Source organism: Protomyctophum parallelum (assembly GCF_964188405.1).
Source record: "Protomyctophum parallelum genome assembly, chromosome: 12".
NCBI classification, from domain to species: Eukaryota; Metazoa; Chordata; class Actinopteri; order Myctophiformes; family Myctophidae; genus Protomyctophum; species Protomyctophum parallelum.
In genome coordinates this window covers 31723538-31867716 of record NC_139712.1, presented here as the reverse complement: position 1 = coordinate 31867716, position 144179 = coordinate 31723538, and the positions used below count along the sequence as shown (strand labels likewise).

The 144179-nt window shown below is 41.5% G+C and overlaps 1 protein-coding gene across 3 annotated transcripts; it reads right to left on the bottom strand.

The window, feature by feature from the left end:
- Positions 1 to 96437: 96437 nt before the first annotated feature.
- plod2 (procollagen-lysine, 2-oxoglutarate 5-dioxygenase 2) lies at positions 96438 to 137258 on the bottom strand. Of its 3 annotated transcripts, XR_014570067.1 has the most exons (21): positions 136745 to 137258; positions 122841 to 122932; positions 122481 to 122617; positions 116819 to 116982; positions 114839 to 114951; positions 114563 to 114626; positions 114219 to 114316; positions 111605 to 111706; positions 108073 to 108198; positions 106615 to 106736; positions 105483 to 105587; positions 104507 to 104632; positions 103674 to 103815; positions 102814 to 102876; positions 100776 to 100889; positions 100411 to 100476; positions 99641 to 99745; positions 98782 to 98928; positions 98393 to 98518; positions 96749 to 97840; positions 96438 to 96624 (listed from the first exon to the last, which is right to left on the bottom strand). XR_014570067.1 is itself a non-coding variant. In XM_083778597.1 (20 exons), exons 1-20 carry the CDS (start codon positions 136842 to 136844, stop codon positions 97685 to 97687), a joined length of 2268 nt encoding a protein of 755 aa, XP_083634723.1. In that variant the 5' UTR covers positions 136845 to 137258; the 3' UTR covers positions 96438 to 97684. The 3 variants fall into 3 exon arrangements, 2 of the variants coding, with proteins under 2 accessions (XP_083634723.1, XP_083634724.1); XM_083778597.1 differs by having other exon boundaries at positions 96438 to 97840; XM_083778598.1 differs by lacking the exon at positions 102814 to 102876 and having other exon boundaries at positions 96438 to 97840.
- Between the last annotated feature and the right edge of the window lie 6921 nt (positions 137259 to 144179).

The window sequence follows — 144179 nt, the reverse complement described above, 5'->3', positions numbered from 1 at the left end:
CACATATAGGTAGTGACGGCACTGAGCAGCCAGAAAGAAACAGGGCCTGGATGATTGGCACTAGGCTGCTAATGCCACCTGAGAGCGTGTTGCAGGTTCAACTTCTGAACTTGACAACATATGCTACGTGTCTCTCCCCATCTCCACAACTGAAAATACCCAAAAATATACTGTAGGCCTACTGTACTGTACTGTAACCCTCAATACTCTCTCTTTCTCTCTCTCTCTCTCTCTCTCCCGGGACGTTTTTCAGTTTTTCCCCGCCGTGGCCCGGCCCCGGTCTCCCGAGCCGAAAAAACGAACACTCCTCGTTCTGCTTTTCCCACATGAACAACAACATTGTGAACGTGAGAGAAAGTGAGGTACACTTGCTCACACAGGCCACTGTGATTAATCTGACACTGTATAGGTGGCACAGGTGCTGTGTCTCGCAGAGTGAAGATAAACCTGGGGTTTATACCGATGGCCACTAAGATTACCGTTTCTTATCTGTCACACCTACAGTAACATTTTCCACAAGATTGTGTGATGATTTTATTTTACCACCTCAGCCACGCTTGCCGTTGCAGTCATTCCACTAGCCCAGGGGTCCCAAACCTGGGATGCATGGATTTGGGTGGTCCACGGACTGAGTTTTATATTTATTCGCAACCATTATGTATCCGTAGAACATTCTGTTTAATCTCTCACTAATGTTTTGTTCTGGGTATTTAACCAAACGAAAAACAGTACAGGGGGTTATCGATGCATTGTGCATGACGGCCACCCCCCAGTAAGGCCAGTTAAATGTTATGCCGTTCTGTGCATGTTGCTCATAGAATTATAATTATGACAGACAGTTACAATGGCCAACAAGAAATGCACTCATCAGAGCACAGATTGCAGATCAGGCCATTACAGAGCTAAGCCCTGTTTGACAGTCATGAGACCATTCTATGCCTAATTTGGTGGGGAACACATCTGCAATTTGGAGCACAAGTCTCCGCCAGGTCAGGTATAGGTTATTGTGTCAATTTATAATTTACAATTTACAATTTAGGCATTTAGCAGACACTCTTAATCCAGAGAGATTTACATTAAGCAAGAACAAAAAGCATGGCAATACATAAAAAGTAGTTATCATGAAAAATGCGTAAGCTAAGAACGTAATAGTGGAATATAATTAAACTATACAGTATAAGCTATATGTATAGTATGTAGAGGGGTGGCCTCTGCCACTCATCCTATTATATTATTATATAATTTGAAAAGGGTGTTATTTCTTCCCTTGCCTTTCACGATGCAATCGGTTCATGTTTTGAGGAATTTTGTTCCAGAAATGTCTTTTGCAAAAATCGAGGGTATAGGCTTTTGTGTTGAAGTGTCCTTGAGCAAGACATTGACGCCCTGGTGCCTTGCATGGTTTCCGCCGCTATGGCCTTGGTGTGTGAATTTGTTTGTGCGTCAGTGAATGTGAAGTTATTCGCGCTTTGGAGAAACGTGCTATACTGTACATAATGCAGTCCATTTGCTTTATATTTCACCACCCATCCATCCCTGTGCAGTCAACAGAGACCCCCCCTCCCCTCTACTACTGAATGACAGCCCCAGCATTATGCTGTAGTCGAGCAATTTTGCAGCAATTACCACGTTTTTCTTTCCTTGAACGTCCCCATCGTTCTCTTTTAGCAATTTAGCAGTTATCTGCATTGAGGTATGGTGACTCGGTGCTCGGCGAATGCCACGATTTTGAGCAGATATGGTAGAAAGAACCACACATCTGACTGCTTGGTGCACTTGCACCATTATCTCCATAAAGTTGTATTCATCCGTCATATGCACTGAACCTGTAAGCCATGTGTGTTACGTTTATCAATACAAGGCAAACATTTCTGTGATTCACTGCAATACTGTGTCCCTGACGGCCCTATAGGCCTACAGGTGGATCTATCCCGTCTTTTAGCTAAAGCTGACAAAAGTGTGCCACAACCAGACAAATACAGTGACATATGACCAAAGTTCTGATCCGAACGAACCACTTTAGAGCCACACTGTCTACGGTGAACGGTGTCAGAATCCGCTTCATTGTCACAGTGTTACAGGTCGTAAAACAGTAGGTGAAACTGATTTTTGCGCAAGCTCTATCGTGTTATTCTTATTCCCATAAAAAAGGGGAAGAAGGCACATTCATTGACCTTATTTTATTTTTATTTTTTTGGAAACTTAATATGAAATTGTCATAATTTTATATATGGCAGAAAATAAGGAAAAGCATAATAGGCCCCATTTAATGATAGGCATAGGCTACTCTAGAATATTGCTGAAACAACTCTACTTCTCTTTGCTCTATACAAACTATCCTCTCAGCTGTCAGTGCTGTGGTATTCTGATAATAGGTGGTGCCACTGCCAGTGGTGAGAATGCTGAGCAGACAGAGAGAAGCGAAGGCAATGCATTTTTAATGCAGACAATGGCTACCGTTTCCTTGCTCTGGGAGTAGAGGGACCGTGCCAGGAGGAACCCAGTGAATCTCCGCAGACCCAGCTCCTGAATGGGTGCATTAAGCAGCCCATTAAAATGGATGTCCAAATCAGCAGGGAGAAGCTGACTCTCCTCCAAGCGCCTAATCTTCCCTTTCAGCCTCACTTATCACCAACATCTCAGAGAGAAGTTCTCCAAAGGTGGCACAATTTAAAGTCTCTCTCTCTGCCAATGCCCTTGAAGAACCGAGAAACTTACATCTGACACCGTTTTCTTCTCAGACGCATAATCAAAAAAGTTTTCTCCACGACATCTTTTGTTTGCTCACATCGTTATCTTTTTTTATCTTTTTTTTAGAGGACAACCCATGGGATCTTGTGATTATGGCCTAGTATCATAAATAGGATAAGCACAACTGTACTACTAGTATGCACTCTGCTTTGCACTGACTAGAAAAATGAGTGAATCATTTCCAAATCTACAGTAGATGTGTTTGCAGTCTCGAGTAGGTGTGCGTGCGTGCGTGCGTGCGTGCGTGCGTGCGTGTGTGCGTGTGCGTGCGTGCGTGTGTGTGCGTGTAAACTGTATACTGTATATACTGTAAATACAGTATATATATTCAGTTTCCCTGGACTTTCTGTCTCTAATAGTGGTCTGCCCTGGGCCCTGGGGGCGGGTCCCTGTCATGCAGGCGTTGAGTGGACGTTATTGAGGAAGGTAATTGGCAGGCAGCCTCATCTCTGGAGGTTTCCGTGGGCCTCAGCGCTCTGTCAGTGGACTGTGGGACTGTGCCATTAATCAGTGCGGGGATAACAAAGAGTAGGGATGTGCCGGCGTCAGCATGGACCCCTTACCTTTCCTTTCCCCTGACAGAAAAATCCTTACCCAATCAAACTGCCCGGCCCAATCTCCTCGCAGCATCTCCGTGGATGTGGCAGCACACCAAAACAGGAGGATAACTCACTCCACTTAAATGGTCCTGGCTGCTCCAGAGATGTGGTTGTGAATATGATACATAGCTATAAATTAATGGCCAGATAGAAAGCATTGTCTCATCTTATGTCGGATCATTTTCAGTTTAGTACTTTACTATTTAGTTAATTTATGGTCAGCTACCATAACCATATACCGTTTGTATATATATTTGAGCCTATTATATCACAAACACAGTTTCATGATGTCATTGCCAGTCACTTTGGCACCCGTCACCAAGCAGATCATTTCTTGCCGTGCTCCCTCTCTTCAAAGGGTAATTTTGCCTATATACTTTAAGCCTTATCTGAGATGTCAGAAGAAATGTCATGCACTAACTAACTGCCTCTGACCGTCATGTATTCCCAAATGTAGAGTCTTCACCGAGTTCCATGCATCACTTATTTAGTTCACGATACATACTGCATGAGCTCTTCTTTGCAAATCAATAAGAGAGCGTGTATTTGTGTACAGTTGGTGCAGCTAGTATCATCGTGGTAGAGGTTAGCGTAGGGAAATCACTCCGTGGCTTTATGTACTGCCCAGGGGAGGCATGGGCCACATAATGTGAAATGGTCTGTTTTGTTGAACAGTGATCGGGGGGAGAAAATAGCAGACGCTTGACCCTCCCAGAGAGGTTCACATCTAATTTGTTTGGTTGTCACTGTTTTGTTCCCCTACGGGACAATTTCAGGCCAGAGAAAGGAACTGATTCAATAAGAACCACCAAACATTCCATTGCTTCTCTATCTCCCCTTCAGATGTGAATAACTGATGTGTTCCTGAAATAGAAATGTGGTGACTCAGGCTTTAATTGGAGTGATCTTGATCTGTGCCCAACTTTGTGATATGAATGGCTGTGAAGTACAAACAGGGCCATATTAACCCCCATGAGTGCCCCTGTGCAGATCATTTTTAATGCACCCCCCCCCCCCCATAGCGCGGACACGACCAACCCCGAACACATGGAACACAATAAGGTATAGGCAAATAGTACAACTTCACTGGAATACAACTGGCAACCATTGCAATAAATTACATTGGTTTTCTTTTTTTTACCAGTAAAATGCATTTCAGAAATGTGACTCTCGCGCCCGAGCGAAGTTCGCCCGCCCACAGTCCCACACACACACTGACTGACCTTTGACCCGTGGAAGCTCTTGCTCTTCTTGGCGTCAGAGAGGGCAGAGGTCAGCGAGCTGTTGGGCAGCGTGGGCAGCTTGAGGTGCTGACCGAACAGAGAGGTGGTTGAGCCCTCCTGCATTACCATCACCTGGAACACCACCATGCACACACACACACACACATACACACACACACACACACACACACACACACACACACAGGCGCGCACACAGTTAACGCAACTCATACCCTCTGGTCTTTCTCAGGAGCCATCGCCATGTGGTGGACATTTTTGTCAAAAAAAAAAGTCTACTTTTGCCACGGACATACAAAATTTGTATTTAAATAAACGCAAAGAGCTGTATACTGTATACGGCTCCATTTGGTTCCATTTATACATTCTCGGAGTTAAGGAGGGTCCTTGAAAATGAAATGTTTCATCATCATCATCATCAGTACAGTTATGTACCCCAGATAGGAACAACTGTCCTAGTGGACTCCTAATGTGCCATGCATAGTGCCATAGTTCAGTGGTTCTCAACCAGTGGTCCGGGGACCACCAGTGGTCCTTGAAGAGGTTCCAGGTGCATCCATCCATCCATTTTTTCAAAATGCCCCCCCTTGCCACATGCCCCTGTGCAGCTGCACATAGCGGCGGATGGTAAATCCGGCCCTGAGTACAAAGATAGAAAAGATGTTATCACAAGATAACTTAAAAATGCAAAAGATGAGCATGGCACTAACTTTCACCATAAAGTACCAAAGTAGTTTATATGCTTAGACGTAGCATAACTTTTCTGTCTAGACCTGGGTAGTTGAATTAAGCATTGGATCCTTGCATCGCAGCTGCCTTTGACTTATCACCCTTTATAAGGCGGCCTCATGACTCATAAGGTTGCACCTTTTCCTCTTCCGGATGAGAGTGGCCAGTCTCTATTCATGTTTCTCCTTGTGAAATAATGAGGATTGTGGAGTGGACCCCTATGACGTACTAAAGCTAGAGGACAGGAAATACAAGTACTAACAATAGGGCCTGTCATGTTGAATCATCTGCGTTGGGGTCGTATTGGTGTATGCCTATTAAGATTATATTAAACAATGTGCCATTGCTGGCATGATCAAACAAAATAAAAAACATGGAAGCTGCATGATGTTTTCATTCTGGGGTACTTGTGATTCAGAAGCCCAAAACCAACAAACAAGTCTAGGAGTTGCATTCCAATAAATTGTATTACTATAAAAATCATTGATGTTTTGTTTATACTGGAAGCCATTAAGTTCGACCTTGAGACTTGTGGATGACTAATTGCCGTTCCTGCATGACAATTCAAAAACCAATAACTGTTCTGAGGAAACGGCATCCATCAGATGGAGGAGTGGCAGCTGGCAGCGCAAACGGCTTTGTTTAGACCACAGAACATCTAAAACCCACTGCCATGCACACGCCGTAATTAGGGGCTGTGGGACAAGAAGAGAATGGACTTGAATGGAATAATCATGATGTGTGTAACGGAGGTTGATATGGCACCATTAGAAATGTGATTAAAAGTTGGCTTTTCACTTCTCCTGCGGTACATGCCCTTCATTTGATATGCAGGAAACACAAGGCTGTGGGGATATTTACTTAATTTTCTATCTGGTGACATGGGAAATAGGTGGACTGTTGCCAGCAGTATAGCCCAGAAAAGCCTCATCTTCCCAAAGTGAGGCCATCTACGTACACTGACATTAATTGCCCATAATCCACAACCACAATGGGAAACAGCCTTTCTGGAGCCTCATGTTGACCAAAGTTTTGAGAGAGCCATAAATTATGTAGAGTAGACTTAGTAGAGGTGCATTATTTTGGCTAGACCACAACAACCCTAGACATTCAAATAATGTGACTGACTGACTGACTGACTGACTGACTGACTGACTGACTGACTGACTGACTGACTGAAGCCAAATCACAATTCTCCTTTTTCTATCCTCTCATCCCTCACTTGCGTCATTTCCATGCGTCTTACAGTTCCTCCCCCAAGGAAGGAGTCAACGAGGACAGAGGAATCAATCAGGTCTGACTTGAGAATGGAAGCGCTCCTCAACCCTGATGATGTTAGCAATGATTTTGAAGCAACTTCAATTACTTGTGACATGTTACACATAGCTGGATTAGCTTGCTATTGCTCAGTCATGTCATATCCCAGGCGAAAAATAAATATATTTATTCCATATTTAAGTACACTTTTAGCACATAAAGTATGTTAAATGTATACTTGTAGTGTCTCTAATCATATTAATAGTACATTTTTGCTAAATATAATATAAGTGAACATAAATTAATTTGTGATTTAGCACATTTGTGATAAGTGTACTAAATGATAAATATATTTCAAATAGTATGAAAATATGCTTTTCATGAGTGCATTCATTTTATGTTTACTTTTGTCTAACTTAAATACATATAATCACAAATACATTTGTGGTGATTATATTTTAAGTACTTCAATATCAATATATTCACAACAAGTTCTCCTGAACATGCATTTATTGTAAGATGTACTTTAATATAATAATTAAAAATAAATTTGTGATTATTATATTTTAAGTCCATTAGCAATATATTCATAGCAAGTTCTCCTGAACATGCATTTATTAATATAATAATTAAAAATATATTTGTAGATTGTATTTTTTAAATGCACTCTTAGCATATTTTAAGTAAATATATTTGTAGATTGTATTTTTAATACATTATAAATACAATATAAACTTTCAGTATATTATAAGTTTAAGTATATTAAGTACTAATGTGCTATAAATACTGGCAGGTGAAATGGGAGTGGCTAGAGGAAGTCCATTTCCCAGCATACACTGGGGCGCCAAGGACCGTGTGTTATTGTTCTTATTTGGGTTATTTGAATATTAGAATGTATACTGGAGTTATGTTATGGGTCATTGTGTTTAGGGTTTTGTTGTGGAGTTATTTGGTGATTTATGTTGTTTTATGTGATTTGTTAGTAAAACCATGAATCTAAATGTCTGTTGGTTTGGTCAGTCTCTCTCCCCTTTTCCCATTCATATTATGTATAGTAACATGGTTGCTCCAATTAAGAGTTATATATGCAAATATATGCAAATTTATACTTTTCCGAAGTGTATATATATATAATATATATATATATATACTTTGGAAAAGTATACATTTGCATATATTTGCATATATATTATATATAATGCTTAAAAGTCTATGCATAAGAGTATAAAAGTCATTAATTTGTAATTTGTAATAAAAGTATACTTGTATTAGTTTCAAGTATACTATCAAATATATTTTAAGCACATTAAGTTTGTAATGTTATTATATTAACACATTGGTAGTATATTTTAATAATACAGTTCCTCTGTATTGAGGATTACCCACAATGCAACACAACATCTTCAACATAAAATTATGTAGGGTTAAACATGAACAAACATTAACAGACAGTTGTAAATTATGAACCCTACATAATTTTATGTTGAAGATGTTGTGTTGCATTGTGGGTAATCCTCAGTACAGAGGAACTCCATACTGAGGCTAAGATGGTCTCCTGTTTGCTCAGGCACAAACAAATTAATTACAAACATCTATGCTTCATATAAGTGGCCAGATATGCACACATGTTTACATAGTGTTATTCAGTAACATTCGTTTTTGAGAATTCACTTACATGGAGTGTCAGTGAATTCTCGTGTAACACAGGCTACACAGCACAGCTAACAGCTGTGCTAACAGCTAGCTAACATGCTAACCGTTTTTCAAACAATTAAATAAACAATGTCATATGATACCATGTCATACAAAAACAAATGTTACTGAATAACACTATGTAAACATGAGTGCATATCTGGCCACTTATATGAAGCTTAGATGTTTGTAATTAATTTGTTTGTGCCTGAGCAAACAGGAGACCATCTTACCCTCAGTATGGAGTTCCTCTGTACTGAGGATTACCCACAATGCAACACATCTTCAACATAAAATGATGTAGGGTTAAACATGAACAAACACATTAACAGACAGTTGTAAATTATGAACTGTCGTCACTTTACTATAGGCACATTAATAACATGTACTAAGGATTTATAGATATTTTAGGAATGTTTTACAAAGCATATGTTAAACATGAACAAACATTAACAGACAGTTGTAAATGATGAACTGTCGTCACTTTACTATAGGCACCTTAATAACATGTACTAAGGATTTATATATGTTTTAGGAATGTTTCACAAAGCATATGTTAAACATGAACAAACATTAACAGACAGTTGTAAATGATGAACTGTCGTCACTTTACTATAGGCACCTTAATAACATGTAGGCCTACTAAGGATTTATATATGTTTTAGGAATGTTTTACAAAGCATATGTTAAACATGAACAAACATTAACAGACAGTTGTAAATGATGAACTGTCGTCACTTTACTATAGGAACCTTAATAACATGTACTAAGGATTTATATATGTTTTAGGAATGTTTTACAAAGTATATGTTAAACATGAACAAACACATTTCCCAAATATACAAATACTTACTTACTTACGCCTATTACCCCTTCTGGGGTTTAGGCCGTCGACAAGAGTTCTCCAAGCATCCCGATCCTCAGCCAACACTTCCAGCTGTCCCCAAGTGTGGCCCATAGCTTTCGCATCTGCCTCCAAGTCTCTGCGCCAGGTGTTCCGTGGCCGACCTCTCTTTCTTTTCCCTTGGGGATTCCACTTGAGGGACTGCCTTGTGGTGTTTGAGGCTGGTTTTCGGAGAGTATGGCCTATCCATCTCCAGCGCCTTTTGAGGATCTCTTCCTCTGAGGGCATTTGGTTGGTGCGTTGCCACAGCTCCTTGTTGCTGATGGTGTTTGGCCAGCGGATCTGGAGGATTCGTGGCAGACAGGTGTTGATGAATGTTTGGATTTTGTTTGTGGTATTAACTGTTGTCCTCCATGTCTCTGCACAACTGGCCCTCCAGGTTGGGGGTTGGGCGTGGGGCTAACAACCCCACCCCGTAAAAAATCACATGTTACAGATACGTCAAGTCAAATATACAAATAGCTTGTATATATTATATAACATCAGTTACAAATGATTTAATAATCATTTACAGATGCATTATACATGGCTTATTCATGAATAGTTTTACTACTTACTAATACCTTATAAATGATTTGTAAATTTGTTATAAAAGGTTTTAGTAATAATTTACAAATGTAAATAAACAGGTTGTTAATGATTTGTTAATAGTCTACAAACTGCTTATACATGTTTATAAATGCTTTATAATGGGGTCATTACAAATGATTTAATAATCATTTACAGATGTATATAAATGGCTTATTAATGAATAGTTTACTACTTACTAATACCTTATACATTATTTGTAACCATAGTTATAACGGTTTTAGTAATCATTTACGAATGTCAACAAACAGGTTGTTAATGATTTGTTAATAGTCTACAAACTGCTTATAAACGTTTATAAATGCTTTATAACGGGTCATTATTGTAAAGTGCTACCGACATTTCAAAGTATTTTTAAAGACCTTTTACGCGTTGTACAAAGCCAACTCGAGTTGTGACAAATCATGACAACAAACACAATATTTTGGACCAAACAAATAATTACAATGAATAAAAACAACAACAAAATTGTTGTAACCTGCCGTTTTTTTCTTTTCTGATTATTTGTTCGGCCCAAAACATTGTGTTTATTGTCATGATTTGAGTTGGCTTTGTCCGCAGCGTAAACATCTTTAAATAAATACTTTTTGAGGAAAATGAAAGGGGAATCATTTCCTGGGTCCTGGTAGGGGCCGGGACTGCGACATGGTTATCATGAGACTGTCACGATATGGCCATACTGTATATTGACATTCACATGGGCTTGATATTGATGACATCAGGGATCTCCATATATGGGCATTCCCATCCGATGCCCTGGCCTAATACAATCCCTGTTATGCCCATTTATGGATTTTGTTTTTTAATTGACGATTTCAGGCCTGAAACAACAGAGATTCTTAATACGGCACAGTTGAGAAGCACGAGTTAAACTATTAATCTGGTGTCAGTGAGGTCAGATGTATAGATTTGCTGACCGGCTCCATATTTGTAGATATAGGTGATGATCCAATCTTCTCCTTAGTGTCGTGATCTTCATACTGTATTTGGCAACCACAGTGGTTGGAATGACAACCATATATGGAGATCTAAGGGTCTCCATGATGTCACGTGTACTTTATATAGTATGTGTTTACGGCAAAGTGTGTCAGGAATTACAATAGGATCTTGAATTACTTGAGCAAATGAAGGTGGTAAAAAAAATCATCACACTATCTTGTGGGAAATTATAGCTCTGACAGATTGGTTTAAATAAATGGTAATCTTAGTGGCCATCGGGCATAAACCCCAGGTTTATCTTCACTCTGCAAGACACAGCACCTGTGCCACCTATACAGTGTCAGATTAATCACAGTGGCCTGTGTGAGCACAGACTCACTCTAATTTCACTCTACTCCCTTCATGCTCTGAGTACCTTTCTCTCACATTCACAACACGTATAGAAATACATAGCGCACAAAGCACAAATACAGTCTGTGTTTATGGGGACAATCGGACATATGGTTTTATCTCTACAAAGGATGATGTTATTATAATCGGCAACAGAAGATTCTATGAACATACTGTACAGTATCTCAATGCAGAGAATGCTTTTAGCTTGTCCTGGGAGGGAATATATAATTATTAGCTGACTTTGACGGATGATAACATCTAATATAATCAGCGTTTTATATCACACATTCTGATAATAGATATTGCCTTTGTGCTATTATTCCCAGAGAGCAGTTGACAATTATTTTATTGTACATGGAGTTCAGCTTCGAAGGGATTGCTATATTAATTTTGTTTGTGGTTCAGTCAACTGCAACTGCACAAAATATTATTGAGTTTGGAGTAGAGATTGCTTCTTGTCTGCAAATGTCTGAGATTTGTGAGAATAGTATTAAGACCTGAGGCTGATTCAAAAGGCCAAAACTATACGTTTTCTGAAAAACCTTACATTTTATTCAAAAGATAAAAAATGTATACTGTAATAGGTCTAAATGGGTTAAAAATTACGACATGTCTTAGCTTCCAAATACAGTACATTATTGTTATGGTTACATTGATGCTATTTATTTTCAAGTATTTGATACAAGCATGTGTGCATGTGTTCCAAAACTGAAACAGAGACCACAAAGACCACAAAGTATTTTCCTTTTTTAGTTTACGAAGTGCTGTCATTCTGTGCAGCTGCTTGTCAAACCAGTGTGTACACGCCGGTATGCCTTGTTGTTCCTGTCTCTCTGTCGGAACTCGGAACACTGCTTGTTCCTCACCTGCCCTGCTCATACAGTCTTGAGAACGTTATGCAGATGAAGCAGGTAGCCTACCACATACGCTTTGTATTGCCAGCCTTTTCTCCAGCTGACACAAACACAACAAGGTGAAGGTCCTCTCCGTCTAACTAGGTGTTGGCGCTCTCTGACAGTATACTGCTGCCCCTGATGTGTCTCTTAAATAATACACAGAATGTATAAACCGTCTGTCATTCTTCTGTCAACCTTGTCATTGCTCAATCACTTGTGTTTTCAGCATTGCATATACCCTAACAACCTAATGCAACCTCTGTGTCAGGACCAGGGATTCTGCTGTGTTGTGGTCTCTAAATCCCCACCTCATTGTCAAGCTAAGCCGGTTGATCCACTATGACCACTGGCTTCATGGTTAATTTTGTGCTGTGCCTAAATGAGGCCCTCTGCCAGATTTTGCCAACGTTTCACATACATAATGTGAACCATAAAAGAGCCCGTTCTATTTGGATAAAAGTAAGACATTGATTAATGGCCTCGCTCTCTGTACTTTTATGTTATGTAAGGTGGTGTGTGCATGCGTGCGTGCGTGCGTGCGTGACCGAGGAGCATTGAACTGCACAATAACCTTCTCTGTATCATGTCTGGGCATTAAGAGTCAAACTATTTCAAGTCTGAGGAAAGTCCATCTTTTAAAATGGATTTGCAGGGAATAATATTGGAAGAAAGAGAAGAAAAATGGGTCTACTAATGATTCATGTCCGTGTATATTGTGTCTGGATAGATTGGGAGAAGGCTTCAATATTTTAAACATTTTAAGAAAATTAAAGATTTGTCATGGCCAAATGACTATCCCCAGTGAGTCTTGCATTCTATTTGCCTTTGAAACCAAGATACAGCGAGTATTCATTTATCTTCAATGACTTGAATCAAAACTTCTCAAACTTTCCTCTGAGGGACTGCCAAGTCGTATAAGTAGTTGTTTTCTAAGCAGTGCTGTATGTTTTAGTTATGTGTAAAATGCAATCAATCATAATCGATCATCATCAATCAATTATACAAATGGTCAAGATGGTGATTATGTCAAGATCCATAAACAGCACACCTAATTATATCAAATGAAGCCAAAGATTTTCATCTAGATGATTACTCACCACTGCCTTAATGACTGAGTCATAATATTAGCAGCATTCAGTTGAGCTGGCTGTAGCTTATTATTGACCCTTTGGCAGTAGTAGGAGGGAGTATTTACTGTGACCATTCTCTATAGTTAATGTTTTGACGATTGACCGTAGACCTTTTTCTAATATTTTGCCCGCAGGTCCCTCACAGAAAACCTGCAGGCATTTTGTTCTACAGGACCATTTTATCGAAAAAGGTTGATGCACACCTCAATGGGTTGGTGGGTGACAGGTGCGTAGGGCAATAGTGCATATTAAAAAGGGTATCTTTGAAAAACAAAGAAGAGGACCCGCACACTGCCAAAAATGTTGCTCTTTTATTAAGTCGACGTTTCGGTCATTAGACCTTCATCAGGACAGACCAATGTTCTACAGGGCCATGAAATCCAAATTGGCCCGTATGAAGACACTTTTTCATATACTTTAATTCAGCATAAGGATTCCAATTCTGAAGATCAAGGATTCTAATAATCAATAATAATCAAATTGACTATGCCACCTTAACCTATATTCATTGCATTGATTAATTAATTAATTTTGTTCACTGGACATTATATGTGTATACACACACACACACACACACACACACACACACACACACACACACACACACACACACACACACACACACACACACATATATATATATATATATATATATATATATATATATACTGTACAAATACATTTTGTAGTGGGTGTTGTCAATATATATATATATGTATATGTGTATACATATGTGTATATATACACACATATGTATACATATGTATATATATTCACATGTGATGGCTTATTTTGTCTTATGTAATTTTGTTTTGAATAAACATTATACAATTCAATAAAGTTCTTTCTCTTAGTTGTTATTAATCAAAAGTGAGCTTGTTTAAATAAAGTCACAAAATGTCTTATCTTTTAATACAGGTTATTGGTACACACTCCCCAGAGCCTTAGATACTCCCTAAACAGTGTTGCCAGATTTTGCGAGAGAAATAACCAACCTGGTCTACGAAAACAAACTATAGGCCAGACGAGCACTTTATACCTACAGACCTATTGGAAAATAGCTTGTAGATTTGCTATTTTCAACAGAATCTTGAGGGGGGAAAAAGTGCTAAATGTGTATTTTATACATGTTATATCATGGGGTCCGTGGACAAATGCACATTCATTTGGGGACCTTGACATGAAACTGTCAAGTTCAATCCCCCCCCCCCCCCCCCCCCCCGTCTCTCCCCCAAAAAATAAAATAAAACGCTACCCGCAAGGTTCCACAATACGTTGTGGTATTCATTCATATTTACAAGCAACTTTACAGAAATACAAGCCCAGATTTGCTTATAATAAGCAGACCTGGCAACACTGCCCCTAAGCAGGCTTCAGGCGGGCTGTTTAAAATCCTCCGCGCCCACACCACATCTGCTCCAAACAAACACTTTCACACAAAAGCCACGTTATGATTTTGAATTAAAACAGTGACATTTATAATATAAATATATAATGTTACACCTCATGGAAGCAGAGTGGCTTATTTTAGTTAAATGTCATGGAGTTATATATCTGCTGAGTCATGTGACAGTTCAGCTGTGGTTCCTACTTTGAGTTTATTATCCAGGTAGGTGAGTTTGGCTAGCTGCTTAGCATTAGCATTAGTAAATTAGCATTTACATGAACTGAATTGTGTGTAATTTCTGTCAGTCACTTTTATTATTTCTCTTAAGTAAAGTAAAACCAAACTTAATTGTCAGCATTGCACGGTTGTGTGCTGTGAAAGTGAAGTGACATGTTATATTGAGCTGTTTGGTTATTTCAGTTGTGGTTAGCCTTGGAGACCACAGGTGTTAAATCAGTACAGGTATGCTATGTGTTGTTCCATGCTGTGACTGTGAGTGAGTGTGAGTGTGAGTGAGTGTGAACTGTGAATGGCACATTTTATATTAAAATTCAAACCGTTTTATGAGAGAAGTTAAATAAAGTTAACTTCTTTGTTGATGGCTCTAGCCATTCAAGTATCCATTATAAATGAATGAAGCTCGGCTTAATTGGCCGCAGCAAGATAGTGAATGAGAGATGAGAAGAAGGTGGAGGACTTTAAGTAGGCTACTATAGGGTCAACATTTCAGAGCAATGGAGTGGAAAAGAGGTGAAGAAACGAGTGCAAGCAGGTTGAATTTGGTGGAGAAAAGTGTCAGGTGTGATAGGAAAGTATCAGCAAGAATGAAAGGGAAGGTGTACAAGACTGGTGAGACCAGCTATATGGTGTATGGATTAGACTAGCCCATTTTGGGCGGGAACCCCTTTTGGTGTTTTAAATATTATGTTATAATTTAGTTATTGAAAAATAGCAGATCTACAGCATAGCGTGCCACCGAGTGGCGCGCTACGAGCTTGTAGGTCTGCTATTTTTTTGTGTGGTGCAACTGCTCCAAGGAACAGAATTCACCTATGTGTTCAATAATGAGTACCAGTAGGGGCGCTGTTGTGCCAGAAACAGAGAGAGAGACAGTGCTGCACTGTTGCCTGCTAATATGAGAGAGAGAGAGAGAGAGAGAGAGAGAGAGAGAGAGGGGGGGGGGGGGGGGGGGGGGGGGGGGAGTTGCACCACTCGCTTCACACGGGTGTGATTTCTTTTTTAATCGTGAAAATATTTATTTCAGAAAACTGGAGGATTTAGAAGATTTTCTTTTTTAATTTCGAGGTCTAGGGCTAGAGACAGTCGCACTGAGGAATAGACAGGAAGCAGAGCTGGAGGTAGCAGAGACTAAAATGTTGAGGTTGGATAGGATCAGGAACGAGTACAAGAGAGGACAGCCCATGTCAGATGTTTTGGAGATAAAGCCAGAGAGGCCAGACTGAGATGGTTTGGACACGTACAGACTCAGAGGAGGGATAGTGAGTATATTGGATGTTGAGGTTGGAACTACAGGCAGGAGGCCTAGAGGAAGACCAAAGAGAAGATTATGGATGTAGTGAAAGATGACATGAAGTTAGTTGGTGGGAGAGTTAAATCACATTTAAGATATATGTGATATATGATAATATGTCTGGGAGCAGAAATTGGTGTGCAGACTTTTCTTGATCTGTGTTGTTGAGAGGGTATACCAGCTGGTATATGTATCCTGTCACAACACTGGCCTGGTATTACCAAGCTGATGCCTCTCTCTCCCTCTCTAGACTGAATCGCCACTAGACTGAATCACCACTAGATGGCGCATCACTCCAAGATGGCTGCAGGTGCAGTGCACATACTGATATTCTGAATTAATAATTGTTGTGTTAATTATAATTGGCACCTCAAACACGCACATAAACATGGTTGCATGTGTGCATGTGCATACATGTATATTCACCCTGAAATTCTGATTGAATACTCTTATGTTACTAACTTCTACTTTGATCCATTCATAATTATGAGTAAATAATTATTAGCAGTATGCATATTGATAATACTTTTTCTGGTAAACATAGACGAGTTCTGTAGAAGCACTACAAAATGCAGAGGCACTGCTGGTTGTTACTATGGGACTTAATGGAAGTCTCTTGTTATATAGAATTTCGCTGGAGAGCTAGCCAGATGGATGGAGATGACTGGAGAGGAGGCGTGGCTCCCAACTCTACCGGTTTCAAAGTTTGACCCTGGCGGCATGGCCATCACTTACACAACTGAAGAAGTCAAGTAGAAGATAACTCAAGGTATGAACCTTGTTTTTTGATTTGTTTTTCTTTGCTGCTGCTGCTGCTTGTGTTGTATGCTGTGTGTATATGTCATACACAGTACGATTGGAAAACCAGCCAGATTGAAAAAGGTGCACTCAGTTTCACCGTCGGAGCCTAGGCATGCTTTCGTTGTGATTCTCTCTATTTTATTCTCACTTGTGCCGGTAGGAGTTATTGCTGAGGGCTCTGTCGGCAAGCATTACAGGCGGAGGGGTAGAGTAGAGACTGAAGCGTTGTTCATAGTCTGGATTTTCGGTGAAGAGCAAACCACCGCCCCAGCCCTTCTCTCTGTTTTTACTCACCACTGCTCAACGTTATTTCAGTGGTCACCTCACCACCGAAATTCCAGACTATGAATGAGCATTGAGTCAACCTGGCTGAGACGAGAAAGAACCTTGAGATTCCGAGAGAGATGAGTCTCTCATAGCGAGAATCCCGTGCTGCTGCTCATGCGGCACTGAAGGAGGATGCTGACCTCGAGACACTCGTTACCAACGTCATCACACAGGTGGAAGGCAGTGACATGGCAGACTACTGGTGGCCCTGGGACATTCTGTCATGAGTCAGATGCACTATGCAGAGAATGTTGTGCACACGAGTATGATGTCTGTTCTGTGTGTGATGTGCTGACATGGATGCTAGCGTACAACAACAATATGGTATGGGAGCTGGCTGCCTGACTACTGGGAAATTCTGACAGCTCTCCCTGTTGATCAGGGTTCTTTCCTTCGTGTTGACACTCTGTCTGTCTGTCTGTTTTTGATTGATTCATTGAATACTTTATTAGACAGAAATGTAAAAGGCTGAGGTACAGTCAGACATTTAGGCTAGATTCTATCACGTTATGTCTGTCTGTCTGTCTTACGCACATGTATATTTATGTATATATGTCAAAGATCAATTCAAAATGAAGCCATATTATTTATTTTGCTTATTTCCTTCTGCACTGTGTCTGACATTTATTGAGTACACCTCTATAAACACAACGCAACATAACAGAGGAATAGAGAGTCCAAGATGCATTTCCCCTTTTTTATTTTATATATTATATATAGTCGTGCCATCAGAGGGACAGAGAGATGCAGAGAACCAGATGTATTTCAGATAAGAGGATTAGAGTCAAAGCGTCTTCTTTCTCCTCATTTGAGATTTCAAAGCTGCTTCGAATTCTCCCCGGGGCAACAGCTGTACCCGGAGTGCTGATCTGGGCCCACCAAAGTCCAAAGAGCCAGCTTTTTAAAGCCTCGTCAGGTTTGTCAGCAAATCAAGGGGGGGGGGGGGGGGTGGGTGTGTGTGTGTGTGTGTGTGTGTGTGTGTGTGTGTGTGTGTGCAGAAAACATACATTTAACACTTCAGTCCTATATACTGTACAGTTTGGCCATTTGAAAATAGTCGATTTACAAGCTCACAGATGCAACGCATTGTGAGCTTGTAGATCGGCTAAACCTTTCCTTTTAGCACTTAAAATACATTTTGATGCAGATACTTTTGTACTTTTACTTTAGTACATTTTGAATACAGGACTTCTACTTGTAATGGAGTATGTACATCTACATTGCAGTATTGATACTTTTAGTTAAGTAAAACAATTGAGTACTTTTTCCACCACTGTGACTGGAGACATGTTAAATGGGGGCTACCTGTGTCAGTCGGCTGTGTAGGAGTAGGAGGGATGATCGTTAATTTTGTATTGTAGAGATTGTTAGCCTGGCTAATAAGTCAGACTAATATCACACATTTATTTTGCCAACGGCTGATTCGGTCTGGCTTATTAGCCAGGCTAAGAGATTGTTGCCGACGCTGGGCAAAAAATAGACGCACACACACACACACACACACACACACACGAAATATATCATAATTACTTCGTGACATATTTCTTAACCCCAGAGCATCGCATTTCGTCAACTCGGCGTCAGCTGCGTTATATAAGAAAGAAGTGAGAGGAATTGAAAGGGAAAGCTAGTGAGAAAGAGAAGAGAATACGTAGAGAGTAGCATCCTCTAAAATCTGTTTTCTGAAAAGCTTTGGACAGAGTAAATAACTCATTGCTCATATCCATCACAAAAAACCATAGAACCCGAGGATGAAATAATATGGAGTTTTCAATGACCTTAGATGACTCTTAAACTTAGCCAATGCACTTTTTTCCACCACTGACCAAATGGATCCTTTGACATCACACTTTAGGCTTCCACTACTTCCAAATAAAGATGGCCCGATGTGACAGTACTAACATCATAGATATGACTTCACAATATACCTATACTATATACCAGTAAGACGCCCTGAGGGCGAGAAGGGAGAACGCATCCACCTGGGTGACGGCAGACTGTTGGGTGAGCGCTGGCACTTTGGCATGGGGGGGTCAGATCAACATTTTGAATGAATTCCATTATGTTGTGTGTCTTGAGTGTACAGGGTTTGATGGAGAGATGAGGTGAGATCAGCATATGGAATGTCAGAACAGGTCAGCTCCATATATAGAGATCTAAGGGTAACAGCGGGGGCAGTGTCTTGAGTGTACAGGGTTTGATGACGCCGGCTGCCGGGAAAGGCTGCACTAATAACTTTGGGGCGGGCCCATCTCGAGTTTAAATAATTTGCACGTTGACACACGTTGGTGTCAACGTGTGGCCACAACTTTGAGCTGCAGGCGCCCAGCAGGGAATGGAGGCACTGTGGCAAGACGAGAGCCACACCTGTGGATAAACCCACCGAGGTTTTATCTCCGGAATATCAACATCAAACCCAGAGACCAGAGACGACCAGAGACCGATTCTCTTCAGTTAAGCACTATGCCAAGATATATATCCTGACTAGAAGCAGCTTGAACTTTCTTCAACTCTAGACCCCAAATGATAAATATCGTTGCTGTCGGACATAAACCTTTATCTCCATCTTTTAGAGATATATTATAGGGATTAGGTGTTCTGCCTTTTTAAATGTTTGTATCTATTTTTATAGTACCGGTAGTATTATTATTGCTATTTTATCTACAGCATTGAGGAAGCCTATTGGCTAAAGTAGAACTACAATGAGCCGCTCCAACTTTAACAACTTGCTCAGGGTTGAGGAGACGAGGGAAATAAAAGTTTTCTAAAAGTGAACCTCCAGGTTATGTCAAGGAGTTTTGGTATCTCATTGGATTCAAGACACTCTCATTGGATTCTAGACACACGCAATGTATGGTCTGGGGTCAAATGGGTCATTTCACTCAAAGAGAGAGACACTTTTCCCACAGGGATCAATGAGAATTGTCTGCAGGATCATTTTTTTTCCCTCATCGTTCATGATTTTCATTATAATGGTTCCAGGGGCTCTACAGAGAGCAGCCAATGCTTTAGTATCTGATATTCAACACAACACACAGACTTATGTGTCTAATCAGATTTTTACCTTTTAAAAGAAAATCTTAATTTGCCCAGAGATTATGTTCGTGGCATCCACGCACACATGCAATGTTCAGAACCAGGTTAATTTCATTGTGAATAAAAAAATCAACTTGTATGAATGAGGCATTAACAATACGCACAATTTAATATTTGTAGACACTTTTATATAGTGTATTCATTATGCCACTGGTGAGTAATCGCCTTCAGTCAGCTGAGAGGTCAAATGGCAGACATAATCTGTACCCTCAACTTCAGGACAGCGGAGCACCCTTCATTAAACTGTAAATCTTGCATCACTCACTGTGAAACATGTCAATTTGCAAATTAGTCATGTTTCAAATCATGTTTTGAAAATGTGTTTTGTCATGATGTGTTTGCTGTCAGGTGAATCTCAGTTTTATATCATTGTGAATCGTTCATTTTGACAAACCCTTCATTCTAACCCAACCCATTATGACACATCACTTTTCCAAAGCACAATTGTGTACTGCACTAGTCCAGTGACTGAGCACGGTTACATGCAGGCTTTTCATTCCGAATAAAAACTTCAGAATAAAATAATTCAGAAGTAATGTTTTTTGCTACGGGTTTACATGGGGAAATTGTCATTCCGAATGAGACGATACTTTTAAATAAAGGAAATAGAGCATGCACCTCCACTCTAGCCCAGGTGCTAGACAAAAGGCAGTACAATAGAAAAAATAGAGTCTGCAACACTGGTATGAAAAACTCAGCTCCACTGGTTTATTTGATTCAACGTTTCGATCCCTTAGGATCTTCTTCAGGAATGAAGAAGATCCTAAGGGATCGAAACGTTGAATCAAATAAACCAGTGGAGCTGAGTTTTTCATACCAGTGTTGCAGACTCTATTTTTTCTACGATACTTTTAAATCCCATTATTTCATTCCGCAGCAGCTTTGGGGCCTGGAAGGCTTCTGATTGGATAGGGGCGGGCATACGTACTTCTCCGCTGTGAAGCTGCATGATCATCTCGTTTTGTACTTTATTAAATGTCTGATTGGGTGTGAAAATAGGCAGCACGGCCAGGGCACGCAACACACTGATTATTGTATCAAGGTCACTCGTTATGAGAGAGAGAGACTGTTGAACACACACACACACACACACACACACACACACACACACACACACACACACACACACACACACACACACAAAGCAGTAAACAGAGAGAGGGGGGACATCGCATTTATCAACTTTTCTGAGCTGCTTGCCTCGAGGCTATTGGATTTCTTTGTGCTTCGTCTTTGCACAATGCACGTACATTGTGTAAGAGCTGATCTATAGGCTGACTACGTGTCCCATCTGTGGTCTTGTACATCGCATAAGGCATAATGTTATCTGTACGACACACCATCGTGTGACGAAAGATAATCCAGGCTTGAACCCATAGAGACAGAGACAGAGTTATATATTGAACTTGTGGCAGCCGCATCATCATGGCATTAAATATATTCCGGGCGCAACAATAGGCTACCAGAGGTGTTTAATACTAGATTGATTGCAGCTGCTCATCAATGCAATTAAACTGCAAAGCCTATTGAGCATTTTCATTCGGATTTAATATTTTGTACTGTAGGTGTTTACATGACAACTTTTTATAGGATTTAACTTTTATTCTGAATTAAAATGGGTTAAAAAAAGTCCTCATGTAAACGTGGTCAATGTGTCTCACTGTTTTTGGGCCAAATCAGGTGGGAATGCTTCAATGCCTCGTAAGATTCTCATTCCAGTCTAATATTGATGCTGTCTCTTTTACCACTACAGTGTAGTGACTACACAAATAATTCAGAATTTATATTTACAGCCAGGTTTCAGACGCTGAGAGTTTCAATTCACTTGATATTTGACATTGGCAGACAATATTTATACACATGGCTGTGTCTTGCGGGACATGACTTCAATGATGTACTCGCGGTTGCCCTCATTCTGAAGCTGAGGGTAAAAGTGGAAATTTGGTGGGTAAAAGGTTGTCCACACCAGAAATGATAACCATATCACCATACTGATGAATGGTAACATTCTTGTACAGTACGTGACCTATACATTTGGATCATGCTGTTAGTGTTAGTGTCTATTGTTAATTAAATTGCTCTACAAATTACACCAACGATATAACTTGCGACAGTTGTCGTTACAGTTTTGAAGGGACCCCACCATCCACTTAATTTTGATAGACATTATTTTCATTATATATATATATATATATATATATATATATATATATATATTCATTTTAGTTATCGTTGTAGTTTAAAGGAGTACTTCACTGAAGAAACAACTTGTTTTCAATCAATTACACACCCCATTTTTGTTTTTTGTAATTCATGGAGAAGTTTTTGTTTTGCCCCTAAAGGCAATAATTTGATGATCGACAGTCTCCTACGGAGTCTCCTACTGACCCAGTCCTCGAATTACAAAAACAAAATCTTGACTTCTAGGCTTCATGGAATGTATAATTGATAGAAAATAAATGTTTTTAATGAACAACTCCTTTAAGATGACAAACTAATCAGCACGAGTGTTGAACATGTGCCCTTGTGATTAAAGTGCCTCCTTTCTTTTTTTTTCATGCCACCCCCAGACAGAATAGCTTACAGCTTCTCCTGCTCTGCCACAGGTCCCCCAGAATAACACCGTCAAACAGGATTAGAGCTTGAACTCAGGATGGAGGTTTTTGTGCACGCACACGAGTGTGGAGCAGGAACAACCGTGAAGTTTTGCTTTTTTTTTGGGCAATTTATGTCAGCAGAGGAAGCTGCATGCAGCAGCTCGGGTGATGCCTTGGCAGTGGTGTCGTGTGGAAAAACAAGACTGGAGGGGCTGAGATAGGGATTTGAGGGGGTGATTCATTACAGTCTGCCACAACCGTGTGCCCGAGCTGAAATGTGGGCCCAGGTTCTGCCTTAATAAAGCCTGTTGGCTTTGAGCCTTATTACTTGTCAGTCTAATGCCAAAAGACATATCATGTATCAAGAAGAGACTGCACTGCATGCACCTACGGTAGTCTGATCATCCATGAATATAGGCTGCTAGACCTTATTTCTCCATGCATTTAGATTTCGGTAATGATGCAAAAGCCATTCATGTACAAACTCTTTTCCACCAATGGAACTATTTTATTTAAGATTTGTGTTTGGCTTTTTGCCTTTATTGATAGTTATTAGTGAAGATAGACAGGAAAGAGGGAGGGAGAGAAGGGGAGAGACATGCAGCAAAGGTCGTCATGAACGGGACTCAAACACGCAACGCGTTGTCAGGCCAGAGCCTATATGGCATGCGCCTGGACCACTAGGCCAGCGGGCATCCAATAGAACTATTTCTACACTATGTAAATTCTCTACATTTCTAAAACGTCAGGTCACATTTACATATCTATACAGTATTAAATTATATATCTCAATGAAATGAACAGCACTGATGCAGACCCTATTAGATTTATTTTCCAGTTCATTACATGCAGCGTTACTGTATCTATATGGGAGATATATGGTAAAGAGTGTGTAATAATCTCAATTAAATCAGTGTATTCTAGTTGATAGGATGTTCACACATCATATAATTATCAGTTTTGCAGTGTGAGAGAAAGCAGGGGGAAAGTTAATTCAGCACCTGCCATTGTTCAAGCATGAATAAGAGAAAGTATTCATTACTAATTATGAGCAATGGCATGGGTTATTTTTACACTCTGCAACAGTTTCAAAGTAGTCAGGTTATTGGGTTTGATGTTTCGGTTAAAAAAAATGCATTATCTTCAACGTCTTCTTTTTTTTTTTTGCCTTTTTGTTGAGTCAATATCACTTTTTCCAGTAATTTCCGCAGAGGGAAAACCATAGAAAGAAAAACTCAGCAGTAGTCTAATCATTAGGCGTTGATTTTTGTACATCCACATATGTTAATGTGGTACATCACCCGACTTCTGCAGGGTTGGCTTCAGGGTCCAGCATTCACTGCCATATAGAACAGACTCTACCGTTGCATAGAAGAAGCTGAGTTGACGGGGAGGTTGGAGTTCCATACACTGGTCATGCCCTTCAGGGCCCTCCATGCAAGTGCCTTCCTGGCTTTCTCACTTTCAGATCTTGCTCGGTTGAGTTGACCCATGAACCCAGGTACTTAACTCCCTTCAGCACAGTGCCTCCTGTTGCTGCCAGAGGTGGATGTTCCGGTAAGATGTTATAGGCGATATCCTCAGTTTTCTTGGCATTTAACCTAAGGCCCACCTAGGCACACTGAAGTCAATTAAGTGTCTGTGTTTTTATACAGTATATGTTATATAAAATTGGACTAAAGTGGTCAGGAGGTGCACGCACATCCCAGGCTAATTCAACGGGTGCTCGAACAAAAGAACAAACGTTTCGGCCCCTGTGGCATTCGTCAGGTATATTGCAGAAATTGGACTATTCATGAACCTAAACGGGAAGCCAGTGGCAGAGATGACCCAGACAGGCCTCACAATGTATTTGTTGGATATTTCTTTACAGAGCAATTAAAAGTTCTTAAGGTTATCATGCAAGTTTGCTCAGAATTCACCATTTCGCCTTCTGATTGGTCCCTGACTGACTAACCAGCAGGCTCTTTCTGCCTTGTTCTGCCCAGTGACCTGATATGCACCTGTGATGTTCTTTTTTACTGACACCAAGTTTAAAATAAGAATTAAGTGCACAGAATATCAATAAGAAGCAACTGAAAAACACAATATTTCAATGGTAGTGGATGGAGAGAGAGGATTTTTGTCCAACCACGAAACGGCAACCAATAGGTGCGAAGAGGGGCACAACCATGGGCGGGACTTGACAAAGAGTGATTTGTCCTATTCTTTGGAGAATCTCACTGAGTGCTAAACCTCATTAACTACACACTATGTTCAGAAAGTTTGTAGATCATCAGGCTTCTGATTAATAATCCTATCAACAGCGCTATGCGCACATTTTGCGCCGACATAGAACATATGGTGTGCACTATAGGTTGGATGCTTGGACACTGGCCCAATAACAGTGGTAGCCTATAATAGGCAGGACCTGCCTATTATACCAGTGTCGGTTACATTATGTGGACTGATGGATAATTTTAAATGGAATCCATCTTTAAAATAATGATACTATGTAAGGACTGTATAGGACTGTATAGGACTGTATTAATAATATTAAACAATAGCTTAGGATCGATAGCTTGAGAGCTAGAGAGAGCTCCGGAGCACCGGAACTGAATAAATACTTTAGAAAGTAATCTAAGTACCATAAATACTCTTTACCAGAATAGAAGCAGAGGGCTTGTAACTTTACAGAAATGGTTATAAAAACCTTTTAGGCTATAATGAGTAAAAGTCAGAGTATAACAGAGTTAACAAAATACCTTAGAATGAATTTGACAGACACAAGAAAGAGAACTCAGACAAGCAGAACTTAGAGGGAGGTTCAATCAAATATATTCACCATTGTCTCGGGAGAGAAGAAGACATGCCATCCGGACAGCGTTACACAACGATCTCTGCCCATGTTCAAATTGAACAGGGTTGATATAGCATACCGTAATCAATACACCGAAAAATGTGTTGAACAACAAGGTTAAAAAACATATTTGTTCACAAATGGACAGATAATGCAAGACGTCACGAATATTGCACACAGGAACTATCTCACGGGGCAGAGATAGTCCTGATATGAATATCAGTTAGTGGGACTGGGGGACAGGGCATGACGTCATTGAGTGCAGTTTACCAGTCTGTTAGAGAGAAATCTAACTTTCAAAGGCAAAAACACAGAGGCTGGGTGTTATGGCCAACGGAAACAAAACAATTCTTATCTACCAACGCTGGCTAGGGCTAAAGTATTACTATCGAGACTCAGAACCATACTATTTTAAAGTCAGTGGGACAACCGGACATCAAATGTCAGTCACAGGGCAATTAGATTAAAAGGTCAAAAGGTCAAAAGAGCATTCACCCACAAACTAGACCAAATATATCTATCAACTCCATCGCATTTTGTGGGCGAATGGTCATGTGACCTTTGACAATATCAAATCCTCAGGGGAAACTTTACTTTAACAATGAATCAAACAGGAACAGAATGGCAACAGGAACAATGAAAAAAATAAAAAACACAATGATTTCAACTTTACTAGGCATAAAATCCTTATTTAGATGGTACTGGGGGAAAGAGAAAGAATTACTTTTCTCTCTTGATGATGATGATGATGGTGATGAAGATGTCTTCGGGATCGGCAACCAACCCAGCAACAGTTGCAGCCTCCTGGCCGGCGAGATGTGTCATTTTGACCACATGAGTGTTCATTTTTAGAGCAGTTCTTCTGGCTCGCAATCAGATCGTTGTCAGAACTGAATCCGCGAGAGTTCTTTTGGACAGTTAACCAGCTCTTAGTCAGAGCGGACTGCATGCCCTAGTTCTTCTGATTCTTCGCCCCTCCCCCCCCCCCCTAATGACAGGTTCACAGATACATTCTCTGCAAACCGCCATGTGGGCGATACTGATATGGCGTCACATGGTTCAAGAGCTTGGAGAGGGGAAACGGGGTATTCCGATGGTGATATTATTCATGCGCTCCAGCGCGAGGTCGCAACAATGTCTTTGGGAGTCCCTTAGTACCATATAAAGGTCAAAATATAGAATCAAGTGATTCCGGGGAGATTAATGCCTAGTCCAATTAAACTCATGATGATAAAAACCAAAAAAATAAAATGGAGAGGTAGGTGTTCCTATTTATTAAACTCAATTTAAGGTGAAAGGGGTGGTTCTGGGATAATAGGTTATGTTATGGGGAAAATAAAGTTAACTGTTTACAGGGGGGATATTCCAATATGAAATTTAAAATAATCAAAATATGATGAGGTGGGATAATGAATTATAATGGAATGAAATTTAGATGGTCCCAAAGATGGGATAAATCAGTTCAAATAATCTATGTAATGGGCTCTCAGATCTTATGATGAAATGGAATGGTTATAAGAGTAAATATTAAATCAAATCAAATCAAAATTACCTAATATTTATTTAATTGTGGGGAGAAGGGAATATTAGGGGAACATGTCTTGGGAAGCAGATATTAGCAAACAGAAAAGAAAAACATTCAATAAACCACATACAACATGAAAACAAAAAAAAAATGTCTGGTGAAACGAAAACAAAAAATGTCTGGTGAAACGTGAGTGGAATAAATTTGTTCCATATGGGAAATCTATGGGCAACTGATTAGGGCAAACTGTTCTGGGGGTTGGGCCTAACCATAGTGAATTCAGACGGTTCTGAGTTGGGTCGGGATCAAGTGTCAAACCTTGTACAAGGATGGAATGTCGACGTCCACAATCAACAGAGCAATCAGACAAATGAAGAGAAGTCAGACCAGCCGAACAATCTCCCTCGTATTTTGTGGAAGTCGAAATTCCGTCGGTTTGTCTCTTGAACACGACCCGCACAGAAGTCCGTATCTGGAGATAAAACAGATAAAACAAAGAACAAACTGGTGAATGAAATGAAAATAAATAAAATAAAACATAAAATAATAAAATAAAATAATAATTCTGACAAACACTTCAAACTGGTTCTAACACCTGCGCATGTGCACTGGGCAGATGAAAGGCAGAAAGAGAAAGGTATCTTAAAAAAAAAATATATATATATATATTTATTCATATTTCTCCTGAGGGCCTGGTCTTTATCAAAATAACCAATATTTATATAGATATTAATATTTCTCCTGAGCGTTCCGTAAAAATGCACTTTTTATGGTCTGACGACCGTTGAATCCGAACGACACATGTTAAAGTATGTAAACGACTGAACGTTCACATGTTATGCACAAAATGATGTCTTAGCTGGTAGAGAGCTGTATGCCTCCCAGAAATAACTGATTATTCTGGGGTAGTTAAAAGTATGTGGTTGACTGATCAATACACATGTTTTGTAAAGTATGTAAACGACTGATCGTTCACATGTTATGATTGCTTTCAGGAATAACTGATCATTCTGAAGGCCTGGATGAACAAACTGATCTATTCACCCCAAAATTGGCACACCAATTTACTGATAAACTGTATGCCTCCCAGAACAAACTGATCTATTCTGGGGGATTAAAAGTATGTGGTTGACTGATCAATACACATGTTTTGTAAAGTATGTAAACGACTGATCGTTCACATGTTATGATTGCTTTCAGGAATAACTGATCATTCTGAAGGCCTGGATGAACAAACTGATCTATTCACCCCAAAATTGGCACACCAATTTACTGATAAACTGTATGCCTCCCAGAACAAACTGATCTATTCTGGGGGATTAAAAGTATGTGGTTGACTGATCAATACACATGTTTTGCATCGGCTTTAGCTGGTATTGCTTTCAGAGATAACTGATTATTCTGAAAGATGGGTGTGGACAAACTGATCTATTCACCCCACTTGGCACACTAATTTACTGATAAACTAGTTGTGCTACTTGCCGCGCACAGAAATCAAGACTAACTGTGACATCTGTTTTTTTTTTGTTTGTTTTTTAAGTTGGTGTTAGTACTATAGACTATAGCACCTGAATTGTCAACATAAAGAATTCAAATTAGAAAAATAAAATTCGATTTAAAATCAAAAGCGAAAATCAAAAATTAAAATTAAAATAAAATTAAAATTAAAATTAAAATTAAAATTAAAATTAAAATTAAAATCAAAATTAAAATTAAAATTAAAATTAAAATTAAAATTAAAATTAAAATTAAAATTAAAATTAAAATTAAAATTAAAATTAAAATTAAAATTAAAATTAAAATTAAAATTAAAATTTAAATTTAAAAAATAAAAACAAAAATAAAAATTGTAAAAATAAATGTCAATAAAATAAATACATTTACATAAATTAATTAATAATACTGGGAAGTTTACCTAACGTAAAAATGAAATATTAAATGTTATTTAGTTGGGTTTTGGTAGAATGGAGGCTATACTTGAGAAATGGTGGAATCGGAGTCTGACAGTAATTGTCGTCTTGATCCTATATTTCTTAATAATGTAATATTAAATGTAGAACTCACGCACACATGCAAACACAGAGAGAGAGAGAGATATCAAAGAACAGTGTGATCTGTTCGCTATGGAAAATGGTGAAATGATCCTTTAAGGGGAAAACATTCTAAAGGGAGAATAACTAAGCGTTTACACTGTTGAATGGTCATGGTCAAGATAGGATATTGTGACCATTCATTAGCAGGAAATAAATTGAACAAAACAAACTTGGGACCCTTCCTAGCACCTAATAATTGGACAAGCACACACACACGTGCACTAAGACTGGGAGGGAGAAACATGCACGCACACACACACGCATACGCACACACACACCCCCACGCCTCCCACTGACATTCCAGAGATAACAGCACCCTCTAAAGTAGGGAGTGTCCTTTCAACCACACACAGACACTAATGGATTTAAAAAGAGCTATTATTAATTTAAAAACAATGGGAATTAAATAGTCAAATTTAATTATGGTATTAATAATCTTATATTGTTTTGGGATGTTAAAAAAATTGAATGAATGAATTAGTGTTAAGTACTGGGAAAAGCGTGAATGAACACCAGTCAGTTTATGGACCGTTATAAGGTAGATAATTTACCCTTGCATTGATCGCTCCGTGTCGACTCGGAGGAGAAAGCAAGAATAAATATTATATACACATTTCCCGCACACAATGTAGCGATCGTTCTACACCGAGCGCTGGAAAGTGTATATATCTAGTCACGATCCACAAACAGACATGCTAAAATAATTTATGACATGATAAAAAGTTCCGCTACTTTGTCTTAAGTTGATAAGCTAAAATGAATGCCTCGCTGCTCGAGGTGTTTATCAGGGGAAGAATTATAATGACAGTATAATCTATTTAAGCTAAAGAAAGACAGAGAAAGACATCAAGCATTGATTTACTTAACTTGTATCGCAGTAGGAAGAAGGAGCCAGCAGTAGAGAGACAGCCGGGGTCCAGGAGGGTTTGGGTCTGTGGAGGACCGTCCGATCATGGACAAACTTGTCAAACCCCATGCGTCGATCGCTCGTCCACAGATCCGTGGGGGGGTCCATGAAGTGTTCACTACTGTTGAGCCGTGAGCCGTTCACGGACCCCAAAATAAAAAAATCGCTTGTCCGTCGAAATCTGATGACATGCATTCCGATACAATGGTAAACACTGATCAAAGGAAAACTCCATGCTCAAAAAAATTGCCCGTCTGATCCCTTCCTTGTGTGTGTCAAGTGAATTTGAGGAAGTGAATCTATATAGGACTGGTTTTGTTTCTTTTCGGAGCAGCTAACAAAATTTAGGCTTAAACTCGTTAAAGGAGGCAAGATTGGACCAAATGATGGATAATTTTAAATGGAATCCATCTTTAAAATAATGATACTATGTAAGGACTGTATAGGACTGTATAGGACTGTATTAATAATATTAAACAATAGCTTAGGATCGATAGCTTGAGAGCTAGAGAGAGCTCCGGAGCACCGGAACTGAATAAATACTTTAGAAAGTAATCTAAGTACCATAAATACTCTTTACCAGAATAGAAGCAGAGGGCTTGTAACTTTACAGAAATGGTTATAAAAACCTTTTAGGCTATAATGAGTAAAAGTCAGAGTATAACAGAGTTAACAAAATACCTTAGAATGAATTTGACAGACACAAGAAAGAGAACTCAGACAAGCAGAACTTAGAGGGAGGTTCAATCAAATATATTCACCATTGTCTCGGGAGAGAAGAAGACATGCCATCCGGACAGCGTTACACAACGATCTCTGCCCATGTTCAAATTGAACAGGGTTGATATAGCATACCGTAATCAATACACCGAAAAATGTGTTGAACAACAAGGTTAAAAAACATATTTGTTCACAAATGGACAGATAATGCAAGACGTCACGAATATTGCACACAGGAACTATCTCACGGGGCAGAGATAGTCCTGATATGAATATCAGTTAGTGGGACTGGGGGACAGGGCATGACGTCATTGAGTGCAGTTTACCAGTCTGTTAGAGAGAAATCTAACTTTCAAAGGCAAAAACACAGAGGCTGGGTGTTATGGCCAACGGAAACAAAACAATTCTTATCTACCAACGCTGGCTAGGGCTAAAGTATTACTATCGAGACTCAGAACCATACTATTTTAAAGTCAGTGGGACAACCGGACATCAAATGTCAGTCACAGGGCAATTAGATTAAAAGGTCAAAAGGTCAAAAGAGCATTCACCCACAAACTAGACCAAATATATCTATCATGGACTATGAGGTCGACACGTGCTGACACTTTCACCCTAATCTAATGTACATTCTAAAACGGGTAGTCCCAATACTTCATTGTGATTGGCTGGTTACCGTCACGTGACCGGTGTAAATTTCACCGATAACCCACTGCTTCAATCACTTTGTATCATCCTGCAGCCTTGTAGCTGAACTGGGGAAGGGGAGCACTTGATTGCTTTACAAACACATGCCGTGCGGGCGTCTAAGCACCGCCCGGCTCATATGACTGTGAATGTGTGGCTCCAGGCAGCCCCGTAAGATCATCAAGCGCTATTCTCCCGTCAGCCTACTTGCCGAGCACAACAAGGAAATGATGTTGCTCGCTCTGGTGGCGCAAAGCGTAGCTACTTTTGTGAATTCAATAGTTTTATTAGGTTAATATTGCTATATGTTTGTAACCGTTTTAGAAAAGCAATAAGCCACTCGAGGCCCCAGCTTACCGGGTATTTTACACTGCCTGGGAGGTAGAAGACTACTACGCTCCCAGGCAGTGTAAAATACCCGGTAACCTGAGACCTCTCGTGGCTTATTGCTTAAACGCACAACGCACCTTGACTAACGTCCAGCATATCATGTAGGCTACAGCAATAGCTGCTCACTCACCTTTATGGCTTACCCCAGGTACTTACTGCACCTTATGTCTTACCTCAGGTAGGTTACTATGTGTAAATATATACATATCATTATTTTGTTTTTTGTTGATCTCTTTCCCCCCTTGTCATCCCCTCTTCTTCCCTTTTATTTTATGGAAATAACAAAAACAATGGATCAACCTGTGGTGTGACAATAAAGTTGAGATTCTGATTCTATGAATGCAATCAATCATGATTCCTGTAATGTGACTAAAGCTAGCTTTCGTGCTTTCATAGTGTTGGGAGCTCGCACATAATGTGTGCATGTGGCATTTTGACCAATCTGGACAAGAACCTAATATTAGTTTGACACCCCTGTGTTAGGGGGAAATTATGGCATTCATCTAGCCTCACAATTGTTTTTGATTGAGCCTTCAATCCACAGAAATCATTAAAATTGTAGAATGGACTTACAGGGACAAGCCAGTCGGAGAGTCAAAGTGACAGGGAAGAGCCTTTTCTTTTCTTTCTTTTTTTTTTTACACCTCACCACACTTTTCTTTTCTCCAGACAAGCATAAGGCCAAGAACACATGTAAGGCAATCTGGGTCTCAATAAAGTCTGTCCCTGGCCTCCACTGTAAACGGAAGGGGAACATAAAGGAATTATTTAGTTAGCCGTAAAACCCTGTGACATATGAAGGCTGAAAGCATCCCACACGACTGGAACAACAAATCAAGACCCCGTTTGATTGTGTTTGCTCAGTCAGTGGACATGGTTTATTACAGTGTTATTCACTAGCTGTGTGGCCTGCATAGGGCCAAGATCATGCCACTCACTGCACCATGATGCAGGCATGCATTTGCAGGTCTCAGTTCAACTGGAATTAAGGTCTTTCTTTTCTTTTCGAAATCTTTTTATTGTCAAGGATGGGAAATGGTCATGGAATTGGAAAGTCCAGGTCCTGTAGAGACGTTAAAGGGACAGGACTTTTTTCACTTGTGATAGAGAGCAATGATATGATGCATTTTGCTCATAGTGTGGTTACAGAACTTTCTGCTGTTTCTGTAGCTATAGCTGTAGTGCTGTAGCTATAGTGTAACTCGTGGATTGTTTCCCTGTTCTGTGATCGCTGACGGACACCAACGCAGCAGCAAGTGGCAGCAACCTCGTGTTCGCCCCCTTCAAGTGTTTCAAAGACAGCACTCGAGGAGAACATTAGACCTTGCATGGGTTGTAATCTCTTGACGGCTTGTTTGTAAACGACTTATACGTTTTAGGGGTAAATATATGTCATGAAGTTGTGGAATCTGTTTTCTTTTTACACCTGTAGCATCTAGTTAAAATTTTTGTTTTTAAAAGTTGCATTTTGGAGGCGGTCAGCTCTCTGGCGTTGATTCAGAATTATAATGACTACTAGACCGGTGCCCGGCTGTAGAGCACAACGATGGAAGTTGGAGATCCATGCCCCACCCGGCTATACATTACCCGTTGTACCCGTGTCAGAGTACCCGTTCTACCCATCTGTGTCCCTTTTATGCCCATATATGGAGATTTCTGTATCTCTCCCTGTATCTGTGTCCCTTGAATTCATTCCTATATATGGAGTTCTGTGTCAGGCATGCCCAAATATGGAGTGTTGTGATGTCAGAACAGGCCAGCTCCATATATGGACCCTGGGCAGGGACCATGTCCAGAGCCCGGGCAGAGGCCTTTTTTGGCGGTTCTGGACATCCGTGGGTCCGACCCGGGCACTGCACCCTGATTTGAAGTCGGTGGGGCGAACGGTTCTTGAGTTATGTGCATTACAGCCGTACCCACGTACGTACGTACGCGGTACGTACTGTATGTACGTACAGAGACGTTGTGCATTTCTGTGGTGCATTTATTGCGACTGCAAGTCGCATTTACTATGTAATTATACATTTCCTGTCAATCAATATCCCCATACATGGGAATTCAATATTGGCCACCAACTCTACATCTGACCTCAAATCTCAAACACATAGATCTCCATATATGGATATGTCAGAACCTGTTCTCCCCATCCAGCCTTCCTCTTCGATGTCTCCCTTTTGACTGATACCAGTCCATTCAAAGTCTCGACGGGCCTGCCCCAAAGTTATTAGTGCAGCCGTGCCCGGCAGCCGGCGAAAACTAGAGCTCTCAACAGGCCCGGAAATTAAGGCCTCATCAAACCCTGTACACTCAAGAGAATGTCCCCGCTACCACCCTTAGATCTCCATATATGGAGCTGACCTGTTCTGACATTCTATATGTTGATCTGACCTCATAAAACCCTGTAGATTCAAGACACGCAACTTACAGTATATGGCCAGTACAGAATTCAGTCCAGTGAGGTTGTCGGGTGCGATGGATAAACTTTTTCTCTTCTCTTCTTATTTGAACTCAATTCTTGAATATTGTTCAAATCATCTATGACTGAACGATCTGAACGTTCACTTCTAGCAACTTAGGATAATGTGCCACTACCAGAAAGATATGCTGCTGTTTAAAAAGTGTCTAGCCCATGCCATAAATTACCACAATACACTATGCTTTAATTGATGACCAACGTTTTGGTTCATCCTTCAGCCTTCATCAGTGTGTGAAGTAAATCACTTTATATATGGAACATCATCTTCCAACCAGGGAAATGACAGCCAGCCCTGTGTGCTAGATAGTATATTTTTACACAAAGTTGTCATGGTTAAGTGCACATTGACATCCCTTATCTCTTGTGAATCACGGCCACACTTCCTGCAGGGGAGAAGTTCATTAAATAAGGCCTACAGTCGTGCTTTCTCAAAAGTCCCACTCTAAGGCCACAAATATTATTGTTGAAACAAATCACACAAAGTCTGAGGATGTGGCTACTCTAAAGCTGCCAAACTCACCGCCATCTCCACAGCAAAGGTCTACTGTATATGATTTGCTGTCTGAAGCAGTGCAGTCACAGAGGAGCTGGCCTCTATCTTCTAGCTCTCCTTTCCTTTCCACATATTTTATCACCCCCCCAGCCATCCACCCCTCATCAACCCTCAGCCGCCATCTCTGGACTGCACTGCAGTATACAACAGAACATGAAGAAACATAGATCTGGGTTTTTGTCATCAGACTTGGAATGGACGGAGGCCTGGAAATTGAAAGAGGTAGCTGTAGTTTAGGCCCCACATATGATTGAGTGCTTACAAGAGATCTATTGGCCTTCCTCTCTCACGCTCGTGGGTTTGAGATACATGTGGTATGAATCTACAGTACTGGTGGTCAGCCAAACTGCCCCATCACACAGAGGGCAAACTTCGTCACATACAAGTCCGAGTTCAATTTACAATGGCAATCAGATGGAGCTGGCTCACCTCCAGTCCAGTATATTCATTGTAGTCAGATAAACCATTGGGGCAGCAAAACTACTATGCCTTTAGCGCCGTACTAACGTGTCATTGAGAATAAAAAGAGAATGCACAATTGGCAGTATACCCATATGTGATGGGTCTGCAGATTCAGCCATGTGGATTAATTCAGGTCTATGTCTACCACAAAGAACTGGCTCACACTGTCGGACAAATCACAATCTCTGTATTGTTGTTTATAATACCCTTTAATAACAGTATGTTTATTAGTCAAACTCATCCAGTAATTAGCACTTTAATTGCCCCATTAGCATGTGTGGCATTGGCCCACGCAAAAGCGAGCGCTATCATTATGCAAAGTTATCTCGTTAATGAATGACTGCAGCACTGGACGTTTTCTTTTATTTGTTTATTTATTTCAAGTCGTTTTCGGGGCGTTATGATGATTGCACCACGTCAGCATTGGATCTCCTCACGAGGCCATCGCTCTTGGTTTGGTGTTAATGACATCGACGTGTAGGCCTGTTATGACCCCTCTGCCCACATGGTGTGCATGTTGTGCCTTTTTTATGGCCTCAGTTTAAGCCCTGAAAACACCCACACAGAAACTCGGCATTGGCGTTGGCTGCCGTTTGTCTACATTATAGGCAGCCATCACGATGACCAGCCACTGTTCTTGTTTCAAAATGTTCCTGGTTGCACAGGGAGATAATGAGGGGGAGGTTTTGATTCATTAGCCTCTAGAAAGAAACTTGCCTGGCCCCCTTCTGCGGGCAGGGGAGCCACTCAACTTCAAAGGGAGCACGGGTGCTTTGATCCCAGACCCAGGAGTGGGAGACTGCGAGCATGGTATGGAACATCGCCGGTGATTACTGCTCACTTCATGGCTTCGCCTCTGCCTTCGAGACATCACAACTCTGGAAGATGGATGGCGATCATCAGGCACTTTGGAAAGATAATGTGATCTGATTCCTAGAGGATTCGGCCCCCAAACTCTCTTTGGCCCCGGCTGTCGAGATTAACTTGGTGTCACGTCCTGTGATGTCCATGTGAAGTTTATACCCCACTCCTCTTTCTCTGCCCTCCATCCCCTCCTCCACCACTCTCTCGGGTCTTTTTTCACAGCCGACTGACCTCGACAAGTGCTCTTCACCAAACCCACGCACAAAACACACAAGCGCACGGGCGCGCACACGCACACACACACACGCACACACCTCTATATACTTGTTTTGTGTCTCAAGGTACTGTGAAGGTTTTTTTTTCAGAAATAAACCTTCTGACGCACTGCATCTCTGTATCTCTAAAGGTTTCATCCAGTCCCCACAATAGATGAAGTACGTACTGGGATGGGGGGGGGTGTGTGTGTGGGGGTGGGGTTATATATGGTGTGTGTGTGTGTGTGTGTGTGTGTGTGGAGTTTTATGGTGTGTGTGTGTGTGGGGGGGGGGGGGGGTTTATATAGGGGTGTGTGTGAGTGGTTTTATATATGGTGTGTGTGTGTTGCGCGGAGAGAATCCCAATTCATTTAGAGGTCGTTTGTTTAGTCCTCATCAGATCAATTTTATGCAGGAGGGAGAGAGGGGAAATCGTTATGCAGCTTAAAAGAAACTTAAGTGAATTACTGTAATTATTTAATGCTTGGTCTTGATCAGGCTAAGTGTCTGCACAGCCCCTTCTTTATTTCCTTAATAGCTGCTTCATCTTCCACGGTGCCCACTGATAACAGAATCACTCTTGAACCAGTGGAGGCACTGGCATTGTGGGTGAGAGGAGGTGGTAGTGTAACTTTTTTTTATTTTTTTTACACATAATGACCGGTGGACTGTTACATGTGTAGCCCACTGAATACTCGTACTGCAGTTTGCTTGATTTTTGAGGAAACCATTCCATTTATTTCATTTTGAAAATCAACTTGTAGAAACTTAAAACTTGCATGCTTGATATAGGTTATGCAATATAAGAATCACAAAGTATCAGTATCTGTTGTGAAAAGTTAAAGTTAAAGTGTGGATTGATTTGAGTCTAGACAGAAACATTCTCTGGAGAAAAGAACAAACTAAATCCAACTGTGACTTACAGTATTATATTGTGTAATGATATTTATCCATGGCCATTCTGTGTCTAAATGAAGAAAATGTAAACAAATGTAAAATCTAGCCATTAGTTAGTTAGAGAGAAAATGCTTTGTGAATTAATGGCATGATGTCTGAGGCTAGTGAGAAGACGATGTATAATCCAGTTTTCTCATCTGACCAAAAGTCATACCGACGGTTTGTGAAAGGGCCCATCATTTCCCCTGCTGATTCAAAACGTCCTCCCTTTTGTCATTATCAGTGGGAGAGGGGTAATTTCTGTGGGCGTGAGGGAAGTGGGTGCATGCATGCGTGTGTTGGCTATTTTATGTTCATACAAGTATGTGGGCATTTAGTTCTGCAGTGTGCTACTGTGCTTATATATGTATGGCATTGATTGCACACCATGGGCTGTATTTTGCGTGTCTTAAAGGTATTATGACATTATTTATAACATCATTTTAACAACATTAAAAGTCTTGGCCATGGTCCTTCAAACGTGTCTAAAAAGTTTGAACACTCAACACAACTCCAGTATTTCTTGCCAGGAGTTTTTGTGTATGTGTAATCTGCATCCTGAGAAGCCATGGAAAAACACATTATTTTAGCCTGTAGATGTCGGTAATTCCCCCTTTCCTGTCAACCCAAGATGCGCTTCTTTGACAACTTAGTAGGAACGTCACCGTCAAAAATAAAAGAGTCATCTATGCCAGTTGGTATCCAGTGTAAGGACTTGTGTAGATTGACAAAGCCAACAACAGAGCAGATTGATTTTTCTCTAGAAGCCATTATTGGTAAGTATTACAAAGAAACAAAGTCGCGGTCACAATGAGGAAGCGGAGAGGAGAGGGGCGGAGAAGAGAGGGTAGGCAGGGAGCAGAGGGGAGGGGGGGGAGGTTTAGCAGGGATCTACGTATATGCCTGCCGTCCAACCAGACATTTTTGCATAATTATTCACAAAAGTCCAGACAGCAGAGAATACACTGAATGTTTTTTTGGTGAAATTGATGTCAAGAAAAGCCAAAAAAGCCAAAAAATCTACAAAAATGTGTTTTAAATGTCACAATCCCTTTAAGTACCAGGTATTATTCCCTAACTTGAGTAAACTAAAGACCTGGAGGCGTGATCAATGCCATTTGGCTATTCTGAGTGGCCAAAGAGCATTGATCACGCCTCCAGGTCTTTAGTTTACTCAAGTTAGGGAATAAGACCTGGTACTTAAGACACGCAAAATACAGCCCTATAGCTATAGTAGTAGGACAGTGTGAAAAGCAATGTTGGTTCTCTACTGTTATTGTAAAACAACTATACTGTCCATTGACTGATTGTTGATCAGGTAGGAGTGGGAACCCTGAGGTATACTTCCACTCTGCTGTTTTCATTGCAACGTAAAGTTTAAAAAATGGAGAAAAAAATCTGACCGTCTGAACTGAGTGGTGCTGTACTTGTACTTGAGCTCTCCTGTGTGTGTGTGTGTGTGTGTGTGTGTGTGTGTGCGCGCGCACACGCATGTATGAGGCTTGCAGACTCGGTTCCTCGTTTTAAATCACTCCTGAAGACCCATTTCTACAAAGCTGCTTTTAATCCTTTACCGTTGTGATTTCTTTGTATTTTCTGATGTATCTTTTCACCTTTTTACCGGTATATGTTTTTCACTGATGTGCCATTATTCTGTGTTTTTGTTGTTGCCTTTGGATGTACATGTACAGTATGTATGATATGTTCTATGCTCTTGTTGTTCAGCACTTGCCACTTTGTGACCTTGTTCTTTAAAGGTGCTATAGAGAGTATGCACATGCATGATTTTCCCATCAGAACACGCCCCCCTCATCTAGACTGAGTGGCAAAACATTGAGCAGCATGGAGTGTTGGAGTTTGGAAGCGCTTGTTGGAAATCACTCAACCGTCCTGCGTACCACCTGTTTCTAAATGTCACATAATGCAGGAGGCAGCAAAATGTTGTGTTATTGAAAACAAGCACTTCCAAACTCTGACACTTCTCAAAAATAATCTATGGTGGATTTTTATGAAACAAAAACTTTGCAGATAGAGGATAATTCAAGCTTTTCGTACAGCTGCAACGTTGATGAGTTTAACATTGTTTAATGCAATCAGACAGGACTTTTCTGTTTGGATGAATGGGCTGTCAAGGCCAGAAAGTAGTTTCTCAGTGGGCGTTCTCGCATAACTTCCAGGTACCATGATGTCACGCGCATACCGTCTATATAAATAAAGCTTTATTATTATTATGTATACACACACCTATGTATAGATAGGTCTGCATATATGCGCGCAAGCATGTGTAATGCTAATTGTAAAAGGGTTTGGATTTAGGACTGCAGACAACTACTCATATGCAATACAAAGACAAATCGACTTTCTTGGGGAAAGCTGGCATAGGGAAGCAAAATGAAGGCCAGTCAATGAAGTTATGAAGCGTGACTTGAAGAAACGCTGTGCTCCTCGAGAGGGTACTGTCTGTGACGAGGACAATGTTTAATTCTGGGGCCTGGAGTTCAGTTTGGAGTGTGAGAGAGACAAAACTGAGGGGGGCAATCTGTTCCAAGCTACATAATGAAGATAAATCTAGTGCTCTATTTGGTGGACCAATTGGAGCTGAACAAAATGCACCTGCTAATTTGCACATTCTGACATGGTTGCAATTTAGAGAGCAATTTGTGAGCTACCTAACTTGTTTACGTCTAAAGTGTCTGTCCTGCTGTAGCCTGTAAATGTTTGCGGTGAGATGGAACAATTTAAACGTGGGACGGAAATGTTTTGGAGGAAGAAAATGGCATTCGTCAAAATAGTGCAGGAGTTTTCATTTAGTACTGTATGTAAGTATGTAAGAAATGGAGCTATAAAATTGTGGTGCTGAAAATAAATATTTAAACTTTTTTTAAGAAGGAAATATGGGCATTCAATATCGCCACCAGGGATAATGCCACAGAATTAAACTATTTCTTTAATGTAATTTCAATTTCACTCTGTCTTCAGAGGTCAGTGAATCTCTGTCTAGCTCTGCCCAGGGAAAGGTAAACTCAATTTACTGCTATATCTCCTCTCCGCTACCAAGACGCAGCACATTCAGTAGTGAATACCTCCTAAACATAATCAATTATCTGAGCTCCAATGGAGAATGCTGATAAGACTGTAGACATTTCTTTTTTCTAATGAAGAGAGAAAAGACGATTTGGTTCAATACCCCTGGGGAGGTTTTTCCCTCCACTTCTGCTGAAGGAGAATTATTCATCTCATCCTCTGAGGGAATAGTCAATCATTCCCAATAAGTCATCTAGTTGTCCCCTTTCACTTAATGCTGAGCACGAGCGTGGGCAGCTGCCGATCCCGTGTCATATGCTTATGTGCCTTCACTCGCATTGGGTCTCCTTTGGCAATCGGATGATGAATTTGATGACCACTGACTGGTGTCGCATTATAGGCCGCTGAAAGGCATTTATCAATTCAAGGCGTGGTAAAATTGTTATGTTGGAGCTTGTGGATGACCTGAAATAGCAGCTTACCTACAGTTGAAACCACCACTGCACACACACACACACACACACACACACACACACACACACACACACACACACACTCTGTCTCTCTCTTGGTACTTTAAGTATAATTTTGACGCCAATACTTTTACTCAAGTCAATTTTAACAGACTTGTAACAGAGTGCTTCTAGATTGTGGTATTGATACTTTTACTTGGTGTGTGTGTGTGTGTGTGTGCTTGTGCGCACACACACGCTTGATGTGCTGTGCACAATAATCTTACCTTCACTGTTCCACATGTCCTTGGCGCTAATGTTTTAGTTATTATGTTTTTGTTTCGCTCATCCACAGAAACCGATAGTGTATTGCCATTTCTTCCAAGTTTATCAGATCCATATTCCCCCCAAAGCCTTCTATTGATCGTTGCAGTGCGGGGTCAGGTGATTTGCATGTGACAAGCCGGCGAGGGATACGTTGAAACCTCCATAGAGACGAGGAATGACACCTCCCTAAAGATCAGCTTCATTGATTGTTAGCCTTTCTTCCCCCCCACGCCACCGCTATGATGACAACCTCGGGCTTGATGAATGCGGCGCACGAGGCTACACACAAAACACACAAAAACAATGGATTAGCTTACTTTGCCTTTTAATTCTCCAACAGTGAAATGACTCAAAGTCACGCTGACCTTTTACACAAGGCATCTGTGGGGGGTGGGGGGTGGGGTGGAATTTATGTTCCGTGGAGCCAGGCTTTATGCCAACATGCTGGCCGCTGTTTTTCTACCATTAAACAAGAGTTATGTCACACTTTCCATTTAATCACTGGCTTTTCAGGGGTCTGGGCTGAGTCCGAACACATGGCACCGCAGCCCTTTTTGACAGATTACACCTGCAGTCACACTTAAAGGTAATGTCACCAGGCCCTCGGCCATGGAAGAGTCTAACAATTACGTGAAATGCTTTTCTTTATTTTTCATTTTTTCGTTTGACCTTTTACGGCAAATGAACAGCACTTGACATAATCAACATATATAGCACTTACAGCTCACAGGAGCTTGCGGCATACATCTTATTACACAGTCGCCTGTGATTCATTATATCTGATCTTGTCATAGCCATGCCTGTCGCCCTTGCATTACATTCACTTGGCGCATACTTTAACACTTAGTGAAGTAGGATTTTATAGCATGGAATGACTTCAGAGGTGGGGGGGGTTGTGCAGGAGTGTTCTCTCTCAAGGGTATGTCGGCAGCAAACCTGGCTGTTTCATGGTCCACTGCCATATTGTAAGCTACTGTGTGCTTCTGCTGCATGGGAGAGCCTCGCAGCGCCTCCTGGATAACAGAGTAGGGAGCTGAAACTTGTTTAACACTTCATCATTGCTGGCTTAAGACATGGAGAAGTATAGGCACTGAGACAGGCGCAGAGACAGAGGCCCCGGCAAGGTTGGTCACATCTGTGAAATTAGAAATGCGTTAGGCCTAAATGGCCTCAAAGTGTGTTTGCCTTTGTAATTATCTGCAGCCACTCACTCCTTCTATCTCCCTTTCATTGGCATAATGGCGCATTGATGCACCCGTGCCGCATAACGATGTGCATACTGCCTGGGATCGCCAAGTTAAAACAGACATTCGGGTCAAATCGCACATCAAAGGATAGACTATACTGAACTCTATTTCATGGGCTGCTAGACATTGAGTGTTTTTGTTCCATCCAGGAAAATAGCTATATCTTAAGGGCAAAATGGATGTGGTTGCACTGCACAAAACATGGTGTCATAATGATGGTTGTCAGGCTTGGCAGAATTGCCTGTTGAATGTCTACTACATTATAAGTCTTCATAAGACCTTGCATCTTCACTGCATCACAGTCAGAGGTCCGTTTAGAATGATGCAGTACAAATTGAAGCATAGAAAAGCATTTTTTATTTTTTATTACCTCTATATTGCTAAGAAAACGACAGACTTCTAATAAGCAATTTAATATTGATGATGGCTATTACATAACTCCCAAGAATTAATGACAACATATTTATTTTGCTTCTGTAGTTGTTTTTTTGTGTGTAGAAACTAGCTGTCATTTTCTGCACTCATATCTGAGGAAAAGGCATTCCACACTTGTTTTAGATATTAAGTGTACTCTAGTCTTTACAGACCTACTCCGTCTCCTAGCTGTTTTTTTATCCTTTAAGATGTTCTTTTAGTTGGGGAAATAACTAATTTAAATTGTGTCTCCTGACACAAGCTACACTGTGCGTGCATCCGTGCGTGCAGGAGAAGTGGAGGAAGAGGAACAGGGTTGTCTCTGTTAAGGCCACATAAAGCGTAAAAGCGACTTGCTTTGTGGAACACAGCTACCGAGTCGAGCTTCCCTGTCCTCTTACAGTATAATTTTTAGTCTTTGCTGTGAATCATTATTTCACATTTCTCTGTGAACTTCTCCCTAGGAACTATCTTACTGGCAATTTGATCCATGAATCTCGTCCCTGGCAGACTGTGGTAGCGAAGAGTCAGACTTGGTACTCATTAGTAGACTTAAGCAATGGGTGGGTCTTGCTGGGACTGCCCTAGACTGGGTTTGCTTCCTACTTTTCAAATAGGAGTGTATATCCGTGACTATTAATGATCATGTCTCCTCATGGGCTACATTGAGATGTGGTGTGCCCCAGGGTTGAATTCTTGGTCCTGTTCTTCTCATCTTCCTGTACATGCTTCCCAAAGATTTCCAGCTCAATCCAGGCAATAACAATTTACAATTTACAATTTAGGCATTTAGCAGACGCTCTTAATCCAGAGCGACTTACATTTAAGCAAGAACAAAGCATGGGAATACATCACATAAAAAGCATTTATCATGAAACATGCGTAAGCTAAGAAAGTAACAGTGGAATATTTATATAGTGAAACTATACATACACTATACATATAAACTATACATCTTTACTACTATGCTATATATGTGTACTATGGCGTGCTATGACTACATACAATACAATTACAGTGCTGTCTACATAACATGCTATAAGTCTGTATCAAATGCTATATAATCCAACAGAAATGCTATCTAAGGGTTTAGGGTAAGTGCTAAGGGCCATGATGGAGTCTGAAAAGGTGGGTTTTCAGGCTACGGCGGAAGATTGGGAGTGATGCTGCAGTTCTGACTGCAATGGGAAGTGCATTCCACAGTTTTGGAGCCAGAAGGGAGAAGAGTTTGGGACGTGTGGAGCGTTGTCCCGGCGTTTTTAGTGAGGGTACTTCCAGCTTCCCTGCGTTGGCTGATCTGAGTGCGCGGGAGGGTTTGTAGGGTTCAATCATACTTGTAAGATATGGGGGAGCCATACCTTTGGTTGCTTTGAATGCCAGCATCAGAGTTTTGTATTCTGTGCGGGCAGCGACCGGGAGCCAGTGGAGGGAGCGGAGCAGGGGGGAGACATGTGAGAATTTTGGCTGGTTGAAGACCAAGCGAGCTGCTGCATTTTGGATCAGCTGGAGAGGCTTAAGTGCACATGCTGGTAGGCCAGTAAGGAGGGAGTTACAGTAGTCGAGTTTTGATAAGACTGTTGTCTGGATTAGGAGCTGGGCTGATTCCTGGGTGAGGAACGGTCTAATTCGTCGTATGTTATAGAGTGTGAACCTACAGGATCGAGTGACAGCTGTGATGTGAGGTTTGAACGAGAGCTGACTGTCCAGGACAACACCAAGATTCCTGGCTGTTGGGACAGACGTTACCAGGGCGTTGTCTACGGAAATAGTTAGCTCCCGCATAGGGCAGGACTTAGCTGGGAAGAAGAGAAGCTCAGTCTTGTCTGGGTTCAGCTTGAGATGGTTGGAGGACATCCACTGTGAGATGTCAGCCAGGCATGCAGTGATGCGCTCTTCCACCTGAGTGGTAGAGGGGGGGAAGGATAGGAACAGTTGTGTGTCATCGGCGTAGCAGTGATAGGATATATTGTGGGCAGAGATGATAGTGCCAAGGGATTTAGTGTACAGTGAGAAAAGGAGGGGACCAAGTACAGATCCCTGTGGGACCCCAGTTTGGAGGGTTCGGGGGGATGATAACAGACCTTTCCAGGAAACCTGGTAGGTCCGGTCGGTGAGGTAGGAGGAGAACCACTTTAGTGCCGTTCCACCGATGCCTAGCTCCGCTAGGGTGTCTAGGAGCAGCTGGTGGTTCACTGTGTCAAATGCTGCTGATAGGTCTAGGAGAATCAGTACTGCAGAGTGGGAAGCAGCTTGGGCAGCATGTAGTGCTTCTGTGACTGCCAGCAGGGCAGTTTCTGTGGAGTGGGCCTTCTTGAATCCGGACTGGTTGGGATCCAGCAGGTTGTTCTGTGAGAGATGGAGAGAGAGCTGTTTGGAGACGACACGTTCAATGGTTTTAGAAAGGCAAAACTGACGACCTCATTATAGGTCCTGAGAGCATTATGTGGAAAAGTACAGCAGCATTTTGGTCCTCTACTGAAGTGTCTTCTTAATTAGATCCTTATTAATATCTTAAGATATAGGGGAAAAAATATTCTTGTTTTACTTCCATATCTGGATTACTAGCATTCGATGTTTACCCTGAGTCAAGTGTTTCTCTGTGTCTCGTTCCAGTTGGTACAAAATGCAGCTGCTAGACTTTTAACAAACATAAAGCAGGTTACACATTACACTAATGGCCGTGAGATTTTCGCACATTTTCACGCAGTGTAGCGGACCCAGCTGGCCTTAAGGATGAAGTCTGAACTGATGATTTTGAAGTTGCTTTATTCATAGATCAACGTAGAACTGGGACAGAAATAAATTACAATATATCAATGGTCATAACTCACTACAATATAATCCATAAGCAGCTCAAATCTCAGGCACATACAGTAATACGTTTTCCATACATCACTAAAGTACATTACACAATACATAAACAGCCTTCTGCATATGTTTTGCAACAATAATACCAATAACAGTGCAAGCAAATCAACAAAATACCTTGTCCCCCTTTCCAGCTAGGTGCTATCTTGTGTGTGTGGCATCGGTTAGTTCCATGGTTCAGGGTTTCCTGCACAATGTTGGCATGGCGCTGTGTTCGTCTGTGCTATGGGACCTCAATCGCAACAACAAATCATAAAGCCTGTGGCAAAAATATAGATAAAGATTAATTTTGGAAAAGTGAAAAATAGTGTTCTTCACTCCCTGGCCTGCATGCCAATGTATGCCTGTATGCAAATGATCTAACATTGGTGTGTAAGGAATTACAGTAGTATGATATGGACTTCACTTAATAGCAACAGCAGATTGAAGAGTGTGTGCATAAACATCATCATCCCACATGGGTTCTCACATTTATTTATTTAACCAATGAAATACAAGATTGTTTATCTGGCACGACATTAAGCCAATAATTCGTTAGACCACAAGTCAATCACAGATGCTCCGTCATGCAATATATTCTGCCCATACTAGGCAATTCAAATGTAGTTTGAAGGGAGATTTGTACATTATACGCACACACATTCTCAAACATTTTCATGTCAAGGACCCCCAAATTCATTGTTTGGCCGTGAACCCCCATCTGAAAAGATTTAGTAACAAGGACCCTCAAAAGAGAGGTATTCAAAACAAATCTAAAAGAACAAACTTTCAAAATGTTTAAATATTTTTCTATTATTCAAAGTATGAAATAGGGTTAGGGTGATTGCACAGATTTTGATGCTGCTAATTGGAACCCCCTCAAGGACGCAGGTCCCACACAGGTATGCATATGGAGGCATAGTTTTTCCTTTCTTCTTTATTTATTTTGTTCTTTTGCTTTCATCGCGTTGTAATTTTATTGATCCATTTCACAATCTTCACTGTTGAAAGCCTATTGTTGAATATGCTACTTCTCCCATCTTTTCTCCCTTGTGTATATGACACATAAATCACGTGTTGTTGAAAATGCACAAGTGATTTTCTCAGATCGATGCGTTTGTAGCCTACTTCTGTGTTCAGCAAAACACTGTGAGAAGGTCGGTATCCCTTAAGATTCAATGTGTTGCTCTCTGCCTCTGATTAAAGAAGGAAGGCCTATCGAACACCCCTCTGGCTTTAACAAAAGTTTTAAAACGTTTTCATTCTGAACTGATCCACTTTTGAAGTGATAATTGGTGTGGTTTGCCCGAGTGGTTGATGACATAATCATGCCAGAGTCAAGACAAATGACACTTGACCAGATTTAGAGTTTGATTCATTTGATAGCTTGTTCAAAACAATGCCACGGTCAAACCACAGTGATGATTGAAAAGGCTGACAAACGACATCAGTACAGAAGACTTCTGCTACTGTCAGGTTAATTGGCATTTGAGTGTTCCTTTGGCCTTCCTTTCCTTAGCCATCCATAACCAACAAACTTAGCCACACCATTTGTGTGCTGTCTGTTTCAAGCCTTCTCTCTACTGAGGCAGCATTTCCTTCTCTCTACTGAGGCAGCATTTCCTTGTTTTTAACCCCAGTGCCACAGCTGAGCTGGGTCCCAATCATCTGATTCTCATCAGCTGCGATCAGTTGTTGGCACAATGTTTTCAAATTAATAGACTTCCTGTTCAATGCCTCACAACACTATGATTATATACTGTACACTGAACAATAAAAGTATTACCTGGGGGTCCGTTACAAAAAGTGACTTTCACTTTCCCACTCCACACGCATGAGCAAACTGACACAGGCAAATTAACCAGGATAAGGCGCTGATACTGTCATTTAGCATATTTATTAGGCCTAGTAACAGAAATCTGTTATTATTTTCCCCTCTTGTCCGAGGGGGTGCTCCAGCCCCCCCAGCACCCCTATTTCCCTCAGCCATTGCTATTATCAATTGACTACGGAATGTATTTTAAACTACATGTAATGCACTACACTGGCTGCCCCCCAACGTACTTAATGTAGCAGCTGTTAGGTTTTCTGACCAAGGCCTTAATTGTTACTAAAAAAAATAACCAAACATTGAGGGTGACCGAGCTTTTACAGTCGTAGCCCCCACTCTCTGGAATGGCCTTCCCAGGCATTCAGAAAAAGAGTGTCACTTGATGCCACATGACTTTTGATTACCTTTTGTGTTGTTTTACTGTATTGTTTTTTATCCTGATTTTCTATTTTTAACTTAAAAATGTACTGTTCATTTTACTTTTCACCTTTTTGAAAGGGGCTTTGTAAATTAAATGTACCTTATCTTACCATAATGGCTGCCTTATTACAGTGGAAATTAATATAAATATTAATAATAATTAATGGTTTTAAATTCAGGGAGAACAGTCAGTATTGTTGTGATGTCTCATAGAACAGACAAATGACAAGTGCATTGACTCACGAACAGTCTATACGGTATAGTGCTTCTCCATATCACCTGCATTGTACAGTAGCCTACAGGTCGGCAAGCTTTTGATCAAAGCCGTAGCATGCAGCCTGCTTAAAGACGTAGGGAAATGAAAAATATGTTTTTCACACTCATATGGGCATACCTAACAATCTATGCCAAAACAATGGGGAAGTGTCCATCTTTGTGTATTTTTATTTTATTTTATTTTCCCCATTTTTATTACTTTAATTACTTATTCCCCTTGATGAGTGTCCTCCAAACACAGCTGGTCAGGGTGTTGCATCCTGGTGCGAGCCATTTGAGAGTGGAGAATGGCTGCTTGAACTATTGATGACCATAAAGAGACAGTGTTGGAAATTAGCTTTTTGTACACGTGTATAGTGCATCGGGCACTGCTTCTGCAAATGTCTGTGTTTTTCTGTCCATTAAGCACCATACAGTGTGTTCACCTGCAAGGGACGTTTGAGCATTCAACACAATCAATTTACATCAACTGATTTATTGACATCAATACCTTATTTAATGACCGGGCAATGCTTTTTCTAATGGAAACGATATGCATGTTCTTAATAATGTGACATTATTCTTTGTAACATTTTTGCTTTCCACATTCTCCCCATTTATCTAAGTTAACCGGCCAGGGCTGCATGGGTACACAATGCATGCTTGTGTACTGTACTGTAGCCTGTGTGTGATCTGAAAGAGAGGGCAGAGGCAGAACCACGGGGCATTTATTGAACACTTACCAATTAGAATTCTCCAGAACCTCTTAGACGGCTTACAGCGCATTAGTGGAGAAATGCTCGATTATGCGTGGGGGAAGAAAAATGAATGACTGTGTGTGAGATTTTATAATGTGTTGGTGCACATGGCAGCTTTGGCTCAGCGATTAGGGATCTCAAAAATGTTTAGGAAGGGCCCAGCTAAATATACAGCCCGGGAGACGTTCTCATACCCTGGCTAACCATGTGTGAAATAGCTTTGGCTAAGTAAGGGGACAACCATTAATACTGATAAAATGGGACTAGGTGCTCTCAAGGTGGAATGTGAGTACCCACTAAGAAAGTGATTTATGTCACCTTCAACTGAGGTTAAAAAAAGAAAAGGGATAAAAATATTAGCAGCATACTTATAAGAGATCACTTGGACCCACCTACGCACGCACACACACACACACACACACACACACACACACACACACACACACACACACACACACACACACACACACACACACACACACACACACACACACACACACACACACACACAGTCACACACAGTCACACACACACACACACACACACACACACACACACACACACACAGGTTGACTGGTTGTTCTGCATAAAGTTCCTCTGTAATGTATTATTTAAACTATTTATCGCTTATTGATAAACAATTGTTGGTTGCTCCAGGAAGTCACATTAATGTCCCTATTTCACCATGAAAATCCCATTAGCTATTTATTCAGTGCCTAACATGCTAGTGTGACTAATGACTTATACAGAAACACACATATAGCCTAGCCTATTGTGTGTGTGTGTGTGTGTGTGTGTGTGTGTGTGTGTGTGTGTGTGTGTGTGTGTGTGTGTGTGTGTGTGTGTGTGTGTGTGTGTGTGTGTGTGTGTGTGTGTGTGTGTGTGTGTGTGTGTGTGTGTGTGTGTGTGTGTGTGTGTGTGTGTGTGTGTGTGTGTCTTGTCTGAAACTGACTTCCATATTTTTCAAAGCATCAAATGACCATTTCTGCTATGCCCTCTAGTGGCATTCATTAAATCATCATTCTACATGAAGAGTATTTATTATGTACAGTGGTATAGCCTTTGGGCAGGTACTACTGGCACAGTGAACCTCAAATTCCTGTTAGCTGCTGCCCTTGATCACAATACCTCTCTGTGATTTTGGACTCTATAGAAATATTTGTTTTCTGTGCAGGCAATGTTAAAGTCCTGCCACATAAAACCTCACTCCAGAGGGCCACATTTCAGATACTTTCGGGCAGAAAACCTCTTCTTATCTCCGTATTTTGACCTTTTTCCTATGCCCTACCGCTCAACATTCTGTGTCACACAATAGTAGCAAAAATAGCTTTGCACTTGTACATCTGCTGTCTGAATTATGTTTTGCTATTTTTTTAATTGGAATCCTGAAAAGTGTTTTTTTTATTTAATTTCAAATGCATTTAGTTATACTTATATTAACTTTATGAACGTAATAATACAAATACATTGGACATAACAAATAATACAATTTGAATACTAGTCATTAAGCTACTTATAGACTGAATTAAAGCAGGTTATGTTTGCATGTATGGAATTGTAACAGCTGACATCAATATGTCAGTATTCTGATATTAACCTGCGGTGGGGGCCGCATGTGGCTGCCAGTTGCCCATGTATGGTCTACACTACAGTAAAGGCAATTGTACATATCTTGCTAAACATATTGCCACATAGGCCCTTGATGCACTATCGTCTGCAGTCAGTCTAAACATTATAACATATCATATTCTTGCATCACAGGGAAACAACTCTTCTCCCTTTAATTCCATTCCATTTCCTGTTTTACAGGTTTAGATTTTTCTTTCTCTGGGTCAATTTACAAAATCATCCATTAGAGGATACACCCGGCTGTGCGTGTTCTCTTTGACTCTTGATGGAGAACACGCATGCTTGTTTCTAAGGGGGATGGTCAGTCCTTGGGGCATGGTCCTTGGGGCATGGTCAGTCCTTGTCAATTTGTACTTCATTTACTTTTATTGAGATGGTAGGAAGACTGAGAGGGGAACATTTGTGCTTTAAAAGAATACATTATTTCTATGGCCATCTCTGTAGGCCTTAATTCTTTTGTCCATTTTCTACTTTTCTACTCAGGACAACCAGAGACGGATGCTTAAAAAAAAAAAACTAATCTAAATTAAATTTCAGGCCGATGTCTTTGAACTTTTCATTGGTACAGACCACAATTCCTTGATTGGGATCGACCCACAACAGCTGCTCCATCATGTACTGTAGGCCAAGAATTGACCCATAGTCGTTGGCCCAATAGAGCCAATTGTGTTGCATCTTATAAATTGCTCAAAGAAAATATAACATCAGCCTACTGTATATGTAGATTCTGGCACGCGGACAGTTATATAAACCATGCAGGTGTCACTGATGATGTCACGCTTTGACATCGCTCTGTGATATCAGAAGCTAACAGATTTTATTGAAACTGTGCTGGCGCCTGGAGTGATGCACTGAGTGGAATATATATATACAGTATATAGGTAAATCCGCAAATCCCCATGTAAGGAATACCTTCATATCATATCCAGTGAGGGGGATTCTCCCATATGTGAGACAGTGTATTACTTGTTTTAAACGTAATCATCACGCTAAAATATAGGTTGTGTATACAGTAGGTTAGAAATAATCAGCTGATTTTTGAGCGATGGAAATAAGCGAATTAGCACAACACCCCATAGCCCCATTCAATTCAATGCAATTCATTGAGGGCTTATGGTAGGGGAAAGCCAATAATGCGCTGGTGGGGACATGACTACAAATAAAGGTAAGAAATCCTTTTAGTATGGAATTCTCCTTTAAGCTGGCAGCATACAAAATAAAGTTGAGAAGAAAACAAACGCATTTCCCTGTTTTGCTCAGCAATTATTGCACCTCCAACCTTTTGTAACTACTAGTTGAAATCACTGCAGATCAATACAAACATTGTGTGTGACTGCATGAAGAAGGATAATACTGGTGCGCTTCCTCTGTAAACTGCCCTTTGTTTAAGGCAGTGGGTTCTCGGCTTTGAAAGTAACTTAACTCATAACCAACTAAATGGAAAAAGCGGCACTCCAAAATAAAAAATGCAAGACTGGCTCAGATGCAATTTCTCATGTTTATTTGACGCAGAGCCTTCTTCAGAGCAGACTAAAAAGAAAATAGTGTGTGTCTGGTCAGAAAGTCATATTCCATGCTGAATGCTTAACATAAACATAAAACTTAATGTTTTATGTTAATGTTTTGCTAGAATACATTTAATAATAAACCTGCTTTGTAGTCAGAGCTGTCCACCGAGGGCCCCAGAGAAAGGGGAGTTTGAGCTCTCCTTTACTCCCTTCCTTTATTCATGTATTTCTTTAGATAACTTGGGTCAACCTAATCTGAATGCTCAAAGAGAGCGTGGTGTCACACACCAATGAAAGTAATAGCTGAAAACCTCTAGCCTTGAAGTTTAAACCCATAGCTATTTAAAAATCACACCTGTGTGAACTGAGTGGTGCAACTCCCCACTCCCCCTGCCTCTCTCTCTCTCTCTCTCTCTCTCTCTCTCTCTCTCTCTCTCTCTGTAATTATCAGGCAACAGTGCAACACTATCTCTCTCTGTTTCTGGCACAACAGCGTCACTTTTGCCCCTACTGGTACTCTAAACATACTGTAGTCACATAGGTTAGGACTGACATTGCTGTTCTTTGGAGTGGTTGCACCACTCAAAAATCACACCCATGTTGCCTATTCTCGAGATACACACTCGCCAGAGCTGAAGGAGACATCTACCTTTTAATGATGTTGAAACCATAGGAATAGAAAACCTCACAAGATTGCACCACCTGTCCAATGAACTCAGTGGGCGGGGCGATCAATAGTGGCAATTAGACAAACAGCTATGCTTTTAAGTAGTCACTGACTGATATATATATTCTCGAAGTCATTCGTATTTTGAGAGTTGGTTCATAGTGGGATTTTCCACATCAAACGTTTAGGGTTCAAAGCAAAGCTCCCATTGAGCATAACACAGTTTTATTCTGCAGAGAACTGTTGCCACGAAGGATAATGTCTACAGTCAATAGCCAGTGGTGTAAAGTAACTAAGTACATTTATTTACTCAAGTACTGTACTGAAGTACAATTTGGAGGTATTTTTTTTACTTTACCATTTCCTATTTTCAATACAGAGACAAATATCGTACTTTTTACACCACTACTATTATTTGACAACTTTTGTTATTAGTTACTTTGTAGATTTTGCATTATTATGACAAAACTTACATTATTTACTTCAGCTATTTGAAAATAGCAGATCTACAAGCTTGTAGATCTGCTATTTTATAAAGATTTTTTAAACGTGAAACGTGAAATTGGACATTCTGCATAATGAGTACTTTAAACACATTTTAATGCCAATACCTTTTAATCGAGTACAAAGTACAACACTTAGTACTTTTTCCACCACTGTCAATAGCCATCAGAGTCCTGCATACACCTTATAAATGAAAGCTTAAGCCACAGGGTTGTAAGATGAAAGCCCTCACTTGGCAGCAAAAAGGCTAGCGGGTTATATTGGTGTCCTATAGCGTGAGGCCATATCAGTTAAGCCTCTGGCAAATGGCTCAGATTAACACAAATAACAGAAGAAAAAAAAAATCACCTTGCCCTAACGTGTGTGTTAGGGCAAGGTGATTTTTCTTTTTACTTTTGAAGTATGCTGCCCAATTTATGCCGAAGAATTGCAGTGTGCCACATGGTTTGGGACCCATGCTACGACATGCACAAGGCTGTTAGTCTCCTGGGTATACCTACTGTTTAATGAAAGCTTCAGCCACATTGTCTTTCATGAAGCCCTGCAGTGACAGCAAAAAGATTAGCGGTTATTAGTAATCAGAGAGAGAGCCCATAATCAGTCAATGCCTTCGGCAAATGGCCCAGATTAAAGCAAACGGAGGAGGAAAGCCTGATGCCCACACACTCTTCAATGGAAACTCCTCTGCTGCCATCACATTCTAGCAAAACTAATACATATTTATCTAATGTAACACATGGCCGGACCGCTCTGCCCTGTTTGTGAGGCACATTGAATAGTCTAGAGCGGGGGCATGCCATGTACACGGCCCATTGTTCATAATTGACAGTTGCTAGCTGTTGGAAGGCATATGCACAGCAGTATTGAACGTTTTAAATATGAAGAAAGTGAAGAAACCCCCCCCCCCCCTCAAAATTGTAGAAAGTAAAAAATTCAAACTCAAAATTGTACTTAAGTAAAGTAATTGTACTTATTGGTTATTTTCCACCACTGCAAAACAGCACCCACAGCCCACGTCATGAATTTTTGTACTCCACACATCTAAGCTGTGTTTTTATAGCATGGATTTTAAAGCTCAATTAGAATAGAAGAGAAATGGCCAACTGTCATTGACCTGTTTAATGTATTGCAATCAACATCCACCCTCACTGCAGTACTGTTTTAATACAAGCATTCATCTTATGTAACTGCCATTTACCTACCGGTAGTTTGACCTAGCAGAACAACGTGCACCAGCATGTTCCATTATGTTTAGAAGTAGACGATACAGCATCGTATACAGTACATCAATGGTTCCCAAATTATTTTGGGGGGGGTCCCCAGATGATGATTTTCTCGCTCAACAGTAGACAGGATATCTGCACTTTTCTAAAGTGACAATTTCATCACTTTGAAGACTTTTTTAATACCTCTAAAATAAAATAAATAAAAACAAACTAATAAGAGCATTACTACGTAAAAAATAACCCAAAATGATATTTAAATAATAGTCAAACATTGGCCAAAATGTCTATCACCTAAGAAATAGGCAAAAACTGTGAAAATTGCCAAACTACAACCTCGTTGTGAGCTTGTAGTTCGGCTATTTTAACAATGTGGAACAGAGTCAAACTAAATTTAATGCCTCAACTCTTACAATTGCTTACGGTGGGGGGTCCAACTTTAGATTATTTGTGAGGGCAGCCTTCCTATGCGATCAGAATTCTGATCGCATAGGAAGCTATAATGTTCATCTGTCATATTAATGATATCATCATGCGATCAGAGGTATTCAAGCAGATTGCCGTCGTGATTGGAATTCTCTGATGACAGCAGTGACGTGACTGTCGTCCTCGACATCCTCATAAGTAATAACATTGTTCGCCCAATACAGTGACAACTAGTCAAGGTGCTAAATTATTTACGCTTCAACTAATGGAAAATCCAATTTGGCTGATCGCTGGTGCAGACAGATTTGATACATAAAGCTTACCCAGGTTCAATACTGTATCTGCCATAAGATAACGGCAATCTGAGAGACGTGTACAACTTGGACACGGCAGCCTAGCATTGTTATCCATTTAACGGGCACTGAGCCATGGCGAGCTGATCGATGGGCGCCTTATATAATACAATAATTCAGCCTGTTGGGCGATCATCTGTCGAGGGGAGAACAATCACATCAAAATGTCATCGAATCCAAAGGGGATCGCTTTCACATGTAATTCTGTTCTGGAGAAACCAAATCAATCATCAACCAACGGCCTATCTAACGTTACAGCATGGAGAGCAATTGGCAGGCAAGTCACAGGGGTCGATGGAGGTATGATGAAACAAAGGAATCAAATTGTTCTTTCCACAGCTATAGCAGGGCTTAAAGGTTTCAGACTCAGTCACCCTTTGTCCTAGAACACCTGAGCAAGAGCAGTTGGAAATGTTAAAGTCCACCTCCATGATTACCCTGTTCCTCCCATTGCATGATGAGGTACAGTACACATACCCGCTGACAAGATTTATTTTCATTTGAGTGACACGCTGTGATTTATACCTTTGTAGACATCCCAGATGGGGTTGACTGGGGCTCAAGAGGTAGAGCAGGTCGTCCAATGATCCATGGGTCGGCGGTTCGAATCCCGGCTCCTCCTGTCTACATGTCGAAGTGTCCTTGGGCAAGACACTGAACCCCAAATTTCTCCCGATGTGCTGGTTGGTACCTTGCATGGCTTCCGCCGCAATCGGTGTGTGACTGGGTGAATGTAATGCACAATCTATGTAAAGCGCCTTGGATAAAGGCGCTAAATAAATGCACCCTTTACCATTTTACTATTCCCTAAGATGCCTTAATGACCATTGATTTCCTCCACTTATTATCCACAATAAAAAGCAAAAAGTGAAAGGATAAAATCGATCCACGGAGTAGAAATGCTGTCCTCAGACAGACACCACAGGCCTGTACCCTGCCGTGCATATAGTGCCAGGCTGCCAGCAATCGACCAACCAGCGGGGTAGATAGTCAACCAATCATCTCTAGACTGTGTTACATCCCATGCACATATCAGAGATGGCCGACACCTCCTGCGGAGCACCATCTGCTCTGTACTCTGTAGTTCATCAACGGATGCCATCACTATCTATCTGCCAACTCGACGGAGTGTTCAGAGGGATGTCTGAGGGCAGCTATGTGATCTCCTCTCTTGGATTATGAGTATTCTTCCTGTCAGAGGTCACCTTTAAGATGCATTGTAGTCAGGGTGGTCGTCTTTCTTTCTGTCGTTCTCCACAGGACTCCTCCACTCACAGTGGCAACCTGTCAGAGGGTCAAATACAGTGGGGTTATCAACTTTTTTGCTAGTAATTATGCAGAATATTTGAACATAATGTATGTACATATGGTTCAATATTTACATATTTTGTGTATCTGCTCAAATGTGTTAACCCTTGTTTTTTTTACATGCACTGTATATCATTATGATATTGTTTGTCTTCAATGTTTGTGTTTACACAAACCCTCAAAGCTGGACATAGCCTCAAAAAGTTGTGCTTTTTCCATCACTGGTGTTATATATTGATAACATGAGGTCATGTACAGTACAAGAGTTAAGTGGTTTCCCATCCAGACCTCTAGTAGTCCTAGGCTATCAGATCATGTGCCCTTGAGAGAGATATACTTTTTACTCTGAAAGCTCATACTGTATGCATCTCTGTAACATGAATACAGAGTTCACTGGAGCTCTCAGCGGTCATCTACTGTACATGTCTCATCTATTTTTGCCTCATTCTTTTTGCTTTAATCAGCGCACTCTTTCTGTGCTGAAGGTGACCTCTTAGCCACAGGGAAGAAAAGGCTAAAATATAATACCATTTAAAAAATGGTGATGTGTGAACTCGGCCCTGAAAATGGATATTTATATTTTCATAAAGGCTTGACACAAACATTGCCCTGCCAGATGATATAATCAACAAGAGGCGTCTAAGTCATTTGACTAATGATGACTGTCTGTCTGCATGTGACTACACTGCAACAGCAAATGTGCATCTCAGTAGTCCTTCTTTCACTAAACCTGTATATTTTTCCAACATTCCGATTTTCTAAAGATATTCTTGGGGCGTTTCTGCCTTTATTTGGATAGTAGATGGAAACGGGGAGAGAGACAGGGGGTGACACTCGTTGGGCTCAGGAAACAAACCTGCAACTCGCTGTCAGGCTGCATTAGTCCATATTATATTATGTGGTATTCCCCCCAGTATTCTGCATTTTAATGTGTTTATGCTTCGACAGGGAGATGATGAATGGGGCTAGACGTTATAAAGATCATGAGCCGAATTTGAACCCGCAATGTGATTAGATATGTGCTTTGTGTACTTTGTGTATTGTTAAATATTCTGAATTGATCAGCAATTTAGAGCCTAAATTGATTAAGCTGCTTTATATTTGAGGTTCACATTAGCATGCCCATGCAAGCGCGAATGCAGGTACGCACACACACAAACCCACCTCATTTGTGTTACATTTTTAATGCACTGGTGGTCACTTTGTGTTTTATTTTAGTTTTAGTTATTTAATAAGGTCATACAGCTGTGTATATGCATAGTATTGTATCTGCCCCGAACACATGCCAGATCAATTTCCAATCAATGTCTCATTGAAATCACAAAATAATATTTAATCTACTATCTTGAATCTCACCAAATTGATTTGTCTGTATCTTTTTGACTGAGAACACCCGATAAGCACACCTTCCTCTTGTTGTTTACCAAACAGTTGTGTTGTGGTGTGTTGACCATGCTGTTCCTTTCATATGGAAGCCCTTGGAGTCCCAACATTAAAGAGATCAAAACATGCGGGCTAACTGGTGGCATGAAAGCAATTGGCTACCATATTATCAGTGGAGAGGCAAGGTGTTTGGGTCCAGAATCAAAGTTAATGGCTTCATCACAGTGCCTGGATTTCAGTTCCAACTCATTAATGGTCCTGCAGAATAACATCATATTGAACTTTTTCTTAGTTTTACTCTAAAAGGGAAACAAGGCAGCTATATTTGGTGGCTAAAGTGATTGTGATTCGGTCTGTGTCTATTGCCTCCCAGTGTCTGACACCTTCTGAACCTACTATATGGTGAGTCAGTCATACTCTGCCTGTGGCCTTGACACGGGTAGCGCTACATCCAGAGTGCTTTGTTACCTTTTAGGGCTGCTGTCCGCCATTGGCCTTGACACAGGTGGCCCTAGATCGCTCATGCCGTATCTTTTCTTTAGAGTGCTTCGTTACCTTTTAGGGGCCTGGTCTTGGGGAAAAGATAAATGCTGTAAACACTGCTTTATGAATGTATAAATTCCCTTGTGCACAGACACTGCTCTGCAGCCCACCGTTAATAAACTGATTCACGACGTAATCCACTCTCTGAAGCGTACACAAGCCCCGTTTTATACCCCCCTATTTATGTTTGCTGTTATTCCAAAGAGTCAGCTGAAAGGAACCACCGGGGGAAGAAAGATAAATCACATTCCCCTGCTTTTAATTTATGGAGGTGAGCTTGCGTTGTATGAGCAATTTCTATCCCACCAAACACCGGCGGTAAGGAGCAGCGAAGGGGAAACCTGGATGAATACTGCAGGTCAGGCACATACATCCTTCTCTATAACTGGGAAGCAGGGAAGTGAGTGACTTCATTACAAACCTCATTGTCCGTAACCATGACAGAAAAGAAAGGTTCACTCGAGAAGCCGAGAATATATATTGCACTCGAGCCCTCAAAAGGGCATGTCTTTCATCACACTTATATATGAAGTCATCATAACAGATGATGGACATTCTTTTTATTCATAATTTAAATAGCATGGCAAAACATCAAAAGAAACATGGTGGTTTTGCAAACTTGTTGCTGAGGAAATATTGATGGACATAGCGATTGCTATGATGATCCTTAGCCTTGCATGTCAAATCTTCTTGACAAGGACGCTATAACATGCTGTATGGGTAACCAGTGGACTATGTGCATAAACCATCAGCCCATAGACTGACACAATTGTAGTGCCCTGGCCTACATTATCTCACATGTATCACACACATCAGAACATCCAGTTCAGAATAAAACGATTGAACTGTAAACCGCAAGTATGCATTGCACCGTGACATGGACTGAATGACATCTCATGATACATGATGAACTCCTTTGCTAAAAAAACACATGTACTACAAAACATTCATAGACACACAAATACTGTATGCACCAAGCTCTACAGGGAAGCGTGTGAGTGAGTAAATGAGTGAGTGCAGAAGTCTCTTGTTCAGAGAGTGATTTGAGATGCAAATGAGGATGACCCCTGGTCCAGTTTCTGCAATAAGAGTGGCCATCTGTTAGCGAGTCCTGGTGATGCCCAGAGTTGCTGGCAGAAGAAAGACTGTCAGCAGCATTCCCGCTGACTCCTGACCCCTCCATTCCCCCCTGCATTGAACAGCCATTTCTTCATGTTTTACCGTTTAAATGTATTTTCTGTTGATTCCCATGGGGAAATGGGGATAAAAATGTAGGCGCAGTGGGCAGCCACCTAGCGGTGCTACACACAAATGTTAGAGTCGGTTCCCAGACGGCTGCATTACCTCCTGATCAACTGTCCATGTCCATATGCTTCCCAGTGCCCACATGGACCCAGAGGGCAGTGAGACTGAGCTAATTGCGAACAAAGGTCGCACTTACTATATAAACCTGCACTGCCGCTGTAACGCCACACAACGTAACGCTCTACACACACACACACACACACACACACACACACACACACACACACGCCACTGTTGCCAGTTCTATGCAAACAAGCCCACGACAAAATGCCTTTCAACACACTACTTACACACACTACCACTCGCTTACAATACGCAGATCTGGCAACACTACATCCCGTCTTTGCATTGGATCCTGCAGCTCTGTAGATGAACTGGGGAAGGGGAGCACTTGATTGCCTTACACACGCTGGCCATGCAGGCGTGTAAGCACCGCCCGCATTCATATGACTATGAATGTGTGGCTCCAGGCGGCCCCGTAAAGACATCAAGCGCTATTCTCCTGTTACATAGCCAGAAAAACGTGTGGCTTGCACTGGTGGGCGCAAAGCATAGCTACTTTTGTGAATTTAATAGTTTTATTAGGTTAATATTGCTTGTACAGTATATGTTTGTAACCGTTTTAGAAAAGCAATGCGAGGGCCCAGTTTACCGTGGATTTTATAATTTGGTTGTTATAATGCCAGGTTTTATCGGTAGGGCGAGTCAGTCAGCCTACTCCTGACTGGGGCTAATTCTGGATACATTTGAAACCTGCTGGGAACAAATTGTTTGAGTATGATCTGTAACAATTTTTTAAACCATATTAAATAGTTAAACACAAATTATTGTAAACAACAATGAGAACGTATTGAAATGGTGGGTTTAGCTCCCCAACCCCTCTCTATCTCTCCATCCATCTTCAACCGATAATCCAGAGTCAGGGCAACAGCGGAAGGGCTAATGCTGCCCTTTTCCGGTGTTCCCAGGCCAGTGTGGAGATATCACCCCACCACCCATTTGGTCATTGATTGACTAGTTTATTTTTAATTTGTTTGAACTTGTGAACTACTGTTCTTGCTCTGTCTTTTTTTCTCTTCTAATTATGGCCACAGTTTCCTTTGCTAGAACCATTGATGGCTGTTTTGGTGTTCCGGGAAACTGTAGTTGAAATGAGGATCGCTAAAAAATACTATCGTACAGCGCGTTAGAACTACATTGCACATGCATTTGACCTGTGACACAAAACTGCAGTGACTTCAGCGAGCAAATGACAATGCAAGACTATACTTTCATTCATTAATCAAAGCATAAAACTATTATCAATACACCCACAACAAACAATGTGTTGCGTTCATACTAAACCTATAGGTGTTGTATTTATGAAGATTTGGTCATTATAAACAATTTCACACACTCATAATCTGCATAAGTTGACGGTGGAGAAATGTTTAACACTACTGTGTTTACTTATTTATATTCATCTTCTTCTTCTTTCGTGTATCAGCAGATGGCCAACTCATGCAGCCATGCCCTCGTTTCCGGTCCTAAGTCAAAAAGGCCAGCTTCTGAGGGTGGGCTGTATAGGGGGCAGCCTGTGATGATGTGCTCGGCAGTCTGTTCAGGCTCGCCACATTCGCATGCCGCGATGCATGCAAATGCTGCCAGGATGCTTTATATTCATAATAATAAATGTTTCCCTTAACAAACCTGCACTATCCAGACGTTTGACACAGATTTAATATCTTCACTAAATAGTTACTGTATCGATTTTAAAATGATTGAATCGTATCGCCATGAATGAACCAATATCGACAGTTTTCTGACTCTTTGTTTAACACAGATCATATTTTCCACATAAATCGAAAAGTCTATTGAAAAAGCATTTGAAATGTGGTGAGGCAACCCATTGCAATCTAGCTTCTGGGTTTTTGGAATACAAACTGACAGCACTGACTGTACTATTGAATGCCATTCTTAAAAGGTTCAGTATTAATAAATGCACAATATGATTGACAGATCAAAAGACAAGCTTGTCAAAGCACTGCTGGTGGGCAAGGAAGATATAGCACTCTTTTACATTTATCTTTCACTTTGTTCCTTTGTATTCTGTAATATCCATTGTTTTATTTATTTTGTAGCATAGCTGTGTGCTCACAACTCGGTAATAGGTGTGCCTAAACACTGCTCGGATTTATAAAATGTGTAGGAAAAGACCATATGGGAGAAGTCTTGTGTGGCCAGACTGTTGACTCCCACAATTCTCAAATGCTTCGTCATACAGTCTGGAGCAGGGAAGCTCTGAAAATGATCAAGCGATAAAGCTGAAGTGACGGCGTGACGCTTCCTTCCCACTTCAGTTTAGTTTTTACAGTCTCGCAAATTTATCCTAAATCAAAGCATGCTGCTTAGCAGAAGTTGATTTCTTTTTTTTGAAAAAAATATATTTTAAGATATATTTTCGTAAACAGAAATGATTACCAGCTTCCTGCCTCGGATTTCGGGAGGTGTAGTTCCAGACTATACCATTCGGAGTTTGTGTAATAGTTGTCTGGCTATGCTAGACTAGGGAGAATGAGAAGAATGGCAGTGATGGGGGGGGAGGAAGGCATCTTTATCAAATTCAAAGGAAAGTGGATGAGAACGGAAGCTACAGTGGAAGTAGGAGAGGGGAGGTCATATATATGTCACTTATGACATGAGTCGTGGGTTCAACTGCACATACGCAATGACCATGGTAGCGCGCAATATAAACAAGCATCCATTTCCTGTCTGAGTCTAGTAGCATCAAGCAATATGTTCTGCACAAAATAATGGAACAAATTCACTAGAAAAGGCTTAATTATCAGACTGATCCTTTTTCTTGATATACCCTGAACTCTTTTCTTGATAATATACTCCCATTTTTGTCTCTGTGGAATAAAATTAAATGTTAGTACCGGTAGATGTCCAGCTCTCGATTGTTAAGGTGAAGTATCTGATGGACAACGTGATGTGATAACAGTATAGCATAATATGTACAATCACTTCTGCTAACAAAGGAAAACTTTATGCCTCCTTACAAAATAAACTGACAGTTCTCCAGTGGAATCTTGATTCCTCTGTAGAGGAGTAGAGGAGACAGAGCAGCCGTGCCTTATTAAAAGTTGGCCCGGCACTTGGAACCTCTTTAAATACAGAGACAGACATTACAAAAACAACCTGCTGTGTTAGATTGTCTGGCAGAATGGCAAATATCAGGCGAATAATTAGCTTTCGCTGTCGCTGTTTTCCTCTTTTGTAATGTAAAGTCGTGGAGCCACGTGGATGGTGCCACGTTTGCCGCTGTGGAGTGTAAACATAATTTTCTCCACTGCAAACGTCTCTGGGATATTCCGTACCTCGGCTGCTTGAAATGTAAACTCTGTTCTCTGCTTCATAGTGTACCTCCAATTATATTATTGATGCGGGCATTCGATCTATCAAGCTTTGAAACGGATGAATTAATGCACCTTGGCAACTTGGAGATGGTTACCATACTACGTAGCAATGCTTAGTCACTGAGATATTTATAGTTTTCTGCATGCGGCAGCTTTCTGTGGTGAAAAGGCGAAATGCAGGATTGTCGTGCCCTCAGCAAAGAAGATACTGGCCCCTTATTGACTGCTGCTTGCATTTTTAATGGGGCTTGGATCTCTGCTGCAGGCTGCTATGGAACAGTGGTAAATTAAATATCTCCAACTTCATATTCTCTAATTACCATTGAAGGGATGCTAGCTAATTATGCAGACATCTTAAATGCAGGGGTTTATAAATGTCACTGGAGTGCAATCTCTAAGTATCGACACAACTCATACAAAATAAAATAAAAACTATTGATTTTGTTGCTTTGGCGGACTGCATGGTGTGGTTTACTTACTTCTAAAATGCATCACTGCATTTTTCAGTCTACCTTTAAGGAATGTTATCTCCAGATAAACGTACTTACAATTGTGTTAACAAGTCACAACAAGGCAATTCTGTCAGGACCACTTAAACACTCTCTGGTGGACACAATAAATAAATTAATTATTGTCTCTGCCATGCAGGCGATAGTGAGTCCGCGTCCATCCGTCTGTACGTCCTTTCGTCTGTTACCAGCTAATCGCCGGCACCGTTGGCCCAGTCACACGCCCTGGTCTGTTACCAGCTAATCTCCGGCACTGCTGGTCCAGTCACATGCCCTGGATGCCAATCCCAAACCTCTGCCTCAAATGTTCCAGAATGGCCTCTTATAGCTCCACCATGATCCTCCCGATTGGCTAAAATTGGCTTCCAAAGTTTGCATGGATTTGATTGGTCTGTTTTGAACAAAATACTACCTCAAATCATGAACGCAGTGTGCAATTTACATGAAATTGGCATGTTATAGGCTAGCTCCACCAGCTATAGGAGGCGACAATACCTACCTGACCTGGCGGAGACCTGTGCTCCGAGGAGCTTTTTCTAGTTATTGTCAAAGGCGTGGACAGAGTGACAGACGCAAACAAACAAATGTATGTCCTTGTGTCAACTTGCAACAACTAAGGGAAACATAAATGGTATTTCACAGATCCCAGTACCTACCTGTGTCTGTTAATTTGTGACTCACTGGCAGTGTGCTTTTACTCAGAGCCTGTCTAACTAGAAGCTGTCATTTCACCGAGTTCGTCCTGTCTGTCTGTGAATTCTCCCTTGAAATCTGAGCAGCCTGAAATTATATTCCATGTAGGCACTGTTGGATGTACTTGTATATTCTGGTCCATTCTGTGTTGTTCTGAAATCCCATTAGGCACCCTTTGATACGTTGTATGACAGGAACTTGCTTTAAGCTTTATTATGAAGAAAGACAGAAATAACAGGGCAGTGTTGCTTGCTGCATATAGTGCATCCTCCAGTAGTAACATAGGAGTCATTAATGTTGTGTGTAATAAATGCATGGGTGAAGCATGGGAAACATTTAATATGAGTGCCTTTTCACTCAAAGGGAGTACTTTGCATAGATTTCAGATGAAATCGCTGAATAAATACATTTTGAAACGGCACCGCAGTGCCATTAATGTTCAAAGTCATGGGGAGTAAATACTTTAAAACATGCACACACATGCACACACACACACACACGTCACACACATACATACATACATACATACATACATACATACATACATACATACATACATACATACATACATATACATACACACACACACACACACACACACACACACACACACACACACACACACACACGCGCAGCAAACACATGCACAGCACATGCATCGCACACATATTTAGCTCCTGATGATAGACTGCAGTAGCCTACTTCGTTCATGGCATGCACTGGAAGTCTGAAGCCAAGCATATAGTCACTCAGATCCCAACCAAAGCTGGCTGGCGCTAACAGCTCAGTGAGCTGGTGGAACCAGGTAGCAAACAGACCACTATGAAGAATAGTGGAATCTGTGCAGTGGTTCTCAACCTTTTCAGGCCACAAACCCAAAAATAATCATTATGTGAAATGGGGACAGCCCCACCCTGACACTTGGAATTGTAGGAGTTGAGGCATTGCATTTAGTTTGACTAGATCTGTTCCACAGATCAATATTGTCTGTCCAGTTATTAGCCTATAGTATACCGCATATTTCTTAATACAAATAAAATAAAAGATCTGTAAGCCTCGGACAAAGCCAACCCGGATCGTGACAAATCATGACAACGAACACAATTTTTGGGCCGAACAAACACTTTTTTGTTGTTTTTCTTCTTTGCCCAAACGTATTTATTTAATATATTTACATTTTTAAATAAATACTTTTTGAAACGTCTATGGGAAGAATGCATGGGAAATTACACACACACACACACACACACGCACACACACACACACACACACACACACACACACACACACACACACACACACACACACACACACACACACACACACACATTTCGATTTCTTTATTTGAATCCACAAATTACAATTCATTTTACAAGGAAACAAATATAACGGGGTTCACAGTTCATGTTCACTTAAGGATACACATGGCACCTCCTTCTCCACACAGACAAACTGCCTATAACAGCCGAAACAGAACAGTATTTGGCAAGTTGTTTGGCTTTGCTTTTTGTCATGCCAGCTATTCTTAGGCCACTCATGGTAAGTTTATGAACATGGCCCAGGCTTCCGAATATCAGTATGGCAAATCTACAGCGATACCCCAAGTTTGTTATACTTCCAAGTAATGGTTGATACTATTTATCTTGGAATGCCTGGTCCATGTACAAATCAAAGACACAGCCCACCTCCAGAATCAGGACCTCATTGTGACTGGTGTCAACAAAGACAACATCAGGTAACACTCTTAAATGTTTATACATTGCTGCACTAGATGGCACATATACTTTCGAACTGCATCAGACACTAGGTCAACAATCCGGTCATGGCGAGCAATATACAAGTTTTTGTATGCACTACATTCATTTGTTATGTGTGCAATGGATTCTAGGTGTTGTTCAGAATCATGATGGTTTATACAGAGTGGAGTGTGGGTGTCGGGATACCAGATTGTACTTGGTTGGTAATACTTGCAGTCTTGCTTTGATGGTAAATTTTAAAACATCCTCCCCAATAGCAGCATTTTTGTACATCGAATGTGAAACAGAGTGATCAGCTGAATCAACACAGGCCAACTTTCCCTGCAGTCGAAGGCCACGCCAATGTTCTTTGGCTTCAGTCTGTTTCGTGCTAAGCAGAACCCTTCTTGCCGTTTCTTCCTGTAGTCTAGTGTCCCCTCCCTGGTGGGTGAGGGTAGCCTTCACTACCACGCTGGAGTCTGTAATTAATCCATCAGAGATGGGCACATTTTCGTTGTTTTTTGCCCATTTTAGCTGGACTCCTCTCCGATGGCAAAGGCACTTCTCTCACAGCCTCAAGCTTCATGACTATAGGGAGAGGGGACAGATCGATCAGGTCGAGTCGACGGTGAAACTCTCTAGTGAGCTCCTCGACTTGCTCCCCCCACTCACCAGCGATGTTGAACTTATGGCCCAGGTATGGGTACGTCTCATTACGGGCGTACACCCTGATGGGTTGTCCCATAATTAGGAAGGAGGGAGGCTTGTCTTTCTTGGCCTTGTACCAACAGTTGCCGCGGTTCCACGAACACACACACACACACACACACACACACACACACACACACACACACACACACACACACACAGAGCACCACCACCAGTCAGTTCAGACGCATCTGATTTTTTGTTTCTCTTGAAGCGTTGATAAGTCTCCAATCCATTGCGCTATTCTGTATGTGACAGATGTCACCACATTGTAGCAGCATTTTATCTGCCCGTCGCCCTTGCACTAGATCAGGGATTTTCAACTGATTATGAACCAGGGACCACCACCCTGACTGAGAATCAACCTGGGGACCACTGTTGTGTTCCCCTTGCAGCCATTATGTATTATTATATTGGTTATACTGTATGGGCACATTTCCTAATAAAGTGACTCAACCAGTCAATCCCGTACAGGCGTACAGTGTGCGGGGCGTACACTTTCCCGTACAAGTCAACTGTGGTCTGTGGAAGTTCTTGACATCCAACTTTCCAGTAAATGACAACATTGACGTGTCAGTTACAGTCACCTATTTGTGCAAATAAAGGCACTTGTCACAGCATCGGAGCCCACCGTGTGCGAGCGTCTCCGAGTGTATACTACTCGCCGCTCGGCACCTGCCCAAGTTTGGGTTGGATGTGCATGTTTTTGTACTTTTGACGTGTCATCATACATCACCAGGTCATTTAGTGCACTCTGTTTCGCAACTTTGCATGGTCAGGGTGAGGGACCACATACAATACCTTCACGGACCACCAGTGGTCCACGGACCACCTGTTGAAAACCTCTGCACTAGATGGCTCTGCTCTTTGGGTTGTTGTGTTCTTTGTGGATAGTCTACAAGGTTCTCTATTGTTAATAGACTGACGGGGACTGTATTTCTCTCAGTGATGACTCTCCCAGGGAATAGAAGCATTATGCCTGCACATCACCACTCTTTCTTCAGTCACTAACCACTGCACACACACACACACACACACACACACACACACACACACACACACCCTCACACACACACACACACACACACACACAAATGCATCCCGGCATGTATAAGAGTGCAAAATATCCTCATTTGCAGAATAAAGAATGTATGGGCTTCATAATGGTTAATTGAAAATCTCAATTACAACGATATCAGCACAGAGCTGTGCATTGACAATCTGCTCTGCGACGCACAACAAGTTCATCATATAGCGCTTATATCCTAGACGGCAATGGAGAGGCGGCAAATTTTCACGGCGTAGTCTTGTCATCTTGATAGCTTTTGTGCTTGTGTGTCTTTCTTTTTTCGCCTCCTCTCGTCTGAGATTAATTGCTCCAGCACTAACCGCTGACAACAGCATTCATGGAGGGAGGGCCAGGGATGTGGAATGCTTGCATTTCAGGTATTCATTTCTCATTCCATCTCTGTCCCCCCCCCCCCCCCCTCTCTCTCTCTGTCTCCCTCACTAACGCTAACTTTCTCTCCATCTCTTTCTCTCTTTGTGACAACCCCCTCTGTATCTTTTGATCACTGTCATTCTTACTTCCTACTTTGTTGTGATTCCCTATGGAGGGTGAAGCACAGAGCGAGTCTATAATGGTAATATACCGTAGGCGTAGATATCATCCGCTATCAGCTGCTGAATGGACAGGTGGTGGGAGATCAGTGGTGGAGTAGTACCCCACCCCAATTTATATACTGCTTCCTCCAGGGACGTGACATCAAAGGGGGCTTCAGCCCCTGCCCTTTTACCCGTCTGTAAAACCACTGCCCTTTCCAGACCACGAATGCAGGATTTACTATCGTGAAAGAAATGCACATGCCCCTCCTTTCCTTTCCATGCCATACCCAAAGTCTGCATTCAGGATAATTGTGTTGAACAAATTTGTTTTGAAATCCATGTCATACACTGCATCTCTACTAGCTCAAGAGTGCTGGGTTGCACCCTGAAAACAGCTGATCTACAAGCTCTCAATGCTCGCAGCGCAACGTGTTGTGAGGTTGTAGATCTGCTGTTTTCGCTATTTTTGTCCAAAAGTGCCCCCTTACGGGATTTCAGCCACTGTCTCTCTAACACACTCTGTACGTCCCTGGCTTCCTCTGTCACCCACTCACACGTTTTGTGCAGAGAGGCTGTAATTGTTGCAGTACATACAAAACAAAGTGGCATATATTGGGCAAAGTCATACTGGTTGATTCAGAGGACTTGTTTATTTCTATGCAAGGCACTTTTTGTATTTCAACAACAAGGCAATTCAATGTGCTTCACATGCAACCTGCATGATTCAACGCGAGGTGTGATTCAAAGTCAACTTTGGCAAGCACCTTTGTTCTAGTGTCAGCTGCCGGCTGACCTCACCTTGACAGCCAATTCAGCTTAGCTCCGTGTGTACGCCACGGACCTGAGCACGTATAGCTGTGGGTTAATAATTGATCTGTCTTTTCCTCATGCGGTCGGGGGAACTCGACCTTGGAATTATTATTTTCTTTCTTTTTTACTTTGTTGAAGGAGAGCATTGTCCTGTAGTGTAGTGAAGTTCGGTAGGTAAGTAGCCCTGAACGATCTGAGCTGCTCATGTTTGCTAAGTACATTAATATTGAGGAAAGTGTCAGTAGGTCATGTATTGATAGACAGGGCCTTGACTCAATTGACCCTCATTGGCTGTAGGCGAGACAGCTATTGACAAAACTTTCAATGCACCAAATCACTCTATTAATGTCCATCATGTGTGTCTACTATGTTCATAGAAATGGAGCAAGAACAATGGATTAGATTGATCAAATAACGATGATAAAACGGCCTCAAATCTGTGGCATTCTCCAAACGCAACTGCAATACTGGACACGTCTTGGCCTTTCTGAGCCAGATCAGTAATGTATGAACAAAAACCACTGACAGCAGTGACATTTATCAGACACAAAGAGTCTGGGCGAGGGTTGTCTCTCAGGGCCATATTTGTAGAATTCTCCTCTCCTCATCCTCTGGTAATATAGGGTCACTTTCTATTATGCCTCTGCCAGGCAGGCGACACCTAGAGCCAAGCTGTCTTTGTGGACATTCATCACATCACCCTGGGCCTGGACACAGAGAGAAGATTAACCTCGCTCCCTCCACCACGTCCGTTCATCCCGTCCTCCTCTCCTTCTTTTCTCTTTAGTCCAACTTAATGCATGAAGAAATCTATAACGATTCTTCCTGACGTTTTCAGCTGTAATGTCGGGGGGGAAATGGGTCACAAATTGGAGTTTGTTTGAGAGCTATGACGGGCAGTCTTTTGTTTCAAAAGATAGCTGATGAACTTAAATCATATTTCTATTAAAAATAAAAGTTTTCCTTTCCATTTGAATTTCTCATCAAAGTTCTCTGTGGTACTCGTGTGTCTACTAATTAGATGATACACTTTTGCAAAAGAAGCATATTTGTTACTAGACATTCACAGGCAACAATTCAGTAGGCTGTCACATAAAGCTGCAGAATGGCACGTGTGCTGCTGTTTATCATTAGCCCCAGTGGAATTCTTCTCACCCACTGATGAAAGAGATTGGAGAGTCTTGCACTAATGAATTGGCATTATTATTAAATGATGATGTGTGGGAATTATGACCCAGTTCTTGGCCCAAAGAGTGGTGCATGCAAGAACTCAAAATCCACACTGTCATTTCTAATTTCCACAGGCACACAAACCGTGCGGTGACAGTCGTGGAGTTGTTTTAAGCCTGAATTTTTTACTTTGTCGCATGACTGTGGTCGGCCTTAAACTGGCATCTGCAACTCATTGTGAGCTTGCAGATCTGCTATTTTAGGTTGCACAACACAACAGAGCATAAATGAGGCTTCACTCCTCCTTAATTGCCTCCCTGTTACATTATTTCTGCAGCTCTCTGACCCTACCTTGTGGTCAGAAGTCTCACTTTGTTCCATCAAATTCCCAGTGCACTCTGACCATTGAAAGGTTTTCATACTTTCAAAGTATATGCATGTACTTTTCCAGACTAAACTTTTCTCTCTCAAGGCTTGTGTTGAAATTCTTTCACAGCATTAGTGTATGCATAATTTAGGCCTCTGCTCTGGTTTAAAGCTCAATATTATCATTGGCAAAAGCGTTGTTAGAGGAATATGAATATTATATTCATTCATATCATATTATATTCATACATGTTTTGTAACAACTTTAATGGTAACTTCTTAATTAAAAAGTGGGCTTTGTGTCCTGTCTTCAGCCACAAGGGGGAAGAAGAGTGGAGATAATCTAAACATGATCTCTGTGATCTCCTGTCATCAGAAGTTCTACTCTTCCCTTAATGATGTTGAGTCTTAACTCAACATGGAGCTTCTGTATGGAGCTTGATGGAACTGCAGAGTTCAGTTGAGCACATATTCATAACTTGGTTAGAGATCCTGTGGGATTCATGTATTTTCATGTAATATCTTTACTTTATAAAATAGGGGGAACTTATGTGTGATCATCCTCACTCTTATAGCAACAGTGACACCTTGTGGAACTTCACTGGACTGGTGAAGTGAACAGTGGAGATGAATAGTTTTAAACGTGTTCCAGCAACAATAACAGCATATACTCACACTCTTTCATTCATACTGAATTCATGGGGTCTGTGTCGCAGTGACTGCACAGACAGTAAGAAAGAAGCATAGTATTATCCTGCCTTTAAAGCTGTTGGTTCACACATCCTGCATGTTTTTGTGTGTGTAATCATTCTTTTCATGTCGATGATGTTGGGTGTTCTTTGAGTCAATGGTTCTCTGTATTTTGTTCCCACTTCATGGATCCTACAGCAGTGGTCCTCAAAGTGTGGTCCGGGGGCCTGCAGGGGTCCTTGGAGGGGGTTCCAGGGGGTCCCCAGCTAATTATGTTATGGCAATGGCATCACAACCTTAAACCTCTTGAACTAAATGTTATTCTTTGATGACGTTGTGAGCTCATAGATTGTCACTTTTTCTACATTTGGGACAATTTATATAGATTTACAAATCTTTTCTTCTGGGGGTAATGGCTCAAAGTCTTTTCATATGGGGGGGGGGGGGGGGTTGTGGTCAAATACATTCAGTTTGGGGGTCCTTGACATGAAAATGTTTGAGTATCATCATGTCAAATGGCAGGACCTGTAGTGTTTCTCGCAGAATTACAGTACATTTCAAGCACAAACTCAATACAAAGACTGTTAACTGTGAGTGGACGACCCAATTAAGCATTACACTTGCTTACAAGAGGGTCCACCATGTTCAACTCATCAATACATTTAGAGACGTACAAATAGACACTATATAGTCATAGAACAGAACAGGAACTCATCATAAAGGAGGTAAAAAGTGAAAAGAAACATATACAGTGAGGGGGAAAAGGGGGGGCGGTGTGGGTTGATTCAGATTTTACAGGGGCCCGTTTCGAATTGCAGCCGTCCGTAGGTGTCACCCACTCTAACCAAGAAGCCTATTTGATCCGAAGAGAATGGATTCATTTTCGTTGGTGGAACTGTCCCTCACACACCCTTTCTAACGACCAACCAGAGATGACTCACACTGTGTCGCTCAAGAGAGAATGCAATACACAGGAAACTACTTTATTTTATCTTCCTGACTGTTCCTTCCACTTCTATCTCACCCTGTACTGTACATTGCAGTGAATATTGCATCACGAACTACCTCTGCCTGGTTATAGAGGCAAGTCTTTAATCTTGCAGTAATTTAATTCAAAGATGTGGAGCAATTTCTTTGCTTTATGTTCTCTCTGTGCTGGTGGGCCATAATGGGAGGAAAAACGTACCTTGATGCCTATTTTGTGCAATCCTACAATTTGACAGCCCTGGATTGTGGCACATTACTGTAAATAACGTTCAGCTACAGTAAACGGTAACGTCATGTAGACATTATGAGCATCTCATTTTGTGCTATGCAGTACTTTAAATTAAGTGATTGAAATAAAAAGATACAAGCCACACATTGTCACGTTCAGTTCATAGTCGTCGTGGGCAGTGGTGTAAAGTAACTAAGTACATATACTCAAGTACTATACTTACTATACTATAGTATACTATATACTAAGTACAGTACAATTCTTTTATATTTTTTTACACTTTACTGGAGCATTTACAATTCTACATCTCAGAGGCAAATATTGTACTTTAACTCCACTACAATTATTTTAAAACTTTAGTTACTAGTTACTTTTTAGATTTGCATTAATAAACATACATAACATTAACATTACCCACTCTCTATATTTCAAAGCTCACAACACGTCGCATGGGGACGTGTTGTGAGCTTGTATATCTTTTATTTTCGAAAGACACATTTTGAAAACTTGAAATGGGACATTCTGCATAATGAGTACTGTAAGTACATTCTGAATACCAGACTTCAGTATCTCCAAATTGTGGTATTGATACTATTATGCAAGTAAAAAAATAATGCGAATACCTCTTTCACCACTGGTTGTGAGGAGTGAACTGAACACTTTATTGCAGATTCGCGACTTCTACATGATTTTCCTGGATTTCTCCTTCTCCAGAGTCATGCAAGCTGTGGGAAGAACATTCCAGACCAACTGGGATGGAGGGGGAAATGATGTAATCTTTCCCAGACTACCATGACTCATTACGTCTACTGGTGGGGACTGTCTGTTCTGTAATAGTGTAAGTTCTACATTCAGAGCCCTGGCTGACACTTACTAGTAGCGACTCTGGCCCAGTTAGACAAAAACTAGATTATATAGCTTTCTCACACCCATTTCCATTTCATGCATGAAAAGAACAAGCCTCTTTTGAGGTTTTTGATTTGGGCCACATTGACCAGCGCAGAGAGTAAACCCTTTCACAGTTTATGTTGACAAACACTGAAGCTTTATATACCCCAAGTACATTTTAGTAGCTTGTAAACGGACTGTCCCTATGTTTTTGGTTCCTCTGATACTTTGCCATCTGCAACTGTGGTATGTGGCATGAATTTTGCGCTGCGTGTCGGTGTACGTGTGTAAAATTCTACCCCATTCCACCATGGCACACTTGAGAGGCATTAAAGATAATTATTTCTAATACAGATGCAATTTTCTGACAAAGCCTCTGGTCCCATTTGCATGTTGTTTGGTGCAATTACAGATAGTGTGCTGCTTGCCACGTGATGCAGAAGTGGGTGAACGACTATGCCCCTTACCATGATTACTGTATTTAGAGCTTTGTGTGATTGGCCACAAAAGTAGGTTATACAATACTGAGATATCAGTGACAGCCAATAACTTATCAATATTTCAAGACGTAATGTACTTTTCCTCAATACTTGCAAGCATATAGGTGAGTTAAACCAAATCATCATAATAATAATATACTATGCGTTAATTGAAAACATAGCCGTCTGAAAACATGGACTTAAATGCAAAGCATAGAAAGCAATTAAGTGATATCATTGAAATCCAGAGTACAGTGTGGGTATAATGAATTCACTATGGGTGGATCGGCAGGCACTGATCCAAATTGCAGTGAGTACAATACTGTATGTAATCTGTATGTAAACTGTATGTTTACTGTATGTAAACAGGTGGGCACTGGGCATATGTGTTCGTTTAAGTGGCTAAACTGTGTTCTTGTGAAATGATAGTAAATTGTGCATGCATGGATATATATGTATGCAGACCTACGCCCTGAACTGTTTGTAGACCCCATAACTTTTAACTTACGCTGGTTCCAGCCATCAGTAGGCGTATATGATTGCCCCTGCCATGGGTGGAGTTGCAGTTGTCTGAACACAGGCTTATCCAAATGACATGTAGAGCTATAGCTATCTAAGCATCTGCACATGTGTGCATGTTTAACACTATACAATACTTGCACTACCTCAAACGGTTTTAGGTTACACTTTATCATCTCATATTGTGACAATTTTGAGTGCAAGGATACTGTGAGCTGAATTATATCTGTGCGTGCACATACCAGCCCTTAAACCTAAATCTATACTGTGCACAAAACTAAGATATCTCCTGAATCTAAATGTACATACTGTGCACAAAGCTCCCTTCTGCGTAAATATGGGCGTGTGTAGAGTACATTAGGAACAGTGTCTGTGAGTGTAAATATCAAAGACAATTTTAAAGTGTGACTAGAGCGCACTCCCAGTCCCAGAATAAGAATTTTAGCCTAATAAAGTGAATGTCCAAAAACACAAAATATTGAGAACACATCATCAAAGAGAAATGTGCCTGCCAAGTAAACACAAATGTGCGCGGCTCACACACACACACACACACACACACACACACACACACACACACACACACACACACACGCACGCACGCACGCACGCACGTGTGCACGCGCACACACGCATCTCTTAGTCAATATAGTAGTTCTAGTAATTGGTCAATATAATAGAATAAACCTCAGTCAATACAATGTCTTGACTGCCATGGTAACAGACAGCTGTAAGAATTGTATGGTAGTATTGAGCTTTTTTATTGCATAAAAGATTTTAAATTGTGCAGCATTTGCTGATAAATGGTGCATTTATACAGCGCCTTTATCCAAGGCACTTTACATAGATTGTGCATTACATTCACCCATTCACACGCACATTCATACACCGATGGCGGCGTTAACCATGCAAGGCACCAACCAGCACATCAGGAGCAATTTAGGGGTTCAGTGTCTTGCTCAAGGACACTTCGACACTAACTCTGGGGGAGCCCGCGTTTGAACTGGCAACCTTGCAGTTACCATCCAGCCACTCTACCCCTGAGCCACCTGATACCGCATAATATATAGCTTAAGTTATATTGAATTCATTGGTTTGTGCGTTGTTCTTGCCATGACAATGTGTCATAGCTCTTGGACAGGTATGAGCACTGCAAACAGTATAGTAGTGGAAGAGTCTGGGGCCGCCAGGATTAGTGCAGTGTGCATGACACGGTCAGAGTAGCAGTGATGATTGAGTCTTGGACAAATCATCTCCGATAGTTTATGGGCTAACAGTACACCTTCCAAATGAGTGGCAGAACTGACATACTACTGAGTGAAGCCCATGTTGAGTATAGCCATCTGCTTTAAGCCTATAGTCCAGACCAGAGATTCCAGATGAGACGAGGCCTGCCCCTTTACCTGCCTTTTATTTTCCAACACCCATTTGACCAAGCCTTCTGCTCCGCTGCCCCTCTACTGTGTAACTCACTCCCGGACCAATTAGGAGCTCCACAATCCGTTGATGCTTTTAAGAGACAGGTTTAAAGACCTTCCTTTTTAAATAAGCTCCAGCTCCTTCAGTTCCTCTACATTTCCATGGTATATATTGATCCAATGATGAAGTTCAATGATGTAGTTGATAGAAGGCATCACATACGCCTGGTCTGCCATCACAGATGTCAGTTCCAGAACCAGACGATTTGGCTTTTTCTCAGTGGAGACTTGCATCTTATGGGCTGTGCAAGCAATTTAAAATAATGACCTTCATGTTTTCCAGCTGTGTCTTGTTCTTTCCCTCGGCTCGTCTCTCAGCGACTGGATATTGTTCCCAAAGGAGCAATAGTCCACAATAGAAAAATGAAAAAAATACAAATATGTAGGCTACAGTGGGGGGTGGGGGGCATTTCTGGAGATAAGCTTGGACTTTTTACAGGGGCCAGAATTGCAGCCACCTGTAAGTGCTCTTTGAGTGGTTTTGAACGATACTCTCCTTAGTAGGGATGGTATGATGTGAAAATGACACGTTGCGGTTATTGTGGAAAAGAATATTTCATCACGATAAACGATAATAGCAATTATTATAGTCCCATCCTTAGTAAGGAGTCACACTGTTTACTTGAATGTGATTTGTGGAGCACCCTCTGATGTTGTGCTTTCATAATGCTGGTGACATTAGGTTCTTCTTGGAATATGTGACACATTTACAGAATGTCCAGACCAGAACCATCCTGTTTGTTGGGACATTGGGGTGTTTACTGAGATTTCCACGGAGATGATGTAAGAGCACGTGTGTTTGTGTTCTGTTTGGTTAGCGGATTCAGAGGGATCTTTCACAGAATGTCTGGATGTTAATCTTATCCGCATCTGCTTCACATTCAGTGTTGTTCATTTTCAGCATCATGGAAATCTCCAGGCGTCGTTGGCAATGAAATCTTAACCTGCCTCAACTGCCGTTTAATATTCAACGTGTCCCATAATCGTCTTCAGTTTATTAATTTTTTTGGCTGTTGTAGTTGTAGGTTTCCTGACAAATTGTGAGGTCATGTTTTTCTTTGTGACGTAGGGCAACATTGTGACGTTGTCACTGCCAACTCATTAAAGATGCAGAGTGCCACGATTTTTTTCCACCCTAAAACATGATCATCAGGTATTATTATAATATAAGGAGGAAGAACTTTTTCCAAAAAGTGTACAGTATTTTTTAAAATCATGCTTTTATGTGGACACGCCCACCAGTTCATTAAGTATGCCTGGTTTGCCTGGTGGGTGGTGATGGGTGGTGATCACAGCTGTAGTTGTATGATAAAGGGGGAGGGGTTAGGGGAGGGGTTGATAGTGTGATGTCACTATATTACTTTTTATTTCATTGGCCCGTTTGACTGTCACGGGTTCAGCCTCCAGGAAGAAACCCTAAATACAAAGTTAATACACCAAAAACGACGCTTGGTGCATCTTTGTGCGTCACTACTTCTACCAATGTGTGGTAGAATGATAGTTCAGAGAGCAAGAGAACACACCTGGACAGTGACTCATTTTCCTCATTATAAAACGATTTTGTGTGTTTCAAAGCTTCCCAGATATATCACATATTCATCAGTCAAAGTTATGGAATTTTCCCAGCTCACTCGTAAACCATGGATATGGAAATGATATCCTCTCAACAGGGACTCCCTCTGTAGTTAATACACATGGCACAGATTGACTCATCATAATGTGCTTGATTTTATACATCTTACGTCAGTGCTGGAAGTTCAGGGTTGCATTCAGGTTGTCTTTGATGATTGATTGAATACTTTATATTAACAGTTTGCAAAACAAGCACAGAGGTACAGTTTCATACAAAAGGATGCTAAAAGGATTAACCAAGAAAGCCTTACGTCTTGTTTCCTTTGGGGTTTCCTGTGTATTCAATTCATCAAAACATTTAAAGACATGAAAACAATAATATACAATGAATGATATGTAAAAACAGCATACAGTATAAACTAATAGTAACCAAGAAAAATATGTACCGGAGGGTGGGAGGGGCATCATTTCTGGTGATAAGCTTAGTCGTTTTACAGGGGCCATTATTTTGTAGACCAGGCCCATTGCAAGTTGCTGTACTCTGTCCTCTACCCTGAGCCACACCACCCAAGCATATAATGAGCAGTGAGTTGTGCTGTGCTTGTTCTCATGGGATCTTATAAACTCATCAAGTGAATCACCATCAACATAGAAATGTTCCTGACCAAAAGGATGCTTTCAGCGAGTTCTCTGTTGGCCATGAAAACCAATTATCTTAAAACTGTCTGCCTGCTCCAACTCATCTGTCTGCTTGATGGTGAGGGGTCGCAGTGTGGGAAGTGACGGAGGTCCCTTCCTAAAATCCAGAGTTACTTCCTTCGTTTTGTCCACATTGAGGATGAGGTCATTGTCCTCTCCGTAGCCGCTGATGGTGTTCTTCACCTGTTCGCTGTACACTGATGGTACGTTGTGACTCGTGTCATCGATATACTTTATCACAATGTTACTCTACAAGGAGTACTATAGTGTTTAAGACTTAGGCAGCAGCCCTGGCGGTGTGCCGATACCAACTGTGAGCTCGGCTGAGGTCTTATTTACCATCCTCACCATTTGTGGCTTGTCTATCAGGAAGTCCAATGTTGCAGGTAGGTGTTGGTACACCGAGGTTTGTCAGTTTCACAGTTTGCGTCGTAGGCCAAGCTGTAATCCAGAAAGAGCATACGTGCATGATTTTGTCCAAGTGTTCCAATGTAGAATTATGTTCCAGACAGTGCTGGTAGGCAAACTGTAGGGGGTCCAATGAGTCAGAATAACATGGACTGAAGGACGAGATTTTCCATGCACTTCATTGCCCCTGAAGTCAGTGCCACTGGTCTAAAATCATTCATTGTAGTATTGTAAGACCAATTATGCTTTATTTATTTTATTTTGAAGAATGTAAAAATCAACACCTGTGGTGTCTCGCCTCCACTGCTCACAAATTGCTTCCCGGACATTGTTTGAGTGACCTTAATTGAGTGATTTGATCGGCTGTGGTAGTGGTACATGAAAGTCTAAAGCTACTCGTGTGGAAAGGCTATCGTACAGTATATTAATTTACTTGTATTGACCATAAGCAATTTAATGTAGGTAAGAACCAGATGCCCGAACCTATAAGCTGGCTCCTTTCCAGGCAAAGAATCAGCAACTCTAGTCTCTCTCACGTGACTGAACTTCTCACCCTATCTCTAAGGGAGAGCCGCTTGTATTCGTGACCTTATTGTATCGTTCATGACCCACACAGTGCGGTACAGCGACTGCAATACCGCCCCTGCCGCTCCGATTCCCCGGCTGATCTCCTTCTCCGTCCTCCCGTCACTCGTGAACAAGACCCTGAGATACTTAAAGGTGTAGGGAAACGGAAATGGTGGGCATTTTATTATGAAGTTTCAGACGGTTTCAAACTTGAAACACCGCTCTGAAGTTTCTGAACCAAACAGAACATCACATCCCTTCAGGCGATGGGACGGTAGCTAGGGACGGTAGCTATGCAATACGCAGGAGCATGGTGTGTGTTTGTTTACAAGTCAGATAGTCGGCCAGCTGTACCAGTTTACTGTTATGTGGCTTATTTCTGCCCTATAATGTTTTCAGATACATATTTTAGCGTGATGATTAAGTTGAAAACGAGTAATACTGTCTGGATGTCATCTTGAATGGGAATAAAAACTGAGGATTTCTGTAATCAGTAGCAGCTGTGTTGGACGGATGCACAGATATGGGGAATTAAACGGGTGAGCTTCATTTTTATTGGCTTTTATCGATGTGTATCTCTACATGAGAAATGAGAATTTGCCCATTTCTTTGGCATCCATTGTTAGGTATGCCCATATGATGACCACGGATATGGTCTAAAAGTGTGAAAAACGTATTTTCACTACGCCTTTAAACTCCTTCACCTGCATGTCTCATTGCCTACTTAGTCTGCACAATCCATCAGTTTCCTGCTGAGAACCATGGCCTCAAATTTCATTTGGAGATGCTGATCCTCAATAATATATAAAATATAATATAATTCCATTTCATTGTCTTTGCCATACATGCCACCAGGCCAGAATGTGATGACTATTTCACCTGTGTGTCCGTGTGTGTGTGTGAGCAGCTAATTTTTTTAAACACACTTTTTGCTATTACTCCTACGGATTTTGTCCGGGTGGTGCAGGGTAAAGTTCCTGCCCACCACCATGGAGCTTAGTCTTCATGGTGCATACGGCTTGGCCGAGCGCTCCAACGAACACAATTGGCCGTGTTCGCGGGTGGGAAGCTGAATGGGGAGGGCTCATCTTTGTCGCTGCATTGATGATCCCCACAAGTGGTCAGGGCGCCTGTTCAGGGGAGGGAGGAGGTGGGGGGGATAGCGTGTACCTCCACATGCGTTACGCCCCCCCTAGTGAGACCTTTCACTGTCGGGTGGAAAGAAGATGTTGGCTTGACGGCCCGGGTATCGGAGGAGACCTGAGGCTTTCTTCACCCTCCCAATGACTGATTGTGGGGGTTAGCAGAGATGGAGTATTTGTAGAGAGGCTGGGGAATTGGGAATTGGCTATACTAAATTGGGGAGAAAATATTTTTCGTTTTTCTTTTGTCTTGAAGGGCCTTGTTATGCACAATAACAGTCTTCTTAATATGTCTGCTAGAGCCATATGAAATCCGTTTTATTATTTTCCCAATTCCGTTTTATTTTTTCCCAAATTCCGTTTTTTCCGTTTTAATATTTCTGAATTCGTTTTTTTGCTTTTTATGCAGTTTCTTTACCGGGAAAAAAAAAAATAGTGATCGACCGATATGGTTTTTGGCCGATATTTCCGATTACCGATTAGTGGAGAATCAAAAAGCCCGATATAACCAATATTAATTTAAGTAAAACTTTTTTTTTTACAGTAACATAAATTCTAACACAATAATTCCTTTAAATGCATTGGAGAACATTTATTGCTTATAAAAAGTTAGTGCAAGAAGCACCAACATCGTTTTCAGTAACAACCCCCCCCCCCCCCTATCAAATGCAGCTTTAATTTAATTAAAGTGCAAACATGTACTGTGGCAGAATATGGAACATAGTGCTGTATGAGGTGCAGGCACAGGCTTAAAACATTTTTTTTTTTTAGACAAATACTGACAATGCTACTGATTGGTTCATTCTTCATTGGCTTGCAGTTAGTTATTGCACACAGCCAAAATGCAATAATAATAATAGGCTGGTCAGGATGGGGGAAAAAAAGTTGTCCTTTAGAAAACATTCAGAGTTGACTCGTATGCATGCACGCACCCACGCGCGCACGCGCACACACGCACACACACACACACACACACACACACACACACACACACTGCTGTAAGTTTGCAGCGTTAGCATAGGAGCTAGCGTTGGCTAATGCAGCCTTGTAGGTCTACCACTTACACCTTCTGTCCCTCTCAGTGTGGATTTTATTTTTGTTAATGCAAGATGAAAACAGCAATGCTTATGGTTACAAGGTTAGTATTACTCCTAGACCTGGTCCTCTACTCCTCTCTCTCTTTACATGCAGTCTCCGTGTGTGTGGAACTGGGAGGGAGCCGAGGAGCAGGCAGAGAGAGCGCTGTGCTCTGTCTACTCCTCCTCGGCGTTACAGACACGCAGCTAAGCTATACATCCCCTTACAACCGTACTCTACCGGATTTTCAATGAGAGTAGAGTGGTTGTTGTACTTTTTTGCGCATTTATGACAAAATATAATAATCGGCCGTCTTCACTTGATTTCTGAACAAACCTGACCACTGAATCATGTTCTATTTTCTCCCGAAAACTGAATTTCAGCCCAGATTAGGGCCAATTCCGCAATATTCTGCGTTTTATTCCAATTCCGTTTTTATTGGTCATTTCCGCGATTCCGTCCGCGATTCCGTTAACACGGATTCCATATGGCTCTAATGTCTGCCCACGATCTCTGTGATTTATACAGTACGTTTGTTTACCCCACAGTCACTGATACTAAAATCGAATGTTTTAATTTAAAATGTTCTATGAATCTGTGACTTGACACGCATACTGATCTGCTCCCCTTCATCACCTCCATCATCAACACCTCAGTAACCTCAGGCTGCGTCCCATCTGCCCTCAAGTCAGCCAGAGTAACACCACTCCTCAAAAAACCAACCCTTGACCCCTCAGATGTCAAGAACTACAGACCGGTATCACTCCTTTCATTTATTTCTAAAACCATTGAACGTGTCGTCTCCAACCAGCTCTCTCTCCATCTCTCACAGAACAACCTGCTGGATCCCAACCAGTCCGGATTCAAGACTCCTAGACCTATCAGCAGCATTTGACACAGTGAACCACCAGCTGCTCCTAGACACCCTAGCGGAGCTAGGCATCGGTGGAACGGCACTAAAGTGGTTCTCCTCCTACCTCACCGACCGGACCTACCAGGTTTCCTGGAAAGGTCTGTTATCATCCCCCCGAACCCTCCAAACTGGGGTCCCACAGGGATCTGTACTTGGTCCCCTCCTTTTCTCACTGTACACTAAATCCCTTGGCACTATCATCTCTGCTCACAATATATCCTATCACTGCTACGCCGATGACACACAACTGTTCCTATCCTTTCCCCCCTCTGCCACTCAGGTGGAAGAGCGCATCACTGCATGCCTGGCTGACATCTCACAGTGGATGTCCTCCAACCACCTCAAGCTGAACCCAGACAAGACTGAGCTTCTCTTCTTCCCAGCTAAGTCCTGCCCTATGCGGGAGCTAACTATTTCCGTAGACAACGCCCTGGTAACGTCTGTCCCAACAGCCAGGAATCTTGGTGTTGTCCTGGATAGTCAGCTCTCGTTCAAAGCTCAAATCACAGCTGTCACTCGATCATGTAGGTTCACACTCTATAACATACGACGAATTAGACCGTTCCTCACCCAGGAATCAGCCCAGCTCCTAATCCAGACAACAGTCTTGTCAAAACTCGACTATTGTAACTCCCTCCTTACTGGCCTACCAGCATGTGCACTTAAGCCTCTCCAGCTGATCCAAAATGCAGCAGCTCGCTTGGTCTTCAACCAGCCATAATTCTCACATGTCTCCCCCCTGCTCCGCTCCCTCCACTGGCTCCCGGTCGCTGCCCGCACAGAATACAAAACTCTGATACTGGCATTCAAAGCAACCAAAGGTATGGCTCCCCCATATCTTACAAGTATGATTGAACCCTACAAACCCTCCCGCGCACTCAGATCAGCCAACGCAGGGAAACTGGAAGTACCCTCACTAAAAACGCCGGGACAACGCTCCACACGTCCCAAACTCTTCTCCCTTCTGGCTCCAAAACTGTGGAATGCACTTCCCATTGCAGTCAGAACTGCAGCATCACTCCCAATCTTCCGCCGTAGCCTGAAAACCCACCTTTTCAGACTCCATCATGGCCCATAGCACTTACCCTAACCCCTTAGATAGCATTTCTGTTGGCTTAGATAGCATTTGACACAGACTTATAGCATGTTATGTAGACAGCACTATAATTGTATTGTATATAGTCATAACACGCCATAGTACATATGTATAGCATAGTAGTAAATATGTATAGTTTATATGTATAGTGTATGTATAGTTTCATTATATAGATATTCCACTGTTACTTTCTTAGCTTACGCATGTTTCATGATATTGATAAATGCTTTTATGTGATGTATTCCCATGCTTTTGTTCTTGCTTAAATGTAAGTCGCTCTGGATTAAGAGCGTCTGCTAAATGCCTAAATTGTAAATTGTAAATTGTAATACTGTTATAAAACGAAAATAAAAAGATTTTGAAAAGAAAGAAAAGAATAGCAGCAGCTTCTAGACAGTTTGTCTGTTGGTCTTAACGCTTAAAGTTAGGGGACATTTTTAGTTTTTTCCCCCAGTATGTTTCTATATTCTGATAGTATTTATTGCTATAGCCTGTTTGTTCAATAACATGGGTCCCCCAACATCTATCCAGCTCTTTAAAATCCCAAAATACATTTTCAGTACACACTTGAACGTATTGAAGGTCCTTACTCTATAAATTATAACAACTGTAGTGTATCTGTGCCAGTCTACTTGGCATTCAAAATTCAAAGTTCCCTGGATGAACTAAATATGCAGCACAGAAATTGCTTGACAAGCATACCGAGTAATTGGTCTCAACAGTCAACATACAGTATGCTGATATCAAAATAATATATGAACCCTGCGCAAACACACACACCCACACACACACACACACACACACACACACACACACACACACACACACACACACACAGGAGCTTGAATATTCAGTGCAGTACTTAGTTAGTGTACTGCACATTATGTAGAGAACGTGCGACAAAATGAGATGCATTACCACAAATACATAGCCAGAGGGATATGTGCTCAGACCCCTTGCATTGCATCTAAAAAACTAAAAATTTGAATATCGTAGAAAAGTTCATTTTCTTCCATAATATAATTCAAAAAGTGAAACTTTCATATTCTAGATTCATTGCGCAAGACCTTCAAAAGCTTCATTCTGCCCACGTACCTCCAGCTAACTTCTGCTTTTTCGGCCTGTGGTTCCATCCATTAAACCCTGCGTAATAATAATACTACACAAAGTGGCAACTGGCAAGTAAACCTTTTTTTGTTTTAATCTTGATAATTATGGCATATACAGCTCATGAAAATGAAAATGAAAATACTTTATGCACTCAAGACGTAGTCTGGGCTACTTTTAAACAAATTATTTCATCAATGGGGCATGGTATGGAGGTGATAAGCCTGTGGCACTGTTGAGGTGTTATGGACGCCCAGATTTTCTTTGATAGCAGCATAACTCATTTGTATTGTTGAATCTGTCTCACACCTTCCCCTTGACAGTACAACCTAGATTCTCTGAGGGGTTCAGGTCAGGCCAGTTGCCTGGTCAGTTAAGCGTAATCAAAGAGGAAAAAACATCCGCACACTAGTTTCTAGAGCTCCTTGAGACTTATTAAAGGTAAAAAAGCAACGTTTCGATCCACTTCATCAGGCAAATATAATGATAAAAAACAGAACAAACATATACAAAGATCATTGATTAATGATCATACAGTATAGTGTGTCTTGAGTGTAGAGGGTTTTTCAGTTATTTATTATATATTATGTATTTTATTTGAAAGTGAAATAAATAAATATTCAGGACGGGAACCCCTTTTGGTGTTTTAAACATTATGTTATACTTAAGCTGTTGAAATTTTTTGAAAATGTGTCGCAAATCTTTGAATATTATATTCTTTCAGAGTGAACGTTTTTAACTCAAAAATGCTTCTGGGGGGTCCGTGGAACAAAATATTTTCAGATGGGGGCGTCCGTGGCAAAATACAGATAGTTCCGGGGGTCCTTGACATGGAAAGGTTGAGAACCACTCACATAGTTAGTAACATAGGTTTTTCAGAAAACTTTTAAGATTTAGAAGCCTTTTTTTATTGGCCTCAGATCTAAATGGGTTAAGTAAAAACAAAGCACAAAAAAAAAAAAAGTACTCCCTCCGACACTGCTCTCAGTGGTCATACTGCACTTTTGTAGCATTGATTTGTAAAGAGACACAGGAAGGGAGGAGGGGGGGGGAGTGAGAGAGAGAGAGACTGTACACTGTTGACCTTGCGAACCAGACTGCGGCTTTGCATTCCCATGTGATTCCTGGGTGGGGTGTGTGATTTTGTATTCTGTGTGTGTGTGTGTGTGTGTGTGTCTATACGTGATGGCCGAACGTCCCCACGAGTATAGTAGGTTTACATGAATAGTCAATTGTGAGGGTTTATGCCTGATTTATATAGTTTGCTGCGTGCTGGGTCGTGCACTGAAAATAGCCGATATACAAGTTTGTAGGTCGGCTATTTTAGGGTTCGTGTTGAAATTGTAAAAAATTACATTCATACATTCTATACGTGTTGATGTCCTCCCAAGTATATAGTATAATACAAACGTGTGTGTGTGCGTGTGGGAATGGGTTGGGTGGTGCATGCATGTGTCACTGGCCATTGCTTGACCTTGTAGTTCTGGTCGGCTGCTTGGCGGTATTAAACCAAACCCTGACCTTCAAAAGCTTCATTCTACCCACGTCGTCTTACAGAGAGGACCTCCGGCTAACTTGTGCTTTTCCGGCCTGTGGTTCCATCCATTAAACCCAGCGTATTAATAATACTACACAAAGTGGCACCTACTACTGCACAGATAGGGGAGCGATTCATTTCCTCGCCAGCCAGCCAGGAATAATAATAAGTCGATAAGTAACATATAGCAGCTAATTTAGCTGAAATGGAGAAAAATATGCTTTTACTGTACGATGCTGTGCCTTTTTTTTTCTCCCAGTGGAAATACCTTATTCTAACTCGCCTGTGTAACAAGCACTGCTTTGTGGGGGAGTACAGATTCCACAGAAAGAGATAAAAAAAGAAAAGAAAAACCTAATGACTTAATGGAATGCAAAATATTTGCTTTCCGATAAAAGCAATGCGAGCAGGCAGTTTTCAGGAACGCCCCTGTCACTTCGCCCCCGTGCACTATTCACTTCCTCACAGCCAGTCATGCAACAACCTGGCAGATGCATTACTTTAATTAGGGCACGAGTTGACAGGATGTTCTGTACTGCTCTACGGTTAAAATAATGTTCTGTCTTCTTCACTGCGGGTAAAATAATAAAGAATTGGCTGTTTTATTATTGCTTGCCTCCAGACTTCCACTGTTTGCCATAATATAACCACTTAAACCACTAAGTTTTATACTTTGGCTATTCTTGGAAAAGAAGAAGAGAAGGAGCTCTGCGATTTTGGATCAATGCAAGTTTCTTTAATTAAAAATGGCAAGCTTTCAGTCAGATGGTCGTCATCTTGGCAAAGCGTCTTTGTGCTTTTTTTACTTTGCTTTGCTCCGATGAAGGTCGCCTGACCGAAAGCTTGGCATTTCTTATTCAATTAACTTTCATTAATCTATGAGTTTGTAAAGCTCCTTCTCTGGATAATCTCACAACGTGATTCGTTGATGTGCCATTTCTTTTCTTTTTTTTGCCTGTGTGACCCTGGCTTTGTGTGAGTAAATTGTTTTGCTCTATCCACTTTTCTGCCTTTTTTTTGGCCACGGCAAAGAAATCGCATTTCAATACATGCAAATGGAGTCTGACTCTGATTACGGGACTGCAGCGTTGACAAACAAACCCCTTGTATGATGTATGATGATAAGCTCCCCTCACTTCACACAAGTGTGATTTGTTTTTCTTTTTGGGCTTGACCTCGTCTTATAGCTGCTTGCATAATGTGTGCCCCCAAAGGCTCCCTTCACTTCACACGTATGATATTTGTTTTGTTTTTATTGTGGAAAGGAGGTTGGGGGGGAGAGAATTGTGAAAATGTTTCTCTATGATGACAATGTCTAAACTAATGACACCATTAGGGTTGATGTGGTTAAAGGTACAGGGTGTGTGGACAGGGTTGCAGCGATAGAGCAGGATGTAAAACCATGGGTTCATTCAGCCCAGTCTCGATCCCCAATGACTGGCTTTCGTTTTTGGGAGTTTCCTCACACCATATAACCCTGAAGGGCTGCTCAACTTTCTGTGCGTGCATGCATGTGTTTGGCTGGGGTTTTGTGGCTTTATCACACCACAACCCTGATAGACTACTCAGCTTTCTCTTTGGAACACCTCTCATGGTGGCTTTGATTAGTCCTTCAAGCCTGGGATCTGAATCCGTCTTTTGTATGTCAATTACTGGACTTTCTCAAATGGAAACTCTGTCTCACCACACATACTGCATGGTTGTGTTGTATATGAGTGTGCACGCGTGCGTGCGCAAGTGCCTGAGTGAATCCCATCAAATCGAAAGTCAACAAACCATGGCATGGCTATTTACCCTTCTCCTTGGACTGTAAATGTCTCTGCACATAAAAAAGGACAAGAAGCAGAAGCCAGCAGTAAGGCCACAACACAGAATCCTCAGCTACTGGCCAAAGCATCCGGAGGGACGAGGTCCTCTGAAGACATGCAACAGTCGTCTCTGGGGAAAACAAAACAAAAGAAAAAAAAAAAAAACCTCTTTCGGCTGCTCTTTCAACTGGTAGCCAGAGGGCATGGTGTAGAAGGGATTAGGGTGGGACCGCTAAAGCACTGCCACAGGGATTGTCTTCATTCGTGCTACGGTCACCGCAGTGCTGCATTGCCAGCAGGCACGTCTACGGTTCCTCGGGAGGGCAATAAGTTCACACAGGCGGCCCCAAATATACTAGCTGCCGCCTTGGGGATCCTTTGTGTGCATGTGATGGGCCTCGAAGAAGTGCTAACTACAAATCCACGAGAGCTACTTCGGCAAAACATGCAATTACGATCATACCATAGACAGGATAGACAGACACTGGGCTGTGGCATGAGGTCAGACGTGGTTCCTATGATGCTCATGTCACGGACACGACTCGAACCCTGTCCTTTTCCCACACACATCCTTTCTTCTCCCTCTCAGGGAACTGAGCACGAGTTGCTGTAACCACTGCAGCCAAGTACCATCAAGTTAATTAAGTAGGCTAAATATAGCCTCCTTGACACTGAAATGATTGCGGGGTTCGGAGCATTTTTTGTGTTCTTGGATCAGCTTTGCAAATGAGCCTGCGGCGCATTCAGATTAGCGAGATATTTCCCTCACACAGTCTTTCATCATAGTAGACTCCACTCCATACTGCATGCATAGAAGAAGGTTGCTATGTCACTGTGTTGCTGAACACACATTATTTTCAAAGTTTGTGTTCATTCTGTGATTATAATTCACGACCAAAGCCCTTCTCGACAGTAGATCCACAAATAGACCTAGTACGATTCCATTCATGCTGAAATAACCCCAATAGAATATCCTGTTCCATTATTGCAGTCTCCAAAGCAAAGGCCTCAAACAGAGATATATTTAGGACTGAGTACTCAGTCTGATTCATGAAGGGAACAGCATGGGTGGCCAGCAGCAATGGCAACATACCGTTGCAACAATCACAAAGTAGCAGGGATCAAACTGAACCGGAAATGGACTGTACATAAACATGACAGTGATGGGGCAGACAGAAGCTACAGTAACGATCTCTATCAGAGCCCCTCCCCCATTGCCTTCTTTCATAGCCTGTCTTAAAGAAACATCAACACAGACATTTATCAGGCCCATCCGCTTGTTAACTGGACAATGTTTCCAAGCTTCTAATGTGTGGCACTTTGGGTGGTCTTGCTGATGAGTATGTCATATTTCTTTCTAGCTGTCCGCAGAAGAGAACTTGAGAGAGTTGGCTGGAGGGATGAGATGGAGATGGGCCAGCAATTAAAAAATTATAATAAAAAAATCACACCCGTGTGAACTGAGCGGTGCAACTATACACTATTGTTATAGTTTACTGTACTGTACTGTGCTCCTAACTGTATTGTAGTGCTCTTTGAGAAATGACAGAGTTATACCGTGTGGGGGTCCCAGGAAACATCCCCCCCAGGAACGTGCCCAGGTGGCCGGCCCGGTTCCGGCGAGCCTTCCCGCGTCCAAAATGGTCGAGAAATGACAGAGTTACCATGTTGCAGCTTTCCGTGCTTGGATAGACACGGGTACAGACAGACATACATACTGTACATACACACATTGCTACGTAATGGAGCGGTTAGGCACCGCTCAAAATCTGCCCTATATGCAGAATTTTCTTGTGATTCGAAGAGACGGCTGTTGTTCCCCCAACTCTCAATACATAGCCAATGTACACCATGTACTTACAGTAATGCTCATATTCAAGTCAAGGTTCTTATAGGCTACTGTATAGTCTACTTTTCCAGATGTTGGCCTGGCCCATATGGCCCTATATGCGTTTACACCACAGACGTTTGTCATATACCACAGAGATTTCATGTGTAATAAATCACGTGAACACCCCCCCCACACACACACACACACACACACACACACACCCTCACCATCCTCCACATACCTCCCCCCAATCATGACGCCACTCTCGCAGCTCCTGCCAACACACTTCAGTGAGACAGACTGTTTGACATACAAACATAGTAGATGGGACCCCTGTTGCTCTTTCCCTAGTGCACACATTATCGTTCAACATTATGCACACGCACATGCACACACATGCACCCACGTAGACCCTCTGGACAGCGTTGTGCAAGGGCAACACCATAAAACCCTACACGCTTGCTTTCTTCTGGAGTCACACTAGCACAGCACTGAGGGAGGAACCCCAAACTAAATAAACGGAAGGATCTGGAAGACAATCCAAAATGGCTCAATATAGACACGTTGGGTGACTTTCTTTTTCTTTCTTTTTTCCAACGCTTACTGTAAACCGGGCATCTGCGGTTTTCCACAACACCCCATCTTCCCACTGCTCCCTCCTTCGACTCTACTTTTGCCTTTTCCATAAATCAATAAATGCTGTCTGGGAGTGCGGGGCTGCTGATTGTTTTTACAGAGCGTTGCTGTGTAATTTGGCTAAATGGTGCCTGCACCCAGTTTACTTGGAGATGGTAAACAAGAGTGGCTAGGGAAGAGGGAAGGTGCTGATATGGCTCCAAGCATACAATCAGCGGTAATTGGTATTTTGGGCTGTGGACAAAGCTGATTACTCACCTGGGAGATAGATAGGCCTGGTGGTGGCTGGGCTCGAGTCATGATTATATGAATTATTTTTGGTTAAATGGTACAATATGTGTCAACGTTCCACATACATGTGGTTTACCTCCACCTCTAAATAGTTTTCTTCAACCACACATATTTTGGTTTGACACGTGATATTCTTAGATACTGATAAGATGGCTTAACTGCACTAATAATAATAATATAAAATGATTAGAATTCAAGTGACGTTCATAACACTTCACACACTGTCCCAGACAGTAAACGTCACCCTGTAAAGTTTAATGAGTCTTTTACAAGGTGTTAGGTAGTGGTGAAGTCAAGGTGTCCCAGGCTATTAAAAGTACTGTTTAACAACGTCTAATTTGATCCTGCTGCTCCTCTGCTTAGCCTACTGCCCAATTATTCGATATACAGTAGCTTTCTGTCAGTGATATGCAGAAACAATCAGGATTCAATTCAATTCAATTTTATTATAGAAAAACAGCTCACCCAGTTTGAAGCTTAGCTGAGGTGCTGGGACACATAAAATACTTTTGGGCAGATCTTAATGAGATGCTCTTTCCTCAGTGAGATAAGATACAGATTTGTGTGTCATAGCAGCAACAGCAGTAAGAGTGGATGCAGGGTAGGTACAGGTATAAGAGCTAAGAGACCAACATAGATAAGAATAAAACATGTTTTTTTGTTGTTGATTTTTTTCAATATTTGTATTGATTTTTACATTTTATGACAAAGACAAAGCAGAAAAAGACACAGACGGCTCAGCTCAGACACGTTGTGGAACAAAGGGCACAGATACACATACCTAAATCGTACCATAAAAATATATTTGACCAGATTTGACTGACGGCCAAGCTACACCAGGCAATTTTGCGCGCGTGCGTATGCGTTTACTGCACGCGTTTACTGCGCGCGTACAGTGCGTTTGGATAGAACCAATATATGTCAATGATACCAGCTACACCAGACGCACGGATACCGCGGGCTATTCTACGACCTACGCGTGCTCTAAAAATACAATTTACAATTTACAATTTAGGCATTTAGCAGACGCTCTTAATCCAGAGCGACTTACATTAAGCAAGAACAAAAAGCATGGGAATACATCACAAAAAAGCATTTATCATAAAACATGCGTAAGCTAAGAAAGTAACAGTGGAATATCTATATTATGAGACTATACATATAAACTATATATATATATACTACTATGCTATACATATGTACTATGGCGTGCTATGACAGCAGGCAGGAATGTGGAGTATTGTGTGGCTCTGTCTGGACCCAGCCTCTCAGCACATTAGCTTCCTGCTGCAGGTGCGCCTGTGAGCTGGCAAAGCCAGCCCTGTCACTGTCACCCACTCACAGACACCTTGATCCCGTCCCCTGCCACATACGTCTCTAAATATTTTGATGATTTGAACAAGGTGGACCCTCTTGTAAACAAGTGTAATGCTTTATTGGGTCGTCCACTCACAGTTAACAGTCTTTGTATTGTGTTGTGCTTGAAATGTACTGTAATTCTGCAAACTGTTAATACATATTTCAATCAATCAATCAATCTATCTGTAATCGGTGTATGGTTCTTAGCTGAATCGACGAGCTCTATCACACACAGAACGTTTTTTGGCATTTTCTAATAATGTCCACACCAAACCTTGTCTGTAATTTCAACCCCAAGATCACTTTCCCATTTCCTCTTAACATCTCGTGTGTCAACAGTTGTATTAATAAAAGGTTAATAAAACATTAAATGTTAATAAAACATTTAAATTGACTTCTGACACTAGACATCTGCCACTGGGTCTCTGGGCGAATGAGTTAACATAATGATGTAACATTGCAATATATCAATAAATAATACCGTCTATCATCAGTGAATATAAGTGAATAATTAATCAGTGAATAATGGTGTGTGTGTGGGGGGGTGGGGTGGTGGTCCAAGGGCAGGTATGGCAGAGTCAAAGCCAGAATAGGTAATCCAAAAGAACAAACGGTGCCAGAGTCAAAGCAAGTCATTATTCCCCAAAGGACAGAACAGACAGTGCGTTAAACTTTTATGAACCTACCGTCAGTGTCTTCTTCTATACAGTACCAACATGTACACTGGCAGCAGGCAAGTTAGAGAACTTTGAACTCCATTACAAAGGTCTCATAGAACTCTCATGGCATAGACTTATAGCAGGTTACACAAAGGCACCTTGTGTCAAACATTCTTCTATTAAATGCATCCCTATACGTCTCGGCTCTCGCCATACACTGACCACAAAGTCTACAGTCTATTGAGAATATAAACTGTGTGCAGCTAAATGCATCTGCATCAGTAAAGTGGTAGATTTAGAACATTTCATGATATCTTGAATGATGCACTGTACAGTTAAAAGCTCTCTGCCGCGCACACACACACACACACACACACACGCACGCACGCGCGCACACACACACACACACACACACACACACACACACACACACACACACACACACACACACACACACACGCTAGTAGGCTACACAGCAAACTTAACTCTCCAATGGTAATTTCACTGAGTGTAACTGTAAACATGGACCCTTTTACATGCTCAGTTAAATTAACATTCAGGGTTTTACTGTGTACGCACAGCTGCATTGGTGGGTTGGTCAGTGTACTATTTTGTCTACTCTTGGGCATTTTATCAAACCCAGTACTTTTCCACTAATGTTGTCTGACTCAAGTCAGTGCTCCACTGGGCCTACAGCAATGTCTCCCATTCTGTCCAGTCTATAATCTGTGAGATTTACAGTGATAAAATATGGTACCGTCTGTGGTACATCACATGCACCTGCACCATGAACCATGCACGCTACAAGATGAATACCTTCAGCTCTCCATGGTTTTGGCTTGATTTCAGCCAGATTTCAGCCCATGGCTATCCACCACGCCCATCAGCATCTATTTCTGGCGAGAGGATGGGCAGCATTAAGCCCAAATCTGTCTACCAGGAGCACTACAGAAATAAATCCCTGTGAAGGAGATGCTGTTGCATGAGTGTAGTTTGGCAAAAAGTATGCTGCACCATGCAGGAAAGTGGTTTAATTCACTAGTGTATTAGCAACAACAGTAGCAACGACCGTTACAGTTTAAGTCTTTTTTTATTAGAGATGCACCCAGTGGGCCCAGTAGCTATGGCTATGTCAGCATTTTGCCCCACATTTGGTTTGGTAGGCCTACTAGATCTGTGGCATATGACTGGACAGACGTCTGGCATCGGTGGACCTGCACTTCCTTTCACCCTCTCCCCAAGTGAACTAGGACAGGTGGCTAAATGGCACACAGAACCTGGTGGAAACTGCCCGGCAGCAGATATGCCACATGGCATGGTTGCCTCCCTCGGCCTCTGGGCCCCACATGTGCTGTACTCTACTGCACATCATGATCTCACACGATGGCCTCCAGCCTTCGGCTCTCATGATCATCGCGAGACACTTTGGTCTTCAGATCCATTGTGTGGTCAAGACGACGAGCATGGATACCATACTTGGCATAATCACCATCTTTCATCGGGCACCCTGCACTTAGAGGTACATGTAGCTTTTCATAGCTGTGGCACGAAGCATAGCTATTTGTCAAACATACCGGGAGTTTGTGGCCTCCTCCTGTGTCCTGCCTGAGCATATTACATGTGTAACCTAGTACAGTATCGTCTTATAAATCAGAGATGAGCGAAAAGCTATCAAAAGCCACATTACTTCCATTTTCTTAGCTTACAACACAGGCCAAGAGCTTGGAGACAGATTTTTCTTCCATTCTGCATTTTGATACTGTGAGGAAGGTATGCAGGTTCACTGGCTATGATCAATGTCACCTTTCAGTGGGTCTGCCGTGGACCCTGAGCAGACCGGGGGTTGGGCGAGGGTGGGCGTGTGCGGGTGGGCACCCAGCCGCCCACAAAGGACTCTTTCAGCAGGAACCAACCTTTTCCCCAGAGCTGACCTAAATATTCTCGATTTTTGCCCCTTCCTCCCCCCTCAGCGACAACTCAAACATCCAGCCTCCAACCAGCTTCACAGGGTGTGGTGGTGAGTACGTGTGCTTAGTCAGGGAGCTCGATCTCCACTGCCCAGCAGACTGACACCATGAGCCTTCAGGGGGAAAACAGTCATGCCTCCAGAGGCACCAGGTGCTAAAAGTAATGAGTTTTTGATGCCAGGGTAAAGAGGTGAGATATAGTTACAACACTGAGCCTAAGTAAAGGTTGCATACCGTGTTTCATTTCCCCAAGTGGTTACGTTTGGATAAACTAGCAGATGTAACTTTCTCTGTATAGTCTGGCTAGGGGATGCAGTAGCAGCAGTACTACGAGGTGCTATGTACGAGCAGTGTTGCCAGATTTTGTGAGAAACAAGCAACCAGGTCTATGAAAACAAACCCAAAAGAAGCGACTATAGGCCACATAAGCACTTTAAACTTGTATACAATGGCTATTGGGTGGCGGGGGCTGCAAGGTTGCCAGTTCGAACCCAGTCTTCCCCATAGTTGGTGTCGAAGTGTCCTTGAGCAAAACACTGAATCCCTAATTGCTCATGGCTCACTCTCTTGTAGATTTGATTTTTTTTTTCTTATAAATATTTGGAATATGTTTGAAACATTTAAATATATATTGTGTGGGGATCTCTGGCACAATACATATTTATTTGCGGGGCTGCTTGACATTCAAATGTCTGAGGAGAACCACTGATTTAAAGGACATAATATAGGAAGCAAGTCCAAAATAAGTAACGAACTACACTTTAGAAACAAATTAACGCATCCCTCAACTAACAATATTTACAAGCGGCTTTCCAGAAAAACCAGCTGAATCGCTTATATTAAGCAGACATGGCAACCATTGCTGTACGTCGAGGTCAGGAAGCGGCCAGTGCGATTAATGAGGGATGAGCCGATGAGGTCATCCCTATGTGATGAATAAACACCCACTTCAACTCCCCTAACCTTTCTCCTCCCACTAGTCTTCACTCCCACTTAATTCCTTTCCTCTGTCTTAAAACCCATGAGGTCGATTAAAAAAAATAGATCTACAAGCTTGTAGTGTAGCTATGAGCTTTAGCTATTTTTCAATAGCTAAAGTATAACATAATGCATAATAACACCAAAAGGGGTTCCCGTCCTGAATGGGTTAAATCCCCTCACGTTTATAGAGCAACAATCCATAACAACACTTTGATATGGCTCTGGCACTGGTGAAAATATCACTTTATTTAACTTTTTTTATTTTCATATTTTTTTCATTTCATGGAGCCAAAGAAAATGGTACTACGTTGTACTTTATGGGCATCATGACATGCATGGGTTCCAAAACACTATAGATCCATTTTTAGCCGAGTCATTCTGATTTCTGTTGGGTTTTCTCTGCAGTAGTGGGCGATTCCAAGATCTCATCAGGATCTTGTTATCCTAAAGCCAAAGAATAAAACAAAGGGGGGCGTGATATTGCATCCAAAGTTCAGCTCGGGTATCTTTCAGAACAGGAGGCATTAACACATCTGAAAATGTGATTTATTTATTTCTTTTTTTGCATTTATTTTTATTAAAAGTATCGTGACATTAAAAAAAGTTTTGTAATTTTTCTTATTTTCTTTAGGTTTTCTGAGCTCAATTGCACCCAAACAACGTGAACTTTTAACATTCAGTAGATTTTCTGTGGTCTAGGGTTTTCTGGCTCTAACAAGTGCTCTGATTTTCCTGTGGACTGTGAGGTAAGAGTCCACAAAATTTGCCAGCAGATGTCACTGTTTTTTTTGCCTGTTTTCATTGCAGCTCAAAAGGCTTCAGAACACACAGAGAAAACACCAGACCACAGAAAATCCACTGAATGTTCAAAGTCCAGGTTGTGTGGGGGTAATTAATGTCATAAAACCTAAAAGAAACAAGAAAAATAAATAAATTAATGTCAGGAAACCTTTAAATTCTTGTCATAAGTTTCACAATAAGTTAAACAACTTAACTGGCTGAGTTTCAGTGTTCACTTACACACAACCTTCAAAGAAAGTAAACATCATAGAAATGTTTTAGTCTAGCAAATCCCCCACCCAAAAAAAACATTTCAAGTATAGCATAATATTGAACTTCATTCAACCAGAATTCATATTAAATTCTGCTGTCTTTTTTTCTCCTGGTGTGCAAAGTTACAAAAATAGATTTTTTTTAACCATTGGGCATATTGCAACTTGAGTCCATTCGACATCACATTAACAGTTTGCAACTATTAAAAGACTAGCAAAATACTTTTTATTCCACACGTGAGCCTTCACTAGAAACCTTACAATAATGGAATGTTGGTAAGCTAATCATTATGGGAATAAAAGTGAGTTACAGTATTTGACAGTTCAGTGATATTTGACCTGAAATGCATAGTGTAGAGGTGACACACTCGCAACAAGTTACAGTCTATATTCAACATAGAGACTGTCATGATTGATTAACAAAAGAACAAAATGATCTTAAATGTAAGTCATGCCCATGTTACAAGATGACTTGGCAGCGTGACGGCAGGGTATTCTTTCTTGTCCGTGTACATGCACAGTACACATGGATGAGTATCCTTTAGTGTCTCTCACCCCTTAGACACTGCACTCTGTTTAACAGAGAGTCTCTTAATGCAATTATCAATTGCTTTTTTACAACACAAGACATCAAAACAACAGAACCGGACAGCACCACTTAACAAAACATAGACATAAAACAAAAACAGAACATTTACAAAATAATAATAATATTCAAATCGAAAGAGTTCAGGGGTCGATGAAGGACACTGCGATGTAGCGCGTGCCGTTGGTTGTGGGGAGACCTTCATGGAGATGAGTGAGTCTTCCTGGGTGCATGAAGGTCCAGCCTTTCCTGGGAGACGATATGGAGCAGTTATACCTGTGGAAACGACAGCCTCCACCCTAGGGGGAAGAGAGAAGTTGGACAGAAGGAGAGACGGTGATTCAGGGGGGTTTTAAAAACAGGATTTATTGAAAGCAGGTATTGGATTAACGATCATTTATTATTTAACAGACGCTCTTAACCGGGTCAGAGCGACTTATGCAGGAGAAATCGGAGCAAATGGCATGAACCCTAGTTAACAAATGACGAGTAAACGGTCACGTAAGAGTGCAAAGAAAAACGTTTATGCTTCAAAGACTCTCGCATACCAGATCGACCTGACGTGTGTAATGGGGGAAAGAGGCGCTCGGCAGAACGGGATTGGGGAGAGTGGCGATCATGATGAATGAATGTATGAGGGAAAAGTTAAGACTATCTAATCTGTATGGAATCCTGGAGGAATGCAGTTGCTTTTCTTTCCACTCAATTAACGCATCACTCTTAAGTGTAACGGCCATTGTTTTAACACTGCAGCCATTTTGTTCATAAACTTAGCTCATATCCATACTCTGGAGTATATAATAAGAGCACAGTACTGCCGCGTGAATAACGTTCAGTGGAGCGCTTGTTACCTGAAAGTCTGTTTCTTTTTGATTCAGGGCGACGTTGATGGTGAATGTAGATGAGTCGTGGTGGGGCCTCAGGTATGCTTGCCGCTCAGGTGTGTACTTCACCACAAAGTTCATTATAGCATAGCCCTGTGATGGAAGTAAAAAAATGTATAGTCAATCAGTAACGAACACATTGGCATACCTGTATATCTAAACATGCACCGTTAACCTCTGTGAAACCTCTGGAAGAAAGATGCACGTTTTCTTCGTGGAATGTGCCATACATGTAAAAGCAAGTCTTGTGGAAAGTGCTAAGCTCTTGGGCAAACAGCGTTGGGTTGGCGTTTACACTTTAATTTCCCCCGCCACCGATGCATTATGTTCTCAGGTTTTTTGGCGGTTTTACTAACCTTGGTGTAGTAGCCGGAGAAGACTTTTAAAGTAACGGGGGATATGAACTCTCGGATGAAGTGGAGCCACTCCTTGTCGAAGCCTATCTGCTTCATGTGGATGTCGTCCGTGGGCACTGTCTCGTAACCGCCAGAAATACGCTTGTCCTGAGGAGAGGAACGGGGGGAGATTTGGGGGTATGTGAAACAGGAGAAAATATAACAAAGTCTGTGGTGTGATGGAGGATGGAACAAATGACCCAATATCCTCTGTCTGTGTGTGACCACAGTCTTCACAGTGATGGATGATGACACGTGTGCGCGCGTGTGTGCGTGCGTGTGTGTGTGTGTGTGTGTGTGTGAGAACCGCAGGCTGCACTATTCTTTGCCTGTATAAGGATTAATGACCCTTCCAGCTCAGCCATTTCCCGAACCAAGTTAGTCACAGTCTTATGTAGGAGGAGGATTTAGTCCCCGGGGCCCATACTTTTAGCGACATTAATTACCAATGTAGCACTGCATAAAACAGGCCACATGAATTAGACAAAAATTCATAGCCCTTTAATTTCATGATATTTATATAGCAGACGCGGAAATGGCGGTCGTCAAATTAGGCACGCATGGCCCGTGTACGCACCGCGCACAGCAAGTAAGTGTACACGATGTGCATGATTGCAAAGTAGTAGAAGAAGCATGCGTGTCACGGTTCGTGTAAGGTTGGTCGAACGGGAGAACACGGTGAACCAAATGCGTGCATAATGCGACTATGCGTACACACATGCACTGCAATATCCTGTTGACGGGTCCAATCGTATGTCACGGTTATGTTGTTTTATTGGTATTTCAATCAGCAGAATGAGCCTGTCTTAGAAGCACTGACCTCGTGAGCGCCTCCAGACCACGACCCGTAGTGCTCCATCTCCTCCACGATCTCATCGCAGGCCTTGTCTGAGAAGACGGGGAACCAGAACACATCTGGACAAGGCTGCAACACACACACACACACCGATGTTTTGCAAATTTTGGGGACATTGCATTGCCTTACATTCTTTTCATATCCCTTTACCCAAACCGTTACCACACCTGCTCTAACCATATACCATTTATCTTATATCCTATCTCTTACCACTAGCCGTTAGCATAAACCCCAGTTCCAGGTGCCAGCATACTTTAAAAGACGCAGTCTGCCTGCCCCCCACACACCCTCGCTACACACACACTCTTTACCTTTCGTCAGAAGCTTTTACATGGCGGCAGCGTCGCGGTACAAAGGCACAAATTAAATCCGAAATGTGGATGGCAGAAAATCCACCAAGGACAACGATCCTAAAATCTGATATATGGAGGTTTGAAAATCTGCTTTGCACTGTGAATATATTTTCAATCCCATAGTTGGAATGGTGGGGCGTTGCTATATAGGAACCAATGTTAAAAGCTTCCGTAGGATCGTACCATTATATAGACCGTGTATAGTACGTTGGGGTACGTATATATATGACGCCACCTAGCGTCAACGTCCGTATACAGTATATACGGACTTGGGAAGATAAGAGTAATACTCATTTTGTACCCAATTTGACATGTTTGATGTTCATGTGGAACACGAACGAACACACACACACACGTTTACAAACACACACGTTTACAAACCTCTTCCATGAAATTCTCTGTGAAGATACGGCTGTAGTTGCGGTGGATGTATTTTTCCTTCCAGTCCTGTGGGGCAAAAGAACATTGGGATTAGTGGGCAGTGTTCTGTTGACCTGCATACCACAATGTTAATCCTCTCTCACTAGCAAGGCAGGCCCTGACAGGATAGGATACAAATCACAATCACAGCCTTATCAGTAATGGAGTCCATTATGTAGTCTTGATTTCACAATCGCCTGACATCTGTATAGTCTAGTTTATTGCAGCTAATAATCTTCACTGGTGGCTGCTGTTTATCACAGCTAATTTATCATGGGTTTTCCTTTAATTTTGTTACAGGATGACGTTAGATTATAATGACTTACCATTGGGTTTTCGTATATCTGCCACAAGTCATTGTTATAATGCGAAATGTTATAATTGGCAGTGGAAATGATCCTTCCAAACTCATGACGGTTTGTTATGTACATGAAGACTCCCTGGAGTAGATGGAGAACATTTCAGTTAGTTCCAAGACATAATTTGCTGTTTCAAAAAGACTGCATTGTTATACAGTCAATATATAACTTTCAAATGCATGCAGCTCCACTGTAATTACAGCGATTGATTATGCTTTGAGAACATCTATCAATGAAAAAGAGTTGACATTGGAAGTGCACAGAAAACTGAGCTAATTAAGAAGTTTGATTGCACAGTTTCACTAAAGTGAAGTGATTTTAGTGTGTTTTGTCACACTGAAATCAGATTTGGAAATCAAAGTTCACAACCATAGAGTCACAAATAAATAATCTAAGATTATTTATGGGGAGTCAGTCAGTCAGACTGTGGAGGGTTTGGTGGCCTTGGAGCCAGGACAGGGTGCTGGGGGGTGAGGGTCAGGCCAGGCGGAAGGGCAGGAGAACATGGTTGCTTGGTACAGTAGCTTGGGACAGTGCAAATCCAGGAATGATACTGTATTCCCAATCCAGTGAAGCAAGGTCAGGGTGTTTGGGTGTGGGGTAGAGGCATTTGGACTCATTATCAGACTAGGCTTTCTAAAGTGACATACGGAAATACAGATTATAGAACTTTTTATTATTATTATTATTATTAGTTCCTTCCCACCTTATATGGTAAAATATGATGACCTCAAATCATAATTTATTCTATTTCAGAATGCAATTCAGACCAGATGGAGGAGTCAATGGGTGGGAAAGAATGTTGTCGGAGCCTAGTCTGAGATTAGTCGATGTGTTTGGGAGAGCGCAGCTGCTTATGTAGTGTGTGTGCGTGCGTGTGTGTGTGCGCTTGTCTGGGGGGTTAAAAGCAAGACAGGGACTTGCATGTGGACACTGACTGCATCTCTTCGTCTTTTGCCTCCTATAGTCTTTTTATTTATTTATTTTTACTGCAATGCACTTTTCCTGGACTGCCAGAGTAAACAGATTACAGATTACAACAGCCAGAGTTTTAACTAAAACTAAGATGAGTATTACTCCAGTTTTAGCTTCACTGCACTGGCTTCCGGTTGTTTTTAGGATTGATTTTAAAATTATTTTACTTGTTTATAAAGCTCTCAATGGTCTCTTCCTACCTACATGACTGCCTGCCTAAATATGTCCCAAACCGCCCCCCTCAGGTCTTCCACTGCTGGCCTGCTCGCTGTGCCTAAAAAAATTGCAACTAAAAAACACAGTGAAGCAGCTTTCTGCTTCTACGGGCCGACGGCGTGGAACAAACTTCCAATGTACCTTCGACAGGCTGCCTCTGTAGACATTCTTAAAGCGCAGCTCAAGACCTACTTCTACACTCTTCCTTTGAATTGATCTTTTAAATTCCTTGTTATTCATGTCTTCACTGTATTGCATTACTGCTATTACTTACTACGACTAAAGTGCACAACCCGTATAACGGGCTCTTAAGAGTAGAACGTAGTGATAATACGTTCCAGCGAAAAATGGGTGGCTCCTTGCGCCAAAAGGAAGAAATAAAACATTCATAGTCTTGAGGATTTAACTTATTAAATACTTTTTAACTTTTTATCACAGGCAGTTGGTGAACATCGATTTCCAAAGGGTTTGCCAGACTTCCTGAATGCTTCTATAAAGACGTAGACGGCACTCAAATCGAGATGTTTATTCTAATATCTATCCCATGTGAAGGAGTATTCCACATGGGAGTTTCAAAATAAGATTATCGTATAGTCTGAAACCTACCCATGGGCGTTGTTCAATATTCCAAGGTTTTCATCAAATTCAGCAATATTCTACACACCAGTAGGCTACTTTAGTGTACAGTATATTATGCCGACGTTTTTTTCTCTTTCTTTCCCTTATTTTTTACAATTTGAATGGCTTTTTTTATCGTGTGCACCCATTGGAAATGGACATAGAAGAAAATAGAATAATCAAAACAAATGTAGACCTGTGGGGACCTGAGCATATGGAATGATTCCGGAGAAGGGGAGTCTTTTTCTCTGTGACTGGTCTAAAATGGAGAAAAAGCACCATTGTAAACAATGTAACATGTCTTCACGGAGGCAGAGGGAGGCCAAAAAATACTGTATGTCACATACAGAGCAACCCAGGAGGAGGAGAAAATGTGCGCACGTGGAAAAAGAATAGCAAGATTCCCTCTGAAGCGCTATATTTTCGGTTGTTTTTGGTTATTTGGTTATTAAGCGACACATGCTGGGGGGTGGGGGGGGGGGGTGGTTGGTTTAGACAGGTGACATGTGAACGAGACAAAGCAGAGCTGGATGCAGAGTGGTTGAGAGGTCAACATTCGAAGGTCATGGCGTCGAGACACGGAACAAACAAACAAAACAAAAGTACAAAACAAAACATTTTTTCTTTTTTTTAGCAGCCAATCAGACATCGCAGCTGCTTGTGCTGTTCACGTGACAAAGAGGAAAGTGGAAGAGGATGGGACACGAGTGGGGCAGGGAGAACCTCAACACACACCACAGAGGCTGTGATAAACTGAAGAAGATCATGCCTTGACGATAGACAAGGAACACATTTCAAATTGCACATACTTGCCAGCATTTCATCACGGTAGAGCTATAGATTGTTTTTCAGCATTAACAGACATTGTATACATAATTCTGCTTTCTAGAGCCAGAGCCCATACGATTTTAATGGCCTGGGTCCACATGCAGCCATGTTTATACTGTAACATTCCTTCGCAGTACATTCATATTAATACACTGTAATATCAACATACATCACCAGTGTTAGGTGAGACACATAAATCCCCCCAGGATTATGGCAGAGCCTTCTTACCATTTCCCTGGCGTTTCTGCACAGAGACATGTCCGGGTCCAGTTTCTCTAAAACAAAATAGTTCCTCTCCTTCAGTTCATTCCGCAACACCTCGCCCTTTATGAGGTATGTGTGTGCCATGTACGGAATGTTCCATACACCCCTAGAGAAACAAAGAAAGAAGGGCTTTATTTTAGAACGTTGACCATAATTCATATTCTTCCTAGCGTTGCCCGTGGTCATCTGTGACCACGGGTTCTGGTCTAGTGCCGTTCGGGGAGGGTATAGAAAGTAAGAATCAAGCCGGAGAGCTTCCTTTTTTGTTTAGACAGTGGGTGCTCAGCTATGCATATAACTAACTTCAAATACCACCCAAGTGGAAAAAGCAGCACTCCAAAATAAAGGATTATATTTACATTATTGAGAACGCTCTCAGAAGTCTCAATAAATCGACGGTGCATTAAAAATAATTCATTGTAATATTAAATAATACAAGGCCTTAACCCAGGCTGTCGCGTTCAGATGGGTGGGCCATGAGCGCTTTCAAGATTTTCAAGTGGGCTCTGATCCAGAAAAGGTTAGGAGCCACTGGACTTGAAATTTGATCTTCTGTCGTTGTCTTGGTGGTTTTATATTTACACGCATATTAGAAGTGGGATGGTGACTTCACAAAAAAGATATTTAGAGTGGTTGTGATGAATGGACTTTTTGTTGTTTTACACCAAAGCTTTCCGTAACATTTCTGGGTAACATGTACTGTACAATATTTAAATGATAATTTTAGATACACAAGATCACATCATGGAAGCTGCAAGAAATAAAATGGCGTAAGAAAATATGTTGACATGACTTACACACGTTTGCTCTGCACAATGTCGACGTAGTCCTCAGAGCGGGCGTAATAACCATCCAGACTCAAGGCTCCCCAGAAGTTGGACCACAGTTTACCATGCCGAGTGACAAGGGGAGCAATTATTTTTCTGTAAGGGAAGAGAACGTCAAGAGAGGAGACGGGGTAATTCTGTCAGAATGGATAAAACCAAGCGAAATTTCACAGACAGCCAGTCATCAAAATGTGCCGGGTTCTTTAGTGGTCTGAAAATCACGCTGCATGTAAACGTCACGCCCACACTGGGTTACAAACATTGCCAAGTACGTGACAGATCTCAGAGAATGGTGACATCAGTGATATTGTGTTGTACTGGAAATGAACTCGGGGCCCAACTGTACGATGCCATGCCTCACACTGAATTTGGTTCATTTCTGTGATTTAGCGTGGGAAAAGGATGGCCAGAACCTCTCCACTACCCAAACCACGTTGAAAGGAATTCACGCTATCGTGATGAAAAGGAATTGAAATTACATGTAGCGTAAATTATGGTGTTCATTGATACCCAAAAGGCATTACAATACAGTACAAATCCCTCCCACAGCAGAGAATTCCCAGGCGCGTCTTTAAATACCCATGCAGGGCTTTTGCCATTGGTCCAGCATGTCATAGTCACAACACTGCCACAAAGACATCTGGTTTATAGGAACACTCTCAAAATCATGAGGCAAAAAAAAAAAAACAAGGCAGCAAATGTTTGTTTTTTGTATAACGCGACCTAAGTGGCATTTCAAGCTAAGTGCAACAGGGCATGACACTGTTTCCATGCGGCCAGGCAAAAACAGGAAGCCAGAATCGCTTATTTTTAACCCTCCAATTCCCTTGGCCGTAATGTTTCTGTGGCTTTGCCACTTGTGAAATAAAAGTCTCAACAGGCAAAACAACTATAGGCAGGCTTTGTGGAGGAGGTTCCTGCAGTATACTGTATGTCTTTACCGTACCTGTTCTGCTCAATGAGGGCCTTCAGTGTCTGCTGGTTGGTCAGCATCACGTCTGAATCTATGCTGTAGTAGTAGTCGCATCCGGCGTCCTTGCGACAAAGATCCCTAATGGAAGCATAAGATGTACACGCAGGCAGGGAAAGTTAAAGTACCGTAATGATTATTATACAGGCCCTGCTCATGCCAGGCAGATCTTACTAGTCAATCAAATTCTTAAGAATAATCACTGTAACAAGTTGGAAATTATTAGATACTTTAGTATAAACAGCTGAATTACAGAGAGAGCTCCCCACAATGAGTGTGTCTTTGAGCTTCTGGAGGATAATGCACAGCAGGAGATTACAGGCTGCTTGATAAACCCATCATTATGAGGTCCATGCTGGCCTGTGTTATCAAGGCACATCCTCCTTCTTTTCTTTATCTGGCCTTGTTGGTCTATCACCATGACAACCGTCTGTTACTCAGCACTGAGCAATCGGGGCAACGTCGCACTTGGAGCGTGTGTGTGTGTGTGTGTGTGTGTGTGTGTGTGTGTGTGTGTGTGCGCGTGCATGCATGCCTGGTATGTGTGTATGACATAATAAGTTCTGTGTCGTAGCAACACAAAGACATAAGCAGTCTGGGCAGCAGCCATTGCAGTCACATGTGGCATTAATTCCTATGTTTACAATGAACACCTGCAGGTCAGGAGGAACTAAGGGAGAGGAACTGCATGTGGTGGCAGACTGGCATTTAGACCTATTTTCGGCAGTGCCTTAATATACCCCTAATTCCTAAACTTCTTTGCCTTTTTGGAAAATCATTTTTGAATAGCCAATCTACTGTACAAGCTCTCAAAGTGAACGATGTAGTGCTGTAAATTAGATAAATGGACATGTTTTCCGTACTCCTACACTGCACACGCATAAATACCCACTGCAGAAAGCAATGTAGAAGTACAATTCAAAAGTAATTTCACCAAGCTAATTTTCATTTTGTCTTTAATTAATTTTGCTCAGTAGCCCCTTCAGACATTCATGAAGTAATTCATGCAAAACGTAATTTGGATGAATCAGTGTTGTCTCGGAGCCTCAGAGATGCAGCATCTGTGTGGTGCCGGTACATTTAGGAGAGAGAGGTGCACTGCACGTACATTCCCATGTTCCTGGCCTCCCCTTGGCTCAGATTCTCCTCTGGTCCGACGACCTTGAAGCTGCTGAATGCATTCCGGTTCTCCTCCCAGAACCTCTGGATGTGTTTCTCATGGTAAACCTCCTGCAAGACAGAGCCAATGGTAATGGATGAGACACCATAGACTGTAAAAAATATGGACAAAGCGTTCCCCGGGTCTAACATGGACGTAAAATGAAGCCAATAATTCCTTGCACTGTAAGTCGCCATCTTTCTAGATCCTTTTGGGCCCAGCTGGCCCATTGGCTGGCCGAGGCGGGACTTCCCCCCTTCTTCTTCGTTGGTTTTTATTTTGACTCGAGTGGGTGGGGGATCCCGTTCATAGACTGTAACGGTAGCCACGCCCCTCAGAACATGCGCGACTTTATGGTCATTATTTTTATAAATGGGACCATAATTTTCCAAAAAGAATATTATGACATTAGAAATGAGACTTTAAACTAGTGACTGGAAGCAAAAAGTATTCATGACCATGTTTATTAAGGTAATACAGTCTAGGTGAAGTTGGGCCAAAATACATGGACTTCTATGGGGCTATGGGTTTTTTTGGGCCCAGTACAGCGCCACAACAGGCCATTATATGAACTTTCAGGAAATCCCGATTTCCTTGTGGCTTCACAAAATATCTGTCTGACTGCCCCCCTGTGAGACACGTATCCTAAACTAAGTAATTGATTGAACTACTTTACGTGCCAGCAGACAGTGGTGGGAAGTAACTTAAGTATATTGACTCAAGTACAGTACTGTATACTTAAGTACAGTTTTGAGATACTTTTACATTACTCTTACTATTTTTCCATACTCCACACATATCTGAGGTAACTCACAACATAACAACAAATACTTTAACACTTAACCAGGGACCACCACCCTAACTGAGAATCAATCTGGGGACCACTGTTGTTTGGAGGGGTGATATGCATATTATATGGCCCCAGGAAGACTAGCTGTTGCCCCGGCGTCAGCTAATGGGGATCCATTCAATAAACAAACAATTTACTGCATTGTTTCTCAACTACAGTAGTGGTTGATAAAATAAAATAAAATACAAATCTTCACTTTCCTACATTACTAAATGCATGGTCAGGGACCACATGCAATACCTCCATGGACCACCTGTGGTCAGTTGAAAACCCATGATTTAGATTATTAGGAAACATACATTCACCAATTCAGCCCTATTTTATAGTTTATCATTTTCAAAAAACATATACAGGCACTACAGGCTCTCAATTTACTTTTGTGCTGTACGTATATTCTGATGCCTTTATACTTTTAATAGAGTAAAATTCTGAATACAGGACTTTTACTTGTAACAGTCAGAGTATTTATGTTGTGGTTTTTCATACTTTTACTGTAGGCCTACAGCAAAACTTCAGAGTACTTGTTCCACCACTGACAAGCAGCTGCATATACTCACATTGTTGTGGATAAAAATGTTGAGTTTATCTCGGGGGTAGTCTAGGCTCAGCAGTCGCTGGAAGAACTCAGGAAGGAAAGGGGTCGGCTGTTCAATGAACACACCCACCAACACACTTGGATATTCCTGTTTAGACATGGTGAGAAATGGATTTGTATTAGTCCAAACAACACACCTCGGTTAATGGCATTCTGTTTAACATACATCAAGGGCGTCTTTACCCTTTTCACCTCAGACATAAACAAATCAGTGACGTTCTTTAAGGCATTGTTTACTTGTAGAGGATATACTTTTGCTGCGTAGCAAGAACTATGTAGCGTAAATCCGCGAACACTCAAACACGGCATTAATCTGACGAAGCAACATAAGAAACATGTTTCCTCATAGTTTTCATTTGTTAATAAAATGGTGCCAATAGTATCCTGGTGTGCTTTCTCAGCTCAAAATCTATGTTTTGGTGTACTGTGGTTTACCCTGCACCAGCGGGACACAGAGCAGCAGCACTGCCACGCGCACTAATATTGACTGTGATTGGTCTTTCTAATGGTGTCACTGATCTGGTTCCAATTCTGTAAGATTTAGCCTTATATTTGTACTAGGGATGTTGAAAAATGTTGAAAATCGACTCGATTATCGACTCATGCCTCCCGCGACTCAAAACGTATGAGTCGAAAAATCGTTTTTATTTGTATTATTATTTCAGTCAGTGCCGCTCGTCACATGCAAGTTAACTTTGAGCAGAGCCTGTGGCTCTGAGTTTGAGAATAGACCCCATCGTCCAAGGGTGTGTGTGTGTGTGTGTGTGACTGTGTGTGTGACTGTGTGTGTGTGTGAGTGTGTGTGTGACTGTGTGTGTGTGTGTGTGTGTGTGTGTGTGTGTGTGTGTGTGTGTGTGTGTGTGTGTGTGTGTGTGTGTGTGTGTGTGTGTGTGTGTGTGTGTGTGTGTGTGTGTGTGTGTGTGTGTGTGTGTGTGTGTGTGTGTGTGTGTGTGTGTGTGTGTGGTGGGGGGTGGTATCTTAGCAACACTGAATGATCTGTCCCATTGGTCGTGTGCTCGTATCATGAGCCAATGGCTGCAGCTCTGAGCTTCCCAGACCCAGACCCAGGTTCACATCTCATCTACACATGCCGTAAAGTGAGCTGACAGGCTAGCCACAGGTCTGCTCTGTAATGAGCGGTGAGCGCTCTTCTCTTCTTGTGAAGAAAGCAGGACAGATCGTTGTCAAATAAATCCCGCCGTCATTTATACTGTATTTATTCTCCGACCCGACATTAAAATACGGAACAACGTGCGTCCCGTATCAGTTCATTACGGGGCTCGTGACAGGCTGCAGACACTTGAGAGTTGGGACTAGCGGCTAGCCGATAGCGCCGCTGCTCCTTCAGTTTCATTGTTTACAAAATAAAGTTTATTTTGTATTATTGGGATTTGATCATTGATGCGAATTCTAAACATATGGATGCAGCTGCAGAAGTTGTGTTGCTTAAAGGAATGCATAGTTGCGTTCTCCTCAACTGCTGCGCAGCAACAACAAAAATATAAAAAGGAAAAAAAAAGGAAAAAAGTCGTTCGACACGTCGATTTTCGGCCTCGATTCGTCGATTGGCCAAATATGAGTCGTTTGGCATCCCTAATTTGTACACTGTTGTGTACATATATATACATTCTGAAAAAACAGATGGTAGTATCTAGGGGATGTAAACCAATGTATGATTTGTCGGATTGAAAAAGTAAATAAATAAACACAATTATAAACCTACCTACTAAATATTGTTTACATTGTAGTAATACAGATTGCCACGTATAGTCTTAAAACTGGAGAGAGCGAGAGAAAGTAGCAGAAGAGAATGCCTTTTTCCCATGACACACAGACACACTGCTGCAGCCCACACAGCTCAGCCTGGCCTCCCCTTGACCAGTTCACAGCAAAAAGTCTGGACCAGGGATGAAAAAGGCCCCGACTGGAACCGTCTAATTTGTGAGTTCCACAATGACCATGCTTGAGGTGAAAGAAGGGGCAGTGGCACCCATGGGTCCGGCTAGCATTAAATTGTTACTGACAGGCAGCAGGGGAAAATAACTGCAAAGAGGGCGGGGAGCAGAGAGAGACGGGCACTCATGAAAACATCAAGCCTTGTGCCTAAAACCTCAATCATTACTGGTGGGGGGGGGAAAAGAAAAGAAAGACAAAAACCAAGAGACAAGGGGTCTGGCTGACGTGTCTCACAGACGGGAAGGCCTTAGCCCTTTATTATATTGGGTCAGGCCCCGTGTCTACTCTATAGTGTGCATGCCGTGCCAATGACCCAGGCTTTATCCCGTCTGTTTCCCCAATCTCCCAGAATCCCTCCACCCTCTGCTGCGAGAGTCTGCTATTGAGTGGCATAACAAAAAGCAAATAGCTTCACCAACAGCCTTGGCCATTATCATGAAACAGCATGTGTTCTGTGCTGCGTCTGGAAGGTCAGTGAGAGCCGCTTTCACAGAGATTCCATTTATAAGGTTAGGTTTGTATTGAATCGGCTCCAACTGCACTCCTGACACACAAGGCCATTCATGGGGCTCGCAGGTTTGCAGAAAGTGTCTACGTGCAGCCATGGAGATTCAATATTGATTTGCCATGTCAAGGATTTTTATATGAATTTCATGTCCTATACAACCCTGCTTCGTCCTCATTTCTGGTCCTTGTGCATGACTTAATCGTGCTTGAATAAGACATAACCATACAAGGGAAAGGCAGGCAGCATATTTCTGACAGCCAAAGATACTCCACACAGTTGCGGCTGTGTCTATACATTTCCAGGCTTGGCTGAACTCTCTGACATAATTTCCACGCGACCGCTGTAACTCACCATTGTGGACAAATCCCATACTAAGGTGGCCACTAAAAAGCATCCTGGTCGACAGTGACACCCCTTTAAATAAGCCTTTCCAAAAACCCCAAAAGCCATATCCTGCACTGCAGCGGCACACAGCTTCCTCTTCCCCAAGTAGCACTACTGGTACTTAACGCTCCTTTAATAAGGGTCCAAATGGTTTGGAGGGTGCACGACCTGTTATTGCTGGATCAGGAGTGTGCGCATTACAAATCTGGTGTACTCTCACTTATTGAAATGGGACAAACTTCTGTTTGTGCAGGTCATTTCACTGATGGATTGATGAGACATACAAGAAAGCCGGAGAAGGAGGGAAGTCTGCACACTGTTCTGTAGCTCCAGAAAAGGGTTTACTATATTTTAAGCAACATTTTCCACCCGTGTGGGTCTGAAAGTCTGAAAGTCTGATGCGTTCAGTCGAAACGTTGTCCCTTAAAATAAAATAAACTGGGAGCTACAGAACAGACTTCGTTTCTTTTCCGCTGTACCTGTGTATTTTTTGTTGAGTTGTGTGTGCTTAGCTTTTGGACTCTATTTACATACAAAAATACTGTCTTACAGTATGTTTGTCTACAGGTTTGGGAGAATTCTTCCAAAGCATAATTTTCAGACTGCAAAGGGAGAATAGAGTGGAAAATTGATATTATTCACTTACTTTGAGTTGAGACAAGTCCAGCATATTGTCATCACATACACTGCAGCCATTCTCATAGTTCCAGGCATTGGGGATGTAGTTGGCCAAGTAATTCAAGTAAATCTGCAAGGGTAACAAAAGACAGAGCAGGCAAATGGTTGGTCATCCAGGAGACGTAATTGAAGTACTTATTGTTTGTTTGGCGTCGGTGGTGCTCATTTCACCATATGAATACATATTATCGAATGTCCTGGCTTGGTCACCGACACTTGCCATAGTCATTTACTCAAGTGATTTACAGTAGGGATGTGGGATGGCCAGACAGACATTATGCTGGTCAAGACTAGAAGCCATAAATGTCTGCCTGAGTCAATTATGCAGACAAACTGGACTGCAATTATTATTTTTCTTCAGAAGTCTGTTGTAAACTTCAACATCAACATAACTCATCTCTCTGCTTTGTATTTAGTATGCCAGGCATAAATGGCATGATGTACAGTCCTTGAATGTCCATTGCCCCTTTCTTTTGAAATATCCCCTCGCAAATATTCATATTGCCATAGTTAATATGTTAGGTATGTACAGTTTATAATGCAGAGAAGGTGCCAAAAACTGCATGTTTCTGATTGGAATCCTAATCTTGTGTAGAACCTGGGCCTGGACAGATACATTTGTGTGTGCGTGCGTGCGTATGCGTGTACGTGCGCAGGACTTCAGGGAGGCCTTCATGGCATATTCTCTTACGCAGCTGTTGCCTTGTAGACATACAAAAGTCTTTCTGTGTGTGTCATTAGAGACAATAAATCCTCAATGTTAATTTAACTCAGAGAGTTCAACTGTATCCAAATGGACCTTTATTGGGGAACATTATAATGATGTTGATACACAGTAGGCTATACATTGTTTACAGACAAGGCAGGCTGCCAGAAATGGCCACCGGATGTCTATATTGTCCCTGCTTGTCTGCTGCAGCTGTGGGCTCGAGCTATGCTTGTTGCTGTACTACAACTTGTGCATTTTTAATGGAAATATATTAGTATGTCTGCATTTAAGAAAAAACAACTCCATGATGAATATAGCTAATATACTGTAATGCAATTGTAATTTATTTGCTGATAATCCATTCAATTCAGATGAAAATGGCAAACATGCACACCTCAGTGCCTAGTCCTGCCTCTGGCATTTTTGCATACCGTAAGCCTTCGTAAGGATGTAAATCTCCCATCGAAAACAATTCAACACTGGGCTCATGACAGGACACACAAACCGAAGGTACAGGCAATGACGGCATCACATAATACACTATCTTATTTATGTATAGCCAATATAATCACTTGTATGAACTCTCGGGGGAAGCACGAGTCTCTCCTTATTGTGTTGCACTCTGGAAGGACGGTGTGCATGAGGTAATGCATTCAAAAACATTGTCATTGATGGATTGGGGAAAAAATATTCGGGTGGTGTGTCCCTTAATTGGCCTACTGGCAGGGCGTTTAAAGAGTTTGGCGTTGATTGGTCCTGTAGTTTGAGATTAGCAGTACACATATACACACACATTGCCCACAGCGAAAACCGCCCCGCAGCCTGGCAGTCTGGTGGAGATAATTGTTTCTAGATGCAACCAATTCAAGATAATCCTAGAAAGTATTACCAGAATCCCATATATACACTGAATGTCAGTACTAAAGTCCTAAATTGTCCCTTATGTTTACACAAATGTTAGCTGCTAGTGATATGTGAGAGGTGAGGGACATAAAATCACCAGCTGTAAAATTTTACAACTTTACAACTGTAGAGGGAACAACTTTCAAGGCAGACTGCAGTCTTCATCCAAAGTAATAACTTGCTGACTCTTCTTCACGGCTGCTTATACATTTGCTAGGCATTGCACAAGTGCAATTTTATAGACTGATAAAACAGCTTGTTGAGTTTTCAGGATGTTCGCCCATTCCCCGGAAGATCCAGCTAGCTTTCCTCCGAGGGTTAGACACCAGAACAAGTGGACAGCTGGGGATCCACATTCTCTGATCTGTCGTTAAGCACGACAGCTGCAGATGTGGAGGCTCTCTGGGGAAGCTGGTTCCATGATGCGCCAGCGGCTAGGGTTCATTACTAAGCAAGACCAGAAACAGTCGCTAGTGGTCGAGTGGGAAACGTGAGAGAGGGGGAGGAGGAGTGGGGGAGGAATTGGATTAGGAAAATAGGCCAGCCAAGACTCTCTGGAGAATGATTACTGTATCTCACAGACATCCTGCTTTGGGCTTTTCACTATATAAATGGGAATAGTTGGAGAGAGAGGCGCAATATAGCTACATTTTTAAACCAGGCCTCTTGCTCATCTACTGAGTAACCGAGTTCCAAAGAATTCTTTGTTTTCTTCTTCCAACGAACGCATGTTGGATGTAAATCTTAAGGCATACAGTAGACCAGGTCATTATTAGGAATGTGCTTATTTATTATGCAGTTATTGCTGGAAAGCAGCAGCAGATGCTGAAGAATTCAAACATAAAAGCCAAAAACCGACCGAATATATCATGTCCGGGTAGACCATGATGCAAATGTGATATTTTCTCAAATACTGATGATGTACAGTATAAGGTACAGTATAAGGTGTGCCTGGGGCATCATTACTCACTTTGCTGTTTCCGTTGCCATGGACTACCACTGGCAGGGTGTCGTACACTGTGTTTCTTACTCTTACTCGGTCTGTTCCAAACTTGAGGAGCACTTCATCTGCCAAGACAGGAACATTTTGGAGATCAGGCCAGGTTCTACAAATCTTCTTGCAGTTCCCGTGGTTTTTTTTTTTATTAGTTCACCATGATATACTGCATTACCAGGCCCTTAGGCATTATAAAAACACTTTCGTAGATGAATGAAATAAATGCATAAATAAAAAGGTTCATCAGTTTAATGTGGTCCAACGACAAGATTATAAATACGAGACCACAATGAGATCAATTTGTCGTGGTTACTCACCAATGGCTCCATTGAGGTTCTGGAAAATCTGGCACTTGTGATCCAAAGTCATATTCAGAGACATCTGGAAAATATATATATATATTTAAAAATAAATAAGAGACATGAAACAGCTGGTCACCTAATATCTCGCCTGTGGTTTGCTTGTTTGCTAAGGAGAGGTGTTTTCAGCTGTTTTAGAAGTGCATGTGGTTGGCTATCTTTCTAGGCTATAGCTGAGCTGCTAAAACAGTGTACATTACAATATAGCTGTTGTATGCTACCCAACATTCTTACCCTTTGCAATGGATCCAGATATATTTTGGTATAGAAGAGCTGGTCATCATCATTGTCATGGAGGTTCCACTGTGAAACAATTTTGTTTATGTATGGAGCGTAGCCAATTATACCTGAAAATTATACCATACAGTGTTAAATACATTTCAAACTGTAAAGAAAATATATGTCCAACTGTAAGTATAGGGTGAAAGAAGTGAGTTTTACAAGGGCATATACAGTACAGTAGCCTACATCTTAGCCAGACTTTCTGTGTCTGTCTGCAATGAAATATGTTCTTTTGCTTTCAAGACTTCACCCTGGCAGTGATCCAAGAACCTTCCGGTGTGAGTTTTGGCAATAATCTTCGATAAATGAACACTGGGCAGCAACACTCTTCCCACAGACCACAGGGGGGAGCAACAATGCATGGGCAGCAGTGGGAAGCTGCTATCTCCACAAATGCCTGAGAACTCACAGCTAGCCAAGCTTCTGCGACAGCGTAGAATCTCACATATCCTCTTTACTATACATTCTCATTCTCACAGCAACATCTACTGCAGTTTTCCCATATATCCTCTCTTGCTCAAGCACATCGACCACAGCAGAAAATTGCCGGGTTTGGCTATGTTGTTGGTCTGTGCAGTTTTTGGGTCCCGTCATTAAAAAAGCCTCAGACACTGTAAACACGAACTGTTTAGACTGATAGATATGACATAGCCTAAATGGTATGTGACTGGAAAGGTTGAAAAGGTAATGGAACATTTTAACATGCACATAATTTAATTAATAAATGACAGCCCTTCCTCCCATATTTTTCATCCAAAATCAAAACCTCCCATATAACATTTCAAGTGTTTGCCTGTTTTTTTTTTTTTTTTTTTCATTACTCGATTTCTATAGATTTTTACAAACTGATTTTACAGACTTTATGAAACACTCTTCAGGAGTTTGCAAATGTGTGGTTTGCCTGTGCTAAGTAAACTGGAGTGGCTTAAACCATGCTAGTCAAGGTGCAACAGCATCAAATGTGAGGTCAGCAGCCCTGTCTTTGTCAAAAATCAACTATGCTCAGTTGCTCAGTCTGTCCTCAGTCTGCTCAGTTGTCAGTCTGTTTCACACACAACTCTTCTTGACTTGTATAAATACTGTGCTCTCTGTGACAATGTAGAGCCAAAAATGTGAAAACACTGACCCCAGCAGCTACTTGGGCGGTAGCCTTAGGGACACAAACAAAACCTACAATTTTATGCAATCTGTGGAACATTGGGGGGCCAACACAAATAGGCATGTCAGGCCAATGAAATCAAATGCCAAAGTCAGCCTCTGATCAGACAAAGACTTGTGACCACAAGGAAAGCAGTAATTCAGACACTGAAAGAGATTGCAAAGTGACCTTGCCACTTTGTGTGAATTTGTAATTGTTAAAATTGTTAAGGCCATTGCATCTAGAGCTCCATAGTCCATGAGTTCCATATGTTTCCATAATTGAGAAAAAATGTTTTGTGTTTTAAAATATTACACAAGCCTGTTGCCGTTCCTTTATGCTTCCATTCAAGTTGTGCCCCTCCTATGCCCAGATTTGTGTTTGTGTGTAACACATTTGTGATGATTTAATTGGCCAGTTTTGTGTGTACCAAATAGTGATGATTTGATTGGCTGAGTACGGAATGTGATGTATGATGATATGATAAGAGCGCCCCTCACTTCACACGAGTGAATTTCTTTTAATATTAAGGGCACGCCACTAATATAAGTGTACTGTTTGTATTTATCGATTGATCTATTTTACTTTATTTAACCAGGCAGTCAATAATGACAAAATGCATTAACTACAAAATTCCAGAATCAGTCTGGTAAAAGGCAAGGCCTCTTGAGGGAGAGGGGGTCATGGCTAAAAACAAATCAACATTCAGTTAAAAAGCAAATAAAACAAAGCAATATTACCACAGTAATAGGAAGAGGGTAACAACTTATATGCTTTTGATATTGGGAACCTACCTCCTGAGTTGAGGTAGCGCTTGCCACTGCGGACTGAGGGATACTTGTCAGCTAGTCGCTTATCTGGCCAGATCAGCCCTTCTGCTGCAAAAAGGACTTTGTTATTTGCTTGCTGAAACTTCCGCAGAATCTCTTCTGGTCCCCCGGCAAAGATAAGGTCATAGCTACAGTGGCAGAGTGGAGAGAACACATCATTAACATATTTTTCAAATCATCTCTACAGCAATGTTTTTCTTTTATTTCTTACAAACCGCCGCTTCCTCAATCAAAACTGACAGAAACCCACAGGGCCAGTGATTCTTATCCTCTGGGCCCGGGACCCACTGGTGGGCCCTGACGATATTGCAAGTGGGCCCCCAAATAATTGGCAAAGCACTTAAGATTTTATTGATAATATAACATTAATCTTACAAAATGAATGTAAAAAATGTAATGGTAATCTTTCTTTAAAATATTGAAACAATAATTTTCATGGTGATATGAAATAGGAACGTTTGTTCTATTGATCCAAGCTGGAACACAATCATCATCATCATCATCATTAAAATAAATAGTCTCTGAAAATGCATGCAGCCCACCCATCTGACCACGTAACACGGCAGCCCAATTAAACCTCTATAAAGATACGAATCAGGGTAGGCAGTAGGCACCCGCACAAAAATCATGCAGTAATCCTGATGGAGGAGAAAGGAACTGGTTGGAATAACGTGTTCCTTCCACGCGCTACATCCTACCGGGGAAACCCCCCCCCCCTGTCAGGTGATAAGAAGCGGCCTGCTCACTCCTCAGGCATTGAAGGAAGCATGAGCTCAGTTCAGGGCTCTCCCCATGTTGGCAGAGGCCCAGGATTACAGTTTAGGGCAATTGGCACCGGGTGAAAAACATGGGTTACAAAATCGTGGGATAAAAAAAATAAAATACAAATCAGGCCAGCTGTATTCCATACACGAGAGGTTCCCATTTAAAAGATTGTATCATGCCAGGTGTGTTTTGAGCCTGAGGGGGGTTTGTCGGGTCCTGTGACTCCTGTCACAAGGACAAAAAAGCTCTTACAACTCCCCTCTCTGTACATGAGAGGAATGTATAAATGTCCTGTCTAGTAAAATCTGTTCTGGTGACTTGTTCACCTTGAATGCTGAACGGATGGCTGTCTCTGGGGGTCCCTATCAAAAAGAGGACTCCTCACCATTATGTTCTCATGGTAATTGTAAAGTTTTGCTATATTTGAATTGATCTTGAATTGCACTAGTGACACAAAGGTGCTCTGTTTAGTGTTTACGGAGTACTAGGCACTTCCTGTACAATTGCTGCTTTTTCAGGGGCAAGCCTAGAAATCATAATTAATACCCTGGTTTTTTTCTCCAATCCAAATGTGCATAGAATTACAAGGCTGGCATGGATACAATCTTCTGGCTGCGAATGCACAGTGATGTGCAGTCTTCATTTGTTGTGCATGGCTATTGACATGATTGACAATTGACATTTTCTCTGACAACTTTGAATGTAATAGCACAAAAAACGCAAAATATACAGTATATAACACTGCTGTAGTAGACATCCATAGCTCGGGTATGAAGAAGTAAAGGAATTTGCATGGATCAAATTATTTCCTTTCAGAAATAATCATTTACGTTTCAAAGGTTCATATGCAACAGTGTGACAACATTTCAAAGTGCTTATAGTACTCGTAATCACCATCATCTCCTCCTCAACTCGAAGAAATATGCTTGTGTAAGGCTGTTATTATTCTAAACCACTCACATTAACTCTCTGAAACTTTCCGTTGGCCACGAAAACTCATAATTCTGCTACCTGCATGTGAAATTAGCGCGTCTCGTATATCTCGGAGAACTCCGTAATAAGGCCTTTGCGTGAACGAGGAGGTTGGTTCATTGCCACATAAACATGCAAAAACACCTCTCATTGAGCAGACGTGGGCTCAAAACACTTATTAGGGGCTGTTATTATCTAAATGATTTCAATTTCCAAATTAATAGATCTGCACAGCTAAAAGGGTTTTGTTTCGCTTTACACTTTATTTAAAAATAGAAATCCTATAATTTCCCGTGATAAAATGCTCATAAATGACAGCACAATGATTTATATGTTGTGAACTGATCTTGTGATCTAATAGAATCCATTCAACAGCCTTCAACAAGCATCCAAAGTATCAATTAAGCTGTTGGGTACTAAACTCATACCCATATTGGTGCCACTTCCAGATAGAATTTTCAATAATGGATCTGTAGTCCTTAAAAGGATACCCAAATCCCATTTAGATACCCAAATCCCAGGACACAATGAACATGATGTTGAAGTGTGTTCAGTAATTGCCAGTAATGTGTTTCATAAATCAGTTGGAAGGGCCGGTGTGACTGTAACTACAGGAAACATGGGCTGTAGAATAGATCACTGTAGCCCATGCAGGAAGCCCATATTCACCTCTGGCATGTCACAGGGGGAGAATTCATGTTCAAAGAAAAAAAAAAACAGAAAAGAAACGCAAAACACACTCCAAAACTATGTGTATTATGTCATTCTTTCATTAGCAACAGGATAGGATTGAAAGTACAGTAGTTAAATATTTGCTACTTCTGTTGTTGTTCAAGGGTATTCAGCGTGAAACAAAATCCAATGTTAATCTTTCTCGGTTTTGCATGGCACTAAAACTGTATTCTCTTTCGCTCGCTTTTAATTGCAACCAGAGTAGCAAAACAAACAAACGCCGGCTTTCAAAAACTGCAACTTGCCAAAAAATACACAATTTAGGGCGGCCTACTTATTCACAACCAAGTCCAATCTGGTCCCAAGTCAGACTGCTCTTGGATGTGCAATATACTAATATTTCATCCATAGTGCATTCAAAGTGCATTGTAATCCAGTCATGTGAAATTATAGTTGTACGTGTTCCACTAGTCACTAGTGTATACAATGTCCAGCTGGGTCAAAAAAGTAGCCATCTGGTTGCACGCACGTAGGGGTCTGTGTTCTGTCTCTGACTCTTTGGACCCCTTGGTGCTGTGTTTGCCTCCTTCTCAGAGGAGGTCCCTGGTTGTTTGCTTCTAAAGCTTTTATCCTGATTCCTCATAGACCAAGGAAAACTCTTTTAAATATTCAAATCAAACATTTACATCAGGGGATAAATAAAGTCTGTTCTTCTCTGTCCTAGCCTGTATATTTGATCACATCACACCAGATCTGCACGCTAAAAGCGGGTCACGATTCGACACTTTGTTAGCGTGTCGCCCCCCCCCCCAAAAAAACAAGACACAATGGGCCTGATTCTTCAACGCGTTTCCGCTGATATAATGACGTGACGCTAGCGGAAAGGCATTTACGTGGATTTCCCACATTAATTTGGAATTCATGGAAATGGCCGTGAACTTGACGTTCACGTAGGTTGTTTGGAAACTCCGTCAAATCCCACGGGACGTCTTTAGGTGGCGGAGAAATTTGCGGAAGCATACACTTGCATATATATTTATTCAGAAGGCTTTAGTCTTCATGCTGAATCAATAAATTGTTCCCAAATCTCAGATAAAATATGTAGGCATGTGTCCCCAACATATTGGTCGATCAGCACATAAAGAAATTATAGCCTATATAATATAAAAGCTGAGTGCACTTGTATGCCTAAATGCATGCATTCTAGGCAAGTTAGCCTATAGTCCCATACAGAAACTGCCCCTGCAGTGCAAGCCAGACACCTTTTTATTTATTTATTAGGATATTACTATAGCATGCGCGATTGCGCTTCTCACTTGACAGCTTTCTACTCGCAGTGCAACGCGTTGTGAGCTTGTAGATCGGCTCTCGCGCATGTTAAAAAACAAACTCACAATTATAATAAGAACATAGGCTTATCTGCATTCTGCACTGTACGATTCTGCACTGTACGAATCCAACATTGTTTAGTGTAGTAATGCCTGCAGTAGGCGGCAGGCCTATTGAAATTGTTTTGTTACGGAGCTCCTTGAGTCAGTTGACGGTCGGTGTGTGTGTGTGCAGGGTGTGTGTAGTGTGTTTGTGTGTGTGTGTGTGTGTGTGTGTGTGTGTGTGGGCGGGGGGGGGGCAGACAGCAGCGTGCTGCCGATCCGATTCACATTGGAAAATGAATAGCACTATATAAAAAAAAGACCACATTAGCCTAATGAATGGCATAGCGTGTTTGAAAGTCGGCCAGTCATATCAGTTTTAAGCCAGCTCACCTCCACCCGCGCTTGTGCACAAACATGACGGACAGACTTTATAATAATGTATATTGATATTGATCACATGCATGGATGCCACACACAGTTTAACTCACTGGATAAACTCACTGGATTCTAATTTCTTCAGACAAGAGGATCCCAGGCCTACGAGGTAGGCCTATAATTATTCACTTATGAATGTATAGGCTATACTGTTCTTTATTGCGCAAACGGTGTCGAGGGCCCATGCCCCCCTCCCTCTCTCTCTCTCTAGCTCTCTCTCAAAAGACGACTTTTGCATTGACATATATCCGATATTTTAAATATCGGATATGTTTTACCTCTGCAAAGGTGTGAGTGAGCACCCGCCTTGGTCCCGAACTTAATTAAATAAGTTATAATTATATTGCTTCAGCGGAGCACGCACCGTTGTAATCTTTTTATTTCCTTTGGTGTCCTTTGATGGATTGATGACAGTTTGTACATATATAGTAGCCTACAGTGGTAATATAGCCTACAATGGTGCAAAAACGACATAACATAAAAGCCCTAACTGTCCTGCTCCTACATGTGTAGAATTATTAAATGAATAGAGTGCGGGCTATATTCATAGCAGTGCGGCTGTGATTTCTTTCCAGCAATCATTTTTATTGTAATTTGTGAAGCTGCTATATAGTCTGCGGCTGCAAAGCCTTTTTTATTTTTTTGACAGACGGATCTCAAACTGCTGTCTGCTGAGTCATGCTTGAAGCCTTTTATGGTGCGTTATGGAGCGTGGATCAATGCAGATGAGGTTGTCGGGTGCTTTTCCGATCACTTTGCACCCACTGAATTCAGTATGACATACACCTGCGATACGCCTGCGTACCTGTGGTACACACCACTCTCTGAATATCACGTCATCTCAACGTAGCTTGATCGGACGGATAAATACGATATCTGTTTCCGCCACAGTGTAGCGGTGGCGTATTTCTTTTTAATGAATTAGGACCAATGTCTTGAAATATGCAGTACATAGACGTGTAAACATGTAAAATTGGTCCAACATGGACAGACCCTGGTTGGAAACACTAGTTAAACACAGGTCATTTGTGTAAAAGTGGTATTATACCGTTGGCCACTGAGCAGCTGCACTGGAGCAGTTTGGGGGTTAAATGCCTTGCTCATGGGGACTTAAATGGTGGGTATTGAGGGAAGGATAAGTGTTGCTCATTCACTTCCATGCCCAGGATTTACACCATAAAAAAGCTAATTTCACCACCTTCCTTTTTTGTTTTACCTAATTAGATGACTCACCCACAAACACATGGATCCAATCTGGAAAAACCAGAGGGACATTTGCCTAACCTATCCATCATTGAAAGTGTTTCAAAGAATATCCTCCTGGGAATCTCATTGATGAATAGGGAAATACTTCTGCAGGGTTACTGAAGAAGAAGTAGTTTGCGTACGTACTAAATAATCCAACATACCTGTCTACCGTTAGGATAACAAGATCCTCTCGGTCAGCCAGATCCTCCATGGCCTCTTTAAGTAGTCTGACTTTCTGCCCTCCACCAATGGACCGCCCCACATCACCGCCTCTCCAGTCTTCCCCCATCCCCAACACCTATGGCACACAAAACATTAGGGAGCAGTGTTAGAGTTGGATCATAAAATAGATAAACATTCTTCTGATTGCAGCCTCATGGCACTTTGTTTCCCTTGACAGCCAAATTATTCAGGCTAGCATGCTCGGTGTTGGAAATACCATGGCGATGACGTGAGTGCGCTGTACTGCAGTTAGTTCATGGTAAAAATGGTAGAACAGGAATAGATGAGCCATAACTTACTTTCACAGTGTAGTTGAAATAGTTTGCAGACTGCATGAAGCGCCGGAAGCCATCTGTCTCCTTCGTAGCAACCGTTAGGACAAGCAGATTTTCTGTAAGGGGACACAAAATAAATTCATCACATATAGATAGTTCGCTAAATTACAGGGAGTCTTCACTGTACTTTGGTGTACAAAAATGTTTCCCATTGCAAATTTGGGGACATTTTATTGCCCATGTGTTGGCTTCCGTAACAAGAGCTTTACCAAAATGTTGTTCTACGCTTATGAAGTAGTGGGTATCCTGTTTCTGCAAACCATATCCCAACCAAACCTCAGGCCCATGTCAACACGTTGATAACTGCTTGGATCAGCCGGACAAAAACATGCATCTTACAGAACTGTAAGGAACACCCGTATAACAGTACAGGTCTCTAACTGATTAAAACATGAAAGTGTATGTTGTACACACTAGGGATCTTGAAAACAAACAGATTCTTTCAACCTGCGAGGCTGCGAGTTAAAGGTGAGAACATTTCCGCTAGGGCCATGAGTGCTGAGGTTGTGAAAAGTCTGAGACCAAGAAGAAATCAGCACCATGGCCTTTTATGAAAACAAATCTGAAGCTACAGAGGCCGCGGGTCTCCGCCGTGTGCTGGTCGTCACTCATCTTTAAGGTTTACCAAACGGCCCCAGAGAAATGTAAGCTAAACACACAGCTTAGCTACATTCATCTCTACAAACACCAAAAAAGACCCAGTGGAAATAGTTTTTTTTTGTTGGTGGTGGGGAAGGGGGGGGGGGGGGGGGGGGGGACAAGGAACCCCTCACCACCACCTTTGTAATTAATTGAAAGCAAGTTTGTGCGGGGAAAAAAATGATTGAACACATTTTACATGCAAACTCTACATTGCACATTTCGCCGCTGGTGCCCAGTATGATAATCATACACTGGGTGGAGCCTTGATTAGAAGGCTCTAACCTGTCAACATCCCAAGATCTTAAAGATATACAGCCATATTCTGTGAACAGGAAATACCATTTCCTTCATGGCATCTCTTCAAATTGCCGTCCAACATTTTTTCTATAGCGGTTTTGTTGGCAGAATGTGTAACAGACATAAAGACGGTAATTCACAAAAAAGTAGGTCAATGACACTTTAATATGGTTTTACTGGACCACTTCAAGAATAAAGTTTCTGTGTGTTTCTAAGGCCACTCGGTCATATATTTAATTATGCAGCATTATGTTCCAGTATACCCTCATAAATGATTTACTGGGCATTTGCAAATGAGAGGCAAAGCCCATTATCACGACCCTGTGCCTCGTGAAGGCTTCAATTAAAAGTGAAACCCTCTGGGTGTGCGCCAGCTGGCCAGATAGTAAGTCAACCACTATCTGCTACTACTATGTAGCCTAATCGCAATGTCCCCCATTCCATTCCGTCCCGAGACTGCAGAATATCAGTCTCTATCTCTCTCTCTACACTCCAGATCTAAACAAAAAAGAGAAAAGCTCTAGTGAAGTACTTAGGCCTTATAGTGGTCTGCTCAAATCTACCGTGTTTAAATCAGAGCCTGATTTTGATCATCACTTTGATCATGTTCATTACTGTACTTTACCGCCAATCTCACAGTCCATGCAGATGGAAAGACTGTGTAGATGTGCGTTTGCCCGCTGGCACCTTCCATGAGGATGTGGGACCGAAAACATTACTTTTTAGGAAAGGACTGTGTTCCAAACATTTTTTTTAATACTTTCAAATTGGTTAAATATTACTAAAAACCCACAGACAGACCTATGTAACTACTTTCAACCTGGCATCCCTGTTTTGGGCATGTTTTTACTGTATAGGCATTTTTCACTACTTTTTGGTGACATTGTCAATACGACCAAGTATAAAATTGTTTATTTATTGATGAAATATGGATTGGTGTCAGCCCAACAATTACTTTGTTCTATGCTTGGGCGGGGTACTTGAGGATTGCTTGAAATATGCTAGTGGTCCCGTCCAGAGCGCAACAAAACACAAGTTGCAGTACACACCCACCCACCCACACAGAGTAGCTCACACGCAGCCCCATTGCATCTCATTTCCATTCCATTTCCCGTCTGTGGGCCTTAGCCATTCTCTCATCCCTGTCTCGCCTGTGGCCCTGTCATCGCTCTGATGGCTATTCCAGTACCGCTCTGACACGCAGGGCCCATAATGGACTGTAAGTAGATCCCTGTCTGCTTCTAACCTTGGGTGGATCGGAAGTCCGCCTGGCAGATAGATACGTACGTAATAAGCCCAGGACGGAGTCCATAAGCTCAGGTGTGTCCCTGTTCTTGTTTCTCGTTACGCATGCCTTGGCTTGAACGTGAGCGAGACGACGGAGCAGCATTGGCTGGGAGATGTTGTCCGCTACATCTGGGGAACACATGCTTTCGTAGTAACAGGAGCTGCTACATATACCCCCCCAGCCCCCAAACTACCATAGTGCCAAAGTTGAAGCCCAGGTCAAGTTCAGGCTGTTGTTTATTCTAAATCCTATGTACTACGGTCATTTCCCGTGAGCAGAAGACATGCCATAAATCAAACAAATCATTGCTTTCATCTTCATCATCGTCTTTTCTTTTTTTTTTTTACAGTACAGTACATGCTGTGTGGGAGCAAGCCTACAATATGGGATGAGAATCACACTGACAAAAAGAAAAGACACTGTATATCTTAACCTTTTGTCCTTGTCAGGAACATGAAAAAAATAACCTGTGTTCCAATGGTTCTAATATATAATAATTATTTATTCATAAGCTCTTGTGGATAGCTTTCATTGGTTCAATATTTATCAAACCCACAGACGGACTCAAATTAGTTTGAAAATAACAAACTACCGGTATTCCATACCCAGGGATGTGTGCAGGAAAACTATATGCAGGCTTTTTGGTTGATATGCGCTTCGTATGCATAGTTTCACTTTTGGAGGAGCTGCTGATTTAATCATGTGTGTGTCTGTGTGACAACCCGGTCATTTACGAGCCGACGTCGAATCATATCACAACAAGCACCAGAGAAGTCCATGTTTACATTGTTGCAGCTAAGCTATTGTTGATAATAACACGTTAATTCTAATATTGCATGTGTCGGTCTGCGTGCAAGTGCTAGTATGGCGATGATATCAAAAGCGCCGCTCTGCTCATAAACCGCTTTATGTGTGGACACAGCTCCTAAACCTTTATAACTTTGTAGCTGTGCGCCAGGTCTGCCACCTGTGCTGGCATTGTACTGCAAGTACAACCAACTACTGCTATACTAGTACTACAACTACAACCAAGCTACTGGTCCGGGGACCATAATAACCATGACGATATATTATAACTCTATGGTGTCCGTACATGTGCAGTAACTCCGCCACTGTTACAGATCCTAGAGCCCGCTCCCTGCAGGGAATGCAACCGTGGAAACAGAACATAGCCTGTTGTCCGCACATGCACAGGAACTGTGAAACGCTGCTGCTTAGTCTATGACAGAGCTGACAAAAACGGTAATAGACAGCTCAAATTTGGGAAAATTACTGTGACTGTCTGCATATGCTAAGGTCAATGCCTGTGTGCACCTCCCAGTCTCAGGGCGGACACTCTAACCACATGGCCAATCAGCTACAGTATTCGCTTATTTTGTGTGACACTCTTGTATGATGAAGTCAGACATTCATTTACAAATAATAACCAGGCTGACCTGATAAACTGATGTAAGTAACAGCTAATTATTAAAAGTTAACAATGTATGTGTTCAATTTATGTGTGCAAATCAAATATCAGTGGACAATACAATAGTCAATATAGTATTAAAAATCTAACACATTATACACATTGATTAGCTGAAGCTGTTGTGTTGCTTACATCACAGTGTCCCTAGCTCTGCCTTATTGGCACGTAATATGTTTTCTTCTTAGTTTCTACTAGATAGCAGCAAACTTTAATCCTACTTCCTGCCAAGTTTGCCATTGTAAACCTGTATGTCATCAGCAGTATTGTGCGGCGGGGGTTTCTAAGGACATGAGCAAAGCCAATTGATCTTTTCGCAGCCTTTCGCACACTCCGTCACTCCCATGCAAATTCACAGCCGAGTCCGTTATATCGTGACGCCATGATTACCTCCTGGTCATCTGCTTTTCTTCCTCCACTATATCGGAAATGCATGCATGTTGTCTTGCCCCTAACGGTAGAGCTAATGTGTCCAGGTTATGCCACTCAGCAAATACAGCATCAGGGCAATTGATGGGTGTGAGATAAACAATTTACAATAACTTACATTCACATTAACTTATGTTTGTTGTCTAGGGTTCATGCCATTTGCTCTAATTTTGCACTTGTAAGTCACCTTGGATAAAAGCATCTGCTAATGCCTCAAATTGATGGGATGCTTTCCTATAGCAGCAAGAAAGCAAGGGAAATGTCTCCCTCGGACAATGGCATCAGGGGAGCACTTTCCTCTAAATTCTACAGTACATTTAGAATGAACACCAATTAGCCTTTCCATGAACCCTGCCCTGAACTCATTGAACCACACGTTTCCCTCTTGCCATAAACAGGGAAGCCTCAAGAGTACTTCCCAACATGCAGGCACCCAGTTAAGTACACCCTCGGCATGCAAACCACCTTTGATTTAATGGAAACGAGACAGAAGACACTTCTGATGACGCATTCTTCTGGTGACACTTGGCTAGGACAATCTAAGCATAACCTGGTTTCTCACGCTTTCTTGCACTGACCAATGGACACTTTCTTTTGTTTGGCTCTGCACTGTTGACTTTATTTGTCTTATTTTTCCTATGATGAGCCGCAGTAATACACTTCATTATTATGACGCAGTGATCGACTATATATGTTTTTGTTTATCCTTGTTTGCACTGTTTATATTATTATTATTTAATAATAATTATCCATCTATCCATCTATCCATCTATCCATCTATCTATCTAACTATCTATCTGATGGGTTTTTTCATATACGGTGGCAGTGACAGTTAAGATTCCCTTGCATTAGAAGTTGAGGTAAACACTTTCCTCTGTGAACTTCAGTCGTATGAGATTTTCTTGTTTTGTTGTCAAGCGAAAACAAGAATATATCAATTATATCATTATTATTATTAAAATTAAAATAGTTCAAGTGATTGAATTATCTATATGGCAAGCAAGTTTCAAGCCTCCACAAGTTGATTTGAATAGTTCAACTGAATGGAAACAAATCCTAAAAAGAAAAGAAAAAAAAAACATTTTACGTATTACACTAATGTCAAGGAGGTCCATTAGTCGTAGTTAAAGTAAACATGCCAGACCCCCAGTCTCCTCCTTAAGCTCTGTTTTCTCAAATTCAAAATGTCCCTATACTTCTTGTGAATTCCCATTTCGATTTCCCATATATTCCCCTAAAGATTTTTCACATATGAATAGTCAAGATTTTGAAACCCCTAGAAATAACCCAGACTCAAAGGAATCCAAAGACTTGATTCACTGTTTCATTTAGAGAGCCGAGATAAGTCTTTGGACAAATGCAAACTACAATTTTAACAACTAGCTGGCTAGGTTATCTAACTAGGCGTTACAACTTACAACTCAAGAGCTTTTGGCAGTTTTGCCATTCCTTTGACAATTTGTCATTTTCACTGAACCTGTTGAAAGAAAGACCATAATCACTCTAGTGATGACTGAGGCTGAGAGACAAATGGCTACACTAAAAAATGGGCGGATTTTAGTCGGCCACATTTTCAGAGGATAAGTGTCTAGTCGGTGTTCGTTTGACAGTCGTTCATGAACAGCCCACAGAAGGAGAGGAATGCAGCTCAGACAACACAGTAACTCTTCTCCAAGAAACGTCTTCACCCTCTATCCAGTCCTCGCGTCTCTCTCCTTCTCTGTGTCTCTGTCTGTCTGTCTGTCTCTCTCTCTCTCTCTCTCTCTCTCTTTCTCTCTCTTTCTCTCTCTCTCTCTCTCGAACGGACGTCTAGGTAAACTTTCACACTTCAATGAGCAGGCGCTCCGACTCAGTGGCTGGGCTTCTGCTCAAGTAAGCATTAACTACAGAAAGGAAAAAGGGTCTCGTGGGGAATGTACACAGGACAGGGAACTTTCCTCGTCCGCAAGGTGCTTTTAGCAAGCCAACACCAACTCCTGCTGCAAGATCAGGCATTTTTTGGTACTGTCCCAGTAAACACACATTGTCCGACCAAAGTCACACCAAATTGGTGTTTGGCCAAGAAACAGCCAGCTGTTTTAGATTAGAGTACAGCCAACATTTCCTAGTCCTTCCATATGTTTGGCAGAGATAGAATAATGTTTAACAGGTGGATCTCTGTCTGACATGCATCTTCCCACGAAGACCATTCAAATACGTTCTATATAATATGCCTGTCATACTGTGCAGGAGATTTCAGCTATTTGTGCACTATACCGTTATAGCTGCCACCGTTGCTCATTATTGCTCTCCACTGAGCACTTCTGTGTAGTTTTTCGTCCTCCATTAATTTGACTCATTAAAAGGAATGTGAAATGTGGAGCAGTGCCGTTTAACTTTTAGATTACAGAGGTTGACTAGGAAGTGGCCTGTGTCGATTTCATCCCTAGTACACACAGAAGGGCTTAATCCAGCTGTGATGTACATCTGTGGTGCGCACCAAACAGCTAAATTGTAGTTCAGCAAGCCATGCAAACCGAACCACTCCAGGGGCACATCATCACCCTAGCTACTCCTGCAATATGAACTATCTGCACTGCATACAGCATACAGGGTATGTAGGTTGTTCTTATGCGGCAGATTAAGAACAAACCCATATGTAGCAGGAGAATCACGATCATTATCAGATTAATCTTTATATATCACACGTTTACAGGTGTAAAACTAACCCAGTGACCCTGTCCTGTATAGCAGGTTCTCCTCCGTTGATATGTAAAGACATTTATCAAATTCCTTCTTTCCTGTAAATATTATTGCTTCAGTGGACTGTCTAACCTTGAACTAACATCTGATCCCGTAAAACAGTCATTCATACTAGCATGCAACACACAGACACCAACCTACCATTACATTTGAAAGCTTCATGGCTTCATATTACATTCACATTTTAACGTAGCCACAAGTCGTTAATTGGAATGATGAGTAACTATTTTGATACCTGTAAGTGAGCATGCCTAGACACGCAGACATTCCTATTCACCTACTGTAACAAGCCAAGTCTATACCTGGGTGAGAGTGCCATGTGTTTTCACTTAAACCCCATGAATCTAATTTTAGGTCTAGCCACAGGAAGACTTGGGTTACTGCATGGTTGGAGATATAGTTAGTCATTATTTCAACTGTCCGCAACACAACACATTTATGTGGGATTTAATGCTCCAATGATTGATAAAACACATCATGCGCCACAATGCTTGAGCCATGTAGCGTATCCATGGTGGGGGCTGCGTTTTCGATTGCCAAGTTCCAGTTAATTCAATTCAGCCATAGGGCATGATGTCATCACCATCTGCCCAAGTTGGGGAAACTTGACAAAAGTCACTTTGAATCATGGGTATATGTATACCTCTTATTTGTCTTTCACATACTGGAAAAACAATTATATAAAAAAACATTTTCAGCTGGTGTTCATCATGGAGCACTTAATTGACACTGGTCAATTAGCAAGACATTTCCTCGGATGGTTAAAGACCTGTTACCATAGTGCTACGGGATGTTGTTGATTCTTCAAGGGAATAAATTAGTAGTTCAGGGAAATTGAGCACGTTATCTACCAGCTAAGTACATGTTCGTACCCCCGTATACTCCGTGTATGTAACAGTTGAGCCCCACAGCAGCTTTTGGCATTGATCCGGTTGCTATGGCAACGCCCGTCACATCCAGCTATGGGATCGTAAAGTCTGACCACCGTCTACCTCGGTTACAGGATTTTTGGAGAGCTGTCCTTGGTGGATCTTCTGCCAAACTCCAAAGTTTGGATCTAATTTGTGACTTTGTACCGCGTTCCTCCCGACATGTAAACATTTCTTACCGTCATAATTGCTAATGCTAGCTGGCATTGAAAATTAACCCATTAAAATCTGGAAAGCATCTGTCATTTTAGAATGTAGCTATATTCGTTGCTGTCAGGGAGAAACCAACTAACTCCATTTTGTTGTTTTAAATAATACTGAACCAATGAAAAGTATTAAGAACAAAAACTCTTAACTCCAGTCTCAATAAAGTCACAATACCAACGTTGATGAGGCAGTATTACTTTGTTAAAAAATATAAGGTTGCCTGGCCCGGCCTAACGGTCTGGGCACCTAGGCTGGTAATCCGATCCCCGACGACCTTTGCTGCGTGTCTCCCCCCCCCCCCCCCCCCCTTCCCCATCTCTCTCCCCGTCAACCTACTATGATCTATCAATAAAGGCAAAAAGCCCCCAAAAACAAATTCTTCATTTCCTGAAAATGTTAAAGCTATTTTTCATTTCCTGAAACATGAGTGGAGTTAGGTGGTTTCTTTCCCGACAGCAGAGATATGAGTGTGTCACGATTAAAAAGAAAAAAAGCAGATATACAAGCTCATAGCGTGTCAGTTCATGCCACGCTTGTGGCATATATAGGATATATACTGTATATATATTTCTTTAATTTACTTTATGAAAACAAAATCATGGTGAGTTATTTGGTTGGTAATGTGGCCCTTCGAAATTCTCATGGTCCAATTTGCATAATTTCATGTTATTATTTAAACCAGCTCTAAGCAATTGATTAATTTTTTCCAGTTTGTTTTCTGAAGGTGCAAGTAGAATATACTAGCCTATGCCTTATGGGAAGTAAATTGTTGAGCATTGTTCAGTGCACAATTGTTCAGTGCTCTGACATGGAAAGAGTGAACTATCTTATAGTCCATATCAGTTTTTCATTTGGAGTATATCCATAGAGTCCATTAAGTCCAAACATAATATCTTTGGTCCTACATGGGAATGACATTACTGGCACATCGAATAGCTAATACAAAGTCAAGGTCAAACAATTATATGGGATAAATGGCCTCCCAGACTATAGACTACACTACATCACAAAAGACTCCATAAAAGCCAATTTATTATTTAATATCCCTGCCAATGCTCTGCAGCTGGTCCATCCCTCTCCTGAAGCTGAATCCTCTCTGACACTTAAGGCTTGTGACATGTGACATGTCAACATGGTCCTGGCTGGCAACACTGCTGAAATACCATCTGTTGTGTGGGACTGGCTTGAGGTGGAGGCTCATGGCTGCGGAGCATGACATTGTCCAGCATGTTATCACGCTGTTTATATCTATTTGCTCGTTGACGGAGAAAGCCTCAAAATCTGTAAACAACACAACGACAGAAGGGCCAACAGCAACACACATGTTTGCAGAAAGGAGGTATTGAATCAAACTTGTGGTGAAGTGTGACAAATGTTCCAAAAAGATGAATTACAGGTTTCGGCCTGCCAACTAGGTTTGTTAGCACTATGGACTACAATTACAGACCCGAGAGTCATTATGCCATACCATACAGAGGGCATGAACGCAGTCTTAAGGTGGAGTTTCCTTTTCTCCTCTGTGAAATGTTCCCCGTTGGAAGGTTGTTGATGTATGTGAAAGACACAGGGTTCCTTTCTTGGCCTAAAGAGAGCCTGAGACTTTTGAGCAAAGCCAGATCATAGCATACATGGTGATGGCATCTATCCCAGCCTCCCACAGGCATCCACTATAAAGATGTATGTCAAAGTCAAGTGTCTGGAATGCAAGACATGCTTTTAACAGATCCATCTAAAGGTCTTTCTGTGAAATCCCATTGACTGACATGACGTAATAGTCCATTGCTTAGAAACACCACCTTACGTCAACTAACTTTAGCTTGCGTTTGTGAGCTGGTCAGATGCTTATTGTCTTCTTTCCTCCCACGTTTACAGCTCACCAGACAGGCTGATGTCATAACAAGGGAGAATCGACTCTTAGTTTCAACTTAAACAGATGAGAACATTGTGTCCATTCAATGTGTGGACTAAATTATTCATGGTTTATGGATTTTCACAAATCTATATTGTCATATCACAATCACCTTGTGTTATGCTTAGGTGGTATATGTATTTGGCTGCAACCTAGTTACAGAATGAGCAAAGAGGCATACAGTAACACTTGTCCACTCCCCACATGACAATGTTCAGTTGACACCATATTCAACTATGTTAGCAGCTGGAGTGAGTTAACAAACAACATGATTAATGGAATCTAATTGACCAAAGATTTGTTTGATAAACCTTTCAGTCTGGCTGCTAACTGGTAAGAAAGATGAATGCCCAGAATGATTATGTAGTTGCGCTAGAGATCATGTAGTATCCTGCAAGAATTGCACCTTCTTTCCTTTGTTTCTATCTTGGCCTAATATTTATTTTAAGCCCATAAAAGGAAAAACACTTCCCACTCTCAGAAATGTGATCTAATTTCCATTTGAATCTTTGATAATACACTAGCCTGCTGCGTTTTGTAAATTATGGGGGTTGACATCGCTCATTAATTGTGTAATGTATTTCCCCACATTGCAATTGCAGTGTTTTTTCGTGAACAAAATGTATTGTGTAGTGTCCTGGGTTGTAAAATGTGAAGAACCACCTGTACATTCTGAATGGAGCCCCCTTGATACACTGTAGTGTTTGAGTAGCCCTGGAACATGACTGCCATGATGATTATCATGACAGTCATGCAGAAACTTTGCCCTGTTTTTTGCGCTCGCTGCATTTACAAGATTTCCGTATATATAAACATTCAGATTTCAAATATAAAGTACTCACAAAGTGTCCCACGGGTGTTGGTTAGTAGCAGCGCCAGCGATTAGAATTGCTGCGTCCCGCGTTGTTTAATAAAAAGCATTTTTGTCCGAGCTCCCCGGCTACTTTTTTCAAACGGGGTTCGTTTGGGAAATCCACAGTTTCTCGCCTATTTGTCTGTATTGGCAGGGCGGTCAGAGTACCTATATCGAACACACCGAGTGCCACCCTCCTCCCGACCGATAGGGGCGCGTAGTTGAAAGCCAATGGCAAAATAACACCTCGGATAAAAATGCTTTTTATTAAACAACGCGGGATGCAGAAATTCTAATCGCTGGAGCTGCAACTAACTAACACCCGTGGGACAAATTGTGAGTACTTCATATTTGAAATCTGAATGTTTATATATACGGAAATCTTGTAAATGCAGCGAGCGCAAAAAACAGGGTGAAGTTTCTTCATGACTCTCGTATGAATACGAGAGTCATGAACCATGGCTAGTGTTTGAGGAGCTTTAGCAAGGCTGTGGTTTGTCTATTTGGCTTGCAAGTTGCAACCTATACTCTTAAATACTTGAAATGAAATTAGCTAAAAATGTGGTTTCTTTCTCTTGCTTTTAATCTTTTTTACCTTCGATGCCTCTGCTGAACAGTGTTCAGTTCTTACTACACAAGCCTGTGATGAAAGTGACTGCCAGTGCCAAGTGCCTTTCCATTAATTTAGCGTAGATCAACTAGCATACGTCTAAATGTGGAGTGTTTGATGTCTGCAGTACATCTTCATACCACATATACCACATCAAACCTGTTTCTACAAAGACTGTGATCACAAACACTGGTGTGTTAACTTAATACTTTCATTTGCAAACAATTTGACATTGTCACTAATTAAGTGCTCTAAAATTCAACGTGACAATACCTCTGTGGGAAAGGTTGTGACATTTGTCCACGTGACATCTTTTTTAAACGACTAACGAGCTGGAGCCTGCAGGTTCCTTAGCTTCTACAGTATATGCTACAATTCCCTGCCTTGCTGTTGGCATTTAGCATCTTGCCTTTCCTGGCAAAATGCTTCAATAGAACTGTGTTACTGAAGCTACCAAACACATACAGAGTATATATGTACCAGAACGTACAAGCCTACAGCAGTCATGACACAGTCAACACCAAGAGAACACACATGTATCCATTTATAGAGCTGTTTACACGTTTTACAAGATGCCGTACGTGTGACTTGAAAACACAGTGATATGAAAAACTCTTAATTCTACAGTAATAAAGACAGCAATTGAGCTATCGAGGAAAGAGTCTATGAAGTTCTAACGCCTCTGAGATTAATTTGGGGATATAAACTAAATGTATCCAGAAGCCCTTTATTCAAACTTCAGTGCTCATTCAGTGACAGCTACTTGGCTCTGGTCCAAGCACTGTAAAGTTAAATTATAGTTGGTAGACAAGCGCCTTGTCATCATGATTGTCTGCTTCCTATCTAGACAAAATGAAATACCTGCTTATGAAGATATCACACACATTAAAAAAAGGCTAGAGAATAGACATTTCAGGATTGGCTGAACGTGGTATGTATTGGCTCAGTGATGCAAATAGCCTGAATCCTGCATCATTAGACTCACTAAATTGAGAAAGGACACAATCAGGTCACCCTCTGGGGGTCCTGGGATGCAATACTGTACTCAGTACTGTACTCGTAACAATGTCAATTCTAAAAGAACACCCCTGGGTCCCGGGACCCATTACATTGAAAACCTATTTACATCATTGTTGGCTACCACAATTTGGTCCAATCAATGATTTTAAATATGATGAAATGATGGCAACACATCACGACCATTTTGCTCTATGTAGCCTATAGCTGTATCTATCTACATAAATGTTACTTTTTTGAGTGGTGCAACTACTCCCTTACGGAGATATGTGTGTGTGCCTGGCTGGGTCTGAGCACGAAAACAGCATGGCTATAGCATGGCTGTTTTTCACCACCTGTGCGCAACCTAACACACACGCACATATTATATGATGATTTTGGGTAGAGGGACCCCCACACGGTAACTCTGTAATTTCTCAACCGTTTCGGACGTGGGGCGGCTCGCCGGATTCAGCCCGGCCCCCATGGCACGTTCCTGGGGTTCTGGATGTTCCGGGGACCCCCCCCCGAGGACTCCCCGGGGACCCCCACATGGTAACTCATTTCTCTAACGTTTCAGACGTGGGGCGGCTTGCCGGAACCGGGCCGGCACCCTGGTCGTGGTCCTGTGGGTCTGGAACTTCTGGGGACCCCCACACGGAGTTGCACCACTCACTTCACACGGGTGTGATTTTTATGTTTTCGTTGATTACCCATTAAAACCGGGAAGCTATCTGTGTCATTTTAGATTTTTGCATTGGCTATCACAAAGCTCGAGCTTGTACATACTATTTTTGAACATTTTTAAAAGATCTTGAAAGTGTGAGAACTTGTACTGATTTGGAAGGAATATGGCTCAGGTCTATACATAATAATTAGTAATTACCCCCATAGCTCTAGAAAGGGCATTAGGGCTATGGATCAGAGCGAAATAACCCCTCTCCCTTCTCCCTTTATGGAAAACAACACAAAAAAGTTGATTCTGGCCACACGCCACACTATTAAAAAGTTCACAGAAAGTCTGCGTTTACCAGTATAAGCTTTACAGATGCCATGCCCTACAATATAGGGATATAAAACATTCACTGCCACACGTATAGCCTACTGTAACAAAATAAAAAAGTAGAATTGTGAGAAACAACCACAGACGTTGTTTTCTTTCGCATTGTCGTCCAATTTCAGTTATTTCACACGCACGCTCATCTCATCTACAGCACAAAATGCAGTCACTTTTACGCGCGTGTGCGCGCATGTATACAGCCTACAGGCGTGCAACCTGCGCCCCATCCCATCACTTTGTTGTGAGACTGGGTTGTCTGGGTAGACATTGATAATTAAGTGCAACTGTGCAACCTTAAACGTAACAATCAGATGTTACACCACATGTGAGAAGCAAAGATTAAAGACAAAAACAATTAAAGCGAGTGTATAGCCTATACGCATCACACCGTTTTTATGGACCACCAGCAGGGAGCATGAGGGGGAAAAAGTTTTCGCTTACCTTTAGTGATTGTTACAGGCGATTGACTTGCGTCGATGGAGTAGACGACATTTAAAAACTGAAAACAACATAATAAAAAATATAACGTGCGGTACTCCATGGCAATTGTGATGAATTCTGGTGAAAGTGAGTCCAGTTCTCCGAAATTGAGCCAGAAAGGGGCTGACGCACAGTTCTGCTGGACCGTTACTGTTACTGTACCCCTGCCCTGCGCACCAGTGGTCACTGGTCTGGTCAACACCCTGGAGGTCGCAGTTTCTCGCGATAATTAAAATAAAGAGGAATTCACCGGTGAAAATCAAGGGTCGCCTGCCTGGACCAGTGAGAGTGACTGAAACAAACTTTCACCAGTCACTAGTGGCATGTCAAGGGACCGGTATATAAGTACTGTAAGGGGAAACAGAGCGCACGAGGCGTGGTTCCTGAATCCTTAATTGCAACTGTGGAGCCAATTGGTTCTTCCCGGTTATCCCGTGAAAAAGGAGAGAAGGCAGAAAGGGATAACGGGGGTGAAAGTGTGATCATTGAATGAACAAGTACAGCTGTGTTTGTGTGAACCCCCTACTGGCTCTGCTGCTCTGCCCACCACCTCTCAGGTCCCCTCCCCTACATGTAGCCTAAAGTAGCGTCTGTGTGATTCACAGCACATACCATTCAACCCTTTCTTCAACTATGAGACTTTTCATTCAACGTGGCTGAATGCCTATACCCTGAAATGGGCTAATAAAGATGTATACATTTTTTCATTGAATACTTTATTAACATTTTGCACTGCAGATTGTACAGAGGTACGGTTTACAAAGACTGTTAAAAGGATAACACAAAGTCTTGCATATTAAATCCATTAAGAACATAAACGATTTTCAAACATTTCTGATCTGATATTATTTTTAAACATTTTATCATTATCATCTTACCTTACAGAAAAATGTCCCCCTTTTTTGTAGGCCTAGAGATATACTTTATATAGGATGATGACTATGATGCAACAAGCATATATAACATAAATGATGCTGCAGTTTTCAGAAACAGAAACCAGATCTGTGGAACTGTATAAAATGATGGCCATATCTGTGGAGCTCACTGTGACTGTTTGGCGAGTTTACAGTCAGGGCTTTCTCAAAGTCTTGTCCCATTCTGTAGGCTATTATATTATGTGTGTAGCCGAATCCAACACCCACACTGGCCAACCATTCCTGTCTGGGAGCCATTAAAGTTAAATGGCACTGATTAAGTGTTTTATTTTTTTATTTTTCTTCTTTACTCAATGACTTTATGCTTTCAAATCCAGCCAGTAAGAGTGTTAGTCTTCACCACGGAAATTGTTTTGTAACCGAGGTACTATACAACTTATCGGACTATATGCTCAGTAAGCCATGATGATATCCCATATAAAATATCTGTTAGATGTTCTGTAATGTCTTGTTTGACTTTGAATGTCATGTTTTCATGTTATTTGTGTGGACCTAGCTCTGGTCCATAGCTTTAGAAGTTATCCTTCTAACAATATGGACCAGAGCAAGTGTGTGGACCCCAGGAATATTAGTTGCTGTAATGCACCAGCTATGACTTTTACATTATCCAGTCATTTGACTTAATTTCATTATTTAATTCAGCACGTGTTCATGGTCATTTCTAATTGTGTGAATACATTACCAGGTAAAATAGACTGATTCAAAGAGAGGCAAGGCTTCTGAAGCAGGGAAACAGGTGTTTGCATTTACTTGGGGTAATTGAACACATGTCTTTTAAGGATTTGGTTTGATCTCAATGACACTCATGTTCAGAAGTTATTTGGTCCATAACATGGACCAAATGGGGATCAAGAAGCTTGACAGCCGAATACATCTCCTGGATGTTTTTGTAGAATTGTTGGTTAGAGTTCACACATTCTACATTTCCAAATGGTGACAGTACATTTGGACATAGAGTTCATTGTGTGTGGGTTAGAAAATTATATTTAATTACACAACACTTTACAGAAATGTAGAGAAACCCGGAGCCAGTATAATTAACACGACTAGCAGGCCACCCTCTATTTTGAGTGATGATGTGGAGACATTGGGTGTACTGACTGTTGGCATGTAAAAATAATGCTGAGGACTTGGTTGTCATGATAGCTCTACCAGCCTCCACGAATAACAAATTGTTCATTAAGGAGGCAAACATATGATTAAATGGAACGGGTGTCACATATATTACATTAAATGCAGTTCCCTTGAAGATAGGCAAAGGGCAGGAAATTGAACACGAGGGAAAGTCGACCTCAGAATTTGCTGATATTCCTGACTTGAAAATCTTTGGCTTGTATTCTAAAACGAGAATGTCCTGTCCCTTTCATTTAGTCAAATGATGTAATGTGGTTCAAGCTATATGCGAATGGCGCCAGCCAAGTAGGATGACATTACAGCGACCATGAGGGGAGAAAGGTGTCCCCACCTTTCTGCCTCTGGTGCCTCTGGTGAAACGTAGCAGTTGGTTTTTCAATTGCAATGGTGAGTCATTTGTCCACTGGGCTCCCTAAACCCAGATTTGGAACCCACAATTGCCTCATGGCTATGAGAAAGGCTTTTATTATTGTTCCAAATGGTCTGTTTTGATCACTTACCGTTTAATTACTAGCTCTGTTGAATGGAAAACACAGCACTAATCTCCCTCAGATAGCTTGTCTCCCAGTCCCTGTCAAGGAAGATAGATGGATTATTTCTCTATCATCTTTGGCAAATGTCTGCCCATGCTGGTCCCACGTATGATGCCACGGGCCTAGGGTGTGGTCCAAGGGGCATCAGGAGGGGGAAAGTAAATAGGTTTCTCCTGATTGACCAACTCTGCATTTAAGCAGAGATAATAGTACGCCTACATCTAAACTACCACAGGAAGAACACTTTTCATGTCACCCTGGAGTCTGGCCACAAAGGAGGGGAAGAGGCAAGATGGCAAAGGCATGGCTTCTTTCACTTTGACAATAATTAGGTTGTGCTTCATGTTGTTATAGGCTGCAACTCTAAGAAATGCAAATACAGTGTGGAAATACAGTGTGGAATTCCGATCGAAGGTTTAAGTGGAAATATATACAGTCTTTTGAAGATATTTATGGATTATTGCTTTCTTAAGCCCAATGACGTTTGGCATTCAACCTTGGAATTTTATTGCTGGACAGTTAAGGGTTTGGTCTTGTGGTCCCCTGAAATTACACAGGATGAGCTCTTTGGCCGGCCTTTCATCAGTGTAATACCAAATGTCATCATTAGGAGGCCAGGCTAAACTAGAAGGCTGTAAAACAAAACCCAACAGATCTATTTATACCACTGAGCACCGCGGCCAGGACTCTAAAAGGACAGCAATGTCTGTCCGTCCGCCAGGCGCCCGTCCATCCCAACACTTTATAGTCCCAGACAAGATCTATCAAAAACTACTGGCTGGAATGGAATTTACTGTGCACCTTCATGCTCCCCAGAGGATGAACCTGTTGTTTTTGGTGAGCTCACAACATTTCCTCTATAGCGCCACCCTTGGGTCAAAGTGTCCACTTAAATAATTAATATCTCAAAATCGAATGGGCAGATTGCCATGAAACCTGCTGAGTGCATTCATACTCACTGGAAGATAACCATAAGAAGCCCCCATGACCTTGGCCATTTTCCACACATATGTAACTAGAAAAGGTGCTCCTCGGTCTCCGCCAGGCCAGGTAGATTATTGTGGGCCAGCAATATTTGGAATCGAGTCATTATAATATTTGTATAGTGAACTACAATTCCGGTCCATGAACAAATGGTCTCCTGGCACCTCAGCTCTGGGCCAGTTTCTGCAGCTGTCCCCATGTGTGGCCAGATCTTTTCACATCAGGTCACACCCCAGGTGTCTTTCTTCTCCCCTGTGGGTTCCAGAACAGGGCATCGTGTGATATTAGATTTGCAAAGAGTGTGGCCAATCCATCTACTGGTGGAGCTATAACAGGCGGATGTGAAAAATGCTCTGGCCTTCAGGGTGTGTGTGCACACTTTCACTTCGATCAGTCAAACGGTGCCGGAGATTAGCTGTTAACAGATGGACAGACAAGCACAGGGGACAGGGGCGAATACATAGTCTCGGCCAATGCCTTCAGCCTGGCAAAGATGTTCTTTTTTAGCTCCACAAGTCAGAGCACATGCCTCTAAGGATGGTAAAACATTGTCGTTTCAAACCACTTTGGTCTGGTTGGGAACTTGGGGGTAAGGAGAAGCATAGCCTCCACTCCCTCCAGGTTGAGATTTAGACTCAGACTTGTTTACTTTCTATTATTTATATTATTTGTGTGTGGTTCACAAATAATACAAATGTGGAGAATAATTGAACAAAACATATCTTAATCTTAAATTTGTTAAGTTCTTTTGCTATATAGCTTATTTTCATAATTTATCCAGTGCAAATCTTCCATTGGAAATATGCAGTGGGAACACATAGCAGAGGTACTATAACTTCTAGGTTACAAAACACATCATGGTAAATGCTAAATGCGTGACTCACTCTTCCAGCACAATAAGTGACAAACACCCCATTTGATTTCCTCTGTTCTACATTTGCATGTCTGTAGTGTTTCATTAGGCTACGTTTGCACAGATGTTGCATTGGTGCTTTGTTTGAAGGAGTGGACTTAACACCATGATAGAGAAAATTACAGGTGTGCTCTATGTAGACTAGAGAACAAACTTAAACCTGACAACTCAGCAAGTTCAGAATCAGCATCTAATCACAGAATGCCTTACCCTTCACCATTTCCATTTTCAAGTGGAGTGTGAAATGTATATGGTTTCAATTAATTAAGACTTTATTGAAGATTTCTTATAGAGGGTATGCGCATGCATAAAGTGACTAAGTGAGTGGCAAATCGAGTGGCAAAGTGAGTTTAATGTCGTTTAACGTTGTTTAATGGAATCAGATAGGACTTTTCTCTTAAGATGTATGGGCTGTCAAGTCCAGAAATTAGCTTTTTGCCACTCAGTTAGGCGTTCCCGCATAACTTCCGGGTATGATGATGATGTCATGCGCATACCCTCTATTGTGGCCAAAAGGACAGAGCTATATATAACATAATCCTATAAACCTGCTTAATTTGGCCTTTCAACAGACTTGAACTGTGTGCATAACTTTACTTCGACCCAGCCAGCAGCACAGTGAAAGATACACAATGAAAGAACCACAGCCCTAGCCCCCAGCATGCAGAGCACCAGTAATGTAAACACGCTACTTCTCACATGCAGCTGGTTTCAGAGACTTTTATGGCTACTTTACTGCCTCTGTTAGGCGAAACGTGTTAAAGTTGTTGTTTGTCCTGATGTGTTGACCTCTACTGACCTCTAAATGAATTGTGTGTCTAAAGGGAGGATCATACCCACGTCATTGTCCATTGTCGACAAAAGCAAAATTGTTTACATAAACCTGTGAAAGGAACCCAAACTAAATTATTTTTAGTCTTATGTACCTATTTCAGTCAGATAACTCACACATACTGTAGATTGAACAAATATTTATTATGGAATGAGAACACAAGTGTGCGTATAATATCTTGGCATTCGGCTCTGCTACATTTTCTCCCTGCTCGGCACAATTATACAGCCATCATTAAACATTACGAGCAGGGAGATGGATATACAATAACAACCCCCCCATGGGTAACATAAATAGCAGAGCCCACCGGTGGTGCTGGGGTGGCGGTGGGAGCAAACAAGCGCATCATAACAACCAGGAATCATATGCCGAAGGAAGGCAGGAAGAAGTCTTAGGTGAGCTTGACTGCCACATCAGCGTATGACATGTAGGTCTTGCAAACACTGTATACACCCACATAGTAATGCAGCGTATTACCCCTTGAGTATATCTGACTGAACTAACTCCGCAAGCTACGTATCATAAGTATATTAGACGTAACGAATACAAATCTCAAATCTTGGAAGGGCACTCTGAGACAATGGCCCCTGGTAATTCAGTATTGCAATGGGAACACTTGTGTGGGTGTTATGGCATTTTATTCACCCTAGCCTAGAGATCAGTTGCTTATTATCTGCTCATTGTCAGCCTGCTATCTTTCTGCAGAGAATGATCTTTCTGCAAGTCGACAAAAGGGATTTAAACATGGATGTTAAAACAGGAATTTGGAGAACACATTTTGAGACTTAAAGCATTATCTTATAGTAACAAAGAGCTTTTATCTAGCAAAGTAACTTTTATTTGACACATTTTGACTGAAGAAACATTCAGTATCTGTGTAACTGTAAAACATATGACAGGTCATTAAAAGGTCAAGAGGTCAATCACAGCAATTGTAAATCTTAAATCTAGCAAGCTTGTAAAACATATGACAGGTCATTAAAAGGTCAAGAGGTCAATCACAGCAATTGTAAATCTTAAATCTAGCAAGCTTGGAAATGTGCAACAACCGCTAACATAGATTACAGACAAGATAAGGAGGGAAAATGTTTAAAGTGTATGGGCTAGTGAGATTATAGGCTGCTTGTTCATATGTGCCCTGACTATAACATCGTGAAGTAATTAAGAATCTGTTCTCAGCCTCTAATATTTGCCCAAGTTACTGTACATAGATCCAAGTAGGCCTACTGCATCTACAGTAAACTATTCCAACCACAGATTAATCAAATATACCACTTGCTAAAATGTTTATAAATGATCTAGAAACAGAAAGCCATGCCATAAAATGTGCCGTATACAATGTGTAGGCAAATTAGAAATTACTATTTACATTTGAGGCAATTAGCACTTGTTTTCTTTTACAATGATTTACAACGTATACAATGTTGGAGTACGTAGCTACAGAAGTGTCATGAAACATGGCCGAAGGGCAATGCACACTCCTAAGCAACAGGTGTGTAGAAGAATTGGAACATTGAAATGTAAATCGTAAAAAGAGAGATCCTACACACAAGAACTCAGTACAAGACCTTCATCAGGCCTGATTAACTTCTAAACCAAAGAACCTTGTTGATCGTTAATGACGTGTATTTTTAGCAAGTTCCTTTTTTGTGTAGGATCTCTCTCCTCTTATGAACCTTTGTCAACCAACAGCAGGGTGAGGGGTCAAGGGCAGTGGTCAAGTGTGTTAACGTATAGGATAACAAGTAGACATTAAAACCCAGGGCCACCAAGTAAACATTTGTTTAGCCCCCCCGGCCCCACAATTGGTTTGGGGCTGGAGGTGTCTCCTCCGTACAAGGCTTTTGTTGTTGTTGTTATACTATTGTTGTTGTTGTGCCAATTAATTCATATAATAAACAGTACACACAACTGATGGGTATTTTTCCACCATATAGCTTTAAAGACTATAAAAACAAGGACCAAGGACGGTATTAAAAATATTTACTATAAATAGCTTCAACAGCAGAGCTATGATACTGGAGTGGGAGAGAGAGAGCTCCGAAACACCGGAACTCTAGAAATA

Coding starts and splice junctions, on each gene's coding strand:
- plod2 (XM_083778597.1), bottom strand. CDS start 136,844: ATGGAGTACCGCACGTTATATTTTTTATTATGTTGTTTTCAGTTTTTA. Junction 103,816..104,506: donor ATTGTGCAGAGCAAACGTGT/GTAAGTCATGTC, acceptor TTGTTTCTCTAG/GGGTGTATGGAACATTCCGT. Junction 100,890..102,813: donor ATATGCTCAGGTCCCCACAG/GTCTACATTTGT, acceptor CATCTACTCCAG/GGAGTCTTCATGTACATAAC.